The sequence below is a fragment of the Hyperoodon ampullatus genome (genome assembly GCF_949752795.1).
Source record: "Hyperoodon ampullatus genome assembly, chromosome: X".
Classification (NCBI taxonomy): domain Eukaryota; kingdom Metazoa; phylum Chordata; class Mammalia; order Artiodactyla; family Ziphiidae; genus Hyperoodon; species Hyperoodon ampullatus.
Window position 1 is genome coordinate 17,092,346 of NC_136913.1, and position 144,179 is coordinate 17,236,524.

The following is a 144,179-nucleotide window of genomic DNA, read 5'->3' on the forward strand; positions in this document are numbered from 1 at the left end:
CAGTCTTGTCTTTCTCCTGTCTGTCCTTCAGACTGCAACCGCAGTAGCAAGGAGCTGAAGCAGAGACAAACTCAATAGTCCTTAAAATTCTCTTATGGAGACAAAGTGACAACGCGCTAGTCCATTTGATAAATTGCTTGTTCAGTAAATTAGCTCTTTGTGGAAATGACCTTCAACAAACTAACCTGCCTCCTAGGTGACCTCGTTAGACATAACCCAGTATCTCCAATGAAGACATTTCACCCTTTTTACTGAGAACAATCATGATGCTGTTCATTGAAGTTAACAGAGTTACTTTGTGGGATTAATGAATGCAGTGTTTTGGGGGGAAAACAAAACAAAACAAAAAAAATTCTCGAATGTTCTGAGAAAATACTCCTTCAAATACTGGCCACTGTTGTGATACTCCTTGCCTCCTCATATTGCCACCACCTTTGTGTCCTTCAGTAGAGTCTCAGATTGTGGGACTAATTTGAAAGCCAAAGGAGGCTGCTTCTCAGGAACATTCTCTCTGTCCTGCCCCTTATCTGTCTGAAGTAAAAATACAGATGAGAATTTGGCTTAAGGACTGTAGCCAGACACAAAACACAATAGGAAAAATAAGGGGTGGGGGGCAGGACCTAAAGGTTGTCAGACATTGTGTATACTTTTGTGTACACTTTGTTTACATAATCTGCTTTGGGAGATTTGGTTTCTGATATCTCACCCCCAAATCTAGAGTATCTTACCACCTCTCTCATCAAATTAGTACTCAACATCTTTGAGGCAACTGAGCATCGTGGAAGGAGAGATTGCTCAGAGACCTCTTGTGGAGTTGAGGCCAGCTTTCCCCATTTGTGGCTCCTATATGCTAATCAGCTCCCCAGAAACCCCAATTCCGATCCTCACCTTCTTGAAATCCTACTGTTTGATGCTGAGGAAGCAGACACTTGGAGGAGATCCAAATCTGGGGCTTGTGTGAGCCAATGTCAACGTGCGTTAAAGAGATAATCTTGAAAGAGCAAGAGGAAAATGAAAAAGAGACCTCAGAAAGCAATCTCGGGAGGCAGGACAATCCCTGCTCTGACTTCACGGTCACAGCGTGCCTGCTGCCTGCCAAAGGATGCTACTGTCAAGTTGCCTTCATCAGGGTGGTCCTACCGCTTCCAAGCTCCACCACCAGGGAAAGAGATCACAAATGTTTTCCTTTTGTGAAAGTTCTCAAACTTAAAGGACTTAACTGCAAATTTATTTTGGCAATTTTAACATTTTTGTCAATTTTAACGTATAAATACAAGGCAATTAAATAAATCGGAGAAGAAATATTGCAAAGACAAATCAGCACTCACAGAAGTGTATTACATTATTACTGTGGTTAGTCTGGGATACAACATTCACTTGAAATATATGCAAGGGAACCTTAGTGAAAGACCTAACTAAAGGTTTTTGAAATGTTCCTAGTAAGGACATACTTGAGGCACTGATCAAGCAGTTGTAGGTAGGAAGCAAGATAGACTCGCTATGACTAGGAGCAATCAGTGTTTGATACATATGGAAACAATAGCAGTGCAGGATAGTTCACTGTTCCCAAGAGCTGCTCCCCCTTGTCACTATACACTCATCAAGACAATTCTTTAACAAAAATAATTATAGCTCTGGCTGGGCCAGAGTGTACCTACCAGTCATAGCAATCAACAAAGTACCATGCAGTTGCTTTTTAAAGAACAGCAATGTGATTTTTTTAATGTACACCTCTTTTAAAAAGTAATCCTACTCTACTGCCCTTTTCTGAGAGGCTCTGGGGATTTGAGAAGTGGCAGTGTATCTCTTCCACAGTCATGATTTTTCTACCATATGGTCTAGATTACAGTTCCTTCCCTCTCTGTGACCAAGGTATTAAGCTAAACATCTTGGTGCAGCTTCCATAATCTGATGATTAGGGAAGAGGTCAGGAGATGGGTGTCAGTATTGGATGTTATGTACGGTTGTACAGGTGGTACCCTGAACAACGGTGCACCCAAGAGGGTGAGTGGGGCTAAAATATGGCCTTCAGTCTGTTTGCCAAATCACGAGCCCATGGGGCTGTGTCTGCCCAGTGGGGGCACCTTTTTCTAACTCACTCCAAGGCACTGTATGAGCTAATTGTGGCACTATCTGCTTACATTTTTCCAGTCTGGCTGGCGTCATTATTTCTTGATTTCAGTGAAGTTCCTGTATTTCACATCCCATATAATCTCCAAAAGGAGTTTTAGAGGTCACTGAATCAGCAAGGATTTTCTGAATTATCACATTAGACACAACAACACAACCGTGATTCTACAAAGAAAGAAATTTACACAGTAGAAAATAAATACCAAAAATGGAGAAGTAAGATTTTTGACATGTGGGTCACTAGAATTTAGCTTATTTACAACAAAGGCATGCACAACGAAACTCACCAACAGGCTGAAGTCAACAGTGGCTTTATATAATGTTATCAAAGATAACTTAGCATCTTTAACTGGGGCTGGAAGTGAACTACTTTGATTTTTTAAAAATGAGTCTTATTCTTAGTGTGTTGTTTAAAACCAGTCTTCTTTTAAAATGAAGGATAAGAAACCAAATCACAAATGTCTAAGAACCGTGGTATAACGTCTTGGCTTCCTCTTCCAATAGCAACCATTGCCCTCAATTAGCTTATGCTCCTCCAGAAGTTGCCGAGTATAAAATTAGTTGATTTTCATACAACTCACATTGTGTAAAAAATAAGATTGGACATTTTCACACTGTCAAGCAACATGCTTTGATTTTAGGAAAAGGAATCACATTTGCTCTATAAAGTGTAAGCTTCCCCGCTTTGAAGTCCTTCTTAGAGCGATACGGTTTTTACCATTGCAGGAATCTTCTTTCTCATTAAACATGTGCTGTTTTCCAGTGAAATCATGGAGGCACACATCTCCATTCTGAAGACTGAAAGAAAAACCATTCTTCTCTGTAGAAGCATTCGCTGTATGAGGAAAAACAAAATCAGCGTCATGAAGTATCCACAGAAAGCATTTTCAGGGGACAGGAGAAGATGGCGGAAGAGTAAGACGTGGAGATCACCTTCCTCCCCACAGATACATCAGAAATACATCTACACGTGGAACTGCTCCTATGGAAAGCATTTTCAAAATAAACAAACGTCACTTTATTCTTAAGTATGCACATGGAGAGCATGTCTTTTTTTAAAAAAATATGTCTGATATATTGTCATATTTTATTTACTTTTCATTCCTTTCCTAAGACCACTCAAAGTAAGCAAAACTAATTGGAGAATGATTCAGAAACCAGCTCTCTATGGCAGCTTTTTTTAAATAAAATGGTCAAAATATGAAGCAAAGCAATGTTTTTGATTTTAAAAGGCCCATTTCCTAACTCTGGTTGAACATATATTGCCTTCAAGTAGTAGCATATGTGTAATTTAACTTAAGGTAATATTCTGGTCTCTCCCAAAGGTTAACAGAGATCCCTCACAAGGTTCTTGGTTCCCTAAGACTCCTATAAAGTAAAACTTTGTACCAGAGAAACCCAGAGTGACAACAGTCCTGGCAAGAAAAAAAATCATCTCTCATACTCTAAACCAGCCCCTCTGACTAAATCAGGATAAGACTGATTCCCAGGAGGAAACAACAGAGTCCAACCTCAGAGTCCAGGCCAGGGAACAGGTGGGCCTCCCCAACCCCAGGCAGGCCCTGAATTGTGTGTGTGTGTGTGTGTGTGTGTGTGTGTGTGTTGGCAGGGGTGGGGTGGGCACAGCTGCTGAGATCCTCTAGCTCCTTGGCAACATCTTTTTGACCGTTACACCATGTAAAGACAATGTAGAAAGCTGAATAATAAGCCCAACTGTTAGTTCGTGCCATAATTATACTAATAATGACAGTGCTGAGAACTTTATAAGAATTATCTCATTTACTACCCTACGGGATGAGTGCTATTATTATCCCCACTTCACAGACGATGGAACTAAGGTGTCAGAAAGTAAGTGCTTTGCTTAAGGTTACATGGCTCAGAAGCAAAAGAGTCAACATGTGATGTCTCTTCCAAACTGTGAGCTTGTGGCCCTGTGTACTGACTGACATGGCTGCTAGTAGCCAAGCCTCCAAGGCATAACTGAAATATGTAGTATTCACACACACTAGGTGATGGATGTGGCTAACTCAGCTCCATCTCTGGGCATAGAGATGGGCAAGTGACTGTCTGAGGCTGCTGTTCTGATTTAGACATTTTGGTTTGAGGACATTCTTGTGCAGGAACAATTTGACCTGGTATAATAAACAAACCGTTAAACTTCCAGCTTCTTTTTCTGTCATCCATCCCAGATCCTGATGTGCAGGTTATGTGGTATTAAACACGTGGCCATTTTGGTGGCCTAAAATGTACCCCACCCTCACTGTCAGCCATGGAAAATAGCTGTGCGAAATCAGCCATGTCAAACAGTTGTGCAGGGGGCTTCCCTGGTGGCGCAGTGGTTGAGAGTCCGCCTGCCGATGCAGGGGACACGGGTTCGTGCCCCGGTCCGGGAGGATCCCACATGCCGCGGAGCGGCTGGGCCCGTGAGCCGTGGCCACTGAGCCTGCGCGTCCGGAGCCTGTGCTCCGCACCGGGAGAGGCCACAACAGTGAGAGGCCCGCGTACCGCGAAAAAAAAAAAAAAAAAACAGTTGTGCAAAATGTGCTGCCTCCATTCAATCTGATTCCCCGAAGGATGGCAACATATTGGCAGGCTAGGCAAGTGAGGCTTCGTCTCTGAGTTCTTTCTAGAATATGGAAAAATCTGGCTTTAAGAGCCCCAAACACTTCTATCCAAACCAGTAGGCTTGACTGATATGTTGTGATTCTGAGGGTTCTTGATGACTCAGCTCACACCTCTGATTTCTCTACTTTGAACTCGGTTTCTCCCACTAACTTATGAATCAGCCTTGACTGCCACTGCCTCTACTCTGTTTACCTGCACTGAGTCACTCCCGCTATAGCAACTTGGCATAGAGCCCAGCTCTCCCTCTGGTATCTACAATAAAGAGCTAAGGCCCCATGGCAACCGTTTCTCATCTGATACGGCAATGGTTCTCAACAACCGGGGGGGTGGGGCGATTTTATTCCCCAGGGAACATTTCACACTACTGGAAGACATTTTTAGTTGTCACAGCTGGGGGTGTGAGCAGCTGGGTGTTACTGGTACCTGGTGGGTGGAGACCAGGGGTGCTGCTAGACACTCTCAAATGCACATAATAGGCCCCACAACAGAGAGTTATCTAGCCCCAAATGTTAACTGTGCTGAGGTTGAGAAACCTTGATTTAGAGGCCTCCTCTTGTATTTTATTTATTTAAAAACAATTTTTTAATTAATTAATTAATTTTTGGCTGCGTTGGGTCTCCGTTGCTGCGCACGGGCTTTCTCTAGTTGTGGCGAGCAGGGGCTGCTCTTCGTTACGCTGCGCAGGCTTCTCATTGTGGTGGCTTCTCTTGTTGCGGAGCATGGGCTCTAGTTGTGGCTCGCGGGCTTCAGTAGTTGTGGCTCGTGGGCTCTAGACCACAGGCTCAGTAGTTGTGGCACACGGGCTTAGTTGCTCCACGGCATGTGTGATCTTCCTGGACCAGGGCTCGAATCCATGTCCCCGGCATTGGCAGGTGGATTCTTAACCACTGCGCCATCAGGGAAGCCCCTCCTCTTGTATCTTAAAAGTCTGTACAAACCAGTAGGACATCCCATCTTTGGGAGGCTAGAAAATTATCTGGTAAGTATATGAACCTTCTCACAAATTTATCTGAATTTGTCATGCAAATAACTAATATTCTAAAATGATAAGTAAAGGCAAACTCTCCAGGAAAGGAGAAAGTATACCAGCAGAATTTAAGTTTTTATAAAAATGCAAAAGACATATTAAGAAGCCAAAGAAGAGAGAAACAGATAAGTTTTTATGAGTAATGAACTGCCCAGTCTTTTTGAAAGAAAGAAAACGTAATGGAAGTTCTAGCTAGAAATGTCAGAATTAATGAGTAAAGGAGGCACAGCAGCAATGATCTGTACGTATATTGGAGACATATATAGTCACCAATACAGGTCACAATTCATCTTTCAGTATTTGATATATTCATGGGGATTTGGGCACTGTCACAAGGCAGCCACGCTGTGGAAAAGAATGAACAAACATGACAAGCAAAAAATAGGAAGGTTTAAAGGCATTGAAGATGTGTATAATTATAGATATACTAAAAAACTGATATAGTCTTACTGACTATTTTAGGTACTGCTTGCACAGAAATAGCATAGGACTGAAGTCTCTGGGCAATACTTAAGTCGGGATTTGCCACATTAAAACTTTTAGGTCGCCATCAATTCCCATCGTGAAAACTTAAATCTTTAAAAAAAAAACAACCCTTAAATCTTAAAAAAAAAACTGCTCTAAATCGAATGAACTTGGTTAATAAACTTTCTCTTTTATAAGGGAACCACCTTTTTGATCCACTAGTCATACATGTAATTATACACTTTGCTTAGCAAAAATGCCATTAAAGGATAAAAGTGCTTTAATACAACAAACACTAGCTTGAGAAATACTATATTGAGACATACGTACCGTTTCCGCTGGTGAGTCCTGAGCAATCATTATTCACTAGCAGCGTGGTGGACTGGGTGGAGTTACTGTTTGACTGTAAGGAATTTGAAGAGCTCGAGACTCCTTGGTTTACAGTCTGCTTCTTTAAACCATTAGTAGCAGTTTTACTCCAGTCTACAGTAGGGTAAGCATTACAGAAAAACAGGGCAGAATGTTGAAACTCAGATGCAGGAGACAGGTCACAGCATAACTCGTTCTAAGAACTGATCTCTCGCTTCCAGATCTTACAGAGAATCCCACATTTCACAGGTTGGTGTGATAAACTGTATTTTCATTTAAGACCGTATACATTCGTCCTTTAAATGACTGCCTAGTTAAAAGTAACCTATGTTCTCTGGGAACTAAAGGCCAAGCTAATTTGATTGTGTCTATAAATATCCTCTGAATTAGGTAATATTTCAGAGCCAAGGACTGTCTTCACAAGAACACAAATCGACCTGCTGTTATGACTAATGGCTCTTCAATCCAGGCAAATGATGGAACTCTAGGTACTGCCATTTTCCAATCTTGTGCAACCAGATCTTTGCAATACTGCGAAGTCTGTATTCATGGGTAATATTTATGCAAAAGGAATTTAGATTTTCAAAGAGTACTTCATTTTTCTTATTTTCTTAAAAATGAGCTATTTGCTCTATAACCCAGCAGGGCATAGCTGAAAATAACTTCAAAATAACCAAATGTATGCTAAGGCTTATATATAAAGTCTGGCCCAATAACAAATAAATGAAGTCACTGACAACCAGGACCTGTGGAAAAAAGGTTGAGTCAAGACTTAAAAAGTTAGGAAGGTTAAGTATTAAAAATTTCTTTGGACAAATGGAAAGCATGCACTCGAAAGGAAATGAATTCTAAAAATTTCACTGTTGCTTCATTCAAGCAGCAGCCAGGCCACTAATTCTATTGCTCACTAAGTTCCCAGATGTGAGTAATTGGTTTTTAATTCACTAGGTTTTTTCCCCTAATGTTCACAATGGATATTTTGTGTTGAGCAGGCTCCATTCATTGATTTCCAGATCCGATACTCCTTTGGCATTAATTGCTTTGGATCTTAACTTATACAGTCTTTTCCTCAAGCTTTAAGAGAAGGAGAAAAAGTAAGGTAAATCTTTACCAGAATTTTCAGCCAGTCGTAACTTTCCACAACACAGATACCGTCTCCACTGCTTTCTGACATTCTCTTTTGCTACACAGTAAAAGATGAATATGAAAAATCCTATGGGGAGGGGGGGAAAAACGTAACACAATGAATTCCAAACTAAGACTTGAATGTCATGAGCTTACTCTGCACAAAACATAAAATCTTTGGCAGTCATAGGCAAAATGAAATTTTGCAGACTGAAAATAAAGCCCAAAGTCCTGGGAAAGTTTGCTATCGAAAGGCACCCTGGGAGGACTCTCTTTGTAAGATTAAAAGAATACTTATAAAAAGAATATCACTCCATATGTCCAAAATTGAACTCATTGTCTCACCTCTCACATCCTGTCATTAGCCTTCCTTATCTTTGGAAATACGAGCCATCTACCCAGGATGCCAGCTCAGACCTAGGCTCTGCCAACTAAAGAATGTTGCTGGCCATCCAGCTCTACAAGGATTGAGTCATAAGCCACTGCAGTCACTGACATTCAACACACCCTGAAAGGATTTCAGGATGGAGATCAGGCATGAGGCGCTCTGTGCTCTGGGAAAACTGGTAGAAAAGGCCTTCGGATAATTAGGTATTTTCAGGAGAAAATTTTATGAACCTAGTTTCTTGCATCTTCCCACACTTAGAAAAGCACTAAAAGCATTAACGAAGGTATCTGTGCCTCGTGACAAGCAGTAACCTTCTGCCGAGATGTGTGCTTGACTGTACATACCCCTTCTCCAAACTCACACATATGCTGATCTCCCCCCTTACCTCTTAGGAGCAGTTCTTCAGAGCTTTCTGAGCAGCTGTCTCCCGGACTATATTCCCCCAAAGAAAACTGAAACTCACAGCTCTCACACTGTGCTTTTTTTTTTTTTTTTTTTTTAATATTTATTTATTTGGCTGTACCAGGGCTTAGTTGCGGCATGTGGGATCTAGTTCCCTGACCAGGGATTGAACCCAGGGCCCCTGCATCGGGAGTGCAGAGTCTTAACCACTGGGCCACCAGGGAAGTCCCTGTGTTTTTTTAATTTCAGTCCACAGCTCCTACCTCCCCGTCCCTCCATATGCGTAATCGATTTCCAAGTTCTGTCAAATGCCATCTCCTCCTCTGTCTCACATCCCTCACTCCTCCTCTCCAGTCCACAGCCACATCCCTTCCCTGGGCCTTCCCCTCTTCCTCCGAAGCCTGGGGCACTGCAGCCATAGCCTTGTCTACCTTCCAGCCTCCCTGTGACAGGCTCGAGGAAATTCTCCAGTGGTGTCCTGGCCACAAAGAGGGCAACACTACGGACATGAAGAGGCCCTCACCTCAGGCTCTGCCTCCACCTTCCACTGCATGCAGGCGCAGGGCTCCCCACACAGCCCCCTCGCTACCACTCCCCAAGGCTTTGAACGCAAACAAATATTAGCAGAATGAATGGGCGAATTGAGTTCTCCTTCTCCCCAGCCCCCAACCTATCTACTTTAAAACCTTCATGTTAAAATATCAGATTTGCTTCTAGTAAGGTACACGTGCCCAGCCTGAAGACTGATATCTTGAGTACTGCACACCTTTGTCCACCTGCCACCCTGGGCAGCTACACTTGGTTGCATTAGGGGAGAGATCAAAATGGGGGTACCCAAGGCCCAAATCAGAACCTGTATACATCTCTCCTTTTATCAACCCCAAAGCCCTGTGAATTAGGCTTTAGTTCCCTTTTATAAATGAAACAATACATTCTTTCTGTCCACTCATATTCTAATGAGAAGTCATTCTAGGGAAATGAAAAAGAGGCAGGTTCAGTTTCCACAGTAAATATGCGAGGGTAGGTACCTCGCTTTCATGTTTACGATTAGTGTGATTTGGACATATATTTTTTCTCTTTAAAATAAGTGTCTCTTACTTTTAGCATGCCATTGTTGGCAAATAAAACTTTTCTAAGTAGTCCAACACCTGGATATACCAGTTCAGGAACTGTACATTGTAGGTAAAAATGAACAACTGTATGTAACCAGCAAGCACATTAACTGGCTTCCTCCAAATAAAATAAGAACCGGTAGCCAAATTAGGCATTTGAATTCAATCTCAGGTTAATGAACTATATGCCTGAAAGAACTACAGGAGAATGCTATGGCAGCTAAAAGCCACCAGGAAAAGATGAAAACGAGTGGATGAGAATGCAATTAAAAGGCATCAACACAGAGGATTTGGAGTAAAAGGAAACCAAGGGACACGAATGATTGTTATTGTAACGTAAACTTATTAGCCTGCTCTGCTTTTAATGCCAAAGTGCGTCCATGAAAAATTAATCACAGCTGGGACTTCCCTGGCACAGTGGTTAAGAATCTGCCTGCCAATGCAGGGGACACGGGTTCGAGCCCTGGTCTGGGAAGATCCCACATGCCGCAGAGCAACTAAGCCCGTGCGCCACAACTACTGAGCCTGCGCTCTAGAGCCCGCAAGCCACAACTACTGAGCCTGCACTCTACAGCCCGTGCTCCACAACAAGAGAAGCCACCGCAATGAGAAGCCCGGGCACCGCAATGAAGAGTATCCCCCGCTCGCTGCAACTAGAGAAAGCCCGTGCGCAGCAACGAAGACACAACACAACCAAAAAAAAAAAAAAAAATTGAAAAAATTGAAAAAAATTAATCACAGCTGACAACTCTTTTATAATGCTGATCTAGAAGAATGAGTAATTTGCTTTCCTAAAGAATACAATGAGACCAAAGGAAAAAAAAAAAAAGAATACAATGGAAGAGGGTTCCCAAATGACTGCGGCTGGGCTTCATTAACAAAGGGGAAGCTCCGAGGTCAAGGGTCACACGCAGAGCCTGCCCTTCCTGCTGCATGTCAGGGCAGAGCAACTGGGTGGGATTAAGTACTGGGCCAGGCTGCTGCCATTGACTTCACATTTATCATTGTCTTCAAATCAAACACAGACCTAGGAGGTCAGAGTGGTGAGACCTCACGGGGACATTTATGGGTATGTGCACTTTTCTGTATGCATGTTCTACTTCAATAAAAAAGTTAAAAGAAAAAAAGGTAAGGAACCAGGTGAAGGAAGAGTGATTGACTCTCCCAGAAACAGTTCCTGGTAGGTTCCCCTTGATATGTTTGTTCCCTCCCAGGAGGTAGTGATGGATAAGGAGGAAAAAGGACCACTTCTTGAATTTAACGAATTTAGCCTTTCTTCCAAGGCTCTCAGAGCACCCTTTCTCAAAGTTAAATCTGTTTTTCAATGATTATATCTTAAGCTACTAAGTAAGCCACTTTGCAGATACTCTAACTTTTAGTAGCAATATTTTTCAGTTCGACTGGGTCATTCAGTGTGTATTTAGTGCTGTAGAGCTTACCTTGTAAGGTGTTAAAGATGGCAAAGAGATACATGAAGGTGACATTAACTGGTCCCCAGGCAAAGAAGGCAAAGCCCCAAGTAATTCCTAGTAAAAACGTAAGGCCAGCGACACTCCTGAGATCTTGAATACTGGTTTTTCGCTGGGCTCCCAGTTGCTTCTTCTTTTTAATTCGACAAAGTTGAACCAGGACCACAATGAACATGCTGACATTCAGCAAAAATATCACACAGAAATATCCCACAACTGTAATATAGAATACAGCATTGCTGTTGATCCAGCAACTAGAATTGGGGGGAAAAAACAGGGAAAACATATCATGGTTTTTTTTGCTGAAATATGGTTCCAAATGATAACAATGAATCTATATTGTTTTACTGAAACATTTTCCTACAATTACAAGAGAAAAAAAAAGATAAAACCTCTGATCTCCACAGCCATTTATAGATCTAGGGGAAAAACTCCAAGAGGGTTTATTTTAGGACACTTGGTGATTGAAAGTATTTAAAAAATATCCTTTGAAGACATTAAAAGATTTTATCCCCTTTAGATCCTAGTAACTCCATTCCATGAGTCTTTACTAATATAGTGTAGCTGGTATTTTATTTTTATCAGAGGCTTATAAAAGTATTTTCGAAATACTTCCTCCTAATTCATTTTTTTAACACATAGTAGCATGGCTTTTCTAACTAGCTGATCTCATTACATATATAACTGCAAAGCCTGCTGTAAATGTTACTGGATTTTATTAGGATGAGAGCCAGTTGATATGCTGATTAGAGCCTCCATTTTCTTGGAGAATTCTGCTTTCCAGTTCACTTAACGTTCCGTGGGGGGGCTTTGTACTCACAAGTGATCAGGTGACCCGTTGGGGAATTTCCCATAGGATCCAAGTCCATAGTTATCTGGAGATATAATCAGGACAATGGTCACAACCACAGCTGGTACCCCTGGAAGATGGGAAACATCAGTCATACACAGTTCTAATAACCAAAGGTGGTGAGAAGAAAGAATAGAGATCACGTTCTATTTTCTTCTGAAATAGCAGAGACTGGTGAGCTGTTCACCAAACCCAGTTTCTCTTCCTCCCGGCGCGTGGCTGGCCATCTCCCAGCCTCTCTTACAGCTAGGTGTATGTGGCTACTTGACTAGGTCTTGGCCAATGGAACATGGACAGAAGTGATTTGCTCCACCTCTTGGCCTAGCCCATAAAAACCTCCAGTGAGTTTCTCTACTCTTTTCTCCCAAATTCAGAGCGACCTGGGAAGCCCTGTCTTGAGGCAGAGTCTCCAGCAGCTTGGCTCCTGAAAAATCACAAGACCAGAGACCCCTCCACTTCTGCTAACTGGACTGCACATGAGTGAGAAATTACCTGCTCCTGACATTTCAGGGTTTGTCTGCTACGGTAGCTAGTGTTAGCCTTAACTTACACCCATCTGGAATGTAATTTTAAGGGTCAGGTGGCAGGCAAAGTGAAGGACTCCAAAATATACACCAATGAATCAACCTGCTAGGGTTACCAGCAACTTCTGGAAAATCTTTCATTATGAACCCCAAAGTCCTCAACTGATTATCTGGAACCCGTTGATGGACTGAGATGCCTGACCTGATTGATTTGGGCGTGCTGACTGCCACTACACTGGCTCTCTCACTGGCTCTCCCAGGGCGCTCGAGCTAAGAGGAAGCATAATGAAAAGGCTCCTCCCCGCTTAAAGTGACCTTGGGCTGGGAAGGAGTCCGTCTCACCCCTCCACGCCATCGCTCCCCACCCCACGCTGACACTTCACAGACCAGCCTGGCATACAATCTCAAGGCTCTGGTAAATAAAAAACAATTCCTTCTCACAGCCAGGTTGGGCTACCTGGTACCATCTAACATAATATTTCATTTAATCTTTTGTATTTGTACCTTACGGAGACACTGACATATGGTGACTTCCTAAGTGAGACATCTTCCTAAAAAGAAAATACTGGGGGTGTGGAGCTTTTCCTTGACGAGGGAATCTGACCATTCAGGATTGTACAAAGAAGACGGAATCCGTGCCCAAGATCAGAGGCAGTGACTTCTTTTTCTGGGAATAAGTGACTTTCTAGAAAGGTGTTGTTCTGTTACTCTTCACAAAGATATAATAACAAGCAGGATGACAAGGGAGGAAAAGGTTCTGCAATCCTATTGCATAGGGAATATCTGAAGGAATATTTATTTATTTAATATACATATATTTTAAAATATGTTTTGATGTGGACCATTTTTAAACTCTTTATTGAATCTGTCACAATATCACCTCTGTGTTTTGTTTTTTGGTTTTTTTGGCCTGAGGCATGTGGGATCTTAGCTCCGCAACCAGGGATTGAACCTGCACCCCCTGCATTGGAAGGCGAAGTCTTAGCCACTGGACCGCCAGGGAAGTCCCTGAAGTAATATTTAGCCTGAAGAAGACGAGGGAGTCTGGGAGGGATGGCGGCTATAATACAGTGGAAGGGATATGCATAAGAAATTAGAAAGCCAGCCTCGGCTGTTCTCGAGCTGTGGAAATTAGGGTAAATCACGTCATCACTTTGAGCCAGGTTCTTCACCTGGTATTAGCAATAACTGCCTTGCTAACTTCACTGAGTTGTCTCTTATGGGGTTACTTGTGTGAAAATACGTTGAGAAATAGAGCATTATACATATATATTACATGTAGATTATCTAAAGGACTCTTTGGCAGAAGAGGTGTCAGCTTATTATTTTTTTCCTGAGAAAGCAAAACCAAGACTGCTGGGTAAGTGCCACCAGAGCGCCAAGTGAACTTAATGGAAAAACAGACCTGCAGAGCTTTAGAAGATGGTCATTGGCTGCCTTGTAAGGTATTAAAAATGAGACAACAGGCCCAAAATGGATTCGCTTATGCTAGCCACAGGTCACCAAACTGAGACTTAACTCCGTTACAGAGTTAAGTCTTCGGCTCGCCCAGAAATGGAATCTTAAACCAGTCAATCCGAAATCACCTTATCAGCACTAGGTAGGTAACCTGCCTGATAGACCCCTGCCACCCCTGAAGGAAAGTAACCTTGCAATAACCAACCCGCTTTATTGCCCAGAATGACTTCCTTATTCCTGCTTCCTTCTGCCTATAAAAAGTCTTTCACTTGGTACAGCTCCTCAGAGCTCCTTTCTGTCTGCTAGACGGGATGCTGCCTGATTCATGAATTGTGAATAAAGCCAGTAAGATCTTTCAAATGTACTCAGTTGAATTTTGTTTTTTAATGAAGGTAATGAGCTCCCCAACAATAGAAAAATTCAAGCAGAGGTTAAATTATCTTTAGTCAAGGGTAAGTCAAGTCCAGGAGGCTCCTACATTTGGTGGGGAGTTGGATGAATAAACCTTCAAGATCTTGGGGGCGTCTAAGACTTTGTGATCCACCACTGACAGGTGGCATCATGTGAAATACCGGGCCGGTGTGGTGATGAAGTTACATTAGGTTTTATCTGTACGTTCTCTTGCTCTGCCCTGCTGAGCACACTGTCGTGCACATGTGTGAATCTGGGAGGTACAGAGCAGAGTGAGGCTGGCTGGGAGCTTGGGGACGGACAGTCTGGCCTCATTATCACCAAGCTAATATTTTCAATTGATTGAGCACCTTCTGTGTGCCAGCCCCAGTTCTAGTTACTGGACATACAAAGAGGATTCATAGCCCTAACCTCAGAGTGTTGCGGTCATAACCAATCCAGGGTAAATATACAGGTGTTCTAGGAAGAGACTTGACGAGGTTGCTCTCTGGGCAGTGAAACATGAAAAGGAGGATAAAGCTGTTTTAGAAACCTGCCAAGTATGACCTGCTTCATCAGTGTCTCTATCTGATTAAAAATCAAAACGCTGGGGAAAAAGCAGAGAAAATCCAGACACTGTGTGAGCAAAAATTATACATACCCCAACCAACAATGCAGAATTTAAGGATGTATTTTCGGATGTAAGTATTAAACACTTTGACAAGGGCCAGGTACATATGGAATGCTTCCAGGCCCATCCAAGTGAATGAGACCAAGAGGAAATAATGCAGAAATATAGCCACTGAGATGCAGAGGCCTCTTATGTCATACAAAGCAATCCATGAGTCCAAGAGGAACGCCAGATTCAGCAGCAGCAGAGCTGCACACAGCTGGATGAGGATTTTGGAAGGGTAATCCCTCCGGATCTTTCTAAAAGAAAAGGACAAAAAAAGAATTAGCATCACAATCTGCCAACGTTTATGTGAACATATCTGTGTTCTAGGCAATTTATTTTTATTTTTTGGTAAATGTCTATATGTATACATTTCCTCTCTTTGAGCATGGGTGTGTATGTGTGTGGGGGGGAGGCATTAAAGCCAACAATAACAACAAAGGAAAAATCAAAACCGAATCATCTGTGATAACCATATGGAAAATTCATGTTTATATTTCTGTGGAACCTTTTAATACATGCCGACTATTGACCCATCCTTTCAAATAGTTTGTAGTGGAATCTTCTGAGCACCCACCTCCATTTCTCCCAAACTACTTCTAGAAGCATTGTGCTGCTTCTCATACAATAGGCTCCTCTATTCAGATCTTCAAAAAGCCAGATTCTCCTGTTACCTTATGTTAGTAGTTAAAATGAGATCATGGAAAGAAGAGTTCAAACTATAGCTAAATGAAACAGCCAAAGGAAAATACAGCTAACTGATGACATATACATGTTTATGTGTGTGAAATTAGATCTGGTGAGATCATTCTGAGTAATGGTTGGCCTTATAGTAATTTAGTCTCATTAATCATATTTCCAAAGGTCCACTAGAAGATCTGTAGTCACAGATGGACCCTAAGTTTGGCACTAAAAGTAAATTTGTGCATTTCCTGATCAGTGTCCAAAATCTAAATCCCAGAACTTACATATTATTTCATTTAGTTAATGCAATAAAAGTGCCTATATTTCTTTTCCGACAGAATTTATTGGAATCCCCCCCAGAAGTGACCAAAGGGACCCTTCTGATAAGCCAAGAAGGAGATGCTGTCATTTGGAATGTCATTCTTGCTTTGACCTACAAAGCCACACTCACTGAGTATCTGTATTTTTCAGTGACACTTGATACCCTTTATTCTTCTTCATCCCCACACCTGTTAATGCATTTAATCTTTTGTGTTTGCTCAGTACTATTTAGAAACTTAACATATTAAACACAGCTCTTGTGCTGTACATGGAGCTATGGTCTATTTCACATTGTAAGCTCTTGGGTTTCGGGGTCTGCATCCATCTTTCATTTCTCACTTAATGTCAGCTAGGTACCAGGCATCATTTTAGGGTACAAGGATGATTAAGACACAACCCCTGCCTTCAGTGAGTGCACAAACTAGTGGAAGGAAGGAAGTATATAAACCAAAGTCCCATGAAGTTTTACATATAGGTGGCCCCACTAGATGGGTGGACAGGATAAGCTAGGCCAAGGAGCATGCTTAATTAATTAATATACTTTGGCAATTGAGGTGCTATGTCATATAATCCAAGTTTCCAGTTGTGGATACTCACTCAAAGGCTATGTAGGTTACAAGAGTAACTGACAAAAAAATTGATGAAAGCCCACAACCAATATAGGTGATAAATGTCAGGGCCATTAACTGAGCCGGTGGCAAGGGTGTTCGAGACAAGTCCTGGAAAATAAAACATTGCTTTCAAGACCAAATATTTTAAAATAAATAACAGAGTCATAATTTACATTTATTGGGTATTCAGGTACCCGTCCATATTTCGTTCAACAAACCTACAAGATAGGCGCAATTATTATCATCGTGTAAAGATAATAAAACTGAGGCCCAGAGAGGTTAAGTAATTAAGTAATAGTTCGTTAAGGTTAAGTAATAGTTCGTTAAGGTTAAGTAATTAAGTAATAGTTTGTTCAACAAACCTACAAGATAGGCGCAATTATTATCATTGTGTAAAGATAATAAAACTGAGGCCCAGAGAGGTTAAGTAATTTGCCCAGGGTCACACAGCTACAAAGTAGAGGAGCCAGGATCCAAATTCAGGTCTGGTTGACTCCAACGCCCATGTACTTGATCACTGCATTATGGTGCACCAGAAAAGCACCAGGTTAGAAGCCAAAAGACATGAACTTGGCTTCTGGCTCTTATATTTCTTAGTTCTATGACTGTAGACAATTACCTAACAAGTGAGTCTTAATTCTGACTTCATTAATATGAAAATAACAACTCCCTATTCTACCTATCTTGCCGGATTGTTGGGAAGATTAAATAAAATAATTTATGTGAAATGTTTTATAAAATTTTAAAGTGCATTACAAACTATTTTTATTACCCATTTTAATCTGAATTCCCTAGTCCTCTTATAGCTATCTTAAAAAGAAAAACTTAAATGTAAAAATAGAATGCGAAAAAATACTTCTATGTTCAAGTATTTTCCTTCAAGTACATTTGCTTATTAGAAGAGTCATTTCATTGGCCTATAACTTTGCCACAATATCATGAAACCTGCTGACCTATCAAAGTTATCCATCAGATTAGACATCATGGTATGATGCCCAGCTAACCCTCAGACCCAAATCTAAGGCCAGGTAGAGTAGGGATATTACCAGTAGGACGCCGAAGCTTGTAAGGTGGCTGCAGGTACAGGTGGTTTCATTTAGCCTCCTGTCTTTGACAGAGCAGCCATCAGATGACCAGCCTCCTCTGCCACCTGTTGGCATTAGAAAGAGCGTCTGCCCCATCAGCAAAGCCACTGCCCCAGTCACTGCTCCTCCCTCCTTGCTCCCCTCCCCTTCCCACTCAAGACTGAAAAAGTTATGTCTGGAACCTACCGTTTCTGCCCAAGTCCCAAAATACACATCTCACTGTTAAGTCATCCTGTAACAGAAAGATAAACTACAAATAATTAATTTACAGAACTGAAAAAACTGGAAAGCGATTAGAAAAAAAAACGATATTTTAAAATTTCAGAATCTCATTCCTGATTTTAGGAGAGTTCTTATTTTACACTGGTCTCTAGAAGCAAGTGAGTCTCATACAGGTCAGCACTTAAACTCAGCAATCGTGCATAGGAATCACCTTGAGGCCTTGCTAAAAGGCACATTCTGATTCAGTGGGGCTGGGGTGGGGCCTGAGAGTCTGCATTGCTAGCAAGTTCCCAGGTGATGTGATGCTGCAGGTTTGCAAACCACACTTTGAGCAGCGAGGTCACAGATGATGCTCAGTGTGAACTGAACTAAGATGCGTTCTCTTTGGAGGTGAGAATCAGACCTGTAGCCGCAGATATAAAGCACTGAAAACTGGCAGTAAGAGCTTGCTTTTTACACTGCTCCTTCTTGGAAATTAGGAAGGCAGTTATCAGGCATGCTAAAACCCAGCGGAGTGACTATGTGATTCCAGTCTTACACACTGCCCTAACTGGGTCTAAGGTTCTGCTGAATTTACTTTTTTCAGGCAAAGTCTTACAGGCATGGTTTGCATGAGGTGTTTCTGGTCAATGAACAGACCAGACAGGCCCCTCCCACCTGGCTCCGGTGGATGTGCTTTAATGTAACCGTCACGTTTCTTGTCAAATTCTTGACTGTCAGGTTCGCCACGCTCGAGGAAATGACATAGCTGATCAGAGAGAGGTTCTCCAAGGCAGGGTCCTAGCACACCAAAGAATCAACAAGATGGCAAGGGAAAATGAAATGTTATCAGAGAATTTTAGAGCTAGAAGGGACCCTATGGACTATTTAGCCCACATTGTTTATTTTACTACCTAGGTCAGGAATTCAGGGGCAGGGAGTAAAGTGACTTTCCCAAGGACCATGAGAAGCAGAGCTTATTCCACTATAAGTGCTCTAAATGCTGAGTTAAATTTCACAGATTGACACAACGAGACCCTCATGAATCTTAAAGGGAACATAACATTAAGCCATTTAAGCCATTTAAGCTGTGTGTTCCTGAGCAAGTTACTTAACCTCTCTGTGCCTCCATAGCCTCATCTGTAAAACTGGGATAATAATTCAATAGTTCCTCCCTCATGATGTTGTTGAGAGGATTAGAGTTAACATTTCTAAGTGCTTATGATACTGCACGGCAGTTGATAAATGCTATGTGAGTGTCAGTTATTGTTATTTATCCTCAGCAGCATCATTAGGTCCTGTTTAAAATAAACTACAGCTTTTCAGCAATTCATGTGACTTATAGCAGGCTTAAGAATATGTGAGGATTAAAAGAAATAAAACTCCCTTAGTCCCCCTCAAAACCTAAACCAAAAGCAATTAGAAGCAACTTTACCTGAAACAGGGCAGGTGTTTCAAAAAAGTTGAACTGCACCCTGGAAGCCAGCTCCACATCATTAGCTGGTAAATTACTCATCAGCGATGAAGGCAGAGTAATAATACCAATACTATTCCCAGGAGCCTGAGTTTCCAGAGAAACCTGAAAATCAAGTAAAAGATCATAAAGATGTCTGGGGCTAGTATAATCAAGAGATGGAAAACACAACACCTAATTAAAATGGAGGATCCTGTAAGGGCATTTATTTGTGGTGTCTCTATTGGTTCTTCTTGTTTCTCTGATTGCTATGAAATTAGAGGATGTGTAATAGGGAGATGAGGCCTCAGAGCAGGAAAGGAAACATTTTAAGGATAAAGGATATACAGAAACAATCAGAAAGTGCAGGATACTATATGTCAATTATATCTCAATAAAGCTAGGGTGGGAGGGGAGAAAGTTCAGGATAACTGCAGAGCCCAAGGAGACCACAGCAGCAGACACACCAACTTGGTGACCTGTTAGGGCAAAGTCATCATAGAACCACATGCAGCATCTAAACTTTTAAAGGGAAGACTATACAAATTAAGTTTAAAGGTGAGACTTGGTTTTACTTGCATGTTTCCAGTCCCCAATCCCTCTAATAGAAAACACTAGAAGCAGAATTGATATACAGCACCACTATTCACACCAGTGTAGTCGTAACACTTGTTAAAATATTGAAATGGGGACTTCCCTGGTGGCATAGTGGTTAAGAATCCGCCTGCCAATGCAGGGGACATGGGTTTGAGCCCTGGTCCGGGAAGATTCCACATGTGATGGAGCAACTAAGCCCATGCACCACAACTACTGAAACCACGTGCCACAACTACTGAAGCCCGTGCTCCGCCACAAAAGAAGCCACTACAATGAGAAGCCCGCGCGACACAACGAAGAGCAGCCCCCACTTGCCGCAACTAGAGAAAGCCAGCGTGCAATGAAGACCCAATGCAGCCAAAAATAAATAAATAAACTTATATATTAAAAAAAATACTGAAATGGGTCGAAAAGTAGCTGGCACCAAACGTAAAATAGCTAGTGGGGAAGCAGCCGCATAGCACAGGGAGATCAGCTCGGTGCTTTGTGACCACCTAGAGGGGTGGGATAGGGAGGGTGGGAGGGAGACGCAAGAGGGAGGGGATATGGGGATATATGTATACATACAGCTGATTCACTTTGTTATACAGCAGAAACTAACACACCACTGTAAAGCAATTATACTCCAATAAAGATGTTAAAAGAAAAAAAAAAACAAAAAGCAAAGTAGCCGGTGTCAGGTCTCTCCCAACTGACTAGAACCCGCTGGACACCTCCCCGACTTGACTGCCCCCCCCCAAACTTCCACAAGCCAGCTGCTAAAGGGTTAACACTGGGCACACTGAGATCCTGCTCCAGCCAAGACCAATGTCCTTTTTTTTGATTCTGTGGCGCCCCATTGTTCTAGATGTTAAATATTTTGAATATCACCCCTGAGTATAGCAGTAATTGCCTCAATCATGAAGTACACAAGGACTTATAATCATATACAAAAAAAGGTCTTTTCCACAATAAATTAGGATGTACCTGAAGATTTGCAGGGTCTTGGGCAGCAAAAGTAGTTGTGTCAAAATTACTGGCATTCACTCTGATCACAGCCAGAGCCAAAGAAGGGGAGGTCAGACTTATGGTCTTGGTTGAAAAATTCAGCTGTAAGCCAATGTCATCCACTACTTTTAGCAATCTGTAAAGAGAAGTAGCTGTTCAAATTCAGCACTCCCACTTTGTTTTCCCCAGTCTAAGCAGAATATAGAGTAGAAACTTAACAAGTCATCATGAACCTCGTACGTGGGAGAAAAATACTTGGCTTTAATTAATCATATAGAAGCATCATTATCATTAGAGGGTCCCCTCTCATGACCACACCAGTTTGCTAAGTCATACCTTTGGGCCAAAGGGGCCAGCAAAGTGGGCGGGGAATGAAGGAGTTTGCTGACTTGGTTTATCATTTGTCCTGCGAGGTTAGGCTCCAAGCTGCCTAAGGAAAGAAACTTCTCCATCCGGGACACTTGGTTCTCAAGCTCAGAAACACTGATGCTGCTGGTGTGAACAATTTCTATAACAGAGAGCCAAATCACTTTCTGAACACATAATGGAAAAACCACTAATGAAGAAACACACATAGACTCTGTGACCTAGCAAACCCACTCCTAGGTATTTGCCCCAAGGAGGTGAAAACCTGTCTTAAGAAGACATGTTCATAAATGTTGATAGTAGCCTCTTTCATAATAGTCCCAAACTAGAAACAACCCAAATGTCCATCCACACAGTGGAATATTACTCAGTAATAAAAAGGAATGAACTGCCAATAAATGCAACATGGACAGGTCTCCAACAGTCCAATGTATTACGTTACATGAAAGAAGCCAGACTCAAAAGGCTACATACTGTGTGATTCTCTTCATATGACATTCCAGAAAAACTGAAAGCATAGGGAAACAAAACATATCAGTGGTGCCCAGAGGCTTGGGGTAGTGGGTAGGAGTTGACTACAAAGGGACACGAGGGAACTTTGGGGATAGTGGAAACGTTATATCATCATGATGGTGGTTACGTGACTGTGGGCATTTATCCAACCTCGTAGAACTATAAAAATTTCATTCATCTATAGAACTGGATGAATTTTACTGCAGGTAAATTATACTTCAAGAAAGTTAACTAAAAAAAATGTAAAAGCACGTTAGTGTATTTAGTGTATATCTGTATAAGCATAAATATACATGTATTTAATTTATAGCATGAATACAGAACTCTATGTGGGTAACTAAAAGCTCTTTTTGTGGAAAGGAGAATATTATGAAATCAACAGCTGGACTACCAGCTGTAAGCCTGATTTTTAGTAGTGTTTTTAATTGGGATACAATGATATAAACCTGTCTAACAACAAAGAAGTCTCTCTTTTAATTTTATTGAAGTACAGTTGATTTACAATGTTGTGTTAATTTCTGCTGTACAGTAAAGGGACTCACTTATACATATATATATTCTTTTTCATATTCTTTTCCATTATGGTTTATCACAGGATATTGAATATAGCTCCTTGTACTATATACAGTACAACGTTGTTTATCCATTCTATATATACTAGTTTGCATCTGCTAATCCCAAACTCCCAATCCTTCCCTCCCCTACCCCTCTCCCCCTTGGCAACCACAAGTCTGTTCTCTATGTCTTGTGAGTCTGTTTCTGTTTTGTAGATAAGTTCATTTGTGTCATATTTTAGATTCCACATATAAATGGTATCATATGGCATTTGTCTTTCTCTTTCTGACTTACTTCGCTTAGTAAGATAATCTCTAGGTCCATCCACGTTGCTGCAAATGGCATTACTTCATTCTTTATTTTTTTTAATTTTTATTTATTTTTTGGCTGCGTTGGGTCTTTGTTGCTGTGTGCGGGCTTTCTCTAGTTGCGGTGTGTGGGCTCAGTAGTTGTGGCACGCGGGCCCTAGAGTGCGTGGGCTTCAGTAGTTGCGGCATGTGGGCTCTAGGGCACACGGGCTTCAGTAGTTGTGGCACACAGGCTCAGTAGTTGTGGCTCGCGGGCTCTAGAGCGCAGGCTCAGTAGTTGTGCACGGGCTTAGTTGCTTGGTGGCATGTAGGATCTTCCCAGTCCAGGGATTGAACCTGTGTCCCCTGCATTGGCAGGAGGATTCTTAACCACTGCACCACCATGGAAGTCCTATTTCATTCTTTTTAATAGCTGAGTAATATTTCATTGTATATATATGTATAAAACACATATATATATAAACATATCTTCTTTATCCATTCATCTGTCGATGGACATTTAGGTTGTTAACATGTCTTGGCTATTGTAAATAGTGCTATGAACACAGGGGGTGCATGTATCTTTTCAAATTTTAGTTTTGTCTTTGTATATGCCCAGGAGTGGGATTGCTGGATCATATGGCAACTCTATTTTTAGTTTTCTGAGGAACCTCCATACTGTTCTCCATAGTGGCTGCACCAATTACATCCCCACCAACAGTGTAGGAGGGTTCCCTTTTCTCCACGCCCTCTCCAGCATTTATTATTTGTAGACTTTTTAATGATGGCCATTCTGACCGGTGTGAGGTGATACCTCACTACAGTTTTGATTTGCATTTCCCTAATAATTAGCAATGATGAGCATCTTTTCATGTGCCTATTGGCCACCTGTATGTCTTCTAACAAAGAAGTCTCTTAATTTCACCACCTAACATCCTATTTGTTATTTTGCATATTCCCTTCTAATCTTTATCCACCTGTTATAACTTACTAACTTACAAACATGGTGTGCAAACTATTTACTGTCATGTTATTTTCACTTCACTCAAGACTTGAAAAATGCCCCAAGTTTCTATCTAGCTGTTCTTATGCACAGCTGCGTAATAGACATTTTGTTGAGGTGGCATATCATATTTCATCATTCCTCTCTTGTGGGATTCAAAAACATCTCCAGTCATTTGGCTCCAAATCTCCTGGGGATGCTTGCCCAGGGCAGAGGAGGCAGGACCACAACTCAAGCTCCAATCTCATGTCGCCAAGAGGTGGGAGGTCGCCTCCCACCCTCCAAATTCTAGAGGAATGCCTGCTTCTTACTCACTGGCTTGAAACTCCAGAGAGTATCCAGAATTCTCTCTGCTTCTTTCCCTCTTCCCTTTATCTTTTTACCCCTAAGCCTACTTTGTGTCCGGGGAGCCCTGTGCAGTTTCCATGGCATTGTCATGTCCGCCATGGTTCCAAACCTATGAGGTTAGTGAGATTATTTCCATCTTGAGGTAGAGCAGGCTAAGTTAGGGGGAGCAAAATGGCTTATTCTGGATCCCACCGCCTGTGAGGGCCTGGGCAGACCCACCCCTAGGTCTTCTGAATTCTCTTCTCCTCCACACGGCTACTTTGGCTCAGCCCCAGCTCTGGCACTCTGTGACTGACTGGTTTTCAGGAACATCAATGTTTTCTTTTGTCTTCTGTCTAAATGGAGTTACTGTGTTTAATAGTTCAAAAATCTTTCCCTTCAGAATGTTGAAAACAGTGACCCAACAACCTTTTGTAGGAGAAAGAAACCTGTAAAATAACTCATCTTGACAAAATGAGATCGGTGTTTGCCTCAGAGCTATTTCTCTTGGCCAAACAATCAAACTCAGCCATATCTATGTTCTAAGGATGCCCAAAAGAAAGCTCTCAAAATCAAGTAGGCATCATAAAAGCAAAGGCTTAACGTGGTTTCATTACAGGTATTTTGATTTGGCAGGCTGGCAGCTGGGTTTCACATGACCAGGATGACAACAAACGTGGGAGCAGCGTTGCTCCCCATATTTACCTGTCTTGTCAGGAGGTGTGCTGGTCGTGTTGACATTCACAGGGGCAGACGTGGTGGGAGAGGGAGGTAAGGATTTCACAGGTGGCAGGGTGTGGGAAAGATCAGTGGGAGGCACAGGGGAAGAGATAGTTCCAGACTGGGGGAGCATAGCAATGGCAGGGCTAGAAGCAATGGGAGCTGAAGGCTGGGGAGAAGAAAGGGGAATCACCCCTGTTGGAGAGTGAGAGCTGTGGATTACAGGTGGATGAGCTAGAGGCTCAGCAAAAGAGAAGGCACTGGAGGTCTGGGACACAATGGTGGCCTGAGGAGCAAGTGGGATGGAATTGCTGGAAGAAGAAAATGGTGGACCGTGTGGATGACTAGCAAGACACACAACGGGATCCTGCAGGTCACTAAAGGAAAGAATCAGAGAGATGCACATGAGACACGAATGAGCTACAGAGGCTAATCTCTTCTTCTGGCAACCATGTGACACCACCACGGTGACATGGCTCCACCAGGGACCTGCCACTGCACATCTTCTGTGTACCTGCTACTGGCCTCCTGCCCCTGCCTACTGCCAACACCTTCTCCCTGGGAGGGGAATGAGCCAGGAGGGATGCTCTTTCATGAATTCCCAGTTCTGCTTCACTTGTTCACTGCTGCTCCCTGACTCTATCAGTCAGTTGAGGAGATCTTGTAACATTTCCAGGTGCTTCTTGCGGAGGGGAGCTATTAAATGCCCTGTGACCCAACTGGTAGTTTCCATATACTAGGAATCTGTCTTTTTTGGTGTTTTTTTGATTTTACAAAATTTACTCTCAAAAAAAATGGAATCACATGCCCAAACTGTTCCCAACATACTTAAAATTTTTCTAAAAACTGAATCAAATGCCAAAATACCATTTTCCTTTAATATTCAAATCCACACTGACAAAACTGGCTCATCATTTTTGGAACAACTGATTTGACTTAGAAGCTAAAGCACACCCATTTCAAAACTATGTCTGTCCATAACAGATTCACTAACTCGTGTCAACTCAGTATTAACAATGGCTTCAAAGTGGTATGGCGTAAACTGAAAAGCAGTTCTAAATTTACCAGTAACAACAAAATGTTCTTCAAATTTTTCTTACAGTTTTTGCAACCAAAGTACATAATTCTGTCAATTACAATTACAATCTTCTGCATATTGATTGATAGAAGAAAAAATATGTAGAAATCACTATTATTAATTTGTAGAATGGAATTTTTCATTCCAGCAAATTCTTGTACTGGTCTTGGTGGGTCACAAATAAGCCTTTCCTTTCCAAGAAACTTCAAATTTAGGTCGTTCACGTGCACACTGGTGATACTGGCTAGGAAAGGTAAATCACACTGCCATTTTTGTTCTTCAACGTATTGAATTTTGTTTCAAGAAAATCTTGAATTGGAGTTAACAATGCATAAATTTTTGTGAAACTGATGAGCATAGGAATCTGTCTGAATCAATTTTATACTGCTATAGCCTGCCATGGTCCTAACTAGCACATAGTATGTGAACAAGAAATGCTTGCTGAATGAAAAAATGGATCAAGCTGGGGCCAAAAGGGTGGTCCCCAGCTTGTACATCAGCTACACCCTCAATGTTACTGTAGCCCAGTGGTTCTCAACCTTGGCTGTGCCTGAGAATTACGTAGAGGACTTTTTAAAAAAACAGAGAGATTTCTGTGGCCTCTCCTAAGTATCTGATTCAGTTGGTCCTGGAGTGGGGGTGAGGTTCCCAGGCCCATGTATTTTCATGACATGGAAGACTGAGAAGAACTCATCTACCATCTGGCACAAAATCCACCAGTCTTCAGCGGAAGAGGCAACAAATTATCACCCAGGGAAGACTCTGATGGATCCAGTTTTAGATGGTAACTTAGAACACCAGTGAGAATGTATTCTTGGAGCTTCTCTTGGGTTAGAGGAGGGAGGAATATCAGGTTGAGAGACCTAAGGAAAGTCATACCCATAAAAAGAAATGCTGGCTCAACCCAGTCTGGGCCAGGCACCCAGCTGGAAGCCTCTCCCCACGGCCTGATGTTCGGGAAGCAGTATGGACAAAGGGGTGCCAGACAGAAAGATGATGAGTCGCGAAGCCTTGGCTGGGGCTCCAGCTCTCACTACTCCTCTGGGCAATCCACCCAACTTCTCTGAGCCTCCATTCCCTAAATTGTATAATGCGGCCACCCATCTGGCCAAGCTGTGGCAAAGGTGCTTTGAGAAGTGTAAATTAAATTTCCTTCATATTATCTGGGGGCTGCAGCAGCTGGACCCTTTAGCATGGGGCTCCCATTCGCTGGGCTCAACCATGAAGAGGTTGCCCTGTATCGCTCTCATCACTTCTGCTAATCAGAGCCCTTAACCCACCGGGTGAGGTACGTGGTGAGCATCAGAGCAGTGGCGGGCAACACCACCTATACGTTAGAAACCTTGGAGCACTTCAGCACCAGTGCTGGGGCTCCCAACCCAAACCAAATGAGCAAGAATCTCTGGGGTGGGTGCAGGCATCCATATTCATTTTAATGTGCTTCTTTGCTGAGGCATAGCCTAATACAGTAAACTGTACTAATCTTACATTTAGAGCTTGAAGAATTATAAAAATTGTAATTGTAATATGTATACACCTCTATCATCACCACCCAGATCAAAATATAGAGTATTTCCAGCACCCCAGAAGGCCACCTTGACACATCAGTTTTAAAAGAGCCCCATGTGTTTCTAATGTACAGCCAATCTTAAGAACCAATGCACTGGAAAGACACTGGGCCATCATCTAATTCTAGCCTAATTTTTAAAAAATCCAGAAACCTAGGCTGCACCCCAGACCAATGACATCCCTAGCTCTGCGGGTGGGAGGCAGGCATCAGCGCATGTATGTATGTATGTATGTATGCATGTATGTACATGCTGTGCCGTGTGGCTTGTGGGATCTTAGTTCCCTGACCAGGGATTGAACCCGGGCCCCAGCAATGAAAGTGCCAAGTCCTAACTCGGGCCCCAGCAATGAAAGGGCCATCATCTAATTCTAGCCTAATTTTAAAAAAATCCAGAAACCTAGGCTGCACCCCAGACCAATGATATCCCTAGCTCTGAGGGTAGGAGGCAGGCATCAGCGCATGTATGTATGTACGCATGCATGTATATGCTGTGTCGCACAGCTTGTGGGATCTTAGTTCCCTGACCAGGGATTGAACCTGGGCCCCAGCAATCAAAGTGCCAAGTCCTAACCACTGGGCCGCCAGGGAATTCCCAGCATTGGTGTTTTTAAAACTCCCCAGATGATTCCAACATACAGCCAGGGTTGAGAACCACTGTTCTACAGTCTAGAACCCCACTACTCAAAGTGGGGTCCATGAACCAGCTTCACCTGGTTCCCCCAATGTTAATATCTAACATTTGGAGTTTAACCCAAATAGCTACCAAAATTTAGCATATGACAAAGGTGGCATCTCAGATAACTGAGGAAAAGGTGGACTTTTTAATAAATGGTGCTGGGACCACTAGATAGACATTGGAAGAAGATTAAATTAGACCCATACCTCCCACTACACAAGAATAAATTCCAAGTGGATCTAATGTAAAAACAAACAAACAAAAAAAGAAACCATACAAGTACTATAAAAACACAAGGGTAAATTCCTCTATAGCCAGGCGTAGGGGAAGGCTTTCTAATAATGCCTCCAAATCCACAAGCAATAACATAAAAGATTGGTAAATTTAACTACATAAAAAAATTTTTTTAATTTGCACGACAAAAACATCATAAACAAAGTCAAAAGATAACTGACAAATTGGAGAGAAAATATTTGCAACATATACCACAGACAAAGGGCTAATATCCACCATATAGAAATATATAAATTACTCTTAAAAACTGATTAAATATCTAGTGGGAAAAAGATATGAACACACAATTCACAAAAATACAAAAAATGGCCCCACGTATATGAAAAGAAAATGTTCAAGCCGTTTTAATAAGAGAAGTACAAATAACACTAAGACACCATTCCTCATCTACCACACTGGAAAAATTTTTCAATATGAGGACACATTCAGTTGGTGAGGCTGTGGGAAGTCAGAATAGTGTCAATGCTCCCCAGGTGATTCTAATGTGCAACCAAGATTGCAAGCCATTGGTTTAAAGTGAAGTAAACTTCATACAAAAGAAAACTGTGCTTTTTCCCTAAAATTGAAAGCCCTTCTTCACCGTCAAAATTTCAAATTCCTTAGCCAGCATGGCGATTAAGTATTATTATTATTAGGAAAAGGGTCAGCATATTTGCTACATACCACTGCAGTTTTTCTAACTCTTCCGGGGAGGAAGGGCAGGGGATCCTGACAGAGCAGCAGCACTGTTCTGCAGGAAACAAAAAGAAAAGAAAGAAGAAAATGGTCAAGAATAAAGCAAGGTAGAGGCTCAGCTCCGTCAAGTACAACAGTTCTTACACTGATGGGATTTTGAAGAGCATTAGTCTAAAACAGGTGATAAAATAAATTGGATTCCATTATATTGACAATTATATATAAATAGTAGGTGCTCAAAAATATTTACTGAGTGAATAATTTGGGGTTATATGCACACAGTATCAATAGCTGTTCAGCAATTCCTAAGAGAAATTCAGGAGTAAATATATCCCAGCAGCAATTGATCGAGCACTCCAAATAGAATTCTCCCTCTCAGTAGGGTTTGTTTTATCATGATTTCCAATACAGCATACTGAAACTTTACTGAGAAAGCAGGAAAAATCACCTTTTAGAGCTCCTTAAAAACTGCCCAAGGACAAGAGTCAAAACAGAAAGCTGTAACATATGTAAATTTATTCACTGTATTTTCAATTTTGAAAAGAACACATCAAAGTCATGTGAAAATGAACACAGCAATAAAGATAGAGACAACTTACCCATCGGTCGAATCTTTACTGTTTGCAAAGCAACCATCACAGCACATATGTTCACTGTCTTATGCAGTTTTATTGTGAATGTACAATTTAATGTGCTATAAAGAGAAATATATATAACCAGAGTGTTACTAAACTGGAAACCTACCTACATATTTGTAATTGCTTTTTCAAGCTTAGAGTGAGGAAAGGGGGCACTGACACTGTTAACTTGCAATGTCACCCCAATAAGCTTGTAAACACCCACCTATCATGGGCTGAACTTTACCCCAAAGGCTTTCTAGGATGAAGAATTTATAGAGGTTTACATTCACAGGGACTGCAAACCAGAGACCCTCTGACCACACACAGCTGCTGAGTCGTTTTGCCTGCCCGCATCATGAACATACAGGGGTGAAACCTGGTGGCAAAGACAAGCATCCTGACATCTAGAGTCTTACCACCCACCCACACCGCCTGGTGTCTGGAGGCATTTGTGTTTCCATCATGAGAGCCCTTTCACATACCAGCCTAGATGAATAGCAAGGTCTCTTAAATCCAAAATCTTTCTGGCAGTTCAATTCAGGTCATCAGATAACCAGGAATTTAAGACATTCTGTTTCTTTTTTACTTTTGTCTTGGTTTAGGTCAACAAAATATTAATGTTGCAAATAATGAAAAGTGAAAAAACAAAATACATATAGTGAATAGGAATCTGATCTACAATTTCACGGAGGACTTGCCTTTATTTGTACCAATGAACCGTCTGATAAGTAGAAACTGTTATTTTATAGGACTTTTACTCTCACAGAATGCTCAAGATTCAGGTAGTGAGATTATCGACCTAAAAGCCATTGGCTTATGCAGCCAGGACAGCCAATGGACATAATTTCAAATGATAATCTGTGTAACCTCAAATAGCTGTCAGGCAATCTCTGATTCATCCTTGCACACACTTTTCTTTTTTTTAAATAAATTTCTTTCTTTCTTTCTTTCTTTCTTTATTTTTGGCTGCGCTGGGTCTTCGTTGCTGCACGCGGGCTCTCTCTAGCTGCAGAGAGCAGGGGCTACTCTTTGTTGCGGTGCACAGGGTTCTCACTGTGATGGCTTCTCTTTTTGCAGAGCATGGGCTCTAGGCGTGTGGGTTTCAATAGTTGTGGCTCACAGGCTCCAGAGCACAGGCTCAGTAGTTGTGGCTCACGGGCTCTAGAGTGCAGGCTCAGTAGTTGTGGCACACGGGCTTAGCTGCTCCGCGGCATGTGGGATCTTCCCAGACCAGGGCTCGAACCCGTGTCCCCTGCAATGGCAGGTGGATCCTTAACCACTGCGCCACCAGGGAAGTCCTGACCCTTGCACACACTTTTTATTTTCTTCTTTTCTCTTTCTTTCCTATTTTTTCCTTCCCCCTCTCTCCTTTTCTCTCCTAGCTCCATATTATGTTCCTTCTCTGTGTGGCCTTCACCCTGACTAGACCCCTGGGAGCCATTTGTTGGTCCTACTGGTGGCCTGTGGGGCTAAGGGAACTGATGACCGTTAGCTTCATAGAACCAGAGGCAAATGGCCCAACACCACCCACCCCTCTGTGCTTCATAAAGAAATGAGAATATGGGCTTCCCTGGTGGTGCAGTGGTTGAGAGTCCGCCTGCCGATGCAGGGGACATGGGTTCGTGCCCCGGTCCGGGAGGATCCCACATGCCGCGGAGCGGCTGGGCCCGTGAGCCATGGCCGCTGAGCCTGCGCGTCCGGAGCCTGTGCTCCGCAACGGGAGAGGCCACAGCAGTGAGAGGTCCGCATACCGCAAAAAAAAAAAAAATTAAAAAAAAAGAAGAAATGAGAATATGGATATGACAGTGATATGTGTTTGGAAGAATAAAAAATTATATATCCAAAATGTCACTAATGTGTATTTATTTTAGAGGAATGCTTTTGAATTTGCACCCTAAAGACTCCTTGTACTTTATTTCTCATGAGTAGAGAAATAAGGTTATTTACATAAAAGTATTAAAAATGACTGACCTTTGGGCCTCTGCTGTAGCACACACTATAAAATAAGTCTGAAACAAAAGAAAAAAAATACATGTTAGTTTGACAGTTGAAAATGTCAGGCAAGATGACCAAGGACTAATCACAGCATCACAGAATCTTAAAACCACAAGAACCCCTAGGAATCATCCAATTCACATTCCTACCAGATTAATGACATATGATCAAAGCTATTCAGGCCATACAGGCTCTACTTGGATACCTCTAGTGTCAGGAAACTCTTTACCACACAAGGGAGCTCATTCTCCTGGAGCCCTGGTTTTAAGAAACTTGGTTTTACTTACAGGAAAATCTACCCCCTTGTAATGTCCATCCATTGAGCCTAGTTCTGATTTTTGGAGTAATGGAACTAGCCCATTCATTCTTATACATGACAGATTTGGGGTAATTTGAATACATATCTCCTCAGGAATAAAGAACCCCATGCTCTCCCCCAAATAATAACAATAATTATAAACAAATACAGGATGTACTATGATTACCTCACTTAAAGTTTGCAGGGTTTTGTTGAGTTCTGATCGCCTGTTAATAAAATGAGAAATTGATATGAAGGAGATCATTGGTGATGTTAAGTTCAAAACAAGTTAGATTTTTAGCAATTAAATTAAGCATATGGTATTTATTGCTTGCAGTGTTCACTCTGAAGAAATACTGGGTATAACAAGAGATTCCTATGTGGGAAAAATTAATTATTCATATGACAAGGGAAACTAACCAGACAGAAGCTGTATCGGTTCTAGCCAACAGCAAGATATAAATTATGGTTGAACAATCTTATTTCATTAGGCTACTGCAACCCCCAGGCAGCTGCTTCTGGCAAAGGGCCAGAGGAAGAGCTGGCCGGAGGCACAATTTCTGAGAGGGGCCAGCCACTCACCCCGGGGGCCCTCTGTCTCTGATTTCCTACTCATTCTCTCTCCAACTGACCCCACCTGCCCTCTAGCACTCCGCAGCCCTGCCTTCCCTTCCTCACAACTCCTCTTTAGGAATTTCCCTCATTCCTCTCCTCCAATCCCACTCCAACAGTTTTATTTCTTCAATGTGGCAGAGCTTCCCATGAACTTAGGATGAAAGAAATCTAGTTAAAGAACTCACGTTAAGGCAGCGATTCTCAACTGGGTTGACTCTGCCCCCCCGCCAAGGGACATCTGGCAATATCTGGAGACATGTTTGATTGTCACAATTGGGGGCAGGGTGCTCCCTGCATCTAGTGGGTAGAGGCCAGGGATCCGTTACACATCCTACAATGCTCAGCACAGCCCCACATAACAAAGAATGATCAGGCCCCAAATGTCAACAGTGCTGAGGCTGAGAAATCCTGCTCTAAGGACTGGGCAATAGTTCTTGGCTCCAGGGAAGGTCTGGAGAGAAGAGAAGTATCGCGGCAACAGTAGTCAGCTAGCTTTTCAAGCTGGCAGGAGCTGCTCCTGCAGAACTGGGCTCAGAGGCCACCTTCTTTCTGGGGTTTCCCTGGCCACTCCAGTCATGTCCAACTACTCTGCCTACTCTATATTCACACACTCAGAACATCCTTTGGTAGCCTGTACGTGTCACCTTCATTGCAGGGATTATACTGTATTGTTATCATTTGTTTGCTTCCTGCTTCTTTCCCATCAGACTCTAGATTCCTGCTTCTCAAAATTGGCCTCGTGCTGGAACCACCTAGGGAGTTTTCAAAAATACCAATGCCTGCAACTCAGGCCCCAAATACCGATTTAATTGTTATGGAGTGTGCCTGGATAGCAGGCGTTTTAAAAGCTCCCCAGGTGATTTTAATATACAGTCAAGGTTGAGAACCACTGCTCTAGACCCAGTTTTCCATCTCAGAGAGTTGGATTTATCCCCATTTGTATCCCCAATGCCTAGCACATAGTAGGTGTTCAACAAATGCTTGGTGGCTTTAAATGAACTCATCTATATTTCAAGTCTAGCAATTAAAATGAATTACTTACAAGTATGCTAGGTTGTGTTCTATTTACGAACTTGTGAGTTTAAAAACACGTTTCCTATCACGTGTTTTGTTTTTATTGATACCTTGGAAAAGTTTTTCTCTTCAGTGTCATCACAGATACTCCTCAGAGCTTCTGGATTTGGTTCAAAAGTTTATGAAAATCTCTTTTGAAAGATAATAGCAAGGTTGAGAGTGGATGAATTTCACCTCTGATGCTGCTTCCCTGCATGAGGGCGAAGACATGAAGTTTCCCCTTGCAGTGACAGTCAAGGTGAGACTGTCTGCTGGCCGACATTTTGACCTATTGTCTAACTAGGGGCATTTATTTGTAATGCATTTCTTACTGTCTGTGCTTACCCTTGTAAACTGAGGTCTACTTAACAAAGACCTCTCTCTGACTTTTGAATGACCGATGCCTCATGAAAGCGTGAGTAAATGGTATACATGGAGTCCTACCTTGAACTCTTATTTCAACCTGGCTGGCTACCAAATCATATTAAAACCCAAATACCGGGCTTCCCTGGTGGCGCAGTGGTTGAGAGTCCGCCTGCCGATGCAGGGGACACGGGTTCGTGCCCCGGTCTGGGAAGATCCCACATGCCGCGGAGCGGCTGGGCCCGTGAGCCATGGCCGCTGAGCCTGTGCTCCGGAGCCTGTGCTCCGCAAGGGGAGAGGCCACAACAGTGAGAGGCCCGCCTACCGCAAAAAAAAAAAAAAAAAAAAAAAAAAAAAAAAAACCCAAATACCATTTCAAATGGAGCTCTTGAAACCGTGGGTAATTATTAGTCAAATCCATTTCGCCTATAACCTGCCTTCACGAATCAAAGTCCTTTTAAGACCTGCATGTCCTCCAAGCAGCATGTAGCCTAAACAATAAGATGTTTTCCCGAGTTGTTTTCCAGGAACTTGGAGTCAGCTGTGTCTAGTTCTAGCTGAACTGGTTAAGACGGGAGAGGACCCCTGACCCTCCAACTGGGCATGCGCGAGTGTCCGATGTCCTTGGCGTCAGAGGGCTGAAAACTCTACCCTCAGATGGTGCTAAGCGCCTCCATTTTTGAACATGAAGAGGTCTGTAGCTTAGTAACACCTGCACAGAACAAAGATTACCCACCTTTTTCCAATCACCTTTCCCCATGCTCCCCACGCTCCCCAGCCTCAGACTGCCCTGCCACTTTATTCTTTACCTCATAAATACCCCAAGTCCCTGGCCTTTGGGGAGGCAGATCTGAGACTTGTTCTCCTCATGTGGCTGCCTTGGGAATAAACCCTTCTCTGTGCTGCAAACCTTGGCTTCTCAGTGTTTTGGCTTGCTGTGCATTGGGCAAAACGAATCTGGTTTGGTGACACTCTTACATAATTCGATAGCATCAAAGAGAACAGCCTCACAGGGATATTAGTTGAAGACAGGTGACTATGGTTAGTTTGCAAAGGTCTCAAGAACCAATTCTTTATGACCTCTGGGGTCTCTCTCTTTCCTATTCTCAGTTTCCAAAAGTACAGATAGTGCAACAAGTATCTTTCCATAGTTGATGTCTTAAGTTTTAAATCAAACAGCAGATTGATTACTCACTTCAATTCCCTTAGAGACAGGATTCCAGTTGAGGTGCCATTAGCCATAACTTGATTCTGCTAGAAGCACAAAATCATTAAGAATACAACAAATATTGTTTTGTTTTATAACACTTTCTAACAAGAAGTTGTTCTTCAGTTTTGTTGGGCGCCCAAAGAACTACACCCCAAAGACTGTGATTCTTAACTGCATGGAATATTGTCTAGCAAATGATCAAATATACATTGGCTGAGTCAGTTTTTGTTTTTATGTTTTCTTTAAAAAAATATTCTGAATCAGCAAGTCTGATGTGCTAATTTCTATCTTTTGTTGTTCCAAGGGCTCCCCCAAAAGAACACTATTAAATTTCTCTATGTGAACGTAAAAAGGGACACTTGGTAGCAACCATCACTGCATTTCTAGCACCTAGCTCATTGCCTGGCACACAGTAGGTACTCAGGAAATATTTACTGAATTAACAAACCATATTTAGCTGGGATCTTCTGAACCAATCTAGGTTATGGGAAGGCTGATACTACTGTGCCTGAATCCCCCATGGGGTGAACAGGATCAGACTGAGAAGATAATTTTTAGGTTCAATATATTACATTTCTTACTGCTAGGAGTTTCTAATGTAATTTTAAATTTTGACTGGCAATAGAACTGTATCATATAAATACTCTATTCAGCATCAAACCTAGTGAAAACTAAAATATAATTTTTAACAAAATACCATGATTATCATGAAGTCAAGCCCTCTCAACAAAGCTAATGTTTCAACAACACGTACTTTATTTAAATTTGGTGATAAAAGTAAATATGCTAAATATCAGAAATAATTTGAACCTTAAATCTTTAAATACATGAAAATTCACTTTTTAAATTGCAATTAAAAAATCTTTAAAACCTACCTGGGTAACATTGCTTTCTTCATCATATTGAAACGTGATCTCACCTCTAAAAAAGGCTAAAAATAAATTTTCAAAAAGAAATTTGAAACTTGCATCCTTAAAGTTTGAGGATTAATACAATACAGAAAAATATTATCAGATTACTTTATAAACAATTTCATCAAATTCTTTGTTATTCACATTTACTTTCTTTTTATCAGAAAGTTACTCAACGATTATCAATCAGTATAATTTTCAGAAAATATCAACTATACATTTTATGTGGGAATGCAGAAAAACACAAAACTTGTCCCCTTGTCAAGAAATTTTATCCCTATCTATGTGCTTCACATCAGGACTTTGTTTCCCTTAACGATGTTAACTGGGGAACTGTGGCTCTAACACTGCAAATCTTTTTAAGCTGTTATAGTTGCAGTTATGGGAGACATAGGAGGGAGGGAAAAAGGATTTCTCAGCAGTTACACAGCCTTATGAAAGTCTATTTATTCCTTGCCATTTTGGGTTTTTCTTTTTCGTTTTAAAATACAGCTACCAGATGAAAATCTAAAATAAAATAAAATACAGCTACCAAATGCACTATCTTTCCTAGGAGCAAAGTTGAGATTTTGCTTTGAAACCTGAACAGAATGCAGAGCAAATCCTTTCTTCAGCTGAACAACTCATTGTGGCTTTCGCCCCAGAAATGCCAGAAAACCCTGTTCTGAAAATGCTTGCCTTGGGAAACACTGAACTCAATTTCAGTCAATGCCATTTCCTGCAGGGTATACTCGGAAGGGCTTTGGCCCTATCTGGAGACAAATAAAACAGAGACTTCTTAACAGAAGTACACTGTGTGCACTTCATAATCTACAGAGACAAAAAACTGGCCTCCTGATCAGAAGGGCAAGGATATCATATAAACCAGAGCAGGGTGCAGCCAACTTTTTTGGTAAGAGATCAGAAAGTAAATATTTGAGGTTTTGTGGGCTATATGTTCTCTGTCGAAACTACTCAACTTTGTGGTCGTAGCGTAAGAGCAGCCATAGACAGTCTATAAATGAATGGTATGGCTGTGTTCCCATAAAACTTTATTTACGAAAACATGTGGCAGGCTATTATTTGGACTATGCGCAGTAGTTTGCCAACTCCTGAGCTAGAGGGTGGAAGGCCACACCGTCTCACCTTTTATTGCACTATAAAGTACAACTGATTCTCACAGCCAAGGACCCAGTGGTCCACTTCCCCTTAAAATGGCTGACAACGCCACTAGGCCAGTGATTAACATGATTTATCTATTCCAGCAACCTTTCTACTGACAACCTCAAACTCTGCATATTGATACTGAAATTTCAATTAATGCACTACATAATTATTAAAAGTAAAGATAATTGATGGGGCTTCCCTGGTGGCGCAGTGGTTAAGAATCCACCTGCCGATGCAGGGGACACGGGTTCGAGCCCTGGTCTGGGAAGATCCCACATGCCATGGAGCAACTAAGCCTGTGCACCACAACTACTGAGCCTGTGCTCTAGAGCCCACGAGCCACAGCTACTGAGCCTGTGTGCCACAACTACTGAGCCCACGTGCCTAGAGCCCGTGCTCCTCAACAAGAGAAGCCACCGCAATGAGAAGCCCAACACCGCAACGAAGACTAGTCCCCGCTCGCCGCAACTAGAGAAAGCCCGCGCACAGCAACGAAGAATCAACGCAGCCAAAAGTAAATTTAAAAAAAAGATAATTGATACATGCATAGAATTACTTGTACATTTTTGCAAAACTCTTAGCTTTTAAAAACTTATTTAGTGCCTGTGTGTGTGTGCTGACACCCACAATTTTTCTCCCTCACCTCTCCATTCTCCAAGTTTATCCCTCAGCCTTATTCAGCACATGCTGAGTTTCAAGAATGTGCTGAGCGCACAGGGGTAGCAGAGCAACCAGGAAGCCACCACCTTCTGACCCTCAGCCTAACTCTACCTGGTGAGCTCTCAGTTTTTTCACCAGCCTCCATTTCCCTTAATGAATCCAGATTGGAATCTGCAAGAAGTGAAGGTTTCTAGTTTCTGGCAGGATATCGTGGAATTTCTGGTGACAAATCAGTAGGTCCCCTGAAGAGGCTGTTTTCACCAAACACTAAAACAAATGGTCAATTCAGTAGCTTAACTGGGGAAAACATTACTCTAACCAGCTTCCTGGCATCTGTTATTCAAGATGACCAGTTTTTTTTTTTTACTTAATGTTCAATTTTCAATTATCAAACATCATGTAGACATAACACTAAGCTAGACATTAGTCACCAGTCCAAAACATAGATGAAGCATGAAGATAACGAAATTATGGAGAATTCAGTAAAGAGAAGGGTAAGAGAGGAGGGATAAGAGAAGGAGGAGAGAAGAGAGTTCCACAATATATGAAAGTGAAATGTATCCAACAAGTTTCTTCTCCCTTTAATCAAAGCCAGCTAACACTTTCCTGCTATATTCGACCTGGAGCATACTATCAGCAGAAAGCTCATGTAAGTAAACCTCACATTCACATAAATAGAAAGTGTTTGCGGAACATTCTTTCAATGGAAGTTTTCTTGTTTTCTAAACTATCCAACCTTAACTTACTTCACTTGAAATTGTTTCCTATGTTTTTCAAACAAATTATTAAACTGTTAAAAGGAACAGAATAAAAGGAAAACATTCCTATAATGATTGGCTTTTTTGTATCACTGCAGCTACACTAAGACTTTAATATTATAAAATACTTTGTTACCTTCCTCTTCTTTCTTCCCATGGTCCAGTTCTGACCTGCCATACCATGTTTCTCTGTTTTTCACATCTCTTTCATTGGTTTTAATAGGAAGGGAGCCCAGAGAGCCAAACCAACGTCAGAAAACTGGTTGTTTCATTCCTTCTGGCCCATGGCAGAAGGGAAAATATTCCCCTTTCAAAAATAGCATGCTCTCAAGCGACTGCCATCTTAATTTTTAAAAATAGTGGACAGTCTAGTTAGAGATGGCAAAATACACTATGGGCACTACTGCAATTAGCGTCCAATTAAACTCGGTGTAGGTAAGATTTTCAACATTCTAGTAGAGTGGTTTGTTTTATTTTTAGCAAAAGACAACATCCTGTTTCTAAGTTATAATACTTAAGGTCCTATGGAAAACCTTGAGGATTTTATATACAAGAACTGGCTTTCAATAATTAAGTTCATTATTATGTTCATAAATCAACTCTAAGGGCATTAGCTATGGATTTAAAGCTATGGTGAAAAATATTTGGTGCAGAGCTTCATGTTCTCATATTAAGGAAGTTAACCCATTATCTCACTTACAGCCTGATCTAAAATTTGCTTTTGTGTTCATTCGAGACTCTTAGTAGCCAGGTGTGATGAAAGGAGATAAATCAGAGGGGCACACATCACATACTCAACGGCAGGAAAACAAACCATTTCTCTGTGGAGCTAATTTATCTGGTAATGTGTAGTGTACACAAGAACTGACCTGAGTCATTGCAAATAGATGACAAATTGCAGATATTTCTCTGGGATTTGACACCTGCAAAGAAAACAAAACACAGCGGGTTAAGCATGTAAACAATTGCACTTACACACTACATTAAGAGAATTCACAAATTCAAGCATTAAGCGGGTACCAAAAATATTATATGTTGGATATAATTGGCTGGATGAATTCCACAAAGACTAAAGGAATGAGAATTTTCATTTCTTAGTAGTTCAGTTATGGAACTGGACTCTACCATTCTTTAGTATGTCAGTGTCTGATCCCCTACCCCCTAAAATTTCTTTGTCCCATTCCCAATTAATCCCTCTTCTGTCCAATATAAAAGGAACAGCATGAATACAATCGAGTATAGAGACTTTAAATGAAATAGCCCTTCCTTACTCATAGGTCCTCCTTCCTTTCCTAGGCAGGGGAGTCCATGAACACTCTAATGATGGTCTTAGCTCCTTATGCAAATGTATGTATGAAATACCATCGATGTCATGATGTCATTTCACATGGGCAAAAACTACAAAATTCAAAAAATGTTTGCTGAGCACCTACCTTATTCTATAGGCTTTGGGAGGTTCCAGATACAGATCCTGCCCTCAACAAGCTTACAATCTAGTGAGTGATACTGGCCAGTAGATAAAAAGTTATAGTGAGGGCAAAATGGAGTGATGGCCAGTACAACAGATGACGTAGGCATACAAAGGTGGCAGAGACAAATGGGAGGTGAAATAAGCCATGTTAGAAAAAATACTTCATACATATTAACCTGAGAAATACCTTCTCCTTTGGTGAAAGGAGAGGTACATCTCTTCTTTGATTTGATTTACTCTGCTGAGAATCTTCCCTTCATTAATTTCATCCTTTTGGCAAAGTATAAGAAATCTATAATAAATGTGAGGGGCAAATGCTGATAATGTACTAGCAGACTGCCAAGGGGGGAAGGTTGTCATATTAAGAAATATTTTGATGTCCCTGTTAGGTCTGGTTTGGTCAGAATTAAGGTATGCAATGCCTGATTGCTATTTTATTTCTATAGTACTTTATGAGTGCTTAATTCTTCCCTAAGAGAACTAATTTGAACACAAACTAAAATTATAATTTGAGTTAGTGCATGCGATGTGGTTCCTGCCAGAATGATTCAGTTGACATTTGGTGTGTAGGCATCACATTTCACCTAAGAGTTTTGATTCTGTGAGCAAACTGAATTTAGGTGCCAAAAGTTACCTGACATGTAGATTTCTATATTGTTCTGCAGCAATGTTACCCACACCAAAAGAGAAAGATTTCATTTTAAATATACTTGCTTATGGATATAACTCACTGGACACATACACTATGCAAATACTATAGATTACTATGGATAGTAATGCTTTAATGTTCTTGGTCAAACATTGGTCTATTGCTTACTAAGCTTTTCATTCTATCATCTCCATCTCTCATCTTTCTCAAAATTTTAGTAGCACCTTTGTTTCCAGTGATGCATGTCTTTTGTTACTCATTCATACTGAGAATTTTCTTTCCTATTGCTAGGGCTGTTATCCATAATTTCCTCCAAGTACATGGCCACAGGTCAGCCTTTAAATCATGAGCGAGAAAACTCTGGCTGTAATGGGCCAACCCTATTGTAAATATTTTAGGTTTTGCGTGTCATATAGTCTCTGTTGCAGCTACTCTACTATTCCTTGAGGCGGGAAAGTAGCCATAGACAATGTGTAAACAAATGGGCATGGCAGTGTTCCAATAAAACTTTATTTACAAGAACAAGTGGTGGGCCACATTTGGCCCACAGGCCATAGTTTGCCAACCCCTGCTTTAAATCAACTGGAAGCCTTTGTTAAGCGAATCATGTATCCTTAATCTTATAATAGGCACTTAATAGTACATCCCTTATTTGATTTAAAAAGAGTTTGAGGTTCACTCCTCTAAGAATCTTTCCTTCATAAATTGCATCTCACTGATAATCACTAGCACCAGCCCTTCTATCTCTCAAGATTCTTAACCATGTCAGAAACACCTGTGAAATCACTGCCTTTATCTGCACACATGTTCATGCTGGTTATCTGTTTGCCTTGTCTCTCCTCATAGACTAGAAGATTCTAGAGGGTGGGCATTGTGTCTGATCATTATTATATAATCCCAAACACTTAGTACAATTTAAGGTACCCAGTGCATAAACATCTACTCATGAAGAACAGATTTCATTTTTAAAAGACAGGAAAAAAGAGAAAGAAAACATAAACACCAGCCATTTGTTTAATTTTACTTTAGTTATAAAAAAAGAAAGTCTTGATATTGATGATAAGTCATACCTGATGCATTGAAGGTTTTTACTATAGTGATTTTAGTTTTTTCTGCAAAGAAGCAATTTAAATATTAGAGCAGAATTGTTATTTTTTAAAAACAATTTGCCATGAGTATCATTTTAGTGAACTGCTAAGAAAATCATACTGTTGACACATTTAAGACACTATTGGTCATCTCAGCAGCAGAATGAATGAGAATTACATACTCAGATCATATAGCATTGGCAGAGGGATTCCTATGTTTACCCAGTTAGATCACTCCTGTTACTCACCCCACTGCCTGCATAATTCTACTGCAGTTTCCATGCGCTGCTGCTAGACAAATTAATGTGAACTTACACTTCAGATATGCAGAATTAAGTCACTATCAGGACCTTCAGGTGATAGGTTGTAAGGAGCAGGTGATTCAGAATAAAAATGAACAGAAACAGTAAACACAGGATCTACTATCAAAATATTGCTACTCTACCCGAATATCAACAGTGTCCTGCTACCTTCTTTAGGAGTTAATAATAATAATATAATACTATTGATAGATAAAATTATTCTCAGAGAGGTTGAGACTATCCAACTACAGTCATCCAACAAGCTCACAGCAGAACCAGGACAGACTTGTTCCAAGTCAATGACTCACAGGCAAATATTAACACACTCTGAAGAAACAAACCTTAGAAATATCTTCCCGACACGCTTTGGGAACAGAGCCCATGGCTTATTTCCCAGATAATAGAGAACCAGGCTCAGAAATCCTTACTGTAAGGATGGCCACTTAGAAGAGACTGTGTTCCGGGCACAGACTTACAAAGAAGGTCTGTCTCCTAGGGTGAGTAGCAAGTTCTGAAGAAAACACAAAGCTCAGATCTTGGAGAAACACTTAAGAATGATGACGTTATCCTGACAGCTTCAGAAATCTCATGTCTGTATGTGTTATTGACAAGCTTCTGTTTCAGTGTGTGAAAGACCCATGGGCAATGATCGGTGGTAATTATAAAAGCTGACAGCATTTTGCATTACTATTAAGAATCCTTTCAATATATTATTTTGTTTTGCCCTGATACTTTCCTTTCCAGAGCAAACAAAACACAACTGTGAAATGAACTTCTGATTCCAGTAAAAAAATGCTTTGGGGGAAAAATGTTCAACCTCACATATATGAAAAGATGCAAAATAGAACCTAAGGAATTGAAAGGAAAATCTAATAGTATATGACATAGTCTCAGCTCTAGGCAAAGGTACGGTTACAAAGACATTCTCATCCACTGCAGACAGTAATGTTGTTGGGTACAACTTTTCTAGAAGGTAATTGGGCAGTTGGTATCAAAGGCCTTAAAATATTCATAATGCTGACCCAAATAAGTCCAATCCTTGCAGAGCATTCTACAGAAATCAGGGAGAAATGCAAATATGTTTGCACAAGGATGTTCACTGCAACAATTTCTATTTAAAAAGTAGAAACAGGGACTTCCCTGGCAGTCCAGTGGTTAAGACTGTGCACTCCCACTGCAGGGGGCACGGGTTCCATCCCTGGTCGGGGAACTAAGATCCCACATGCTGTGCAGTGTAGCCAAAAAAAAAAAAAAAAAAAGTAGAAACAAATTTAATGTTCACATATGCTACACGACAGAATATTATCAAGTCATTAATAGTAAGGGATGCTGGAAAATACTTATAATTTAATATGAAGTCAAAAGGGCAAGATATAAAAATTTATGTAAACTATGACTATTTTGTTATATATATACATAGTGTGTATATATATATATACATATATACATATATATATATGATATACATATATCATATATATATGATATACATATATCATATATATACGATACTGAATGGAAATATACCGAATTATTAACAGTAATAGTCTTAGGAAAGTAACATTAAAGATGACTGCTATTTTCGTCTTTGCATTTTTCTATATTCCCCATTTTTTATGAGCTAAGATGTATTACTACTGTAATCAAAAAAATTGTAGATGTTATTTTAAATGGAGTGCTATAGCCATAAGAGTTTGGAAGTTCAGGAGTGTAGTGACACCAGAATTATAGTTCAATGTCAAAGTAAAACGAATAATAAATCAACAGTTGGAGTCATAGGAAATGGGCAAGGAGATAACTTTTACTAACCCAGAAGACCACACAAGTGAGAAGCTCAAGAAGCCACAGAAGACAAGTTATTATATTTAGAAATAACTTGACATTACCTGTTTTGTTCAAAGTAGATAATACGCTCGAAGTAGCATCTGAAATAAAATAACAAAAATTAGCACAACTATTGGCATGGTTAACAAATACATGCATCTTCCTAAGTTCCTTAAACACTTCACTTTCCCCAAATCCTGGAGAAGTTAGAGATTTTTGCAAAAGTCAACCGGTCCACCCTCTCACAACGCTAGCCATTCCCCAACCTGCGCAGCCCATTCCTGACCAAGTATTCATTTATTTAAAAATGTGTTTCCTGAACACGTTTTACGTGTCTAAAACATAGCAGCACTCCTATAATCATTAGATTTAAATAAACCCATTTATGTTGTTTAATATTTTGTCCCCTTTTTTTCTCTATTATAATGAAAGTCTCTAAGGGATATGACATTTCCATAGTTAGTAGTAACTTTAATATTATACATAGCCCTGTAGATGCTTAATGCATTTGTACCTAAAGGTATACTCTTATAAAGCAATCTTTAAGGAATTCTAGTTTAAATTTGGAGTTCTTGAACATGATATTCAACGAACTTTTAAGGAAATCTCATTTTGATCGTTTCACTTAAAATCCAATTTAAAATCTACCCTATTGGTATTTCTTTAAATGAAAATACTTCTAGAATTTATTATTCTGGATGAAACTTTAAGGAGGAAAAAAAGGCATGTACTATATTATCACACTTCAAAAAAAAAAAACCCCACATAAATGGGATCCCAAAACTACTGCCAAGGAGATTTTAAAGATGTTTTTTCATTGTAAAAAGTAATTGCACATAAAAATGATAATGTCTTGGGCTTCCCTGGTGGTGCAGTGGTTGAGAGTCCGCCTGCCGATGCAGGGGACACGGGTTCCTGCCCCAGTCCGGGAAGATCCCACGTGCCGTGGAGCGGCTGGGCCCGTGAGCCATGGCCGCTGAGCCTGCGCGTCTGGAGCCTGTGCTCCCCAACGGGAGAGGCCACAACAGTGAGAGGCCCGCGTACCGCAAAAAAAAAAAAAAAAAAAAAAAAAGATAATGTCTTCCCTTCCCACTGGACCAAATGTGAATTTAAACCAGTTTTGATCGGCATGAGTTGCATCTATGATTGTTTAGCTCCTTAACCACCAACCACATGGTGAGATTTCATCTTAACTAAGGGATTGCGAAAAGTGTTGGGTTTTGACTGCAATAAGATGGAAGGCTGTCTACCCACAGAGAAAGGGAACAGAATGTGCTGCCCTGCCCACCTCCCTCGATTATAGCCCAATTCTTTGCCCTTTTCCCTAGCATGAAGCCAGATTTTTTTTTCATTTCATACTATTTAAAAATTGATAAAATCATCTGTAAAAAAAAAAAGGCTGTCTCTGAACACTTTGTGCCTCTAAATCTAGGCTGAATCACATTAAAGTCACTGGATGTGCTTTTCCCCTTTAAACAATCTGTCCTGTAAAGTGTGTTGGCATCGTGTTGGAGAGCAAGTACAGCTCTCAAAATGTGATCGATATTTCTTTCCTTTCACAGCACAGTTAGAATGGTGTACGGCTGTCCTCCTTCCACAATAAGAATATTATCATTAAACCAGAAAGTTTAGGTTGCTCTCCAGGGCCGATGGTCTGGGGGATTTTTTGTGTTTGTTTGTGTTTGTTATTTGAATAAGGAAACCTTCAACACCATTCATTATACTTATATTCATATTAAGGGTTATCAATTTTCACTTGCTTCAGAAAAATTCTTACCATTCAGGCTTGTAGTTTCAACCTCTTTTGTCCCGAGGAAAAACGACAAGACAAAGGTATAATTAAATCAAAAACTTAACAAATTGGGGTAAATCTAGGTTTAAATTTTTTCAAAATCTTGCCTGGAGTACCATTGGAGTAGGGGACAAAACCAACAAGAGGTGATTCAGCTGCAGGAGAAAAACAAAAATTCCAATTAATACTTTGAAACAATTATTTATTGAATTTTAAGGGGTTAAGCTTTTGAGATATAATTATGAAAAGTAGAAAACATGCTATCAGACCAATAAGTAGTTAAATCTGCAAGTCCCATAATCACTCAGTGAGTATACATTTAATCAGAAAATCATAAAGAAAGAACCCAAGAGATGAAATGAGTACAACTGTTTCATTTTACAGGTAAAGAATATGAGACTCATGACCACGAAGCTTGCTCTGACCTATGGAATATTATGGAAATAACTTTAGGAACCACAACAAAATAGAGACATACTATTTTCAAAATTTTTCAGCCAGAGACTTCTAGAAAACATTTTATAGTTTAATAATTTGTCACAATACAATTATGAAACATATTGGCACATCGGTTCTACTCTGTTTATAATGACACCTGGTAACTTTTCTCATAATGAATTTAAGATTTTAAAAATGACACTGCTGGGCTTCCCTGGTGGCGCAGTGGTTGGGGGTCCGCCTGCCGATGCAGGGGACGCGGGTTCCTGCCCCAGTCCGGGAGGATCCCACATGCCGCGGAGCGGCTGGGCCCGTGGGCCATGGCCGCTGAGCCTGCGCGTCCGGAGCCTGTGCTCCGCAACGGGAGAGGCCACAGCGGTGAGAGGCCCGCGTACCGCAAAAAAAAAAAAAAAAAAAAAAAAAAAATGACACTGCTATCACTCAATACTGTACTACCTAACACAACTTCCTGGTAAGTTATTTTAAAATATGGCTGCTGGGACTTCCCTGGTGGTGCAGTGGTTAAGAATCCGCCTGCCAATGCAGGGGACATGGGTTCGAGCCCTGGTCCAGGAAGATCCCACATGCTGCAGAGCAACTAAGCCCGTGCGCCACAACTACTGAGCCCGCATGCCACAACTACTGAAGCCCACGTGCCTAGAGCCCGCGCTCCGCAACAAGAGAAGCCATTGCAATGAGAAGCCCGTGCATCTCAATGAAGAGTAGCCCCCGCTCACCGCAACTAGAGAAAGCCCATGCACAGCAACGAAGACCCAACATAGCTAAAAAAAAATTTTAATTAAAAAAAATAATAAAATAAAATATGGCTGCTATTAAGACAATCAGGTTGTAAATTTCCCATGGAATAACTCTATTTATGCTAAGAGGTCAGTCTACTGCACACACTTTGCATGTTTAACTATTAGAAAGATCCAATGGCTTGACCTCTCCGTATACACACGACAAGCAAACATTTTACAACTAAACTGAGCTTTCCAATAGGGAGCCTGATATTCAGCTGGTAAGGACAACATTTGGGTGTGTCGAGGTGCTTGGCTGGCCTGTCGGTTTTAGACCAATCATGCGTTGGCTGAAACACACACACCCTGTCTGTCCTACATTATTGCTTCCAAATTTTGTCATTTACTACATTTTTTTAAATTACCAAGTATATTTCTTGAGAAGTAAGACAGTTCCTGAGCAATGAGATTCAAAGCCTGGGTATGGAATCCTTTGCTCTTGGGGCAGAACAATATAATTCGCCAAAGGTGGTTTTTAATCAATGGCTATTCATTTTTCTGATTGGAGAGGAATGGGTGACACCATCCAAAGAGGCTTGCGGGCACAGCCGCCTGTCCATCCCTGGATCTGTGCTGGCTTTCCCCTGGGGCCCTGGGGCTGTGCCTGGCATCATTGTGTGCCTCCAAACCCTTGACCTCATTCCATGCAAACAGTTTTGCAAAGATATCACCATGATTAAGTCTGAGAAGGCTACTGCAGCAGAAGAAAAATACAGTGGCTCATTTTACCCTAGAAGCTTAACAACAAGGGGGCAAACTGGCTTAGCAAAAAGAGCTTGCGCTTTGGAGATTTGCAGTCCTGGGTTTGAATCTCTGCCCCATTACTTAATAACTTAATAATAATGATCCGAGACTTCCCTGGTGGCACAGTGGTTAAGAATCTGCCCGCCAATGCAGGGGACACGGGTTTGAGCCCTGGTCTGGGAAGATCCCACATGCCGTGGAGCAACTAAGCCCGTGCGCCACAACTGCTGAGCCTGCGCTCTAGAGCCCGCAAGGCACAACTACTGAACCCGCACGCCACAACTACTGAAGCCCACACACCTAGAGCCCGTGCTCCACAACGAGAGAAGCCACCGCAGTGAGAAGCCCGTGCATTGCAACGAAGAGTAGCCCTTGCTCACCGCAACTAGAGAAAGTCCACACATGCAGCAACGAAGACCCAACACAGCCAAAAATAAATAAATAAATAAATAAATTTGTAAATAAATAAATTTGTAAAACATAATAATAATGATCGTTATTACTTACTGAGGGTTTACTCTGTGCCAGGCACATGTGTTATCTCATTTCATCTTCACAACTTCCCTATGAAGCGAGTACTGTTATTCTCTTCAATTTACAGGTGAAGAAACTGAGGCACAGAAAGGTGAAGGAACTTGTCCAAAGCCACACAGGTAGCAATGGAGGTGGGGGGGGGGTGGCCAAATTCAAACCCAAGGAGTGTGGCTCCAGAGAATGTGTGAACATGAGCAAGTTTCCTCCTCTCTGACCCTCGGTTTCCTCATCTATAACATGAATATAACGATCCCTATACTGCAAGATTGGAAGCAAAACGAGATGTCGGAAGACTCCCAAACATGTAGTACGTGCATGAGCAGTAATGGCGATTATTACTAATTTTAGTTAAATGAATTAATAACAGTAGAAGCTCATTTTCACGCAACTAAGGACAATGTGAGTTGACTCACTCCTTACCGTAAAAGATTGTTCTGTACTATATGGTATATATATTACAGAATGAAACAGAAGTAGGAGTTAGAGAAGCCATGTGCTGCATCTGTGATGTGGGGCAAGAAGCCGTGTGAACTTAGATAAGTTACTCAGCCTCTCCAGGCTTCACCGTGTTATTAACTAAGGGATGGGGGGGGACCACTTTATCCCTGAGGTCCCGTTGTAGCCAGCAGTCTGGAATGCAGGTTCTGCTCCTGGTTCCTGCCAAGACGGGTCCTAGTTATAAATTTCTCTTTATTGATTTGCCTTCCCATTCTCATGAGTGCTAAGCCTTTAGAAGCCTTTTGAAAAATATTAATTCAGTGGGGTGCTGAGGAAGTATATTTAAGAGAACATCTCAACCCTCAAATATAGGAACATTTAGCATGTTTATGTCCTTGATACTCTTCAGGAGACATGAACTAGAATACTAAAAGTAACACTGAAGAACTGAAGCAGTTACCATGATGAAAACCCACAAATTAGTCCCTAGCTTTGTTTAGCAATTGGGGGGGATTGATAGACTACCCTGTTGTCTGTGTCTGCTTTGATTTTTCAGGAGTAGGTTTAATGACAGAATTTAATTAAGCTTCATAGAAGAAAACAATTTTGCTGTATCTGACATTGCATGGAGAACTTCTAGAATATTTTGCTGAAATTCCCCCGAAGTCATGAAATAACAATCTTACCAGAAGGTGATAACAAACTGGAATTATCAGCGTGCTCTGTTGACGAAAAAGGTGATTTAAAATTAGTTTAGTTTGTAGATTAAACAACAGGGACCTACTGTATAATACAGGGAATGATTACAATATCTTGTAATAACCTATAATGGAAAAGAATCTGAAAAAGAATATATATATATATATATATATATATATATATATATATCTGAATCACTGTGCTGTACACCTGAAACTAACACAACATTATTGTAAATCAACTATACTTCAATAAAAAAATGTAAAAGTAAATAAAATTAGTTTGTACATGAATTTGTAGGAGATTAACATCTTTAATGGCAGTGAATGTAAAATGAGTTGCAAACAGCTACCAAAAGAGGGCAGTACGTTAATTTACTATTATTTCAACAGCCTAATCAGTTCTTTCAATTCTCCACAAAGACATATCTCTGGTGAAGCAATTCTTCCAATTTAACTGTTGATGGTACTCTATATATTTTGTTATATAATGGTTTAGTACATTTTAAAATGATGACTAAGAACTTCGGTTGTTGGCAAATGTTCATTAGAATGTGTAAATGTATACATCTGCATAAATTAAACTTCCCGTAACTGTACTTCTTTTTATACCTATTAGCGCAGACTTTATACCTTTAACTAAGCCAATCAGACACCTCTGGGTATATAAACTACAAGAACTGCTGTGTTATTTATTTTGGGAGCATGCTAGATTCCTTAAAAGAAAAGTAATTCTATTTTTTTCTCTATGAAAAATAATACACTTATTGGAGAAACTTCAGAAATTACAGATAAACAAAAAGAAGAAAATTAAAACCACCTATAATTTCACCACCCAGACATAAATGACATTAACATTTTGACGTATATTCTTTTCTCTTCCTATGTGTTAATGTATATCTACATATGAATATAAATATATGAATGTATGTGTATACATATGTACTTATAGGTATGATAAGAAAGATCACGTCACTTAAAACTATTTGTAACCTGGTTTTTCTCATGACACTATATCCTGAACATTGTTCTATATCATTAAATAATCTTCCCCAATACCATTTTGTGATGACTGCATAGCATTTCATTGATTGGATGTACCATTAATTTATATAACAAATTTCCTTTTGATGGACATTTTAGTGTGCGCAGTTTTTCATGATTATAAACAATGCTGCAAGAAATCCTCTTGGTAAATTTTTGCATACATACTTGCTATTTCTTTCAGAAATTCCATGAATTTTGATTGCCAAGATGCCTTACAGAAAACAAACCAATTTATACCGCTCTTTGCAGTACATCAGAGTGTTACTTTCCCAAACTCTCACCCAATGGGGTATTACCTTATAAATTCTTAAACTGTTTTTAATTACAAAGGAATGGTTATTTCCATAGTGGTACCTTGAGATACAATTAAAAAGAAATAATAAGTATATTTAGAAACTAAAATTGCACAGTGAAACATACCTGGTAGCTTCCAGGAGCCTATTTTCCTTAAATGGTGGTAGGGTACTGATTATTTTCTGGTATAATTAAAACACAGTTCTGCTTGAAAGCAGGACTGAATGAGCGCTCAAGTGGTTAGCGCAGAGTAGTTAGTGTCTTGATGCCCTAATTTAATGGGCATTGCCTCTTCTTAGTCTCTGTCCTTCAATGTATCCCTCATGCTACCTTAAATATCCCACCGATCAAAGAGTCTGTTGAATTAACAGGAGTTTAATTTTGAGAATGCTCCTGGGAGCACTAAGGGGAATCAGTCATTCACAGCTTAGTATGAATTAATTCCAATTGGCTGAAGTCTTCTCATTATGTAGCAAAGACCTACCATACTGGGCCATGTTGAAAATTTCCGGGAAGAATCAACATTCAATATGGGCTACTTGAAAATGACACATCAGTTTAGGCAGGTGAGGCAGAGTGGTGTGGGAGCGTGGCACAGGCAGGGAACAGCATGAAGGCACTGAGGAAGAGATGAGTACCAGGGAAGAGGGATGGAGAGTGATGTTGAAAGGCAACAGGGGCTAATACTGCTTCCTTTTCAATTTTGCCCAGTGGCTGACCAGAGTCACCAATTGTTCAACCTTCTCCATTGCTAAATCCTTTGACAAGAGCTGTATACCCACAGGGAAAGGGGCTCATCTGAGTTTTACGTCTTTCTTAGATGCTAGAGGAAATGGACAATTCAAGGGTAATAGGAGAGCCGGAGTGGAGAAGGAACTTTCCTGGTTGGCCATCTCTGGGTAGACAGGTTTGATATGCATGGATTCACAATCAAGAGGTAAAACCTGATCAAAACATAGATCAAGGGCCAGCCCAGCCCAGCCTACAGGGCTCCCAGCAGAGACCTACACTGATGAAGGGAGGGAACCCAGTAAATAAAAGTTAGAGGTTTTTAAATTGTTATTGTCTGCTTTTTCTCTTTTGGCATTTTTTTTCTTCTAGGGGCCCGATTACTCAGTGACTAACATTTTATTCACTTTTTCTGTCTCTCATTATAATGCTCCACATCACTCCTCTTGGTCCCACATAGAGACGTCCCCTAGGCCTTACATTTTCCTGAGTATCAGCCTCTGTTTCTCTTGGGCTCTCTCCTAACTCACTTCCCATTTGTTAAAACCAAGGAGGTGTGGGCTTCCCTGGTGGCGCAGTGGTTGAGAGTCCGCCTGCCGATGCAGGGAACAAGGGTTCGTGCCCCGGTCTGGGAAGATCCCACATGCCGCGGAGCGCCAGGCCCGTGAGCCATGGCCACTGAGCCTGTGCGTCCGGAGCCTGTGCTCCGCAACGGGAGAGGCCACAACAGTGAGAGGCCCGTGTACCGCAAAAAAAAAAAAAAACGAAGGAGGTGGTCAGCATTTCCAGTGAGTCATATACTTGAGTTCCATGCCACTCTTAGGAGACAAAACATTTCCATTGTTAAAAAGATTCGCAAGCAGAGACAGGAAAAACTTTTAAATTTTTCAGATTTTCCTTTGGAAGTTTACAAAGAGCAAAATTTAAAGCATTATTCGTTTATTGAAGTCTCGATTTAAGTCCATAAATAAAATTATTGTGAGCTGTCTATAAAATTTCCTCAATATGACTCCCTAGTGATTTTTTAAAACAAAGTCCATATACTGCAATTATGATGACCAGGAGTTTGGCATGCCTAAGCTTCGAATGGACACCAAACAGAGGAACTGGCAACTCAAGAAAGTGGCCCCCCTCGACAGGGTCTCTTTCCCTACATCACCTCCCTGGCACGTTCTTTCAAATTCATTGCTACCACCTCCCCAAATCCAATCCCCCATGATCAAGTGTGGGCTGAGCACTGCCATATGAATGCCTTACTGTCATTGCCTCTCCAACCCCATATATCCAAGACCCTGTCCTCCATCGCCCCATAGCATTTCCATATCATTCTTGAATTTGATGGACCTCTGGTAATACCAGCCAAACAACTGAAACTGGAGAATTCAGTATATTAGTTTCCTGTTGCTGCTGTAACAAATTACCATGAACTTAGTGGTTTAAGACAATGCAAACTTGTTACGTTAGAGTTCTGTAGGTCATTAGTCCAACATGGGTCTCACCGGACTAAAATCAGGGTGGTGTCAACAGGCTGCACACCTTTCTGGAGGCTCTGGGGGAGAAGCTGTGTCCTCCTTATTTGGACAACTGGCAGAATTCAGTTCCTTGCAGTTGGAGGACGTAGTCCTCATTTTCTTGCTGGCTATAAATTGAGGGCCATTCCTCGATTCTAGAAGCCACCCACATTCCTCCATCTTCAAAGCTAGCAACAGTGGGATGGGGTAGGGGGAGTCCTTCTCATGCAGCATCCGTCTGACTCACTCTTCTGCCTTCCTCTTCCACTTTTAAGAACTCGAGTGATCAGACTGGGCCCACCCAGGCAATCCATGATCACCTCCCCATCTCCCAGTCCTGAGCTTTAATCACATTTGCAAAATCCCTTTTGTCATGTAAGGCAACATAGTTACAGGTTTGAGGCATTAGAAGGGGACATCTTTGGGGAGCCATTATTCTTCCTACATACTCAAAAATCCAGTTTTTTAAATTATGGAGAATATGAGTTGCAAGGAACAACACTTTAGGAAGAAAAATCCCACAGGGGTTAAGCGAAGGGCCCAGAAAACTAGAGTCAGTTTCAGCAACGCAGCTGAGTCTACAAACCAAAGGCTCACTCTCTGGCCATCGCTCCGGACTCCTCCTGTTCTCTACCTCCCACTCCCACCCCCAGATTCCGTCATCCATCCTGTGCATTCTTCTCACCCTAACAGGGAGCTGTTGCAAGGATTAAAGAGAAGTGATGTGTGTGATGATAGTAAGAGTGAACACTGATTGATGCTTCCTGTGAGCCAGGCTTAACACACAAAGAGCTTCATACACATTTTATTATTTAATCAGCCAACGACTCTATGAAATATGTGGATTCCTTAGCATCAGCCCTTTTTAGTGCTTGAGAAACTGAGGCTGCGCAAGGTTCTGTGAATTGTTCCAGGCCTCCATGGGAATTCACTGTAGAGCTGGGATTTGAACCCAGGCAGTCTAACTTCAGAGCCTACCCTCTGGGCCTCTATTCTATCCTACCTCCAATGACAAACTGTGTAGACCATAAACTAGTAGATAAATGGATGGTATTAATATTCCCTAATCTCTCTCTTACCTCTCCTTTCTTCCCATGCCCACTGTCCCCTTCTAAGCCCAGATCTTGATCGCCTCACACATAAGTGAAATATTAGAACCCGGAATCTTCTCATTGGCAAGGATCTTAACGTTCTTTGCGTCTGACTTCTCACCCAACTCAGTAAGCCATCCACCGAATGCACACCATTGGCTCCCAATCCCAACTCAGCTCCCCGACAAGTTTTATCTTGCCCACACAGTGGAACTCACACTGAAGTTTCTGAAAGTTCGAATTACTTACCAAATTTAAAAATTAGGAGATTTCAAATAAAATTCCAAATTCTTACCCTTCCAAAATTGGAAGTTTTAGATGACCCCTTTCTGTCAGCTCTCCAGCCCTCTAAAGCATGCCCTGGCATGAAACTGATGGAGATGGCTCTTTCCTCTTTGTATCTTAAAGTTTATTCACTGGCTACACCATTCACTTGGCATTTGGACATATACTGTTAGGCACTGTTATTTAACTTTTCCACTGTATGTCTTGTTTTCCCAACTAAATGCTAAGCTGCTTGATTCTTTATTATCCTCCAGGAATCCAGTGCAGGGGCTTTGCATGTGGTAGATATTCAAAACATTTTTGGATTGACTGATGACATCATTAAGGAGTCTCCAGCAGTGATGAACATACGACAGGTAGTTCAAGAGCAGGAATTTAATGCAAATATTGCAAGGGGTCAGGTCCCTGTGATACAAAGCACAGCAGGGGAAAGATGGGCAAAAGATCTGAGAGCAATGAGGCAGAGTCCATGAAGGAGAGACTTGAGAATACTTCTTAGATGGCTATGGTTCAGAATCTGTACTTTGGAAGCATAGCTATAACTGCCAATCACAGCAGGTAGCTTGCTTAACAGATCTTCCAAACGTATACTAAAATGGCCATTCAACTGCCGTATCACAAACGTTGCCCACAGCAATGATCTCAATACTGTACCCTTTATCAACCTTTCCTCTTCCTGCTCGCTCACTCCTCATTCCTGGGATCACCTCCCAAATAACCGGCACCCAAGTCATACAAGGTCATGTCTGAGGGTTCTGAGGTTTTCATTTTTCTTCTGCTATTTGATATGTGGGAGATGTAAGACTTAAAATGTCAGACAGTTGGTTCTCTTTACACCCAGCACATTCTCCCCGAAGTTGGATGGGAAAGATAAAGGCTTGATCTTCTAGGAGTGGATCTAAAAAGAATACAACTAGCCCCGCTTGCATGAATGTTTTGGAGCCAACTAAAATTTGTAATCTGGTGACAGTCCTTCTCTGGATTGAATTACTGTTCCATAGAGAGATGACTCAAAACAAGGTGCCATGCCTAGGCACTCTTATACAGGGACCCCAAACAAAACATTATGATTATGACAGTGGCTCTCCGGGGCTTGGGACAACAGACACTCTTACAAGAACTGTAATTTTCAGATTTTACTACATAACCAACAAAATGACTGAAAACATTTCTACTTCGGCACAGCCAAAATGTGTTTACTTGAGCTGTGACCATCTCACGTCACAGTGCTCAATAAATACTCTGACACAACGTTTTTATTAAACAATTGATAATGACATCCCTAAAGAAAACTTCAGCTCCTAGCTGGTGGAATTTCCCAAAGTGCAAACGACTGGCAATTCTAGGTGGGCCTTGGCCAAAATGGGAAGTGGGTGAAACATGGTCTTGATCCCCCAGCCCCTGGGTCTTGCTCCTCTCCCGTCCTCACACGGTACCACTCACCCGCCCTCTTGCTCCTTAACCCCTCCAGAACTGATCTGGCCTCTCTCAGGGGTTAACAGACAGTCCCCTCCCTTGAGGATCTAGGAGATGCATTTTGGAGTGTCCATAAATGCCCTAAAATAGAATGCAAATTTGTGTGTATTCATATGCATTTTTTTTCCGGAAAGGGTAGAGTCCCAAAAGGGACTCTATTTTAAATTAACAAGCATGTATATAGCATTACTGTGACCAGGCACTTCATAAATATTAACTCATTTAGTCCTCATAACAACAATACGAGGCAAGTTACCCCATTTTACAGATGGGGGAACTGAGGCACAGGGAGGTCAAATAACGTGTGTAGTAAAGGGACAGAGCTAGGATCTGAGCCTAGGCTTTCGAGGCCCACTATACTGGGCTGCTTCTCTTCTTGGGCTGTGGTCTAAAACAGTGAAGAGCCGCTGACCTGCTGGCCATCCACCCCATTCCACTGGGAGGGATGTACACTTTAGGAAGGAGGAGAGCCTTGAAATAAACTGTTTCTGACAGGTGGGGGATATTAGGGCATCATACCCCCTTCCCAGCCGCCCTGAAGTTAGACACATAGACAATAATCTAGGCTGCCCGTCAAGGCCAGTGCAGATAATGGAGTATCTGGGTTGTGTTTTCCATTATAAAATGCTAGCCATAACTTGGGTTCACTCTACTTCTGAAGGCTGGTAGCTTCTGGAGCTTTTTCAGTCTGAAAGGTAAATACTGCTTAGTGTTTCAGGGGGAAGAGAGGGAGAGAGGCAAACTGGCCTCTCTTGAACACTTACTACAGTGGCATTATACCCATGCTTCTTCATGGAATCTCCCCACATGCCCATGAAACGTGGCCCTCTACCCAGACCTCATCTCCCCCTCCACTCCCCTCACCCAACCACTCTGGTGTCCCTGCTGTTCCTCCAACACACTGGGCACAGTCCCACCTCAGGGCCTTTGCACTTGCTGCTCCCTCTGCCTGAAATACTTTTCCCACAGAGACCCCCTTGGTTTGCCCTGCTGCCTCTTTCAAATGTTGCTCAAATATCACCTTCTCTGAGAGACTGATCCAGACCACTCTATTTAAAATCACAACACTTTCCCCCTCTGCCCGACCCTTTCCATCCCCTTACCCACAACACTCCTTGCCATCCAAACAGTATGTATATATTTATGTATGCGTGTATTATGTATGTGTGTACACACACACACACACACACACACACAGCCCTAAGAGGGGGTCTCTCCTAACATTCTGTGCCCTAGGCCCCTCACTTGCCTCATCCAAGTCCCAGCCCTGTGTAATATGTAAGATTTTGGGACATCCCCGGTGATGCAATGGTTAAGAATCCACCTGCCAATGCAGGGGACATGGGTTTGAGCCCTGGTCCAGGAAGATCCCACGTGCTGCGGAGCAACTAAGCCCATGCGCCACAACTACTGAGCCTGCACTCTAGAGCCCGTGCGCCATAACTACTGAGCCCGTGCGCCACAACTACTGAAGCCCACGCACCTAGAGTCCGTGCTCCGCAACAAGAGAAGCCACCGCAATGAGAAGTCCGCACACCGCAACGAAGAGTAGCCCCAGTTCGCCGCAACTAGAGAAAGCCCGCGCGCAGCAATGAAGACCCAACGCAGCCAAAAAAAAAAAGAAATTTTTTGGCCCCCAAGAACCAATTTTCATTCCCATGGGAGCGAAGTGGCCCCCATAGAGAATGCACACTCCAGGGCTATCTCCGTTTCCTCCCGAAGAGATCCAGCTTAAGGAAAGCAACATTTGCCCGGGTGCCCCTCTCCTCCCGGATCCCCACTAGTGTCTCGGGTGATTCTGCTGTTAGTCGGCTGACATGTTCTTTCACCCCAAAGCACCTGTCATTTATGGGTAGTGAGAGTTCCCTGTGGTAGATGTTTAAGTGCAGAAGCACCTGGAAGTGGGCGGAGGGCACCAGTGGGTAGGGTACAGAAACTCTTCCAGTCTCCCTCAGATCACGCCACTCTTTGCCAGCTCACAGGTGAGCAGTGACCCCCTCGGCATCTTAGCTTAGGTTCTCCGGGGGTGCGGAGCCTAAGGTAAGGACTTGGCTGCACAATGAACTCCCCATTCTCCCCAGCCCCTGGCACAGAACAATATTTTTTTTATATAGCTATGAAATAAACAAGGAGGGTGATCTGAAGTGGGACGGCCAGACAGCAGGCTATTGCAGTAAATTAGCCAAGACATGATGACGACTTGAACCAGTGCTTGGGAAGCTGGCATGAAAAGAGAGGTTCAACAGACACTTTTAAGGTTAGATGAGAGGATGTAGGGGATGTTGCGGTGAGGGAGAAGCAGAATAGTTAACCTATCAAACCCCAACAGTGCAGATGACATTGCTCTGAATCCCTCAAGTGCGGCAGGTAGGTTAACAAATAACAAATGTTGGCGAGGATGTAGAGAAAAGGGAACCCTCGTACACCTGGTGGGAATGTATATTGGTGCAGCCACTGTGGAAAACAGTAGGGAGGTTTCTCAAAAAGCTAAAAATAGAACTACCATATGACCCAGCAATTCCACTCCTGGGTATATATCCAAAAAAACCCCAAAACCACTAATTCAAAAAATTCTGAAGCAATTAGAACAAATGGCTATAGCTGTACTGTTCAATATGGTAGCCAGTAGCCACGTGTGGCTATTTAAATTTAAAGTTAAATAAAATTTAAAATTCAGTTTCTCAGTCACATTTCAAGTGCTCAATGGCCACATGTGGTTGGTGGCTACTGTACTGGACAGATATAGAACACTTCCATTATCACAAAAATTTCTATTAGATCATGCTGGTCTCTAGTGATGACGGCTAGTTTTTATGGAGTTCTTACAACGTGTCAAATGCATTTCAGCCATCTGTTTTACATGCCTTAACTCATTTAATCTGCATATAACTCTATGAGAGAGATACTGCTACTTTACAGATAAGGAAACTGAAGCACAATGATTAAATACCTTGGTACAGTCAGAGTTAATAAATGGCAGAGGTAAGACTTGACCCCAGGAAGTCCAGAGCCTGTAGTCTTAACCTTATACCATATTGTGGAGGTCCCAGTGGCCTGGGTTGGTACAAAGGGAGTAGGCAGCTCTGGTGGAGTCTCCTGACTACAAATGTCTCTCTCCTGATTGGACAGTGATAATCTGGTAGTGCCCAGAATAGCCTCCTCCAGCTTTCTTAGATTGTATGAACCTGGGTTCATACATGATCTCAAGAAAGAAGGGATGCCGAGCCCATCCCACCCCACCTTCCAATGACAGAATGAATGAGATGTACCAACTACCTTGCCTCATTAGTTAAGGTAAGGCAAGTTGCTACAATAAATAAACGCTGAAATCTCAGACACTTAAAAAAAAAAGGTAATTTTCCAGCTGTGAAGTCCAATCAGCAGCCTAGAGTGGAGGGTAGAGTGGGACAGAGAGAGCAGCATCTGCTCCATGCAGTCATTCAGGGACCCAGGCTGACAGAGGCACTGCCATTTTCAACATGAAGATTCCAAGTTTGCTCTGGAGAGCAACATCCAGCCAGGCAAACAGGTGGGAGATTTTTTTTTTTTTTTTTTTTTTTTTTGCGGTACGCAGGCCTCTCACTGTTGTGGCCTCTCCCTGTTGTGGCCTCTCCCGTTGCAGAGCACAGGCTCCGGACACGCAGGCTCAGCGGCCATGGCTCACGGGCCCAGCCGCTCCGCAGCATGTGGGATCCTTCCAGACCGGGGCACGAACCCGTGTCCCCTGCATTGGCAGGCGGACTCTCAACCACTGCGCCACCAGGGAAGCCCCAGGTGGGAGATTTTTAATGGCTAAGCCCGGAAGTGGCAAACATCATTTCTCCCCGCACCCACTGGCCAGAACTCAGCCACATGGCCACTTCTAACTGCAAGGGAGGCTGGGAAATGTAGTCTAGCTGTGTGCTAAGGAAGAAAAAATAAAGCTTTGGTGAGCTGCCAGCCAGTCTCTGCCACATTAGATTTAATTTGAGTGCTGTAGAGTAATGATACCCATTAAACTAATGATAGGACAAAATTAATGCTAAAATCACTCTCCACAGTCATTTTCTCTCCAGTTCTTTGACCTTATATTGACTAGGTCAAAAGTCAGGGAATCAATATGAATCAGAGGAGGGGGAGTCCTTGCCACTCTGAGGCTGAATATGAATCCCCCCTTCTCTGTGACTCACTTCCCCAGCTTTGCTCCTAGCTAACATCCATATCATGTTTTTTTCATGACCCCCAACTGTAGAACTCCTATGTGACAAACCAGTTCTGTAAACAGTGACATACTAGTAAAAGCCACAGAGAACGGCTGAATTATGGATATTCTTGCTGCATCCTACTTAGTTGAAAAAGTTGTATTTTTGATTTTCCCTCTGTTTTGAAGCCATGTAAACCTTAACCTTTGCTGTAGCACTTCTGTGTAGAAGATTCTCAGGAGGCCCTTAGGCCTTTGTATGTTGGTGGCTCCTGTTCTACTGTTTTCCCCTTCTATTGTCTTTGGTTTGTCATGAGCTTTGAAGTCTGATCTGGGACTCCTCACTTTTAATAATGTATAACTCTTGAGTTAGTCATCTCCATGTGAATAAAAGGCCCATGTCCAAAAAATCCCAATGGACGAATGAGCATGCCTCCTTAACCAACTTTAAATGTGATTAAGAGACTAGGCTCTTGAGAGAGAGGTCCAAATCTTTGCTCTGCCTTGAGTTAAGTTTCTGACATTTCTCTGCTTATATTTCTTCATCTGTAAAAATGGGGGTGATTACTTTGAATGAAATTATATTACATTTACAAAGTATTTTTATTTATCACAGTTCCAACAGTAAGTTGTAATTATTATTATTATTTTTAAAATTCTTATTCATTTATTTTTTTATTTTTTGGCTGCACTGGGTCTTTCTTGCTGCACGTGGGTTTTCTCTAGTTGCATCGAGCGGGGGCTACTCTTTATTGCGATGCACAGGCTTCTCATCAAGGTGGCTGCTCTTGTTACGGAGCATGGGCTCTAGGTACGTGGGCTTCAGGAGTTGTGGCACGCGGCCTCAATAGTTGTGGCTCGTGGACTCTAGAGCTCAGGCTCAGTAGTTGTGGTGCACGGGCTTAGCTGCTCCGCGGCATGTGGGGTCTTCCCAGACCAGGGTTCCAACCTGTGTCCCCTGCATTGGCAGGCGGATTCTTAATCACTGAGCCACCAGGGAAGTCCCTGTAATTATTATTAATTCAGTCTGCATGATTCTGTGTCTTTGGATAAAGTTTACCTTTATGTAATAAACTTTTTTTTTTTTCTTAAAACAAACAACGTGATATCAGTAATTTGCAGAGGGGCGTTTTTAAAAAATCATAAAGATAGTTTCTTTCCAAGATTTGCATGTATGTGATTTCAATTCTAACTTTAAAACATTCGTATCTATTCACTAATGCTTGATTAGTGAGAGTATCTATTACAACACTGTGTTCGTCTAACTCAAGTTTCCATGGGTTAGCATCATAGGAAGACATCTCCTAGAAAGACCGTGGGGTTCCATCACTTTGTATTACACATCAGGAAATGGAAGTTCATAGAAATCCATTTCAGAGGTGAAGGAGACTTGAAGATGACCTAGTATAATATTGTAAATCCAGAAAAGTGGCAAAGGTAGTGACTTATACTGTATTTCTTTACTTCAAAAATTGTTTATTTACTCACAATAGACTGCATGAGAAAATAGAGCGTGATGTTTGCTTTGTTTGAAATTATATCTCTCCTGGTTTTCTACTACTGATCACAAACACTGGATGCAGTTATCTTTGTTGTCTTTACTCAGCACAAAAATGGGAGGAAAATTTTACTTAAATAAACCATTTGAAAGATAGTTTCTTTTAGGACTTGCAGTTCACTGGAAGAAAAGAATTACAACATAAGCCATAGGTCTGGAAAAGACTAAATACCAAACTAGTCCAAGCCCCTCAGTCTACAAGGGAGGAAAGAAGCTCAGAACATGAAGGGATTTGCCCAAAGCTTATTCACTTATTCCAATTTTTGAAGGCCAATTGTATGCCAGGCACTGGGGTTATAGCAGGAATAAAACCAAACCCCTGGCCTCAAACAGAGTTTACATTTTAGTGATATTATGCAACTCACTTGAAAGTTTTAAAATTCTACTTTGAAAAAAATCCTATGACTGAAAGTTCTTCACTAATTCAAACTCATCCCTCCTGCTTGTACACCAAAACCCAGAATTGGTTAGCCTTTACTGTGAATCCAAATCAGTAACCAGTGTAGTGACAAATCATATTTTACATTAGGAGCAAGGCAAAAGAGGCTACAGAGTTGAAACACAAGACAGCTATGTGTTCAGTCCTTGTTTATTCAATTAATCAGATAATTATAAGCAATTCTTATTTATTCACCAAAGCAAGACCACCACCCATTTGATAGTTTTCATTTCTCTCGTCCTTAAATTAACAAAATTCTATACTATACTAAATACTAGAGCAACAAGAGAGTAACTTTTACTTTATGCTGTGTGCATTCCTAAAGGGAAAGAAGAGAGAAGGGTACAGGTCAAATCGGACACTGATGTTAAAACCAAACACAATTGCCACAGACATTGTTGCAAAAGCACCCTCAATCTATCTTGATGGAGTTTTTTTTTACAGCACTGTGATCTTGTGAACATGAGGCTTCTTGCCAAGATCAATCTGTTTCTTGTTATTTCCTTGAAGGAAAAATGTACCCACATCAAGGTTCATTTCAACACCATGTTCTCTTGGAACATCAACTTACTTCTTAATAGATTAAATCAGCAGAACTATTGCTTTTATTCCTCAGATCTCTCTTAATCTTTGGAACTACTGCTTTTATTCCTCAGATCTCTCTTAATCTTTATCTAGTCCTTTGGAGGTACAAACCCATTCCAGGATAAATGAATATGGCAAAGTTTCAGTCAAAGTCGTGTAAAAAAATATTTTCAACTGCTTCAGGGACTAAACACTGAGGAAGTGGTTAAGGACACAAGTCCTAAAATGCCACCACTTCTACTTTCCAGCTGTGTGAACTTGGAAGTGACTCAAACCGTCCAAGCCTCAGCTCCCTCATCTAGAAAATGAAGGATTAACACCTGACCGTAACTATTATCAGGATTCATGAAGGTAATGCACGAAGCACTGAAAACGATGTGACACACAGTAAACCTTTGTAAAGTTAACTCTTAGATGTGTTAGAATGCTTTCAGAGGCAAGTCGCAGAACATTCAGTTAAAAGTATCACAAACATTAAGGACATTAAATTAGCCCACCTAACAAGAACTCCAAAAGCAGACAGTTAGTTCTAAGGCTGGTCCTACAACTCAGTGATGGCAACAAAGATCCAGGCCTTTTCCAGCCTTCTGGTCATTCAACCTCAGGATACAGTTAGTTCAGTGACTCAACCTTTCAAAAACTCTGGTTATCTCCACTTTCTACTTGCACTCCCTAGCTCCTCTCAGTGTCTTTAAGATGGCTACCACTGTTTCAGGCATCAAATCCAAACACGAAAATGTCTAGGCACAGCACTATCCAATAGAACTTTCTACAACGATGGAAATATTCTATATCTGCACTGTCCAGTACGGCAACCACTAGCCCCATTGTGAACACTGAATGCCTGAGATGCGACTTAGTGTGACTGAGGAACTGCATTTTTAATTTCACTTAATTTTAATTAATTTAAATTTAAATAGCCACATGTGCCTAGTGGCTATCATATTGGACAGTGCGTGTCCAGAGTAAGAAGAGAAACTCTTTTTCATTGAGTCTCAGGAGTGGGGATGTTTTCCTAGAAGTCCCCCAGCAGATTTTCTCAGGTGTCTTTTTGGTCAAAAGTCAGTCACAGGGCTTCCCTGGTGGCACAGTGGTTGAGAGTCCGCCTGCCAATGCAGGGGACATGGGTTCGTGCCCTGGTCTGCGAGGATCCCACATGCCGCAGAGCAACTAGGCCCGTGAGCCACAGCTACTGAGCCTGCGCATCTGGAGCCTATGCTCCGCAGCAAGAGAGGCCGCGACAGTGAGAGGCCCGTGTACCGCGATGAAGAGGGGCCCCCGCTTGCCGCAACTGGAGAAAGCCCTCGCACAGAAACAAAGACCCAACACAGCCATAAATAAATAAATAAATAAATAAATAAATAAATAAATAAATAAATAAATAAATGTAAAAATAAAAAATCTTATAAAATATATAGACATAATTTAGATGTACAAACAATAGTGACAATAAACAACTTAAAAAGAAATCCTTGAGCTTTCCTTTGATGTCTAGGATGACTCCATCTTGTTTTGGAGCCTCCATTCCAGAGGTACAGGAAAGGGATCCTTAAACCTGATGATTTAAGTTAGCTCTCTCTTCTGCTCTAAAATGGTCTCTAGGTAACTCAACGTCTTCCAGATAAATGCGCAATCTTCGTTTTCCCTCCTCTTCCTTCTGGTAGTCAAGATGGCTTCCAGGTTAGGAATGGGGTGCCAGTGTTCTACACAGCAGGGAGAAAGGACCTATATCACCTCGTGCTGAGCCCTGGGTTTTCAAGGGCCTCTCCAGGGATCTCCCTCACCCTGCAGCGTTCCTGGGGGTCCAGCTGGCATCCACTGCTGAAGGCTGTGTCCAGTGTGCCCCATGTTCTAGTCTCTCAGAATCCCACCCTGGCCTGGGGGTCCCTCTCTTGCTGACCTAGGTCCTCTCAGCTCTCACCACTGGGTGTCTGTCACATCCTCCATCTGGCCCCTGGTCTCAGCTGTCCACACCGTCATCTCTGCAGCCCTGTCCCTGCCCCTGGCTCTCAACAGAGCTACCCACTAGGAACATGAGGGCAATTTCGAATCCCTTCCCTGTCACACAAGAGATGACAAAGACCTGGAGAGGACACCACCTCCAGCCTTCACTCTGCCTAAACACACTGTGCCACCATTTCTCATCTCTGCCACTGCCCCATGTTGATTTACAGGCCACTGTAAGGGGTTCTCATCCGGAGTTCTAAGTGGAAAGTGGGACACAATGTCCTCTGCTTTCAGTTTCCCCCTCAACCCATCTAGATTCTCTATCATTCCTTGTCACCACTTCTACCTGCCAGGGAAAGAGTCAGGGCCCAGCAGAAGTGACCTCATGCCTGTGTGGAATTTTGGGGGCTTGGGAAATTGGCTGAGTATCAGATCAGCACTATGGTATTTATAATCTCAATTTAACAGATAGGAAAGTGAGAGACAAGGAGACCAGCACTGGGTTTGGAAAGAAGAACAGACTTGGATGGACAAAGCATGAGACGGTAAGAGGAGACAAGCCAGTGAGGCCTTGGAGAAGGGGAATTATAGAGAAATCTATCACTGGAAATGCCTTCAGCACAGAAAGATCTAGATCCAGCCCAGAAAGACAGTAAGTTGGGATTATAGCTCATGAGGTCACCAAACTGGCTCAAATGTGTACTTGTTTCCAAATGGGGACGACAACTCTGCAAGAATGAAATTATAACCGTCTTCCACTAATACGTCATCTCACGCTCTGGAAAACAGTTGTACCTAAAAGAAGACCTTCTTGGAAGACAAAAGAGAAGAAGCAGTGGAAGGAAGGAAGGAAGGGAGGGAGGGAGGGAGGAAGGAAGAAAAGAAAAGAGGTATTGGCACAGCCCAAGAGAGCTAGAGGCTAGAGGTAAGTTACCTGCCAAAACTTATTTGGGTTTCTGGTAGACCAAGAATGACTCCCTTGAACATCACCAAATTACACAACTGAAGTGTCAAGGTCTAAGGGTTTTCTCTATTGGTCAGTGGCCTAACAAGAGAGTGTCAGTCCGGGGAGAATATATGGGGATATATGTATATGTATAGCTGATTCACTTTGTTATACAGCAGAAACTAACACACCATTGTAAAGCAATTATACTCCAATAAAGATGTTAAAAAAAAAAGGGAGGGGCTTCCCTGGTGGCGCAGTGGTTGAGAGTCCGCCTGCTGATGCAGGGGACACGGGTTCGTGCCCCGGTCTGGGAAGATCCCACATGCCGTGGAGCCATGGCCGCTGAGCCTGTGCGTCTGGAGCACAGGCTCCGCAACGGGAGAGGCCACAGCAGTGAGAGGCCCGAGTACCGCAAAAAACAAACAAACAAAACAAACCAAAAAAGGGAGTGTCAGTCCAATCCCTCCTCACTGTCAAGAGACACTGAGTCATCTCTCAGGTTTCCAGGGTGAAGCTACTGTGTTTGCAGTCCAGGTACCCCAGAGCCAGGGGCAACGGCTGCTCCCTGGCAGTCTACTTCAGGCTCCCTCTCCGTCTTCTCTCCATGCCTCAGTGCCACGTTCATTCAGTCTTCACTTACTGGGCAACCCGGTATAGTATGAACAGTACGGGCTACTGATTCCAATGGGGGATCCTCCAAGCTGTGTGACTCTGGGCAAATGACTTACTCTCTTTAACACTCAGTTGCTTCATCTGCAAACTGAGACTTAAAATATCTACCATAAAGAGTTTTTGGGAGGATTAAATGAGATGATCTATATCACGGCCTGCCCCAGAGCAGGCCCTCTGCCTGCTTTCACCCCATTAGTTTCCCACCCACCTTGCCAAACCTTCATTCTCCCTTCTCACCTGGCACAGAGCACGTGCTGAAAGGACTCATGATGCAAAGGAAGTACATCATGACATGATACGAAGTGACAAGCATAAAAAGACATGGATAAACAGAAAAGGGAGCACTGGCAGAAGAGATTTAATTCTTATGAAGACGTGAGGGGAGGTTTCACAGAGGCAGTAATACTGGGCTGGACTTGGAAAATGAGTGTGTTTCCAAATGGGGATGAACCCAGGAAGCAGAGGGAGAGAGTAGGAGAGTGAGGTAGGGAAGAGAGTAAAGCCAATAATGGGTACGTTAATTAGCACACTGCTACCATGGACAACTGTGGCCCAATCCCACAATCTCCTAGGTGTATAGAACACACCTTAGCATTGTCCCACCAAGGGACAAGGAAGCTGGCATAGGTAAACACGAACTCCCATTCTTCACTGCTTTGGGATATTAACTCCCTGGCACTACTAGCTTGTTCCATGTACAGGCCAAGCATGGGCACATGGGTACAGATCATTCTCAGTCAGGGAGACATGGGAGCCACCAGCATGTGCAGGATCTGTCTGTAGGTGACCTCTGGGTGGGCCAAGGGGAGATGGGCAGAGCAGCAATAGTATCTGCTACAGGTGGCTGAACATTTAACTAGACTCACCCACGGATGTGGCCAAAGGCCGTATGTTAAAGCCCTACAGCACTGACTCACACTTCAGGATTTAGTTACAGTTTGTACTGTTCTGTCACAGTCATGTCCCTCCAACTGGAGTGTACATTTCCTGGAGTCAGAGATGATGTCCTCTCAGCAGCCAGTAATGCTAGGCACACTGCAGGCACTCATTACCACGCAACTGATTATCCAGTGTAGAACTAGCAGGTCCCCTTGGCCTTCATCAAAGACCAGACCTAAGCCATCCTGAACCGAAAAGAACCTACCTCAGTCCAAAGCTGTTCAGAGAGATGATGCCTATAAGCCATCTGGATGATCCAGTCCAATATCCAGTCCAAAAGTGGATTCCACCTTTATGTTTAACCTACAGCTACACAACCACCAAGCAGAGTACACAACCTAGTGTAGCAGAGAAGTTAAGAATGCTGAAGACAGGATAGCGTAGTGGCTAAACACACAAACTTTGGGTCAGATGGCCTGAGTCTGAATTGCAACTCTGCAACCAAAATGTTTAACCCAGGGCAAGTTGCTTACCTTCTCTGTGCCTCGGCTTCCTGTAAGTCTGTAAAACGGAGCCTAATACTAGTGCCTACTTCAAAGAACAGCGGCTGGCACAAGGTAAATATTATCAAAGTGATTATTAAATAACATGAATACTTAGTTGGAGTTCTGAAAGACAATAACGAACTCCTATTTGGCCCTTTCCAGATCCCAAAACACTTCATTCAGAAAAACTTTTGCATATGCAATGTTATATGTCAATAAAGCTAGAAAAAGAAACAGAAAAAAGAAAAAGAAAAACCTTTTCCATCATGGAGGTTTTTTTGGTTTTGTTTTGTTTTTTAAACATATATTGAGCCTTAACAAGAGCCCAGGGCTTCCCTGGTGGTGCAGTGCTTAAGAATCTACCTGCCAATGCAGGGGACACAGGTTCGAGCCCTGGTCCGGGAAGATCCCACATGCCACGGAGCAACTAAGCCCGTGCGCCACAACTACTGAGCCTGCGCTCTAGAGCCCGCGAGCCACAACTACTGAAGCCCACATGCCTAGAGCCCGTGCTCCACAACAAGAGAAGCCACCGCAATGAGAAGCCCGCGCACCACAAGGAAGAGTAGCCCCCCCTCGCCGCAACTAGAGAAAGCCCGCACGCAGCAACGAAGACCCAATGCAGCAAAATATAAATAAATAAAATAAATATTTAAAAAAATAAAAAATAAATAACGTTTTAAAAAAACCAAAAAACAAGAGCCCACTGAGGGAGCTCAGGATTACACCCATTTTGAAGATGAGGAAATAGAGTCCCATATCAGTCTACTGGCAAATAGAGATCATACAAATAGCAGGTGGCAGGCACGGGGAGGGCTCTAACTCTAGGTCTCACCACCTTTCTACTATATCATGGGGAACAGTAATGTTTCAGCCAATTCTTTAAGACTGTGGCTCTCTGAGAATGCATCAGCATCACCTGGAGGGATGGTTAAAGCACAAACTGCTGGACCCCACCCTCAGAGTTTCCAATTCAGCAGGTCTAGGCTTGGCCTGAGAATCTGCACTTCTAAAAAGCTCCCAGGTGATGCTGATGCTGCTTGTCTGGGGGCCACACTCTGAGAGCCACTGCCTTAAGAAATCAATTCATCAGAGCACCAGAGCAAGAAATGCATTCAGCGACCTTAGCATCCACACAGGTTTTCCCTACTCAGGCTGGTTTCAGAGCCATGCAACTCTCCTGTTTACCTGCCCCATTTTCATAATTTTTAAATATACTTTTTCAAAAAGACTTATTTCTACCAAGCAGCTTTCCTTTTGATGATTTTTTCCTCCTGTGTTCCACTTTCCTTCCTCATCTACCCTGTGGTGGAAAAAGCACTGAAACGCGAGACCAAAAAGTCTGGCTCCGCTGGTTCCTAACCAATGACATCCCTGGGGACATTTACTCATCAGTAAAGTGGGGACATTTGATTTTTGCCCTGACAATCCCACAGTGGTGTCTTAATGCCCCAAGGAGATGATGTGTCTGAGCACAGTTTACATGAACGTCACATGGCCATAAAAGAATTTGTATCCCATGATATATATCTGGAGGAGTTTTCTCTCCCTACTTATGTCTTCTGCCAGTTGTGTAGGTAGTGGTATCATCTCTGAACCAGTCACATCAACATCACCTGAGAACTTGTTAGAAATGTCAATTCTCAGGGCCCGCCCCAGAGCTACTAAATCAAAAACTCTCAGGGAAGGACCTAGGAATCTGTCTTAACAAGCCTTCCAGGTGATTCTGATGCATACTCAAGTTTGAGAACTCTGGTTTTGTGGTTAGGAGCACAAAATTCCAAGTTGGGTACAATTCCCAGCTCGGCCACTCCCTTGAGCAAGTTACTTATCTCTCTGAGCCTCAGTTCCTTGATCTGGGAAATGGTGCTAAGACTAGGATCTCCCCTTAATAGATTCGGTTGAGCAGCTTAAGAGAGTGGATGTATATAAAGCACATAGGAACCCAGCACATTCTAAGCAGTCAATACACATTTAGCTCTTATTTCTTTGTGTAAAGTATCACGGCTTCTTGACAATATGCCCCAGTGCCTACTTTTTAAGGACTATCAACTGTGTTTTAATCTGTTGCAAGTTTTCCATTTAGTTTGTGTGCATCTGTGTGTGTGTGTGTGTTGTATTTATGCTGTTGTTTGCTGCTAGTAGATATTTGCTTTATCCAACAAAGATTCCTTGGTCTTGCAACTCTCTTCTAAATAAGTAAGGTATTTCTCTGTGTGTCCTTAATAATGTCTTCTTAAATACTGATTCTTTATATTTGCATAGCACTGTATTCTTTTGGCAGTTGTACTCAAAGATATTGCAGCCCTGGGGTTTCTGGACTTTTTATTGCCTTCCTCAGGTACCTTTTCCCCTTCTCACATAAGCTTCTAAGGATCCTCTTTTCTGAAATGGATGCTGCTTCATTAGGGTGATTCTCTATCTCCCTTAAATTTCCATGCAGAAGTGCCTTCGAATAGGTACTTTTAAAAACAAATAGGGGCTTCCCTGGTGGTGCAGTGGTTAAGAATCTGCCTGCCAATGCAGGGGACACAGGTTTGATCCCTGGTCCAGGAAGATCCCACATCCTGCAGAGCAACTAAGCCTGTGCGCCACAACTACTGAGCCTGTGCTCTAGAGCACATGTGCCACAACTACTGAAGCCCGCGCACTCTAGGGCCCGTGCTCCACAACAAGAGGAGCCACCACAATGAGAAGCCCGCACACCGCAATGAAGAGTAGCCCGCACACCGCAATGAAAAGTAGCCCCCGCTTGCCACAACTAAAGAAAGCCCGTGCATAGCAACGAAGACCCAACGCAGCCAAAAAAGAAAAAGAGTGAAAAGACAACTCACAGAAGGGGGAAAATATTTGCAAATCATATATATAATAAAGAATTAATATCCTGAATATATAATGAACTCCTAAAACTCAATGACAATAGAAAACCCCAAACAACACAATTCAAAAATGGACCAGGGCCTCCCTGGTGGCGCAGTGGTTGAGAGTCCGCCTGCCGATGCAGGGGATACGGGTTCATGCCCCGGTCTGGGAGGATCCCATATGCCGCGGAGCGGCTGGGCCCGTGAGCCATGGCTGCTGAGCCTGCGCATCCGGAGCCTGTGCTCCGCAACGGGAGAGGCCACAACAGTGAGAGGCCCGCGTACCACAAAAAAAAAAAAAAAAAAAAAATGGACCAAAGATTCGAATAGTCATTTCTCTAAAGATACACAAATGGTTAATAAGCACATGAAAATATGTTCAAAATCACTAATCATTAAGGAAATGCAAATAAAAACCACAATGATACCATTTCACATCCATTATCAAAACAACAGAAAATAACAAGTGTTGGTGAGGATATAGAAAAACTGGAATCCTGTGCCTTGCTGGTGAGAATGTTAAATGGTGCAGCCTCTGTGGGAAACAGTTTGGCAGATCCTCAAAAAAGTAAACATAGAATTACCATAAGACCCAGCAATTCTACTCCTAGGTATATATACCCCAAAGAATTGAAAGAAGGGACTCAAACGGATACTTAAACACCAATGTTCACACTAGCATTATTTATAATAGCCAAAAGGTGGAAATAACCCAAATGTCCATCAACATTGAATAGATAAACAAAATATGTACATACAATGGAGCATTATTCAGCCTTAAAAAGGAATGAAATTCTGGATCATGTTACAACATGGATGAACCTTGGTAACATGCTAAGGGAAATAAGCCTGACACAAAAGGATGAATACTGTATGATTCCTTATACTTACATGAGGTACCTAGGATAGGCAAAATCATAGAGACAGAAATAAGAGAGGTTACCAGGGCCTGGGGGGAGGGGGAAGGGAGGTTATTGCTTAATGGGTACAGAGTTCCTATTTGAGATGATGAAAATGTTCTGGAACTGGATAGTGGTGATGGTTGCACAAAATTGTGAATACATTTAATGCCAGTGAATTATATACTTAAAAATGGTGACAATGGTAAGTTTTATGCTATGTTTATTTTACCACAGTAAAACAATCCCAAATAAACATACACACACACACACAGATAAAATAGGAAAAAGATGAAGGAAAATGGGCACCTTACCTTCCAGGGATGTAACCATAGTGACATGAAGACAAATGATGACAAGGAATATCCTGAACGCCAGTAAAGGCTCTTCAGGTCTGCCAACACGGCCACACTGCCTGCCAGAGAAAAGCATCCTGGAATAAAATATGGGGACACATCATCACAGCTTGCCATAATCACGACACAACAATGCCCAAAAGGCCAGCTCCTCAAGCAAGACAACGTGCAACCTGCTTCCTTTAAATTACTCTAGTCCAGAGAATTGGCAATGCCAGGTGGGCACTGGCTACAAAAAGCAAAACCCATGTTTATTACGGGAGGCCCACCCAGTGGGATATTATAATAAAAATGATAAGCAAGGTAGTCCATGTAGATTTATGGAAAACATCAACACATGCAAAATATCAAGAAAAGAATTTAAAAGCACAAAATGCTGCATATATAATGATTACCACTATATAAAGGCTGGTTAAAAACTATGTTAAGAATCAGAAGAGGTCACAGAATCTTATAAATGATCTATCCCATTTATGTCATAGTGTAAAAGGATGGGTATGTTGCATTTCCTCTTTATTATATGTTAATTCATTATCATCGCTTACATTTTTAGTAGTGGGGAGGGCAGAGTCAACATTTTTTAAAAAGTGAAGTTTATATCAATACTGAGTTTTAAAGTCTCATTTACCATTCGTTTATTCATTTCATTCCAACGAATAATCATCGAGGGCCAAGATATACCAGATGAGATGTGAGGGTTAACTAGGCGGCAACTAGATGAAATACACATGGGGAAGGTGGGGCCGAGGCTGAGAGGAGCTCGGCACGTGGAGAAAAGTGCAGATGCTAAGGCCACGTCCGTTCCTCTCCTGATGGAGGAGTTGGCCAACGGAACCCCGTGACAGGCAGTCAGCACCAGCAGCAGGCGCTGGCGGGGGATACTGAGGGAGGAAGAAGCCAGCCAGGAAATCACACGCCGCCCACGGGGCTCGGGCAGTGAGAGCCCACTGAGCAGGCTCCTTCTACATGGCCACAGGGGAAGGGGCCGGGACAGACCAGGCCGCGTGTTCTCAGCTGGCAGAGCTCCTGGCCACAGGGCACCCAAGCACCTAGCCACCACCGCAGCTTCAGTCGGCCTGAGATAGAGTGTGCAGGCACCGCGGTGAAGGCTAAAGAGCATGGGATCAAAGGTCCTGGCTCTGCCACACAATGTCTGTGTGACTCTGGATACGTTATTTCCGATGGCCAAGATTCCCCATCTAGCGAACTGTGATAATAGCACCAGCCTGACAGTGTCGCTGTGGTGAGTAAACAACAGATCTGGGCACAGGGGCTGGCACTGTGAAGGCACTATACATGCTAGCTGTAGACCCTTCAGTCAGTCAACAAATAGCTATTTTGTACCTCATACGTGCAGGGTAAGATAGTACAGGGACTGCAGGGATAAGGACACAGAAAGGTGGGAATAAATCACGATTTCTCCGTCTCCAGGAAAAGCTGGCAATCTAAGAATCCTATCATTTAACAGCCATTGCCGGTACCAGAAGAATGATTCTTTCCTTGGACAAGGCATGATAACGTCTTAGAGCAGGAAGTGAATCCTCCTTCCAAAGAGGATTTCTATTTTTAACATGAATACTGTAAATTGTATTATATATTAATAACACACTATGTTAATAAATTATAAAGTGCCTCTGGTTTCTCTCCAGCACTTTCATCCTCTCTCTGTTCAGAATGGCATATTACTGACCCTCCCGAATGAGTCACTTGAATGATAATGTCGTTGTGCAAAGATAAAGCAACGTCTGTCTGGAGGAAAATTTAAGTGTCTACTACAGCTACACACAATAATATTGAGGAATCTCTGAAATACAATGTTAGATAAAGGAGCCAGACATAAAGGAATGCATGTTGTCCATGATCCCATTCAGATGAGGAACAAAAGCAGGCAAAACTAATCGACGGAATGAGGGTGGGAGCATGGTTATCCTTGGAAGGGGGCAGAGGATATAACAATTAGAAGTGGGGGGCTTCCCTGGTGGCGCAGTGGTTGAGAGTCTGCCTGCCAATGCAGGAGACACGGGTTCGTGCCCTGGTCTGGGAGGATCCCACATGCTGCGGAGCAACTAGGCCCGTGAGCCACCACTACTGAGCCTGCGCTCCGCAACGAGAGAGGCCGCGATAGTGAGAGGCCCGCGCACCGCGATGAGGAGTGGCCCCCGCTCGCCGCAACTAGAGAAAGCCCTCGTACAGAAACGAAGACCCAACACAGCCAAAAATAAATAAAACTAATTAATTAATTAAAAAAAAAAAAAAAAAAGAAGTGGGCTCAGTGGGGCTTCTGAGGTTCAGGTAATATTCTGTGTGCTGGTTACATGGTGTGTTCAGTTTCTGAAATTCATTGAATTATACACTAATACATATGTCATAAAAAGTTTCATATAAAAGTTTAAAAATTAATCTATTTTTAATTTTTAACTCAGCTCCCCCTCCAAAAGCATTCCCTTTTTTTTTTTAAGCTATATTTAATGAACCTCTACAAAAAAACTCTCCTATACAAATGCCTTAGGCTTGACTCTACCTGGAATTCACAGAGGTGACTTAGAAGATTTACTACACAAGTATATAATTTTAGTTCTGGAAAGAGTATCAGAGCAGTCTGTTTCTGGAAAGGAATTCAGAATTCACCTAGATGAGACCCTTATTCTACAGATGTAGAAAAAGGCCCAACGTGTTCTAGGGGATGGGTCAAGGTCATCTGGCTGTTTGATGGGACTCCTACTCTCTCTACCAGGCCACAATGCTGGCCTCCTGGGAATTGCTCTCCTTGGAAGTAAACTGTTTTGAGTTCGTCAGGTGAAATGAACCAACAAACTCAAAATGCTATTATAGAATTTTCAAAATCTCTGCAAACTCATTCTTGAGCTTTGCTAACTTCTAGGGTAGGGCCTAAGTGGTGCATAAGATACGGTCAAAGTTAAATTAGTCATGGCACCGGGTGACTGGTTAATATGTGCTGTGACTTGGGCCTCTGATCAAAATAAACCATGCTTTTCCACTGAAGAGAGCTTGTACTCAGCTCCCAGATGACGGCAGGAAAGGGCACAACAAGGGGTGATTCCAGTAACCATCCTGAAAAGAGAATACGGCTCAGGAAGAACTTACTACAGACCTGGTGCCACTGAAAAGACTGCTTTCCATTGTCCATATTCCAAGCCTGGAATACGTTTCCTGAAGGCTGAATATATATTTCCTAATAGGAGAAGAAGTTTTATGGTATTTAAAATAGTGTCACTCCTACTGCCTTCCGCATAAACTAGAGAACATCCTGCTGGGTCATGACGTCTCTGGGATCACTGATCAAAGAGGGAAATCTATGGATTTTGAAACCCTTACTCATTATATATAAAAGTCATTTTTATCTTTTTCAGCTGGAACTGTTCTTCATCTTCTGGTGCAAGTTGGGTTGCTTCAATGCTACCTACGTCATCAACAAAGATGAATAGCCACTGGTTCTTAGCAAAATTTCAAGGTGCTAGGATGGCTTGTGAGATAGCATCCTTTACAAAGAAAACTATTTGCTAGCATTTAAACAGTAAAATCTAGACCTTGACACTAGATAACCACTCATTAACGATTACCCCAGGTTCATGTTTTGTGGTTGTAGACTCTGATGTAAATGGCTACCCCTAGGGTTGAACAGTACATAAGCTACATGACTGAATGCCATGGCCCTGCTTGTACCACTCCAAGAAATTATTCTAGATCTCTTCAATTTCATTAAATAGTACAAGTATCATATTTTTAAAAATGTAGACCATCGGTGCAATCTTGAATGGTAATAAATGATAAATCTATCTTTATCTAGGTATAGAATAAAGTTTAAAAGGAGGGAAATAGCTTGATACCACTGCAGAGCGGGTCTGGGTGGGAGTCATTCTCTGCCACCACAGGTTAACTGATGTAATCTGATTATACCATGGCTGCAATGATGTATGCAATTATCAATATTTTTGACCTGACTGACAAGAGGTGTGATAATTGCTCCCTAAGTATTTTAGAAAATGTTACGCCTTTGAGATATTTACACTGATTTATAAGTGTCGGTTAACAAGACTAGCACAGAGAGGACTTCCCTGGTGGCACAGTAGTTAAGAATCTGCCTGCCAGTGCAAGGGACACGGGTTCGAGCCCTGGTCCTGGAAGATCCCACATGCCGCGGAGCAACTAAGCCCGTGCACCACAACTACTGAGCCTGTGCTCTAGAGCCCGCGAGACACAACTACTGAGCCCACACACCACAACTACTTAAGCCCATGCACCTAGAGCCCGTGCTCCGCAACAAGAGAAGCCACCGCAATGAGAAGCCCGGGCACCACAACAACTCCTAAGGAACTTATTACAAATTGGAAGACAAGCTCAAAGCCAGCTTGGGGGCTGACCTTGTTAATGTTTTAGTGGCATGTATTACTGCTCAGTCTCAGGTTTCATTAACTGCGTCACAGGGGCACTGCACAATGAAGTGATCGGATCTGAGGGGGGGGTGGTCTCTTCTAGAGACCATGCTTCATTAGCTATTTCTTCAGTTCTTGTGACTTAACTTCCCGAGAAACTAAACTCCTTGATATCAAGGATTGGGTCATTTATGTCTCTTGCATCCCCAAAGCCAGAGGCAGAATTCTTTCTCCACGGAGGGGCTAAATAAATAACTCTATACTGATTGTTAAGTTTGGCTCAGAGTTGGAAGGGGGAGGCGGAGGCATTGGCAATGACCTGAGTGAGGGACAAGGCAGATGCATGCTGGGGAAAGGAAATTGTGTGCCCACCCAGGACAGAGATCACTGCTGACAACCTGACTTGTATCTTTGAGAATATTCCATCATGCTTCACTTCAAAACCGAAACATCAGTACAGCTATTAGCTCAAAGATGACAGTCACTTCACACTATGATATCCCCTCACGTGAAATACAGACATAAAGATAAAGAGGTGCAAGAGGTTAACAATCTATAGGATGATCTTGGAACCAACTGACCTACTCCTGGCTTCAGTCAATGAGCCGTTAAGACAGAAGTTCAATGCTCAAGGAGGATCCAGAATATGAATTCAAAGAGGAAACAAGGAGTCATGGTGAGTTTCTACTGATTATATGCTTTTTAAGAGGAAAAAAGAAGTAGTTCTTAATAAAGCCTAATATGTCAGAAAAACTTCATTAAGCAATGTTTAAAGAAGGCAAAAATGAAAGCCGAGCATGTTGTCCTGTCCTAGGATGAACAAATTACAAACACATGTACCAATATTCAACGTGGAATGAAATGTAGGGTCAACAACTGAAAAACATTAAAATAATCAAACAAGGAAACAAATCAACTGTGACTTCGAGTACGGAAATAATTTCACTTCGTTTTTGTGCAAATGAGAATTTTCTACATAGGGGTTTTTGATGAAATTTCACAATTCAAGTACCTTGCCTCTTCCAAAACCTTATGGATAACCACGATAAAGCAGGCTGAGTGGTTCCTGGGAACCAAGTTTATTAATAAACAACATGAGGCTCCCTTTGCTCCCTTGGAACACTTTCAGGGAGAAAAATAGGACAAGCAACAGTGAAATTTGTTTTGCCCACTGAATGAAAAAATTAAAAAGCCTGGGCTTCCCTGGTGGCGCAGTGGTTGAGAGTCCGCCTGCCGATGCAGGGGATACGGGTTCATGCCCCGGTCCGGGAAGATCCCACATGCCGCGGAGCGGCTGGGCCCGTGAGCCGTGGCCGCTGAGCCTGCGCGTCCGGAGCCTGTGCTCCGCAACGGGAGAGGCTACAACAGTGAGAGGCCTGCGTACCGCAAAAAAAAAAAAAAAATTAAAAAGCCTAATAATACCCAAAGCTGGAGAGCATGTGGGGAAATGAACTCTTGTTTACACTGCTGGTGGCAATGTAAACTTTGAGAGAACAGTTTAGCTATGTTTTGAATTTTTAAATGTGCATACCTTTTGATCCAGAAATTCTAATTCCGGAGATTGTCCCTACAGAAATATTGACATACATACACAAAAATATACAAACAAATACTGTCATTGCAGCTTTGTGCAAGGGGGAAAAGCCTAAGTATCCATCAGTAGATGAATAGTTAAAAAACGATGGTCCATCCATATTCTGGAATATTATACAATGCTTAAAAAAATGAAGTTGATCTATATGTGTTGACACATAGAGATGGTCAATACATATAAACCAAGTGAATAAAATCAAATTTCTTAATAATATAGATACTAGGATATGTTAAGAAACAAACAAAGCTATACATATGCATGCTTATTTATACAGTGACAAGTATGGCTGCATACAAAAAAGCCTGGAAGGAAACCCACCAAACCTCCACAGAGAGGCGTGTGATGGAGGAAAGGACGAAGCTCAAAAGAACACCGGCACATGTTCATGTATTACTTATACAATTACATGTATTTCTTCTAGCAAAATGCGTAACAGAGGGAGGCTGGGCCAAGCCATCCAGGTTCTCCAAACAGAACCAAGCCATCCAGGTTCTCCAAACAGAACTCATAAATCAAGCTCGGAGGGGGACTAACGAGGAGGTAATGCCATCACTTGCTCAGCTGGATACCGTCTCTCCTGGCCCTGCTCTAACACAATTAGAAAGGCCCCACTGGCAGCACAGACTTCTGGTCTCAGAGCCAAGAAACCAGCTTCCCAGCCAGGGAGCAAGAACTCACTTGAGTAAGCTGTGGAAGAGAATGTCAAAAGCAACGATGTGTGGGCTTCCCTGGTGGCGCAGTGGTTGGGAATCTGCCTGCTAATGCAGGGGACACGGGTTCGAGCCCTGGTCTGGGAAGATCCCACATGCCGCGGAGCAACTAGGCCCGTGAGCCACAACTACTGAGCCTGTGCGTCTGGAGCCTGTGCTCCGCAACAAGAGAGGCCGCGACAGTAAGAGGCCCGCGCACCGCGATGAAGAGTGGCCCCCGCTTGCCACAACTAGAGAGGGCCCTCGCACAGAAACAAAGACCCACCACAGCCAAAAATAAATAAATAAACAAATGTGGGGTTAAAAAAAAAAACCCCAGCTTCTTCTCTAAAAAGTTATGTCTTCTAATTGGAGCATTATTAAAAAAAAAAAAAAAGTAGAAATCTTATAAAAAAAAAAAGCAATGATGTGAAAATGGCTGATGGACACAGAGGCCTAAACTTAATTAAAGAACTGTGCATCCGTCGGCCTCTGGATCCCTCTTTGCCACTATCGCCACAGCATGTCCACCGTCCTTTATCTCCGTGAGAAACTGAGCAGGACTGAGGATCTGATCAGGATCAGCACCAGCACTCCAGTAACAAAACAGAGTGCCTGCCAATGTTTGGGCTTCTTACATCATTGAAAGGAAAAGGCAAGTCAGAAAAGGAACCATATTGACTTATGTAAGACATGGCACAGGACAGAGAAGCTTCTCAGAGAAGAACAGCAAATTCACCAATTGCTAGGATTAACTGAAACCTCCCACAACTGCAGACTCCACCAAACCATGACATCAGGAAGGCTGGAAAGGCATCCAACTTCCTCTATTTATCAATCTGGCTAAAACCCAGGGTAATACCAGCATAACCAGAAAAAGAAAAAAAAAAAAAAGCAAGCAGACTACAAGTGGTTTGGGTGGGAAGGAAATGATCTCTGTATGTACTTAGAGCCTTGCTCCAGTGCAGAGGAAGCTCCCAGAGAGGCTGCATCCAAGAATTAGAACTCCTGTGCTCTCAGGCTGCTCAGAGGCCCTGGGTGCTGACCACAGGGCCCACACATCCTGGAATAATCAGCAAAACAATGGGCAAAGGGCACAGGTGACAGCAGCCCCAGACAGTTTCCCACTGTCCTCTTGGGTAATGTGAGGCTGGTCCAAGGAGGAACCAAACCAAACCAAAACAAAACCCAGTGACATGCAGCAACCTGAGGGCTCAGCGCTTCGTTTAGAACCTAATGATTAATCACTGGCCCAGACTGAGGGGCAGAGAGTGGCTCACACTTCCAGGCAATGACACCAACACCATGGAAGAAAGGACCAGAGGACAAAGGCCTTGATAAATTGAAAATGAGAGTAGAAATAAGCAAGGAGAAGCTTCTCCACACTAGTAGGAAAAGCAAATTGCACAGACGGAGAGAATGGTGAAGGTTAGGCTTGTGGGCATATACAGGAGAAGGTCAGGGATATGGAGGTCTTGGCTGTAGAGTGGTAGGTATGGCCATCGAGGAACAAACCAGAATGGTTCTCAAACCTTGTGGTGGCCCCATTACTGATGGGAGACCGTCTAAAAGGACCTTTACCTGCACAGACTGGTTTGTTCAGTTCTGGATGCCACCATTCAAGAGGAGTTAAATTGTGAGATGGCTCAGAAAGACTTCAAAGATAATTAATTCAACAAAACTTTACCAAATGCCTACTGTGTGCCAAAGAACAGGGCTGCTCTATTTGGGTGTGCCAAGGGCACTTGGCCAAGAGGACCATTAGAGCCTGAATGCAGATGGCCAGGCTTTCTGGAAGCGCACATGAACTGGCAACGGGCTCTGTCACAGGCGCAGGGGGAGCTCCAAGGAAGGGAACCTAACCTGTTGTAGGGAAACGGATCTGGGAGAGTTTCCTCAAGGAGATAACAGTCATGCTGCATCTTAAAGGATGTGCAATGCCCTTTACGTGAAGACATGGGAATGGGCATTCCAAAGAGAGGAAAGTACCTGAACCAAGACACAGAGTCAAAGACTGGCATGGAGTAGGCAGGGCTTAGAATCTGTTTGATGTTGCTGAAGCATAACAAGCAAATCAGAGAATGGCCAGAAGGGACCTGGAGGAAAGGAGCAGACAACAGATGGAACGTATTAAAAATTTAATCTGTGAACAGACTGGGAACAATCCACATTGCATGTCCAGGTGGAGGTTACGATGGATTATGAATAATATCCACGATGTATACAAGGCCCTCTGAGAAAGAACCATTGCAGTGAGGTGGTTTTCGTCTCTGCCATGGGCACAAGGTGATGTCTAAAGGTAGCCTGAACCACATTCCAAGGGATTTAAATTAACAAGAGGAAGAACGTCCTGATATGGAGCACTGTTCAACTGTAGAAGTGACGAAGAGAGCTTTTGGAATTGCTTTCCAAAACATCTAAGAAGATGACCTCTTGGTCACCCTGGTGAGGCTGCATCAGAGGTGGAATGAACCAGGCCAGGGAAAGGAGCTGGTGGACCTCTTGCAACTGTTGGTCCGATGTTATTTTTCTGCAGCACTGAACCCTTTCTTTTCTCTCCTCCCCTCTCTCCAGTCTTCTCATTCTCTCTTCCCTTCTACTCTCCTTGATCCCACAGTTTCCCTCTTTTCCTTCCCTCCCCTTACCTAGCTTAAGGCTTCCCAAATGTATCCCAGGGGATAGAATACTGCTGGTTACCTCTGCCCAGAGCTGGAGAAGAGGGTATTAAAGAGCACACAGTGAGGAAGCCACTTTCGAAGGACCCTGATCAGCAGACCCAACTCTCTGGGTGAGGCTACCACAGGCCTCAACCCAACATGGTGGAACTAAAGGTGTTTCAAAACTCAGGGCATGCCGGGATGTCCTTGGTGGCACACTGCTTAAGAATCTGCCTGCCAATGCACGGGACACGGCTTCAATCCCTTGTCCGGGAAGATCCCATATGCTGCGGAGCAACTAAGCCCGTTTGCCACAACTACTGTGCCTGTGCTCAAGAGCCCACGAGCCACAACTACTGAGCCTGCACACCACAGCTACTGAAGCCAACATGCCTAGAGCCTGTACTCCACAACAAGAGAAGCCACCACAATGAGAAGCTGGAGAGGGTGTGGAGAAAAGGGAACCCTCTTGCACTGTTGGTAGGAATGTAAATTGATACAGCCACTATGGAGAACAGTATGGAGGTTCCTTAAAGAACTAAAAATAGAATTACCATATGACCCAGCAACCCCACTACTGGGCATATACCCAGAGAAAACCATAATTCAAAAAGACACATGCACCCTAATGTTCATTGCAGCACTATTTACAATACCCAGGTCATGGAAGCAACCTAAATGCCCATCGACAGATGAATGGATAAAGAAGGTGTGGTATATATATATATATAATGGAATATTACTGAGCCATAAAAAGGAACGAAATTGGGTCACTTGTAGAGACATGGTGGATCTAGAGACTGTCATACAGAGTGAAGTGAGTCAGAAAGAGAAAAACAAATATCGTATATTAACACATGTATGTGGAACCTAGAAAATGGTACAGATGAACCGGTTTGCAGAGCAGAAATTGAGACACAGAGGTAGAGAACAAATGTATGGATACCAAGGGAGGAAAGCGGCGGGGGGCGGGGTGGTGGTGGGATGAATTGGGAGATTGGGATTGACATGTACACACTGATGTGTATAAAATGGATGACTAATAAGAAAATAAATAAACATACACAGGTCATTTGTGAGTAAAAAAATAAAAATAAAAAATTATTGGGTCTCTTTGAACTCCAGAATTCAATGAACACCTCTTATAGCAATGGATCATGATTGTTTACTAATAAAGTTCACTTGATATGGAATGCAGAAATTAAAAAAAAAAAACTACAATGAGGTATGGAAGCAACCTAAATGTCCATCAACAGATGAATGGATAAAGAAGATGCGGCACATATATACAATGGAATATTACTCAGCCATAAAAAGAAGCGAAATTGAGTTATTTGTAGTGAGGTGGATGGACCTAGAGTCTGTCATACAGAGTGAAGTCAGTCAGAAAGAGAAAAACAAATACCGTATGCTAACACATATATATGGAATCTAAAAAAAAATGGTTCTGAAAAACTTAGGGGCAGGACAGGAATAAAGATACAGATGTAGAGAATGGACTTGAGGACACGGGCAGGGGGAAGGGTAAGCTGGGATGAAGTGAGAGAGTGGCATGGACATATATACACTACCAAACGTAAAATAGATAGCTAGTGGGAAGCAGCCGCATAGCGCAGGGAGATCAGCTGGGTGCTCTGTGACCACCTAGAGGGGTGGGATGGGGGGGTGGGATAGGGAGATGCAAGAGGGAGGAGATATGGGGATATATGTATACGTATAACTGATTCACTTTGTTATAAAGCAGAAACTAACACACCACTGTGAAGCAATTATACTCCAATAAAGATGTTAAAATAAATAAATAAATAAATAAAATAAAATAAAATTCAAGGTGAGGGCCTCAAACTCAGCCTCTATACTGTTGTGTCTCTGCCAACCTTGCCAGCAAAAGAAAGTTCTAGCCCTTCCCTTTGTGGGAGATTGCGAAACTGGCCAAAAATTCTCCCTAGGCTAATATGCCTGTCCATTTGCAATGTGACCTCAGCTCCTCCTAGCAAAAGGAGGAGTCTATTTCTCCACCCCCTGAATGTGGGCCGGACTTGCACTTGCTCTGCCCAATGGGACATTGGCAAATGTGATACAAGCAGAAGCTCGAAAAGAGCTTGACCGCGGAAGTCTTCTTGCTGCTCTTGGAACCTCAAGCCACTATGTGAACAGGGAAATGAGCCTTAGCTAGTCTGCTGGACGGTGAAAGGCATGTGCCCAGTCACCACCATTGTTCCAACCCCCAGAACAGAGTCACCTAGCTGACTGGCAGGGGACTGCAGGGGTGTGAGTGAGCAAACTGACACCAGCAGGACCATCCATCTGAGCCCAGCCCACAGTGAAGACTCCAGAACTGGGAACAAATGAAATGGCTGTGGCTTTATTTAAACCACCAAATGTTGGGGTGTTTTGTTACACAGAGAAAACTAACTTACGTACCTTTCTTCTTCCTTTCCATCCTCTTCTTTCTTTCTCTTCCTCTCTGTCTACCTTTCCTCCCTTTCATTATTCCCCCCACGCTTCTTGCTTTCCTCTTTTCCTTCTGCAAGTACTACAAGTACCCGTTTAAGGACCCACTGGGTACAAAAGACACTGGCCCGGGCTAGTTCTAATTCAAGGCCTCAATTCCTTCTAGCCCACTCCCGCTGAAGCCCGCATAAGCAGAGTCTATAGACACGGTCTCTGGGACTCACTCATAAAGTGATTCAGCAAGATGTTTCTGGGGACTGGCAGGCAAGAAGGTGGACTCCTGGCAGAGTTTGCAGTCCATCTCTGGGCATTTGTTGGTGATAATCTACCTGGGAGAGTCATTTATCACAGTGACCTGCTGAGTAGACTACTGAAGCGTTCTAGCCCTCCCCTCTTGACCGGTCAACTCCTTGCCACCAGACGGGAAGTACAATAAGAAAACAGGCCTTTCATGCCAGACACCCAAGGTTTAAGGGACATAGCCCAAAACCTCTTCCCTCACCTGGCTGCCCAGCCTAAGCGACTGGAAGATATATTTATAACTACAGGAAACAACGCACTGTGAGTGGTAAAATGGTTAGATTTCCATTTCTTTACTATATGAATAAAAGAAAATCAATAGGATCATCTTGCTAATGACATCAAACCACTCAGTACAACTCAGAAGCCAGAAGGTTATTTCTTAAAACGCTTTCTTTCCTCTTCCACATTTATAGTCTGTACTTTATTCCCACTCTAACTTATTTTTTCCCCTGAATGATGTTTTTTCAGACTTTTTAAAAGTTTACTTTTCCCTGGTGTCCTGGAACCTGTCATTTGTTTGTGGTTACAACATTAATGTTTAGAAAGGGCAAATTAGATGTCAGGGTTGGATAAATGTTCACTTTTTTTCTTTTAATGGTGTTTTAAATGGAACTGTTTTCTCCCCTAGGACTCTGTGCAGAAGTTCACTTCTTCTCCAGGTGCATGTGTGACTGTATTTTGAAACTGACCACCAACTGTCTGTCAGGTGGACAGAGATTTTAATGGCTTCCATCAACAAGAATAAATCGAAAGTATACCCTCTGGAACACATCTCTAGGATTCTTCTCGATTTCTCAATGCCATCTTCTGGAAGAGCAGAGGAAGACTTTATTGCCTCAACCGTCTTCCAATATCTCCCTTCCCATGTTCCAAAACTGTCTATAGAACCTCCCTGTTTAAAGAGAACTATTTGCCCTCCTTCTCATCTGTTCTTGATAGTAATAATCCCTTCCATTTGTATGGTGATTTATGGTAGACAAAAGGCCAAGAGGTAATCAACCACCAAGACCACAGATGACAAAATGGCATTCTCTAGTCCCCTCCCCACACAAAGAAAAGCAGGTTCAAGGAGAATATAAATTAGAAAAGGAGATCAAAACCAAGGAGGGGAACTAGAAAACAAATAACATGGTCATAAGGCCTTCACATTTGTATTATCAAATATCAAACCACAAACATGGCTCTCTGGTGCCCAGAGAGCAAAGGAATCACGTCCCATGCTGAACTCGTCCATGAAGAGGAGAAAACACAATCCTTCAAGGAAGCAGAGTTTTTCCTTGTAACTAGTCCTTAACTGAATCTGCTCAGGGCTTGGCCGTACTCACGATCACCACTTCCTCTCTTCCCACCCTCTCTGGAACTGATTTCAAATAGGCTTTTGTGCTACTCTTATCAAGGTCGCCCAGGACTCCCACCTCACCTCACCCAGCAGTCACTTCTCAGTCCTAGGCTAAATCCTCCTGTCAGCAGCCTTGGACGTTTGATCACATCATCTATAGGAAGTTGTGGCTCCTAATTAAGACTCTCTTCTAAATGGAGGCCGGTCCGTATTTGCACAGGGAAAGGATAAAGGGGTATGTTCTGGGAAGGCAAGAAACATCTTCACTCAAGCCCTATGTGCAGACGAACAGTGTTATAAAATGCACTCTAGTCCTAAGAGCACTGCTTTGAGGACACAAAGATGGGAGTGACTGACTCTTTTTGTGTTTGGGAAGTGGAAGACGGAAAAATGTGTTCCATATCAAAGGGACTGAAGGAGAGGATGCCCTGTTAAAGCTTGCCTAGAGTAGGACTCCTCTCCTACCCTCAAAGTTCTTAATTTCTGACTAATAACCAAAAGACCACCTCTCAAGGCTTGTTGTTTTTTGTAAGGCACTGCAACCCATTAAAGAATGCAAATTTCAATGACTGTGGTCATTAACAGACGAGTGTGGCTCCATTGATCAGATCAGCTTTGCTGGTGACTAGGGATCCCACAGGCAGGGATGACTGGGGAGAGCCCATTGAGGTCAGGCACAGACAACCCAGGGGCACTGAGCCGGGAACCTGCTGTTAGCTCAGTGGGGGCAAAGGGAGAGGGATGGGGAAGAGACCCCCAAGGAGGGTTTGCCTACATTATAGGTTTAGGTTTGCTGGGCTGGTCCTTAGAAACCAGAAGTCAATACCATTCCAAGCAGCTCTTCTACATCCAGGAAAACCTCCCACTTGCTAGCTGGTCTTCTCATTTTTTTCCCTCCCTCATCAGGATGTTCTCTTAAAGCATCAACACTACCTGCTCCTTTTGTTTTCATTGCCTTCAAGTGACTCTATTTGGCTCCACCAGAAGTGGAATTATTTTTTCAGACTGTAAAAAATAATGGTGTAAAGTAGGGTGGGGAAAGCCTCCGATGGTGGAAACTCCTCTCTCACTGGGGAATTTGGCTATGACACCGAGCCCTGGCCTCATACCAGAGCAGGGCCATCCATTTTCTTCTTCTCTTTTTAGTGTTCCCCTCTTTGACCCGCCCAGGGCTGCAATTTGTCAGGGTGTTTTTCCAGGTGACCTGGCTAACAACAATGTGACAGGTTCAATGGTTTTCATTCACAGCCCCAGTGGAGCCCTCCTCTGAAAACTGCAAAACTGGACACACAAACAGCCTATAAAAAACTCCTACCTCCCACAAGTGTCTGGACACTGCCTTTTCCCTAATGACCCTCCAGCAATCATGCAGCACTGGGGGCTCTGCAGTATTTTTTTTTTTCAGTGATTTTTCCAAAACCGAGGTGTTCCAAGTGGTGAGAGAGTACTATTTTTTTCCCTTGCAGCAAGAGTCTAACTCCCCGGATATTTTTTGAAAACTGGAGCAGACCACATGAGTGGTCCCAAAGCTACTCACTTGCCACCAGACCTCAAAGTCTCCTTGAACCATGAGGCGCACTGGGCCTGCCTGTTATAAGGTCTGTAACTCTCTAATACACTGCAAGGAAAGCCATGTGATATCGTGTGGGGGCCAGTTGGTTTGACCTTGACCTCTAGGAGGGGTCAGCAAACTTGATAGTAGAAAGGCCACTCTCCAGAGGCAGCTCCTGTAAAGTCCTCCTGCCTAGAGGACAGAGGGTGGGCGGGGACAGCAAGACATTTGTACTGAGTCCTGATGAGAATGAATATGTAATTGTAGCCTACCACAAGCTGCAGGATGAAGTCGTCTCAGATATTTAATGCCTCACCACCTCAGATTCCTTATCCATAAAATGGGAATAATCATCATACTTGTGTCCTAAAATTCTTGCAAAGGAGTAGTGAGTAAGTACAGGAAGAGTGCTCAGCACAGAGTATGGCTCACAGGACATGCCCCCAAAATGTAGCTATTGCCTTATTGCCACCATCCACTGCTCAGGTGTGTCAGGCTGATTGCTTCATCGGCCTGGGCAGCAGGTTAAATTGAACGAGCTTCTCTAGCAGAGACTAGAGAAGCCTGGGCGGCGGGCACGCTACCCTTCCCGCGCTCTTTCCTCCCTGGCCATCCCACCTGCAGGCCCTCTTCCCCGCCCCCGCCCTGTGCTCTTCTCCTCACTCCCACCCTATCACCACTACCCCCTACCCCCCAAGACCGCAGCTAACATCGCTCTTGATCTCTGAGTGTGAAGGTCTTAATGAGCTTCCTGCCTCAAAAGGCACTGGTACTTGAAACCAACTCAGATGGTTGAATTGATGACTCTGCCATTTGTTAAAGGAACTGGGGGCCTGAGGGAGAAAGTGAGGATGATATCTGAGGGGCCAAGGCCATCTTTTAGGGCTTCATTCTCTCGCAGCTGAGAACCCGGCACACGGGTCGTCCCCACCCTGGACCCCTGCGCGGTGGGCGAGTGTGCGCCGCCAGGCTCAGTGGACTCCCCATGCAACAAATGTTTAGTGAGTAAATACCATGTGCAAGGCACACGTGAGGCACTAGGAACACAGTGGTGAGCAAGACAGATACAACTGTGCCCTTCTGGTACTTACATGCTGGTGGGGCACTCAAATAAAAATGTAAACGAACAAATATATGAAACAATTACAAGTTTTAAAGAGGGCTGTGGAGCAAACACGGAGCTGAATTATATTCTTAGAGGAGAGAGTGACACACAAAGAATGTGCAACTTGCTCCGTATTATAAAGGAAGTCAGCAAATAAAAAGTATGCCACCACATGATCCTTTCTATTAAGGCGTTCACATTGGCAAGAGTCAGACTAACATACTGCCAACACGCCAGGAAACCTTAATTCCAAGTGGGGAAACTTGCCGTCTCACTCAGCTGCTCTGCCGTGTTTTTTTCTTTACTTCTGGGGCTGAGACCAGGCTGGACCAGTATTGTTTTGATATTTTCTCTCAGACCAGTTTCAGATGAAAATATGAAGAAAAGTTTATCGTAAAGGAATCAAAATTATAATACTTACAGAACATAGGAAATCTTCATTTGCTTATAAGCTGTTTAGTTAAAGTTCTATGATTAGACTAGAAAATGCATTCCCTCTAGAGCTGGTGTAAAATTGCTTTCTTCTTAATACACCCCAAAATGACAACCCTGGGGGAGGGGTGGGACTATGAGTGGATTATATTTGTTTCACTGTGGTTTTCTGTAATTTCTCAAATTTTAACAATAAAGCTACACTATTTTTAAAAACAGAAAAATAAAGCTCACAGGCATAGTGAGCTTTTCTTTCTATCCAACAGCAAAAATTTTCTTTCTATCCAACAGCAAAACAAAACTACACTAAAAATATTATTAGCCGCTCAATAAAATCTACATGTTATCTGTAGTAAGTATTAGGTAGAAAACTAAAGCGGGGAAGTAGACACGAAGTGTATGGGAGGGCGTGGCAAATTAGAGAAGTGGCCTGTGAAAGCATCATGAGAGGATGACATCTGAGCAAAGACCTGCCAAAGGAGGTCAGGGAGTGAGCCCAGAGGCTCGCGGGGGGATGAACGCTGCAAGTGGAGGGCTCTGTGCCCTAGAAGAAGGATCCTTCATCACCTGTTAACCCAGACAGACAAAGTCGCTTCAGACAGAAACCAGTCTGGACTTAATGGAATCAAAAAATGAGTCAGAAGAAAACTAAGTGATGAGTAGGCACAACACTGAGATAAGAAACCACTGCCACAGACTATGGTCAGGCAGGATTCTAAGTCCTTTATTTGTACTAACTCAACCCCAGTGACAACCCTAGCTAGGGTACGTATATAATTTAATGTCCAGACTGGAGCACCTGAGAGTAAAATGAGACACTATTAATTAACGCAGAGAAAAGAGGCATAAACCAGGGTTGCCTCAGGCAAACTGGGATGTATCACCCCCGTACCCAGAAGGCATATTATTATAACTGCTTTATAGAAAAGGAAACTCGCAAGGCACAGAGGTCACAGAGGGAAGTAGCAGAGTGAGGATTTGAACTTGGGCAGCCAAGCTTCACAGCCCACACTCTGGATGCCTTCGTAGTATTGCCTTTCTGTGTTGTGTACGCTAGGAAGCTCCCGGTGCTAAAAAGCTGGGTTTTATTTATCATCAGGAGGAGGCGATTAGGCTGGAAAAAGCACCAGCTTTTAGAATTAAACATCACCACCTTACAAGCACAGCAGCCCTGGACAACCTCAGTAACCTCTCCAGTTCAGTCACCTATAAAACAAAGCTACTTAGACCTCTCCCAACACCGCTACCACACTCCAATGAGGCAGTGTTTGTAAAGATGATTTGGAAGCTGAAAAGTGCAACATGCATATTAATTCTAAAAAGTTATCATATATAAAAATCTGCATTCTCTCTGCAAAGGGCCAAATAGTAAATATTTGCAGCCCATATGGTCTCTGTTGCAACTAATGAACTCCACAGGCAACATGTAAATGCATGGGTGTGGCTGTGTGCCAATAAAATTTATTTTAAGGAAAAGGTGGAAGGTTACAGGCCAAAGTTGGCCAACTCCTGACCTAGAGAAATGCTATTTAAAATTGAAGCCCCTCAATGCTCCCTGTGCCTCTTTTCTGATTCATTTTCCTCTACAGATAGCACTAATCACCATCTAACATCATGTGTATTTTATTTACTTATTATCTGCTTTGCCCACTAGAAAATAAGCTTTGTTGAAGGCTGAGGTTTTGTCCTTTGGGTTCACTGTTGAGTCCCCAGTGACTAGAAGGTTGCCTGGCACATAGCAGGAACTTTAGAAATACTTGTTGAAAGAGTACATGGATGACTGAATGGAGAGATTTTGAAGGAGTTGGACATACTATTGGGGAAGAAGGGCAAATCCATGGCAAGTTAAAAAAGGAAACAGAGAAAAAGAATCATATCTGGAAACCTACGGAGAGAAAAACTACTGCAAGTGAACTCAAACTCAACTTTGCAGTTCCTTGTAGGCGAAGGGAAAAAGGATTATTTCCAAAACCAATTTTGTGGGTTGTGAACATTTGGAAGAACTAAAGCCTTATAAAACAAATTTCAAAAGAGCTGGTTAAAATCTAAGTGAATTATTGGCTTGATTTAAGTTTAGTTAAAAGAATAGCTTGAGGTTTGCTGCAGATCAACTAATTATGAGTGTGTATGAGTGTGTGTGTGCGTGTGTGTGCATGTTTAATCTCTCCTCTTCCACTATCCTGCCAAATGTGGGTTCAGTTTGTTCACTGGGAGTGGTTTGGGGAGTGGTAAGGAATTAACTCAGCAGACTTTGCAGGGAAACATACATATTTGTCCCTAGTTTAGTTCAGGGCTTGGCAAATTGTAGTGTCATTCTTTCTGATTTTTCTTCATAGTTCAACTCAAGCTCAAGGTTAACATCAAAACATTGGTTAACTGAATAAGTACATTTTTAAAGAGAGAAGCGTTCTTTATATACAGTGCTTTATGTTAAGTCTTTCAAATCAAGATCTATGTAACACAATCAACTGAACAACCTGATGTTTGCAAGAAGAAAATACGATTTCTCTTCTACAAAAGCAAGTATGCATATCTAATGCACAGCTCACAACCTAAACAATATTCCACTTCCCAGGCACAGTGCTTAGCAAAAGTTTGGCGTAGCATAAACAACATTGGCAAGATTCTTCTAAAGAACTCTGATACTGAATCCTCTATTCTGGTGCAGTCAGCTCAATGTTTGAGTGCCCAACGCATGCCAGCAAGGAGTGAGGCTGAAGAACTTTGTTGTTAGGCTCACGCGTAATCATTTCATTTCATTCTTAACTTCTTAAAGAAATAAATGTCCACTTACTGATTGATTTAACATGGTAACTGTAAAAAGAGCACTGGATTTGGAGTCAAAAGGTTTGGCTAAAGGACTGAAGAAACGAAGGAAAAGGAATAGAATGAAAAAGGAAAGAACATGAAAATGAAGAAAGGAAATGAACCCAAGAAAAAATGAAGAAAGGGAAGAAAAAGGTATGAAGTTCCGATTCATGACATGGAAGACTCTTGAAAACATGAGGCTAAGTGAAAGAAGCCAGACACAGAAGGCCAAATACTGCATGATTCCATTTATATGAAATCTCCACAACAGGCAAATCCATAGAGACAGAAAGTAGATGGGTGGCTGCCAGAGTCTGTGGGGAGGAGGGGAAAACGTGCAGTGACCGCTAATAAGTGCAGGGCTTCTCTTTCAGGGGATGAAAATGTTCTGGAATTAGATGGTGGTGATGGTTACACAACTTTGTGAATATACTAAAAACCACTGAATTGTACACTTTAAAAGGGCGAATTTTATGGTATGTGAATTATTTCTTAACAAAAAAAAGAAGAGAGGGATATTAAAAAAAAAAAAAAAGACCAGGCTCTGCAATCGACTAGCTTTGTGAGCTGTGGGCAAGGCATTTAATTTCTCTAATATGTTTCCTCATCTGAGAAATGGGGGCAATATTAACCTACCTCTCAAGTTGTTGCAAGACACAAATGAGATAATCTATATCAAAGTAATTTGGAAAAATATATATAATGCTACAAATTCAAGGTAATTTCACTCAAAATCTTAACGAGGTTCTTTATGGAACTTGATGGTAACTCTAAGGTGTATAGTCGTCCCTTGGCATCCATGGGGGATTGGTTCCAGGAACCCCCGCAGGTTCCAAAATCCAAGGATGCTCAACTCCCTTATATAAAGTGGCATAGTATTTGCCTATAACCTACAAAGGATGTATACTTCAGATCATCTCTAGATTACATATACTACCTATTACAATGTAAATGCTATGTAAATAGTTGCCGACTTGCAGAAAATTCAAGTTTGCTTTTGGGAACATTTTGGAATTTTTCTTTCCAAATATTTTCAATCTGCAGTTGGTTGAATCCTCGGATATGGAACCAATGGATACGGAGGGCTAAATGTGTATGTAAAACAAAGTGGCCAAGACAATTTGACAAAGAATAACAAAGGAGGTCTTGACTTACCAGATACCAAGACTCTTGAGAAAGTTATAGCAATCAAGGCTGTGTAGCATTCACTCAGGGTTTGAAAAATATACCAGGAAACCAAATTTGAGAGAGCCTGGAAGCAGGTTCACACATATATGGGCACTTGATACAGCAAAGGAGGTGCCAGGGTAGATGCAGCTCAGGGAGGGCAATGATCAACTCTTCAATAAATGATCCTGGGACAACTGGTTTTCCACATGGACAAACAATCCACACACAGATTCCTCCCTCAATTCCAATTAGACTAAAATTATTTCAAAAGCCAACATTTAAAACTTTTAGGAGACAATAGAGAAGAATATCTTTATGTCTTTGGGATAGGAACACAAAAAGTGCAAACCATAGGGCTTCCCTGGTGGCGCAGTGGTTGAGAGTCCACCTGCCAATGCAGGGGCCACGAGTTTGTGCCCCGGTCTGGGAAGATCCCACATGCCACGGAGTAGCTAGGCCCATGAGCCATGGCCGCTGAGCCTGCACGTCCGGAGCCTGTGCTCCGCAACGGGAGAGGCCACACAGTGAGAGGCCTGCGTACCGCAAAAAAAAAAAAAAAAAAGTGCAAACCATAAAAGAAAAAAAGAAGAAATTTGACTACATTGAAAGACCTTTATCAGAAAACACCATAAAAAGTGAAAAATAAGCCACAGACTGGGAGACATTATCTATAACATATATCACTAAAAATCAGTATCCAGAACATATAAAGAACATCCACAAATCCATTTTTTTTTTTTTGCGGTACGCGGGCCTCTCACTGCTGTGGCCCCTCCCCCTGCGGAGCACAGGCTCCGGACGCGCAGGTTCAGCAGCCATGGCTCACGGGCCCAGCCGCTCCGCGGCATGTGGGATCCCCCCAGACCGGGGCACGAACCTGTGTCCCCTGCATCGGCAGGCAGACTCTAAACCACTGCGCCACCAGGGAAGCCCACAAATCCATTTTTAAAAATACAGATAAACTGACAGAGAAAAATAGGTAAGAAACTTGAACTAGAATTTCACGAAGATGAAACTTAGTCAGTGAACACTACTACTGAGAGAAATGCAAATCAAAACAAAAAGAGATAAATATCATACCTATCATCTTAGCAATATTCAAAAGTCTGACTATGCTAAGTGTTGGCAAGGATGCTGAGCAACAGGAAGTCTCTTACACGGTTGCTTAGGAAAGTAATCTGGCAACAACTAGTACAGTTGAAGAGGCACATACTCTGCCACCCAGTACTTCCATTCCTGAATATAATTCCTACAGAAATATTTATATATTAGCACAATGAAACATGTTCAAGGCTGTTCATAGCAGCTTCATTTTTAACAACAAAATCTGAAGCAATTTAAATGAACATCAATAGAAGAATGTACAAGTAGATTATATATTTACACAACGGACTACTACAGAGCAAAGAAAAAGAAATGAGCTAGAGCTACATGTAGCAACGAGGACACATCTCACAAAAAAAAGACACTGAAAATTAAAGTTGCAGAATAATATGAGGGTAAAAAAGATACCAATCATATAAAGTTCAAAAGCATGCAAGTAGCATTTTCTCTTGCTTAGGGACATATTCATATATAAGTATAAAGAAATATATGAGAAAATGAACACCAGTTTCAGGACAGTGCTTACCTCTGTGCACTTTTTTAAAGCTAATGTACGGCCAGGGTTAAAGACTTCTAGATGACACCATTGATGGAGCAGGTCCAAAGGAGATGGAATTCCATGCACTTTCCTTAGCAGAACTGAAACAGCACTGACCCACCCTCTATGGGTCCCCCTAGGAGCAAAGGCCACATGGGGTCAAAGCCATATGCCCGACTCATACACAATGTTCTGATTAGCTGAGCTAATTATCCACAAGCAGCCGATCCCAGCAATAAGAAGCCACGAGAAGGGCTCACTTTACCTCAGGTACCATTTTGATGTTAGTGTGGGAGAAGGATTAAGTACTAAAATGGAAATATCCTGGTTGATAAAGGATTACCATTCAGTAACAAGCAGTAACCAAGACTTTATCAATATCGGGGCTTCCCTGGTGGCGCAGTGGTTAAGAATCCGCCTGCCAATGCAGGGGACATGGGTTTGAGCCCTGGTCCCGGAAGATCCCACATGCCATGCCACGGAGCAACTAAGCCCATGCGCCACAACTACTGAGCCCATGCTCTAGAACCCGCGAGCCACAACTACTGAGCCCGTGTGCCACCACTACTGAAGCCCACATGCCTAGAGCCCGTGCTCTGCAACAAGAGAAGCCACAGCAATGAGAAGTCTGCGCACCGCAACGAAGAGTAGCCCCGGCTCCCCGCAACTAGAGGAAGCCCGTGAGCAGCAATGAAGACGCAACGCAGCCGAAAATAAATAATATAAATTTATAAATAAATAAATAAAAATAAAAGGCAATGTCTTTCAAATTGTTCATAGATCCAAGAAAGCAATGTTAAGTACTCAGTTCTTTGATCTTAAGGGTTATTTCGCAGGAACTGATAAAATAATTCTGAGGACTTGAACAGGCCTTGGCAAAGTTAACAAAAGACACTGCTCGGAGAAAACCGACTTTCTTTTTAGTACCCTTTCTCTCCTCTAGATGGGGCGCATTCCCAACTTGTAGGTACCCAGTGGTCTACTTTTTGAACCCTACCTGCTCTCAGAAGCCGACCTCATATCAAGACACATGAACCAAATTCTGTGCCCATTTACATTTTAACAACTCTTTAAGCCAAAGAAATGAATCTCAAATTGTGGAATTTCAGGATTCAGCTAGATGAATGGAGGGGTTGGGGGGGAAGCTGGGCACAGTTACTGCTATGGACTGGACTGTGTCCCTCCCCCCACAAATTAATATGTTGAAACCTTAACCTCCAGCATGACTGTATCTGGAGACAGGGTCTCTAGGTGATAATTAAGGTTAAATGAGGTCATAAGGGTGGGACCCTAATCTAATAGGGCTACAGCCTTTTAAGAAGAGAAAGATTCCCTCCCTCCCTCCCTCCCTCTCCCCAACCCCCCCCCCCATCCACCATTTGAGAACACAGCAAGAAGGTGGCAGTCTACAAGGCAGGAAGAGAGCCCAAAGTCACAGGGAAGCAGTCACCTAGCCATCCATCCTTGATGTTTTCATGGATGTTTACATTAAAGACAGTCCTACTGATGTAGTGTGTACTCTTAAAATACCAAATCCAAAGGAACAAGGGTCTCTAATCAGGAACCCCAAGAGGCCCAAACAAAGACATGGGTGTTCAGCCTGGTGGGCAATGCACCCTGGCAGGGGTACAGCAAGATTGTGAGCAATCCATTCTGGAGTGCCAGGTCAGGCTACCCTCCCAAATATCCCTGCCTGGTGGGGGTTCCCATCATACAAGGAACCACAGAAAGGGGAGTGCTGCATACAAGGTCTTGAGGGGAAAAGGCACACTTCTGAACATATAGAAGGGCTAAGATCCCCCATTTGGGTACAGGCAGTTCTAAAATGCACTCAGAAGTTTAAATTATGCCAAGGTTTGGATCCATTTCCAGTCTGGGGAAGAAGGCAGGAGGAGGGGGACAAGCTAAAGACACGGCTATGAGAAGCACTGATCATTGGTGCAAAGCTTGGAGAACAGGGGTGGTACGTCCCTGAAACTTAAAGTCAGGAGCCTCCATGCAGTAAACGGAAGGTCCAAGAAAGGACTCCTTGTCCCAAAGGGTTGGGCAGAGAACTCACAACAGAGAGCCCGAGGGAAGGAGGCCTACGGAAAGGAGCATGGAAGTAGGAGGCAGCCAGGATGAGGGTTGCAGAGGCCACAGGATGTGCTCAGGGCTCTGAGGCAGAACTCAGAGATACATGCCCCTGGTCAGGAGTCAGAAAGGCAAGAATCAGCTCTGCTAGGGACCCCAGATATCAACTCTGTTGACAGTCCAGGAACACGGAAGCACGCTCTCCATGATCGGGCTTATTTCCAGCCATCTGAATGGTTGGTGTCATGCCAACAAAATAACTAGACAGTGGTGAAACCCCCCCTAGGACAAACCCAAGGGGCTCCCGTGTTCTCTTGTAATGGGGTTTTATTAAAACGAACAAAAGTACTTCCTGACTGTTGGCCTCAAAGAGCCTTGCCATAGTTTGGGTTCCTCCAGAAGGTAACTCTGAGGCAAAGATTCGAGAGCAAGCAATTTATTTAGGATGTGATCCCAGGACACAGGAGAACGGGGAAGTGAGACGGAGGCAGGAAGGCAGCTAATACAGGTGCGTCATCAAGCCAGTTACCACTGGGGGCCGCTGAATCTCAGTCCTGGGGAGCTCTGGGAGCCAATGCAGACTGCCCATCCGTCTCAGTGGTCCTGCTCACGGGCAAAGAGCTGGGCTCATTATCTACCAGCTTTCATCAGGCGCTGGCTGAGGGCTGCTCCGGGGTGGGCTGGGGATTGTTAATTCCCCAACACTCCAGGCTGCCACACAGGCGGGCAGAGAAATGCACAGCTAGTGGCTGGAAGGGGGCTGGTGTGTACCGCAGTGCTCGGCACCGGGATGTTGAAACGGACACCCTCCGTGGAATGAATGAGGAAGTACAAAGCACTGAAGCCAGGAGAGAAGAGGGATTAAGTGTGTGTGTGTGTGTGTGTGTGCGCGCGCGCGCGCGCGCGTATGGGCGGGGGTTGGGGTGTGTGTATGTTGGTTTGGCGTGCTTTTGAGGAGTACAGTCGTTTTTCTTCAGGTGTTTGGAATGTTTGAGGAGAGACTAGGTGAGGGGAGATTGAAAGGAGTTGCCACTTGAGATTTAAAGAAACGTCCAAAGAGCACTGGGCTTTTGCGGCTCTAACGGGGACTGCACACACCTGGTTCTTCAGCCCGCACTGGGAGGCCAACCCGAGAGGCACTGGGGCAGGGATGTTTATCACCCCTGAATGGGCAACCGACCAAGGTCTCATGTAAACCCGGCTGTGCTCTAAAGCCTTGCTATTCAAAGTGTGGTCCCCCAAAAAGCAGGCATCTCCAGCCCCATCCCAGAACCCCAGAATCCGCATCTGCATTTCAACAAGATCCCCAGCTGATTGATGTGTACATCTGAAAAGCAGTGCCATAGATAACAGGATTCGCTAAGTGTTCTCTACATAAAGAGTACATTCAGCGGCTGTGACTCCTACCAAAATCAAATGGAAGGTATTTGCTCGATTTCAGGCTATATTTGCTCTATTCAGTTTGTCGAGTTAACTTCAGATTTGCTGAATGGAATAAGTTAATGCAATCTGGGACAAAGGGAGATAATAATGTCAACCTGCGGACCTGCGTGTAATCACAACAAAATAAAGCTTATTTTAGTTTTTCAAAACCGCTTTCATTCACTTTGTCCTTCCCTTTTTCCCCCCTTGGCAAAATTAGGAATCAGTGCTTAATAAGCCTGTACCATTCCAAGACTATTCAGGTGGGTAAACCTTTGCCTCAATATCTGCAAAATACATTTGACAGTTCCAGGAGTGTTTTTCACTTCAAAATAATTACGTGTGTGTGTGTGTGTGTGTGTCTCACAGGAAAAAAAAAAGTCAAAATTCTTGAGATACTTAAAAATGACATTTTGATATAGGTAGCTGGTAAAGTAATAAATGAACATAGAAACACTCTTAGAGAAAAATTAAAGTAGAAAAACAACTGATGCTAAAACAATTCAAGTTATGAATAAAAAGCCTCAACACTGTATATGGATACAGATATGTAAGTTGATGCAGAGGTGGTTACTAATCCTAATTGCATTCAGAGAATAACTGACAACCATGAAAATGAGTAGAAATATATCTGAAGCATTCTTTTAGGTATTGAAGGGGAACACAATATGACACCCCAAAATGTCTCTTTGGCATAAGAATTATCTTGAGGCTGATTATTTTTAAGAAACAGCACACAAAGGAGAAGCTCTGAAAACCGAGTAGAAGTTACCCTTTTGTAAGAGACATTTACATTTATAAGGGAAATCTCCACTTTAAAGTTATCTCCCTTTCTGTACCAGGAAGAGAAGGGTGACTCTAAAGCTCTAGAAACTCTTGTCAGTGGAGAAGGCATGGACTTAAATCTGCATAACAACCTTACCCTTGTTTACTGTATTTTTTCTGATAATTCCTGTAACTGGCCTCCTCCACCACCGCCCCACAAAATCTCCTTTTGTCTTTAGCTGAAGATGGTGTTGAAGGTGGTGGGGCTTGGGCCATTTTGAGGAGTTACTCAGTTTTCGTGGGTCTCTCCTATGTATACAGAAGGTATATATGTTACTAAACTTGTTTGTTTTTCTCCTGTTAATCTGTCTTTTTATTACAGGGGTGTCTCAGCCAAGAACCTAGAAGGGTAGAGGGAATACAGCATTTACCGAGTAGTAATGCACACATGTGTTTATCAAAAGATATGTACAAGGGTGATCCTCATAACACTATTCATAAAAGCCAAAAACTAGAAACAAACCAAAGGCCCATCAAGAGTAGAAAGGATAGGCCTTCCCTGGTGGCACAGTGGTTAAGAATCTGCCTGCCAGTGCAGGGGGCACAGGTTCGAGCCCTGGCCCAGGAAGATCCCACATGCCGCAAAGCAACTAAGCCCGTGCGCCACAACTACTGAGCCTGTGCTCTAGAGCCCGCAAGCCACAACTACTGAGCCCGCGTGTCACAACTACTGAAGCCCACGTGCCTAGAGTGCATGCTCTGCAACAAGAGAAGCCACTGCAATGAGAAGCCCGTGCACCGCAACAAAGAGTAGCCCCCGCTCACCACAACCAGAGAAAGCCCGTGCGCAGCAACGAAGACCCAATGCAGCCAAAAATAAAATAAATAAATTTATAAGAAAAAAAGTTCACAATGAATAAAAATTAAATTTTTTTTTAATATATATGTAATTAGAGCTACTAGAAATAATAAGGGAAATTTTTCAGTATGCAAGGAAAGTAGGATGTGTGTTTTCAGTAAAAGAAGGTATGAGGAACAGAAATACATTTTGCTAAGGGAAAAAAGTGGTAATTTTGTCCTAGAGCTGATTGTTTCTAGATAAGAAAGAAAATAAGGGATAAATTAATATGGATACAAAAAGTTGTGGAAGGTTTGTAAAAAAGGAACCCTGAGAAAAGTGTTTTGTGCATGGTCAGGGTTGGCTAAGATTAGATTGAATTTAATTAAGTAAATTGATTTTGTTATTAAAAGTAAGCTGGTACAAGACTGGAGTTTGGTTTTCCCTCTGTTAAGAAAACAAAGTTTTTTGGACTATTGAGCTGCTTTTGATATCAGATTGTAAATTTTCTTTACCTTTTAAGTAATTTGTTGTTACATTCTGTATTTGCTTTTGAAATCTTTTATTGTCACTTTGGTTAAGTGAACAAGTATTGTTTCCCAGTGACCTATGTGTTTGACCAAGTGTTTTGGAACTTTTCAATATTTTTGACAAACTTTCCAAAGATCAAATTCTAATTAAAGTCCGTTGACCTCTAGCTAACTTTGAGTTTTCCAAAGAGCCCCTAAGGCATATCAAAGAGAAATATTAAACTAATTAGGCTTGCTTGGTATGTTAAATTACATAGGAAGCATTGTCAAATGAGGGATAAACCTTAAGTTATATTGTATGGGTAAATGTTATTAATATAGATATACTAGAAATTATATGGAATTCCTAAAATTTGAATACATTCTAGTAAAATGGTATCAGTCATAATTCTAGTTATCATCTTAAAATGTTGTATGTCACAGCAGTAATCAAGTTTCTTTGTCAATGGCATTGTAATCATGTGTTTAACCATGCCTTTTTAAGTTTTTTTTGTCATTCATAGACAGTTATTGTTTTACTCTGATCCTTTTGCAAAAATGTTTCATCTTCAAGGTTCATAGAAAGGACTTTTTGACAAGTACAGGTTTCTAATAACTTTCAGACCATACTGCTGAACAAGGTAAGAAATTTAAAGAATCCTAACAGAAAACCTGACGGCTTCATAAAACTGTTAACAAAAGGATTCGTTACATTGGACTGAGTGAACTGGTGAATATGATCATAATTTGCATGGTTTTTGTCTGAAATATTACTGGCGTTTAATCTGTGTTTTCCAGATATAAGGAAACCTTTCCCCTCAACGTAATTTTGGCTTACAGCAACTTGGTAAATTATACCTTCGTAAGCGGAATCGAAACATTTATATTTTCTCTCTACCAAATCCCTCTAGAAACTGGAAACTCTTACGTTCCCAGAAGCCTTATCAGGTGAATAAGGAAGGTCACCTCCTGACATGTACAAGAGTCTCAAGATGTTTGGTGGACCTCAAGAAGAGAGGAATTCACCCAAATCTATACATATCACAGGCGGAATCTGGCTAGCCCTTGCCATGGATTTCCCAGCCTGGAGAGGCCTTTTAAAAGTTCGACCCGAGATTCCTTATGAAAAGTTCCAGCAGGGTTTCCCCGGTGGCGCAGTGGTTGAGAGTCCGCCTGCCGATGCAGGGGACACGGGTTCGTGCCCCAGTCCGGGAAGATCCCACATTCTGCGGAGCGGCTGGGCCCGTGAGCCATGCCCGCTGAGCCTGCGCGTCCGGAGCCTGTGCTCCGCAACGGGAGAGACCACAACAGTGAGAGGCCCGTGTACCGCAAAAAAAAAAAAAAAAAGTTCCAGCAGAGCCAATTTAAAAGAGCCTATTTGGTCAATTAGCCAGACTTATTCTGCAAACAAATGTCTTAATTTGGCTATATTTGGTAGAAATTAGGATAATTTTAGAGAGAAAAAGATTGTTTCAGTGAGTATTAAATTCTAGGTTTATTAACTGAGGTCTGTATTTACTGCTTAAGACTCACTTCCCAGATAGCTCCTTGTTGTTACGTTATATTATTGGAAAGTTTAATTGAATTATTGTTTTATGTTGTTTTTTTGCGGTACGCGGGCCTCTCACTGCTGTAGCCTCTCCCATCGCGGAGCACAGGCTCCGGACGCGCAGGCCCAGAGGCCATGGCTCATGGGCCCAGCCGCTCCGCGGCATGTGGGATCCTCCCGGACCAGGGCACGAACCCATGTCCCCTGCATCGGCAGGCGGACTCTCAACCACTGCGCCACCAGGGAAGCCCTAATTGAATTATTAAAAGAACACTCGAAGTTTGTTTCTGAAGCTTATCACAGCAATCTATCTTTGGATGAAGATCAGATGACCCGTGACCTGCAACCAGGAGATTATGCATACTGGAAAAGGCATCATTTAAAGGACTGTCTCCAACCTAGATAAAAGGACCCTTATCAGGTACTATTAACTAGCTCGTATGCAGAGAAACTGAAGGGAATTGACTCTTGAATTCATATTTCCCACTTAAGAAGGGCCTCTGCATTGGACTGATATATAGAAAGACCTGCTGACCCCCAAATGATACCCATACCAGGACAAGAAGAAGACAACAGCAGTGGTAGGCAGATGACCCAAGAATCTGGATCAGGCTTGTTAAGATTCATCCTACTAATCAGGCTTGTAAGATCCATCCTACTAATTCATCTGAACTGTTTACCAAATGTTGGTCTCCTTATCAACATTGAAAGTTATTGTTTTACTTCTAACCATAACATTACATGTTTATAAAGATCAGGAATTGTGTATGCTCCTTGCTCCTACGAGCACTGTGGTTGAGAACATAGGCTCTAGGTCCATCCACGTTGCTGCAAATGGCAGAGTTTTATTCTTTTTCATGGCTGAGTAATATTCCTGTGTGTGTGTGTGTGTGTGTGTGTGTGTGTGTGTGTGTGTATACGCACACCACTTCTTTATCTATTCATCTGTTGATGGTCAGTGAAATAAGTCAGACAGAGAAAGACAAATACGGTATGATATCACTTATATGTGGAATCTAAAAAATAATACAAATGAATGTATATAGCAAAACAGAAAAGACTCACAGATATAGAAAACAAACTAGTGGTTACAACTGGGGAGAGGGAAGGAAGAGGGAGGGGCAAGTTAGGGGTATGGGATTAAAAGATACAAACTACTACGTATAAAATAGATAAGCAAAAAGGATGTAGTGTATAGCACAGGGAATTATAGCCATTACCTTGTAATAACTTTTAATGGAGCATAATCTGTAAAAATACTGAATCGCTATGTTATATACCTGAAACTAATATGATATTGTAAATCAGCTATACTTCAATAAAAAAACAAAAACAAAACACAGGCTCTGAAATCAGATGGTCTGTGTTCAAACCCTGGATCTACTGCTTACCATTTGTATGACCTTGGACAAAGTATTTAACCTCTCCGTGCTTCAGTTTCCTCCTCTGTAAAATGATAATAATAGTACCTGCCCCAAGAGGATGGGAGGGTTAAATGAGTTAATATACGTAAATTGAGCACTGCCTGCCCAATAAATATTAGCTGTTAGTTATCATTATTATTATCAGAGTCAGAAATGTAGTGGATACCTGATGTCTGTTGATTAATGACTTACATTAAAATATGCTCTAAAAATAAATAAATTAAAATTAAAAATAAAATATACTCTGTGCTTAACCTAAAGAAATTTCCACACCAAAACTGAATTTGAATTTCTCTTAGGATTAGTGCCTGATTTCTTCTAGATTCTAGGTGCACTCATTCATCCATTCAACAAATATTTATTGAGCACCTACTATGTCCCACTGTTCTAGGTCCTGAAAATACAACTGTGAGCAAGATACACAAAGTTCCTGCCCTCCTGTATTCTAGCAGGGAAAAAGAGGACACGGAATCAGTGAACGAATAACTAAATAATATAACTGCAGATAATAGTGTTACAAGAAAACAAAAGTGGGATGAGGGGGTGGACATTTATAGTGGTAGGTGAGGAATGCTGATTTAGAATGAGGGTTAGAGAAGACCCAAATGAAACAGAGGGACAAGTTATGTGATTATCTGGTGAAATGGTGCTCCAGGCAGGTAGCACCGCAAATACTAAAGCTGGGAAGCAGGAAAATGCTTGGCTTGGGTGATGAATAGCAAGAAGGCTGGTGTATCTGGAGAAGTGTGGGAAGATTGAGATAAAAGTCATATAGGGCCTCAGAGGCTACAGGGAGCAGCTGGGGGTTTAGTGTAAATGTGGTAGAGGCTGTTAGAGGTTTTGAGCAGTGGATTTACAAGACTGCCTTTACTGGCAATTCTCTGGGGTCAAGAGTGGGTGCTGGGAGACTGGGTTAGAGGCTATATCCTAATTCAAGAGAAAAACCTGGGTAGCTACCACTATCTCAGGGTATTAAAAATGAACTCACTTTGTATCATAACAGGATCTGATATAAAATGAATCTGTCCTGGGCACAGTTCAGCAGTTTGGGGGCTTAGAACCTAAATGAACAGTTTTACAAAACAGGGTTATATGAAAGAGTGTCAGATCAATGCAGAGGGTCATGATCATCATTTTTAAATGAAGTAGAACAGATGGAAGAGAACTGAAATTTTCAGAATACACTGCACAGAGGAAAAATGCATAATACTTCATGAGATTCCGTTTCAATTATATACAGGTATGTTCATACTGGGTTGAGATCTAAACTTTTCACTGTGAATGGTGGGCAGGAAAGTTTGAAAAACACTACAAAAAGCTACCTTATCTTACTTATACATAAGATATTTATTTATATATAAACTGTTCCTTTATTCTCTCCCTTCCTCGCTGTACCTGGCATCCCCCCCAAATGAGAACATTATAAAAAAAGCTCCAAAGGTAGTTTCTTCCTAGTCTAAATAAAATGAATTGACTTCTGCTACACTATCTTCTTCTCCAGGGAAGAAGATCAAAATATGACCTCCCAAAGCTGGGAAGACTGACTCACCTCTAAACTGTTAGGCTTTCAATGAAAACAAAAATAAAGACCAAGCAGAACAAGAAATTTTTAAATTAAATTTTAGAACATTTCAAAGCTAAAAATGGAAAGAAAATCTCCTGAAGGAACTAATAAGGGTAACTGCCAGAACTCCACAGCAAGCAGAATACCTAGTGGTAAGCTATGAGAAGTGTTCCCACCTGAGTCAGATACTACTCCTCAACACTGCTCTACAGGGCAGCCTAGCCACTAAGGAGACCAGACAAACGGAGGAAAAAATACTGGGGGCGGGGAGGGGCCCCTATACCAATGCCATTTGCAGCCCGTTTGATTGTCGACCTTGAAAATTCAAGAAAATTGACTGAAAAACTATGAGAACTAATGAAAGTTCAGTAACATGGCTTGAATATGCTAGACCTACAAAAAAATTAAAAAACCTGTCTATACAATAGTATAGTCACAACAAAATAAAATGGGGGGAGGCTTCCCTGGTGGCGCAGTGGTTAAGAATCCGCCTGCCTTCCCTGGTGGTGCAGTGGTTGAGAATCCGCCTGCTGATGCAGGGGACGCGGGTTCGTGCCCTGGTCTGGGAAGATCCCACATGCCGCGGAGCGGCTGGGCCCCTGAGCCATGGCCGCTGAGCCTACGTGTCTGGAGCCTGTGCTCCGCAACGGGAGAGGCCACAACAGTGAGAGGCCCCCGTACCGCAAAAAAAAAAAAAAAAAAGAATCCGCCTGCCAATGCAGGGGACACGGGTTCGAGTCCTGGGCCAGGAAGATTCCACATGCCACGGAGCAACCAAGCCCGTGCGCCACAACTACTGAGCCTGTGCTCTAGAGCCTGCGAGCCACAACTACTGAAGCCTGCGCACCTAGAGCCCATGCTCCACAATAAGAGAAGCCACCGCACGGCAATGAGAAGCCCATGCACCGCAACTAAAGAAAGCCCACGCAGCAAGGAAGACCCAAAGCAGCCCATAAATAAATAAATAAATAAATGAAATGAAATGAAATGAAATGAAATGGGCAAAAAAGGATACAATTTCTAAAAGCAATACAAATTACAAACAAAACAGTCTAGGAATTCACCTAACAAGAATGTGTGGGACTTCCCTGTCAGTCCAGCGGTTAAGACTCCAAGCTTCCAATGCAAGGGGTGCAGGATCCATCCCTGGTTGGGGAACTAAGATCCCACATGTCACGCACTGTGACCAAAAAATAAAAAAAGAAACAAAAAAAATTTTTAAAAAAAGAAGAATGTGTAACACCTACACAGTGTGGTATAGGCATAAGGACAGATGTACAGATCGATGGAACAGAAGAGAGTTCAAAATTAAACCCACACATACTCAGTAAATTCATTTTTGACAAAGGGGCCAAGGGGATACAATGAGGGAAAAGTACAGTCTTTTCAACAAATAGTGTTGCAACAATTGGCAACTATCTATATGGAAAAGAGTGAACCTTGACGCATACAAAAATTAACTCAAAATGAAGTCGTGGGACTTCCCTGGTGGTGCAGTGGTTAAGAATCCGCCTGCCAATGCAGGGGACACAGGTTCGAGCCCTGATCCAGGAAGATCCCACATGCCACAGAGCAACTCAGCCCGTGCGCCACAACTACTGAGTCTGCACTCTAGAGTCCATGAGACACAATTACTGAGCCCACACGCCACAACTACTGAAGCCCGTGCACCTGAAGCCTGTGCTCCACAACAAGAGAGGCCACCGCAATGAAGAATAGTCCCCGCTCGCCACAACTAGAGAAAGCCCGCGTGCAGCAATGAAGACCCAACACAGCCAAAAATAAATTAATTAATTTAAAAAAATGAAGTCATAAACCTACACATAAAAGATAAAACTATAAAATGTCTAGATGGTGGCACAAGAGAAAATCTTGGTAAATGTGAGGTAGACAAAGATTTATCAGACAGGTTACTAAAAGTGCTATTCATAGAAGAAAAAAAACCTGATAAATTAGACCTTAACAAAATTTAAAACTTGTGCTCTTCAAAAAAAAAAAAATCATTAATTCCACTTATATGAGTCAACTAAATATGAGTCAACTAAAATAGTCAAACTCACAGAAACAGAGAGTAGAATGGTGGTTGCCAGGGGCTGGAAGGAGGGGGAAATGGGGAACTGCTGTTCAAAGGGTACAAAGTTTCAGTCACACAAGATGAAAAAGTTCTAGCTATCCACTGTACTACACCATGCCTACAGTTCACAATACTGTATTGGACACTTCAAAATTTGTTAAGAGGGTAAACCTCATGTTAGGTATTCCCTAGCACAATTTTTTTTTAAAATAAAGAAAATGAAAAGGCAAGCCACAGACTAAAAGCAAATGTTTGCAATACATATATCTGACAGAGAACTTGTGTGCAGATGTATGCAGAACTTTTACGATTCAATAATGACACACAATACAATAAAAAAAAAACAGACATTTCATAGAAGAAGATATACAAATGACCAAAAAGCATACAAAAAGATGCTCAACATCATTAGTTATCAGGGAAGCGCAAACTAAAACGACAGAGATGCCACCACAAACCTACTGGAATGGCTGGAATAAAATAAGCTGACAATACCAAGGGCTGGCAAGGATGCCAAGCAACAGGACCCCTCATACATCGCTGGTGGGAGTGCACGCTGGTGTAGCCACTTCGGAAAAGTTCAGCAGTTTCTTATCAAGTTAAATTTACCACACAATACAGCAATCCTACTTCTAGGTATTTACTGGAGTGAAATGAAAACTTATGTTCACACAGAAAGCTGTATGTGAACGTTTACATTGGCCCTATTCATAATCACCAAAAGTTGGTAAATGGACAAACTGTGGAATATTACTCAGCAATAAAAAGGAACAAATTACTGATTCACACAACACGGGTGACTCTCAAATGCATTATGCCAGGTGAAAGAAGCCAGACTCACAAGGCTACATCATGTATGAATCCATTCACAGGACATTCTGTAAAAGACAAATTTATAGGGACAGAAAACAAATCAGTGGTTGCCAGGGGCTGAGAGTGGCGGGAGGGGTTGACTACAAAGCGTCAATAAGGAACTTTCTGGAGTGATGGACTTCTTCTATATCTTGACCATGGTGGTGGTTACATGACTACATGTATTTGTCAAAGCTTACAGAACTGTACACTAAAAAGGGTGAATGTTATTGTAAATAAACTGTACTTCAATTTTTTTTAACATCTTTAATGGAGTATAATTACTTTACAATTGTACTTCAATTTTTTTTTTTTTTTTTTTTTTTTTTTTTTTTTTTTTTGTGGTATGCGGGCCTCTCACTGTTGTGGCCTCTCCCGTTGCGGAGCACAGGCTCCGGATGCGCAGGCTCAGCAGCCATGGCTCACGGGCCCAGCCGCTCCGCGGCATATGGGATCCTCCCAGACCGGGGCACGAACCCGTATCCCCTGCATCGGCAGGCGGACTCTCAACCACTGCGCCACCAGGGAGGCCCTGTACTTCAATTTTTAAAACATGGAATCGGCTCAAGAATTAAGCAGATTTATAAAATGGAACACACTGTTCACAGACTTTGATTGAGGGGATTTATTTTATGACAGTTTTTCCCAAATGTTTACCCCATTTCTTAACGTCCAACACCTCCCACCGCACACCACAACCCCCAGATAATTTCCATGGGGATTAAAGACCCATGTATTTTTAACACCATGAACACTTTAGCAGAAAAACTGTTTTCCTCTATCTTGAGGTAGCGAAGGCCTTTCTCAGTGAGGCATAAAAGGCGGCTCCCAGGTTTTTACTAAAGGCAGAATCTCTCCTTTCTATCTTCAGAATTATTACCACCATAGAAATGCATTCTTCCCCTCCCGCCCACCCCCAGCTCTCTCTTTCTTTTTCAATGTAATGGTGCTCTTCCCAGTTTGTAGCGTGTATTTGAACTGACTTGGCACTCTCAGGCAGCAAAATGGAAAAATGTGTTTGTCAGTTTCATGTACGCTGTGAAAGCACTAGGAACCTCACGGTGATGTCCCCCTCGCTGAGTCCCCAACCAGCCTCAGGCACACCACAGCCACACTGGAGCACCCAGAATGACCACGTTAGCCGTGGAAGTGCAGCTTCCTTACTGGCTCTCCCTAACACCTGAGCAAACTCACTTTGCCATTTCTGGAAGGCTGCTCATGGTACCAGAAACACAGCAGCTCTCCTTTGCCTGCCAAACCCGCCAATGAAATGACATTTCCCAGGCTTTTTCCTCCCTCCGCTGAACAAAATCATATCCATAATTAAAGTTCCTTTTTTTTTTTCTTTTCTGTGCCTCCAACATTTTTTATTTTTTCTCTAGAAAAGTACACACACCTGGAATCTCTGGGTTTGGGGCAAGAATTACTCACAGAAAACACTAATGCTGGCCCTGCATTTCTTTAGTGTTTTTCAATAGCAAAGTCTGCTCTATCCCCCTTTTAATGAAAGTCACCTTGCAGGGATGTGGGAATGATAAAAGCAGAGGGAATCCGATAGGGGCTGGCGTCGCACTGAGGCCCTGTAAAGCAATACCCCTGAACAGCTTCAAAATTTGGCCACTTTTTATTTTCCAGCTTTGCATTTGAGCTGAAAAAAGCAGCCAATTTAGCAATGTCCAGCTCATTTTAGATCTTAAGTAAGCAAAACTTTGGGACACTAAAACTCCCCAAATCATTTGAAAATAGCACACGCCTTTGTCACTCAATTCACAAACTATTACAACATCGAACTTAATTGGATTAATAATTAAGCTCTTGGGGCTTCCCTGGTGGTGCAGTGGTTGAGAGTCTGCCTGCCGATGCAGGGGACACGGGTTCGTGCCCCGGGTCCGGGAAGATCCCACATGCCGCGGAGCGGCTAGGCCCGTGAGCCATGGCCGCTGAGCCTGCGCGTCCGGAGCCTGTGCTCCGCAACAGGAGAGGCCACAACAGTGAGAGGCCCGCGCACCGCCAAAAAAAAAATTAAATAAATAAATAAGCTCTTAATAAATTATTAATATTATTTTTTAAATAAATATTGTCATACCATGTAGAACTGAAATTATACTCATAGGCTTATCTCTTAAGATAGCTGAAAAGAAGTTGAGAAAGATGGAAGGAACTGCAACATCTGGCTAGTCTTTGCTTAACAAACCTTCACTCTCCATCACCCACCAGCTCCGAACACTGATCAAAGAAATGGGTCCTTTTTCTGCCTCCGGATCAGCTACATAATTTATGGGGCTTAGTGCAAAATAAAAATGCGAAATTATTCAGAATTTCGACAGCAACAGCAGAACATTAAACCAAATACAGGTTGCATGCCCATGAAGCCAGCTCTACTATCAGATAATGTATTTGGCTGGTAACCCAGTAAGAGTAAAGCATTTTGCTACTAAATGAGTAGCAATCGTTTTAATGTGTGTATTTGGGGTGGAGGTGGGATTGTAAAGTCTTAGGACCTCCTCTCCCAATGTCCCAGTTTTCCTAAGGTTTTCAGCCTGTTGGACAAAAAGTACTTCTGCAGGGCCTGCCGTGTAAAGTGTGATCCATGAAGCAGCAGCAGCAGCATCTGAGAGCCTGTCAGAAATGCAGACTGTCGGGCCCCACCCCGGCCGGACCTACTGAATCAGAATCTGTATTTTTACAAGATCCCCAGGGAATTCATGTGGACGGTACATACAAATAAGTGTCACTGTCGAAGCAGCCACGGAAAAAACCTCTGCTGCCTGCCTCATCTGGCTCTCAGGAGGCCGTCAGCGCTCTCTCTCCTCACCTGAAACGTATATAGATCCGGAGCCTTGAAATGGCAAGTCCCTGTCGAAAAGCGCTCACCCGAGACCTCCAGTCTCCTGTCCCATCCTCAGGCTCCTGGCTGCCGCTCCATCCCGCCGCGCCCTTAGCCACCTGCTCTGCGTCCAGACAGACGCTGCCGCGCCAAGCCGTCTGGGGCCCGGGTCGCGTCCGCGCTCCGCAGGCTCCGCCGCCTCCACTGCGCGGCGCGGCAAACTGAGTCCCCACCAGGCGGGTCTCGAAGACCGCCCGCGCGAATAAAGCTCGTGGCTCTTTTTCGCGGAGGGGTGGGGAGAGCTGGAGCCCGTGCTAAGCTTTTGGATACACACGCCCCTCTCCCTCGGAGAACGCGTCGCCAGAGCCCCCTTTCCCACGGCGCGCACTCTCCCACGGTCAGGGTGCCAGCTCCCGGAGCTCGGCCCTCAGCCTCCGCCTTTCAGGGCGGCCCAGGGCCCCGGCTCAGAGCCGCAGTCGGGCGGAGGGAGCGTTCGCCCCGCCGTCCCGTCGCACTTCAGGTCCAGGCGCTGCGCCCGAGCCGCCCGCGCTGGTCGCCAGATCCGCGGCTCCCCGGCCGGGTCTCAGGAACCCGAGGAAGACAGACCCATCCCGGCGCCGCGCGCTTACCTGCCGGTCCCCGCCGACGGGCTGGCTGCTGGCGCCCTCCAGCCCTCCTTTTTCCCTTTCGCTCGGGCCGCGGCCCTACTCCTCCCTCCCGCGGGCTGGGCACCGCCCCCGCCGCTCCCGGACGGCTTGTCGGCCTGCTCTTCAGCGGCCCAGCGCGGCGTGGCGCGTCCGGTGCGTCCGGCGCTCGGCAGCTGCGAGGCTGGACGCGGAGGTGGAGAGCGGGCGGGACGCGGAGGTGGGGAGCGGGCGGGGCGCGGAGGGGGTAGGGTGTGAGCGAGTAGCTCGACCGCCCGAAGCCGGGGGGAGTTCCAGGCTGCGGGGCGGGGAGAGAAGGAGGGTCCGCGGGCCGAGCGTCCCACCCCACCCTGCGGAGGCCCGCGTGGCGCTTCTGGACTCCCTGGACCGCGAGCACCTCCGCTGCCCCGCGTCCGGTTCGGCGTGCTCCTAGGGGCCTCCAGTCTCCACACCCAGCCGCTCACCTTTAGGGGTCGCCCTGGTACCCAAATGCGTGTCCCACCACTTTGAGCACCGTGCACTGTGATGGGTGGGAAGCCCGAGGTCGCCCCTCTGCCACAATATTCCCGATGCAGAGGTCAGACCGCTTGGAGGGGGATTTGGAGAGGTCGGTAAAAGGAAAGGGTCCTGAGAACGAATTCGGTTCCATGGTTACCTGGTACACCGGATACCTAGAAACTGGGATCCCCAGCGCTCTGACTGCTGGGGGGTGGGGGGTAGTATATGAAGTGAGTTGTCCCTGGTCCCCTCTACCTTTTCTGTCAGCATCTCCTTCCTCGGCACATTCTAGAATAAAAACTAGATCCGGATAAGATTTACAGATCACCTAACCAGCTTGTCAAAAGTACCCAATGTTACAGATGGGAAAACCGAGGCCCAGGGGAACGTAGCTTGGTTCTACAATAAGAATTGGTTGTAGAGGCCAGGGGGGAAAGCGCTCTGAATTCCCTCTCTGGCCCCTTTTACACCATCCCCACACTACCCTCTCCAGCCCTCCTCTTTGTAGTCAACTAACTCCAATATTTGCAAGATGCTTTATCACTTTCAAAGCACCATTCTCTTTCTTTCGTTAAAATCTACAGGAGAATATTCCATTTTTCTTTACCAGTAAAACAAAATTCTAGATTCTGAATTGCATTCAGAGCTTTGGAGAGGATGTTTATAAAGTGCAGATTTGCAGAGCACACCCCTGTCTGGCTCTGCCATATTAAACACAACACCCGTGAGATATATACTCCGCACTGCAGGAGGGGGTTGATTTTGTTTTGCAAACACCAGTTTATAAACACTCACAACATTCTAGCTAGATAAATGAATGGAAAGGGTTGGATTAAGGGGGAGTGGACGGCAGGAAGCTCACCCAGGTTACATAACAAGTTGGAGGCAGAACTGTGATGAAGAGTAAAATAGTATATTTTAATAAATAGATTGAATGCTATTCCAAAGGGTTAAATTGTTTCCATTTGCATTCACTTAACACTTGCATATGTTAGAAAAGACTTCACATTGTGTAGAGCCACCAGAAATCTCATACACTGCTATTTGGCAGAATCGATTAAAACTGAGCACACAACTACCTGATGTCCCAATTCCCCTCCTACGTATATACTCAACAGAAATGAGTGCCTATGTCTACCAGAGGAAAGGAACGAGAATGTTCATAGCCATATATTTGTAATAGCCCCAGATTGGAAGCTACCCAAATGTGCATCAGCAGTAGAATGGATTGAAAACATTGCAGTGGTATAGTCTCAAAATGGAATACCAGACAGTGAATGCACAAGCCACTGCCACGCTGAGCGTAGATGGACTTCATAAGCAATATTGAGCGAAGGAAGTCAGGCACAAAAGCATACATAGTATGTGGTTCCATTTATACAAAGTATAAAACAGGCAAAACCAATCTGTGAAGTTAGAAGTCAGAATGGTGGTCATTGGGGAGTTGATGACTGGAAGCATCAACCATTATAAGGATGATAAGAAGGATTTATGGGGTACAGGTAATGTTTCTTGATCTGGGTGCTACTTACATGGATCTGTTAAGTTTGTGAAAATTCATTGAGCTGCTCACCTATGATATGTGTACTTTTCTCTATGTATGTTTTACTTCAATAAAAAGTTAATATATGTAGAGCTCATATTAAAAGTTGCTTGACCTAGAGGGGTGGGATAGGGAGGGTGGGAGGGAGACGCAAGAGGGAGGAGATATGGGGATATATGTATATGTATAGCTGACTCACTTTGTTATACAGCAGAAACTAACACACCATTGTAAAGCAATTACACTCCAATAAAGATGTTAAAAAAGGGGGGGGGGCTTCCCTGGTGGCGCAGTGGTTGAGAGTCCGCCTGCCGATGCAGGGGACACGGGTTCGTGCCCCAGTCCGGGAAGGTCCCACATGCCGCGGAGCGGCTAGGCCCGTGAGCCATGGCCGCTGAGCCTGAGCATCCGGAGCCTGTGCTCCGCAACGGGAGAGGCCACAACAGTGAGGCCCGCATACCGCAAAAAAAAAAAAAAAAATACATAGGGGGTAACAAGGTCAATCTAAACTCCAGGGGTAGTGCCAAGAGTTGGCATGGGGTCTTTTGGGCCCCCATAATCTCCATCAATACTCCAACACCCCCAAATAAAAGGCATCTAACAAAAACAGTGTACTATATACACAAAACAAGAAAAGTCCCCTAGCCAACATGGCCCCCACTTCCCACAAAATTGTAATCAGCTTACCAAGTTTGAATTTCCCTTTTATAGAAATTCTGGAGCTACCACTACTCAGAAATCCTTTCTGGTTTAAGTCATTCATTCATTCAACAAACATTTGTTTTTAATGCCTACAGTATCAGTGAGGATATCCTAGGTTATGCTGCAGTAACAAACAACTCTCAAAATCTCTATGGCTAATGCAACAAAGGTTTGTGTCTTACACTGTGTTGTCATTATAGGTTGGAACGGGGAGCTCTACTTCCTCCAGTCACTCAGGGATCCAGGCTGACTGAGGAGCCACCTTCTCAAACACGGCTGGTTGCTGAGCTAGAAGGAAAAAAGAGTTCTGGACCACAAGCATTTCAGTGCTGCAGCCCAGAAGTGATGTGCAACACTTCTGCTCCCAACTCGTCAGCTGGAACTGTTCACATAGTTGCACCCAGGCACAGAGGGCCGAGAAATGCAGCCCTACAAGGACCTAGGAAGTGGAGACGTAGTTCATCATACTTGATGAACTGCACTGATGACTATCCCATCTACTATGTGCCAGACTCTGGGCAGGATGAAGATGGACAAGAGGTGATCCCAGCCCTCCAGGCACTCACACTCAGACCAGAGAAGTCTCTGGTGATGTGATCTTATCCTCTGTGGTGTCCGCTTTGGTGGATTTAGGTGAGAAACCAGTCACTGCCGATGTGAGCGAAGTCACCGTGTGATACAACAAAATTTTCTCCAGGACATTGCGCTAGTTGTGATGGTGGTGAACCTATTGCACAATGGAAGAGATAAGTAAATCACACACTGTCGTGGGAGGCAAAAAGACTCTCTCTTGTTGAAATACTGAATGAAGACAGTTGGACAGATTGTCATTCTGTTCGATGAAAATTACAAATGGAAGTTTAATGAACAATGAAACCAGACTTTGGCCTCGACCAAGATGAGAATGGTGGGACCAGCCCTTCCAGAGAATGTGTTCCAGTTTGGGAGGAACTGAGCGTGGCCCCCTGCCAACACAAATAACCAACCAGAAAATCCAGAGGAAACTAAATGCATCCCAGTAGATCTGCACACTGGCATTAGCTTGTGCGACTCACCACCGCCCTGCCTGCAGAGAGCAGCCTTGGCGTTGGGGTAGAGATGGGGGGGGCGGTGAGGAAGACGAACCCCTTGGGTTCTTCAGTAGAACACAGGGGACAACGCTTTGGGCCAGGCCTCATCCAACTCAGTCCTAACGGAAGGTCTCTGACCCCCTTCCTGTTTCTTGGAGGAACCCATGAAGTCCTGGCCATGCAATTTTAAACCAAATCTCTCAGTTTACCTGTGTTTGAAACCACAGGGTATATTTCAGGGGAAAACCCTGGACATACACAGCCCTGTGACACCCTAGTTTGTCTCCTATGTTCATTTTCTCCCTTGAGGAAGATACTTTGAGACTATACAAATATCCTGTTTCTCTTCAAACCTTCTTCCATTAATTTTAGCATCCATCAGTGGATCACACTTGCAACGATGATTACTGTGGTGTTCTAACAGTGCTTTTCCATTTCTTCCATTCATTCCTTCTGCATTAATTCATTGGAACTCTTCTATAGGGAAGAGCTGTATCTTCTCTCCCATTTCTTTACTTATTCAATTATTCATTTATATCATTATGGACTCACGGGTAATTACTTTAGTCTGGTTTATTATCCAATGCTATCATTATTTATTTTGTTGTTAACTTGTCTTGGCTTCAGTCACTGGGAGTTCTTTCAGGCTGGTTCCTGCGTTCCATTCTTTTTGGAGCACTTTCTTACTTTCTGGAACTACAATACATTCTGGGCTCATCTTGTGTATTACTCCTTTTTTTTCATTTCACTTAAGAAGATTACTTAAGTCCCCCTCCTTTTTAAAAAAAATTAGTTGTGCATTTTTAGTCAATTCACCACCTGGGGACCCGGTGCATGAAGTAATGCTCCATTTCATTTGTCCTAAATTGCTTTTTCCCAAGTTATAACAGTTATTCTAGCTGGGTCTAGTGTTTGAGAACTTGGTGAAAAAAAAAAATGCCTGTTAACTAAATACGTCCTTCATCATCCTAGAATATTTCTGGTATGCCCATTGGCCCCATACTTCCTTGGTCTCATAACTTCTTTGTAGTTATGACATTTTTGGCTATAAGTACAAGAAACCACAAATCCAACTGGCTTAAATCATAAGGAAATGTGTTATTTCAGGGAACAGGCACAGTGCAAGCATTCTGGCTCCTTTTCACTGTGATCCTTTCAGCTCTGCCCGCAGCCTAGTTTCCCTCATGGTCGGCAAAGAAGGCAACCTCACTCGTGTCCATCAAAAGGGATAAAGGAAGGAGCAGGGTCCTAGAAAGTTTAGGAAAGGAAAAAACCTTCCTTCAACTGTAGCTTCAATAGCCTTCTCTTCAGTCTGACTTGGGCCAACTTAAATCACATGACTGCCTTTGGACCAGTTCAGCTGCCAGGGGAATGCCAGACACTGACTGGCTTAAACCTGGATTCAGGAACCAATCACTATCAAGGGGAATGTGATTAACATAATTGGTGAGGACAAGTGGTTCTCAAATATAAGCCTGCATCAGAATCAGCAGGAGGGCTTATTAAAAAACAAATTGCAGGGCCTCCCTGGTGGCGCAGTGGTTGAGAGTCCGCCTGCTGATGCAGGGGATACGGGTTCGTGCCCCGGTCTGGGAGGATCCCATATGCCGCGGAGCGGCTGGGCCCGTGAGCCATGGCCGCTGAGCCTGCGCATCCAGAGCCTGTGCTCCGCAACGGGAGAGGCCACAACAGTGAGAGGCCCGCGTACCTCAAAAAAAAAAAAACAACAACAACAACAAATTGCAGGGCTTCCCTGGTGGCGCAGTGGTTGAGAGTCCGCCTGCCGATGCGGGGGACGCGGGTTCGTGCCCCCGGTCTGGGAGGATCCCACGTGCTGCGGAGTGGCTGGGCCCGTGAGCCATGGCCGCTGAGCCTGCGCGTCCGGAGCCTGTGCTCCACAACGGGATAGACCACAACAGTGAGAGGGCCGCATACCACAAAAAAAAAAAAAAAAAAAAAAAAAAAAAATTGCAGGGCCCCAGCCCCAGAGTTTCTGATTCAGTAGTCTGGAGGGGTTGGGGGCTGAGAATTTACTTTTCCGATTGTACATTTCTAACAAGATCCCAAATAATGCTGATGTCGTTAGCCTGAGAACCACACTTAAGAGAACCACTGGGTTAGACCCAGCAGACTGACTTTGCGGCTAAGGATGGGATCAGCGTAGCTTGAGTCACATGGGCTGCATGAGGGAAGGATGAATGTCTGAAAACAAAATGAGGAGACGAGAGGAATGGGTTGAGGGTAGACAATCAGCCAGGAGCATGTGCCTCCAAGATGGCCAAGGTAGGCAAGAGAAGGGGAAGGAAGCACCTGGGCTTTTAAATTCCTCAGCCCAGAAATGATACCTATCGCTTCTTTTTCTTTTAACAGGATTTTTTTAAATTTTTTATTTATTTTTGGCTGCGTTGAGTCTTCGTTGCTGTGCACAGGCTTTCTCTAGTTGTGGTGAGTGGGGGCTACTCTTCGTTGTGGTGCACAGGCTTCTCATTGCGGTGGCTTCTCTTGTTGCCGAGCATGGGCTCCAGGTGCGAGGGCTTCAGTAGTTGTGGCTCGCGGGCTCTAGAGCGCAGGCTCAGTAGTTGTGGCGCACGGGCTTAGTTTCTCCGCGGCATGTGGGATCTTCTCGGGCCAGGGCTCAGACCCATGTCCCCTGCATTGGCAGGCAGATTCTTAACCACTGTGCCACCAGGGAAGCCCCATATCACTTCTGCTCACAAACGATTGGCCACTACTAGTCCTATGGCTCCAACCTAATGCAGGGAAGGCTGGGAAATGTAGGAAAGTACATGGAATATTTGATGAGCACTCATCTATACCATAGTAGATATCAGTAGTTACCTGATCAAATTATTTCTTGATCTGTTGTTTGAGTCTCTTTCTCAGGGTCTTTTCCAGCTTCAAGAGATCTTTCTTGAGGGTTTATGACCAAGGCCACACTGAATCCCAGTGAGGCCTTCCCTGGTCGCCCTATTTATTTATTCTTTCAAACTCCCTTCTTCACCACCCCCAGCTCTGTCTCTACTCTTTCCCTGTTTTATTTTTTCTCCATAGCACTAATTGCCAGCCAACTTATGTTACTTGCTTGTTTTGTTTACTGTCTTTCTCCCCAAAAAGATAGAAACTTCCATACGTTCCATAAGGGCAAGGTTGTTTTTGTTGTTGTAGTTTTTTACTATTTTTGTTGCTGTTTCCCTAGTGCCTAGACCTGTGCCTGACACATAGTTGATATTTAATAAGTAATTGATGAATGAATGAATGAATGTGTGAATCATGGATTTTTTATGAGAGGAGGTGATGCTTTCGTTTGCCTATCGGGTAACTTCCTGGAGGGCATTGGCCTTGCCTGAGTAGATATACCAAAGCAAAAGTGTATATTGGCTATTGAAAGCTTGTACTCTCTGAAACTGGTAGTGCCAGAGACTTCCCGTGATCCTTTGCTCTGCTCTCTTCATATGCCTATCTGTACACTCAAGAGGAGGAGAAGGACAGAAGAAGAAGGCTTCATACATATGGCGCCAGGCCTTCTGTTTTCTTAGGTTTGCCTCTGGATAGACCACGTCCCCAGGGCAGGCTGGGCAAATCTTCGGAAAGCAGGCTACTAAATAGTTTCCAGGGACACTCTGGAACACTGCTGCTCTCTCCCTCCACCTGACAAAAAAAAGTTCCAAAAAAGCAAGTTATTCTCCAAGTCACCCGGTTAGGTGCCCAGTTTCCCTCCGGGGAACTTCTGCCCTGGCGAGAACAACAATAAAATCCCTTTCTCCCAGCTGGAGAGGTGGGACTCTTAGGAATAACTGAAGTTCCCTGCTTTTTGTTTCATCCTCTTTATTCTTTCACTCCACAAAGTGAAATGTGATAGTAGCGTAACTTCTGTAGCTTTTCTAAGAAATTCCTCTTTGCTGGCACATAGAAAGGACTCTCCTGGATTCCTGCCATTGGCCATGGAGCTTGAACACATTGTTGTTGGCTCAGCTGGGGAGCCAAGAGATGAGTAAGACATTCTCCAAACTCCTGTGGAAACACACAGCAAGTGTTTCCAACCGTACTGTATTATTTGACCCAAAATATTTTTCCCCCTTCTCTTTGCCAATCCATGTGTTTACTTCCCTCAAAACTCCAAGTGGCCCTCCTTTCTTAAACCCTACAGCCCCTGGATTACTAAGAGGGTCTAAAGCAACCTCTGACTAGTTTTGTGAACTTTAGCAAATTACCTCCCTTTTCTGGGCTTCTAGTTTCACATCTATGGAAAGGGCTGTATTAGAACAGTTTCTCAAACTTTAGTGTGGATTGAAATCATCTGGAGGGCTTGTTAAAAATGATGTCTGGGCCCTTCCTCCACACTTACTGATTCAGTAAGTTTGGGATACGATTCCAGGATTTGCATCTCCCAAGTTCCCAGCTGAGGCCGAGGTTCTGGTTCAGAGGCCACAGTCTGAGAGCCACTGTATTAGAAAAACTTAGAGGTTCATGTTGCTTGTTCATTCAGTGAATCTGTAAGTCTGAGTCAGAGCTCTTTTGGGTGCAAATGACAGAAATTTGACTCAAACAAGCTTAAGTAAGAAAGGGAATTTATCAGCTCACATATCTGGGAAGGACAGAGGTGGAATAGATTCTGGATACAGGAATTCAAATTATGTCATCGGATTTCTGTCTCTCTCTCTCTCAGCAGCTGGTCCCAATCCCCTCCCTTCTCACAGGGCTTCTTTCATGCTAAGTTGCATGAGACATGGCTGTAGACACCCTTAGCTTCTATTAGCCCAGATAGCAATCCCAGAGAAGAAACAGAACTCCTGCTTCCTGGTTCGGTGTATTGAATATAATAATCTCAGGGACACACTCTCACTGGCCCAGCTTTAACCATCACATGGTGAGGAGGATGGAGTATAATGACTGGCTAAACCTAAGTCACATGCCTCCTCCCCTTGAAGTCAAGGGCAAGAGCATTAGGACGGGCAGCATCCTTCTCAGACTGTAACCTCTATATCTGTCTTGTCTACTGCCGTATGTTCAGGATCTAGTGTCTAGCACATAGCAGGTGCTTCACAAGTATTTGTTGAATGAGTGGATGAATCATTTCATAAATAGTGTAAACTTTTCTTAGTGAATCTAGAAATCTTCAAAATTGGTGACCTTATGCACACTGGGGATAGGTGTGAAATTTCTTGAGATAGTCACACAATCTTACTGTGCCCAATCAAAGTACGGTTTGTTGTTCTTTTTTTTTTAAAATTTTCTCCCAGTATAGACTAGAAGAATTGTGGTGGGTTTCCCTGGTGGCGCAGTGGTTAAGAATCCTCCTGCCAATGCAGGGGACACGGGTTCGAGCCCTGGTCTGGGAAGATCCCACATGCCGAGGAGCAACTAAGCCCGTGCGCCACAACCACTGAGCGTGTGCTCTAGAGCCTGCGAGCCACAACTACTGAAGCCCGAGCGCCTAGAGCCCGTGCTCCACAGCAAGAGAAGCCACTGCAATGAGAAGCCCACGCACCACAACGAAGAGTAGCCCCTTCTTGCCGCTACTAGAGAAGGCCTGCATGCAGCAACAAAGACCCAACGCAGCCAAAAATAAAAAATAAAATAAATTAATTTTAAAAAAAAGAATTGTTCTAAGACCCAGCATATCCACCACCCCTTACATTCTTTTGGGTTTCTGAGGCTCATTCTGATCCTGCTTTTTTAACAGTCAAGTACCCTTTTTCCTCAAAATAATGTAAATTACTTTAGATCCTCTTTAGTGTCTTTTATTAAAAACTATTTACTTATTTATTTGGCTGTGCCGGGTCTTTAGTTGCAGCATGTGGGATCTAGTTCCCTGACCACGGATTGAACCTGTGTCCCCTGCAATGGGAGCACAGAGTCTTAACCACTGGACCGCCAGGGAAGTCCCTTTTGTGTCTTATGGTAAGTGCCCTGTAGGCTTTTCTTAGCTGATAGTTTAATAAGGTTTAAATTAAGGGTTTTTTTCAACAGAGATAAACATCTCCCCCTCTCCAACCCCAGCCTGTATTACAGTGGCTTCTTATTCAGATACTGACTAAATCAGGGGACCTGGGTTCCTGGTCACAAACACTGACTCTTTGTGGTGGGGGCCTCAATTGCCTTATTTGTAAAAGAATGGGGTTGACGCAGACCAGTGGTACTCAGACTTGACTGCCCATTACAATCACCAGGGGAGCTTGAAATAAATACTGATGCTTAGGCCCCATCCTTAGAGAACCTGATTTAAATGGTGGAGCCATCAGTATTTTTAAAAGCTCTTTAGGTGGGTCTAATGTGCAGCCAGAATTGAGAACCACTGGCTAGATGATTCTAATTTTAAAATGTAGATTTAGAGTCAGAATGCCAGCCCCACTACTTGGGCAAATCCCTTAATCTCCCTAGGACTCAGTTTCTCTATTTGCAAAATGGAGACATTAATAGTACATCGAGTTACTGTGAGAATTCAATGAGATGATCCAACTAAAACTTTGCTATCCAAAGTTTGGTTCGCAAACCCAGACAGTGGTATCTGCATCACTTGGGTGCTTCTTAGAAATGCAAAATCTCAGGTTTCTCCCCAGACCTACTAAAACAGAATCTGCAAATCTGCATTTTAAAGATCCCCAAAGGATTGGTTTTTTTGGCTGTGCCTCCAGCTTGTCGGATCTTAGTTCTCTGACCAAGGATTAAACCTGGGCCCCTGGCAGTGAAAGCACTGAGTCCTAATCACTGGACCACCAGGGAATTCCCCCAAATGATTCTTATACATGTTACAATTTGAGAAGCACAGGTGTTGAGGATTTAGTAGACTATCCAGCACACAGTAAACGTTCAATCAATGTTAGTGGTTACTAATATTTGTACTGATAATTCTCAAGATAAATCATTCTATTTCCATCCCGGCCTCTCAAATTTTTTCTAGACCCCCTCATTAATATTTTAGTCTTTGTACCGTTTTCAACTAAAATAAATACTTATTCCCAAAGTTATTCATTATTAAAGATGTAAAATACAAATATGTTTTAATTATAAGGGGAAAAAAAACCATAACCAAGTTTGGAATTTTTTTCTTTTTTTTTTTTGGTAAATTAAATCAAACCTGTTTCTCCATTGCCTGTCTTCAGTGCCCTTGACAGACATACAGTTCTTTTCCAGTTTAGAAAAATAAAAATGTATTTCACAAAATTAGGATTGGTCTTTAAAACTACCATGCTTGGTATATTCTATTTAAAAACAGAGTTTATTCAGAGAGCAAGAACATCATTATCAGTTTAATTTTTTTTAAATTTTGTTTCAAATGCTGTACCTACATTTTGAGGCAATTATATGCAAGTGAAATTCGACAACCAAAGAACCCACTGACATCGTGATTTTTAAAAAAAGGTTTAGTGTTTTCTGGACGTACGGTTCACCATATTACCAAACAAATTCAGAAATCAACACAACCCTAAGCCCCAAGCTCATTGAATATGGCATTTGCTACCTGAGACTTCACCAAATCAGTCTCATTTTATGATAAGATTATTTTCTGATTCTTCTGACACTTTATTTTTACTCACTGGTTTTTGCCTAGAAGATTGACAGCTTATCCTCCCTAGCTGAGTGGCCACCCCTCCGAGCCTCAATTTCTCCATCGGTCACTGGGGGAAAGACAGCAGCCAGCTCTGGGGGGACTCACAGATAATAAAGGCAAAGTGTTGAGTGTGCAGCCCGGCACCGGCAGCCCCTGGCGGGAGAGAGCTACAACATGGCAGCATCCCCAGAGCCAGCAGTGCACCTGTGTCCCTGAGGCCCACCTTCCAGCAGCTGGTTCCAGGCCAGAGACTGGAGGCGAGAGCCACCAGCAGAGCATGTGCAGGGCCCAGTTTATTCAGACAGCTCTCAGCTCACGTGTTTGCCTGCTCTGTGTTTCCAGCCCCCAAACTGTCCTTGAGGCGTGTGTCAGGTGGAGCGTGTAGCTGGCCAGGGCCACCTTCTACGCCCCTGTCCTTCCAAAACCAGGCTCTTACCGGGAGCTGGACTGGGAAATCGGGGCCTGTAGGTTAGATGCGCTGGTTCTTACTCCAGGTTTAAGAGAGTATTGACAACTTACCCTGAATATTTTTCCCCTCAAATTCAATTTTAAAAATCCCAAGGAGCTTGCCTGGTGGTGCAGTGTTTAAGAATCCACCTGCCAATGCAGGGGACACCAGTTCAATCCCTGGTCTGGGAAGATCCCACATGCCGCGGAGCAACTAAGCCCGTGCACCACAACTACTGAGCCTACGCTCTACAGCCCACGAGACACAACTACTGAGCCCGCATGCCACAACTACTGAAGCCCACGCACCTACAGCCCGTGCTCCGCTACAAGAGAAGCCACTGCAATGAGAAGCCCGCACACCTCAACGAAGAACAGCCCCCGCTCTCCACAACTAGAGAAAGCCCGCGTGCAGCAACGAAGACCCAATGCAGCCAAAAATTTTAAAATTAATTAATTAATTTAAAAAAATAAAATAAAATAAAATGGTTGTTTAAATAAATAAATAAATAAATAAATACCTCAAAACATTTTCCCTCATTTTGAGGGAATACTTTCCCCCATATTATCCCCTCGATTTTCTCATTTTTAGTCATACATTTTATTCATCATTCCAGAAAGTGATTCTGTGAAATAAGAGGATGAAAGACTGTTCCTCACAGCCCCCCAGGGACTATGTATAAAACCATCGGTCACACCCCTTATGAGGCAACTAACTTCTTATCGTCAACGTGAAGTTCTTTTTTGTCCTCAAGGATGGCTTTCGCACACAGAAAATATTATTCAGAGATTAATTTGGTTCTTGGAAATAATATTTGATTTAAATTAAATTAGCAAATTTTAAAACTTAAAAACCTAGATCTTTCTTAAGCTTTTAAGATCAACTTACAAATCCTGTTGTTTTCCTTATAAACATAACTGCATTTTATCAATAACTTTACAGGGACTTTGACAATTAAGCTCTTTTAAATAATTTTAAGCCAATTTTTTTTGAAAATAAATTTATTTATTTTTGGCTGTGTTGGGTCTTCGTTGCTGCGCCCGGGCTTTCTCTAGCTGTGGCGAGCGGGGGCTACTCTTTGTTGCGGTGCACAGGCTTCTCACTGCAGTAGCTTGTCTTGTTGCGGAGCATGGGCTCTAGGCATGCAGGCTTCAGTAGTTGTGGCTCACGGGCCCTAGAGCACAGGCTCAGTAGTTGTGGTACACCGGCTTAGTTGCTCCGCAGCATGTGGGATCTTCCCGGGCCAGGGTTCAAACCTGTGTCCCCAGCATTGGCAGGCAGGTTCTTAACCACCGCACCACCAGGGAAGTCCTTAAGCCAAATTTATACATTTAATATATTGTATTTTCTGTTTAAATATATCAGTTGTTTCCTAACAAAGAACTTCCTCAAGAATGTCACTGATTCTAATATATTTAATAAATTTAACTTTTAAATAAGTTCTCTCAAATGTTCTAATATTGTTTACAAACTTGGTAAACTAGTTGTCACAAGCCTAAATCAATTAGTCATGTACACATTTAAAATTAGAAACATAAGGCCAATTTGTTAGACAGTCAAATACTCAAAATTATGTTAAACACTGCAAATAGATATACACAGAGAATTTCCGCATCTAAGACAAAAATATTAATACTGTGGGTTTGATTTATTTATCTAGCTCTACACTGAACTGTAAATCTTCATAGGGTTAAAGCAGTGGTTCTCAATAGAGGGTGATTTTGTCTCTCAGGGCATATTTGCCTATGTCCAGAGACATTTTTGTTGTCACAATCTGAGTGGGGAGAAATTCTGCTGGCATCTAGCAGGTAGAGATCAGGGATGCTGCTACATATGGTACAATGCAAAAGGACAGTCCCCTACAACAGAGAGTTATCCAGTGCAAAATACGAATGGTGCCAAGGTGGAGAAACCTTGGGTTAAAGGTGCCATTTAAGGAGACAATGATGTCATTGCAAGCAATTTGGGGTCACACCCCATGTGAATTTTGGGGTTATCTTCTCAGTTGGCTGAGATTTGGTCAGAATGTGCGATCTGGAACTACAGACATTCATAGTGATCTTTCTTACAACCAAACGGCCTTATGGTCCCACCCTCTGCCCCAACATTTTGTCATAGTGGCCATCCCAACAGAAAACTCCAAGTTCAGATCCCATAAATGAGGTCAGTTTTGCTCTCAGAATCCCCGGAGTAAGTTCAAGTCAAGGCTTATTTACTTTTGTAACTTCTTTCCCCTTTTTCATCTGATAAGAGTCAATAAAAAACTCTTCAATCCAGAGTGCTTCACTGTCTGATTGGATTTACCTAATCTATCTACGGCTTCACTCTATTATGAAATTTTATCCTATCTCAGAGGGCTGAAATACTTGAATGCCTCTTATTGGATTCTGCCTATTCATCAAGTTTACTCTGGCTAGATGGTCAAGTTCTCAAGTCATTCTAATGCCAATTATATATATTTAAGTAAATTAATTAGTAAAATTATGCTTTATTAAAGTATATAATAATAGTATATATGATATCTAATACATGATGTATATACTATATATACATTATAGGTATATAAATAATATATATTATTGCATGCCTACTATGTGCCAGGCACTGATACTGTACATTAATATTGCTCTAGACATAAGAACCACAGTTTAAACTGCTTCTAGGTTCTTGTAAGTCTCTCTCTCCATGCCCTCAAACTAATCAAGCTTTCCTATCCGTTCATTTAGCAAGCATTTATTGAGTACCTATTATGTGCCAGATACTGCGGGAGGTGCTGGGAATGAGGAAGGGGCCAAGATATGTATATTCTCCACTCTCATTGACATTACATTCATTTAGGATTAAATGAGATAATATATGACAGCCCTTTATACCTCCCAAATCACCATGCAAATTCTAAAGATTCAGGCACACAGAGGCTACAGCAGATTCAAGTGGGAAAACTTTGTATCTACAGGGTTTAGAGTCATCTCAGGGTTGAATTCTGGAAAGTTTCAATTCTTTCTTCTTTATAACAAAAATCACAATGGAACTTGGTTACACTACTCTTGAGTGTGGATGAATAGGGTAGACACAGCCAGTAAGAGAGGCTCTACCATCTGCAGTCTATGGCTTTCAAGATTGCCCTGAGGGCCAACATCCAGCCAGCAGGTTGGGGGGAAGGGAGGGAGGACTGTGAATGGGTAGTGTTATGAGCCAGGTCTGGATGGTGCACTTCACTTTTGCTTGCATTTTATTGGTCAGGCTAGAGCTCAGCCATATGGCTATACCTAACTGCAGGGAGGCTGGGAAATGCGGTTCACCTAGGTGCCCAGGAGGAAGAGGATCTAGTTTTAGTGATCAGCTAGCCACTCTCTAACACATTCATTCACTCAAGATTGATTAATTATGGTGGACAGGGTTATATGAAAACCCTGTACTGTGCATCTTGAGTCTTGATACTTGATTCATTTTATACTTCCAGAGCTTAAGACTTACATTTAAAAGAAAGGATAAAAGGTATGTGTGTCAATTTCTTAGGGCAACTCTCTCTGCCTCTTAAAGCCATAGTTCTTTTCATTTATAAAAGAAAACATTGGGACTTCCCTGGTGGTCCAGTGGTAAAGAAGCCGCCTTCCTATGCAGGGGACGCAGGTTTGATCCCTGGTCGGAGAACTATGATCCCACTTGCCGCGGGGCAACTACGCCCATGCACCACAATTGCTGAGCTTGTGTGCCACAACTACTGAGCTTGCGCACCACAACTAGAGAGCCTGCATGCTGCAACTACAGAGCCCATGCGCTCTGGAGCCCATGTGCCACAACTAGAGAAGAGAAAACCCGCAGGCCATAACAAAAGATCCCAAGTGCCGCAGCTAAGACCCAATGCAGCCATAAAGATAAATTAAATTAAATTAAAATAAATATTTAAAAAAAGAAAACATTGAAATAATAAAGATTAGAGCATAAATTAATAAGATAAAAGAACAATAGAATCAATGAAACAAAAGTTGGTTCTTTGATAAGATCAACAAAATTAACAAATCTTTAGCTACACTGATCAGGAAAAAAAGAGAGAAGACTCAAATTACTAAAATCAGAAATGAAAGAGGGGCCATTACTACCAACCTTAAAGAAATAAAGAGGATTATAAGGAATACTATCAACAACTGTATGACAACAAATTAGATACCCTGGATGACAAACGTCTAGAAAGACACAAACTACTTAAACTGACTCAAGAAGAAACCTATAACAAGTAAAGAGACTGGATAAGTAACCATACAAACTACCCACAAAGAAAGGCCCTGGCCAGATGGCTTCACAGGTGAATTCTACCAAATATTTATAGAACTAATACTGGGTTTCACAAACTGTTGCAAAAAATGAAAGAGGGGGCTTCCCTGGTGGCGCCGTGGTTAAGAATCCGCCTGCCAATGCAGGGGACACGGGTTCGAGCCCTGGTCCAGGAAGATCCCACATGCCGCGGAGCAACTAAGCCTGTGTGCCACAACTACTGAGCCTGTGCTCTAGAGCCCATGTGCCACAACTACTGAAGCCCACGTGCCTAGAGCCTGTGCTCTGCAACAAGAGAAGCCACCGCAATGAGAAGCCCGCGCACCACAACGAAGAGTAACCCCCGCTTGCTGCAACTAGAGAAAGCCCGCGCACAGCAAGGAAGACCCGACACAGCCAAAAATAAATAAATAAAATAAATAAATTTAAAAAAGAAAAAAAAAATGAAAGAGGAAGATATGCTTCCCAACTCATTCTATGAGGCCAGTATTACCCTGATAACAAAACTAGACCATGACATCATAAAGAAAGAAAACTACAGACCAATATCTGTCATAAATACAGATGTAAAAATCCACAGCATCTTATAAAAAGGATTATACACTGTGACCAAGTGTAATTTATTCCAGGAATGCAGGTTGGTTTAACATGCAAAAATCAATTACTGTTATACACTATATTAATAAAATAAAGGAAAAAACCAAATGATCCTCTCTATAGATGCAGAAAAAGCATTTGAAGATATTCAATACCTCTTCATGATAAAAACATTCAACAAACTAGAAATATAAGGGAATATTCTCAACCTGATAAAGAGCATCTGCCAAAAAACAAACAAACAACAACAACAACAAAAACCACAGCTAGCATCATACTTAATGGTTTTCCCTAAAATCAGGAAGAAGAGAAGGATGTCTGCTCTCAATATTTCAACTCAACATTGTACTACAGGTTATAGCCAGGGAAATTAAGCAAGAAAAAGAAATAAAAGGCAGCCATAGCAGGAAGGAAGAAGTAAAACTATCTTCTTTCACAGATAACGTGACCTTATATGTAGAAAATCCCAAATAATTCTCTAAAATCTACTAGAACTAATAAACAAGTTCAGAAAGGCTACAGGATATAAAATCAATATACAAAAATCAATTGTATTTCTATATACTTACAATGAACAATCAGAAAATGAAATTTTTAAAAATTTCATTTACGGTAGCAACAAAAAGAATAAAACACTCAGGAATAAAATTAAAGAAAGAAATTCAAAACCTATATTCTGAAAACTATAAAACATTGTTAAAAGAAATTAAAGACCTGAGTAAATGGACAGATATCCATGTTCATGGATCAGGAGAATTAAATTGTTAAGATAGCAGTAGTTTTCAAGTTGGCCTACAGATTAAATGCAAAATCTAGGCTGGGTGTTTTACAGAAATTGACAAGCTGTTCCTAAAATTCGTATGGACATGGAAAAGACCCAGAATAGCCAAAACAATTTTTAAAAAGAATAACAAATTTGGACTTAAACTTACTGATTTCGGGCTTCCCTGGTGGCACAGTGGTTGAGAGTCCAACTGCCGATGCAGGGGACACGGGTTCGTGCCCCGGTCCGGGAAGATCCCACATGCTGCAGAGCGGCTGGGCCCTTGAGCCGTGGCCGCTGAGCCTGCGCGTCCGGAGCCTGTGCTCCGCCAGTGGGAGAGGCCACAGTAGTGAGGGGCCCGCGTACCGCAAAAAAAAAAAAAAAAAAAAAAAAAAAACTTACTGATTTCAAAACCTAATACAAAACCACATTAATTATGGATGTTTTTCTATTTATTTAGATCTTTAATTTCTTTCAGCAACAATTTATAGTTTGCATTGTATGTCTGTGTCTCCTTGGTAAAAAAAAAAAAAAAGAAATTAATAGGGTCTACACAAGACTTACTGAATTATTCAATTACTTCCATGATCAACATCTTGGACTATCATACATTAGAGGGATATGGGTTGATAATTATGTTTTAACACTCAAGCCGTTTTTCTCTTAACATTTGTTTCTAAACTTCTGTCATTATTTTTGAGATAGAAAGTTTTCTCAATTTCTGCTCATCTTTGGCATCTTATAGCAGTTTTGTAGAAAGTAAAACAAAAAGGGCAAAAACGTTTTGAACGGGCTTCCCTGGTGGCGCAGTGGTTGAGAGTCCGCCTGCTAATGCAGGGGACGCAGGTTCGTGCCCCGGTCCGGGAAGATCCCACATGCCGCGGAGTGGCTGGGCCCGTGAGCCATGGCCGCTGAGCCTGCGCTTCCGGAGCCTGTGCTCCGCAATGGGAGAGGCCACAACAGTGAGAGGCCCGCGTACCGCATAAAAAAAAAAAAAAAAGTTTTGAACTAAATGCTTAGAAATGTTTGATAAAGCCAGCCTGAGAATGCCTGAAACAAATAAATAAATAAAAAATAAAAAATTCAAATATATATTAAAAAAACCCACATTAATTAAGACAGTGTGGTACTGGCATAAGGACAGACATATATAGAGATCAGTGGAATAGAATTAAGAGTCCAGAAATAAACTTCCACATTTACAGTCAATTGATTTTCAACAAGGGTGCCAAAACAATTCAATAAGGCAAGAACAGTCTTTTCAACAAATGGTTCTGGGATAACTGGATACCCACATGCAAAAGAATTAAGTTGGAGACCTACATTGTGTAAAGCATAAAAACCTACTTTACACAATGTACAAAAGTTAACTCAAAAAACGGATCAAAGACCGAAATGAGAATAAAGACTGTAAGACTCTTAGAAAAAAACATAGACCTATATCACCCTGGCCTTGGATTAAGCAATGATTTCTTAGAATGATACCAAAAGCACAAACAACAAAAAATAAATTGTACTTTATCAAAATTAAGAACTGTTGTGCTTCAAAGAACAGCATCAAGAAAATAAAAAGAAAACTCACAGATTGGAAGAAAATATTTGTGTAGGGGAGGAAAAATAATTTTCCTTCTACCCTTCTAGGTTCTTGGCTGAGACCCCTGCCCCTAATAAAAAGACAGATTAACAGGAGAAAAACAAATAGAAGTTTAAGAACATGCACACCTGCTGTATACATGGGAGAGACCCAGGGGAACTGAGTAACTCACTGAAATGGCCCAAGCCACCACCTTCAGTAACAGCTCCAGCTAAAGACAAAAGAAGATGTTGGGGGTAGAAGTGGGGCCAGTTAATAGGAGGTTACCAGGAAACAACAAACAAGGGTAAGGTTGTTATGCAGATATAAGTTCACGCCTTCTCCACTGGTAAGAGTTTCTAAAGATTTAGTCATTTTTCTCTTCCTGTTACAGAGATGGAGACACCCTTACAAATGGAGATTTTCCTTATAAATGTAAAATATCTCTAACAAAAGGGCAACTTCCACTCAGATTTCAGAGACTTTTCCTGGGTCTGCTGCCTCTCAAAAAGAATCAGCTCAAAATAAAATGCCAAAGAGGCCTATCTGGGGGAGCAAATTCTGCTCCCTCTCATTTGCAAATCATATAACTGCTAAGGGACTTGTTCCTAGAAAATATAAAGAATTCTTACAACTCAATAATAAAAAGAATTCTTACAACTCAATAATAAAAAGACAACCCAATTTAAAAACAGGCAAATGATCTGAACAGACATCTCTCTAAAGAAGATATACAAATGGCCAATAAGCACATGAAAATTTGATCATAATTAGTCATCAAGGAAATACAAGTCAAAACCCCAATGAGATACAATTTCATACCCATGAGGATGGCTATAATTAAAAGCAGAGAAAATAACAAGTATTGGTAAGCATATGGAGAATGGGAACCTTCATACACTACTGGTGGGAATGTAAAATGGTGCAGTGGTTTTGGAAAACAGTCTGACAGTTCCTCAAAAGCTTTCACATAGAGTTACCATATGATCCAGCAATTCTACTCTGGTGTATACCCAAGAAAAATGAAAACATATGTCTACACAAAAACTTGCACATGAATGTTCATAGCAGCATTATTCATAATGGCCCCAAATTAGAAACAGCCAAATGTCCATCAACTGGATAAACAAAACATGGCATATCCATACCATAAAATATTACTTGGCCATGAAAAGGAATGAGGTACTTTTGTGTATTAGTTTGATATGATTTCACAACCACTTGTTTTGATCTAAGAATGAAGTTGTTTAGTTCTAAGAGTAAAGTTGTTTACATGGAGGAGGCCACGTCAGGATGTTGTCATCAACATCTGTGGTTGTTTATAAGCCCTCAGTAGCTCAGCTACTGAGCTACTGAACACGTAGAAGAGCCACTGTGGCTGGGGGATATTTAAGCTTTAGATACCAAGAGGTTTGACCGGCAACTAGAGAGTGTCCAGTCTGGACGAGTCTACTCCGCTGATCTGAAGAGCTCTCCAAAGACCTTGGGGCATTAGCTCCTGCCCAGGCAAAGCAACTCTCTCCTGGCAGTGGTGAAAACTGTGAAGCTCCCCGTGAAGGAGATCATCTTGCCCACCAACACCAGTGCTTGTATTCCTTGGCAATATGCTCTAAAAATAAGGGACTCGCACTTTTGCGGCCCGCAGCTGGATGTCAGCGCTTGGTTGGCGAAGCCGACTCTCCTGAGAACCAAGTCGTACACGTCATCTAAATTTGGACTTTCCTTTCATCTCCTCCTTGTCTGGGATAGTAGTGTGATTAATCTCTCACTGGTTTGGTGTATCTCTTTATTGGCTTATTAAGAGACATTATCCTGTATGCTACTGGTTTGTGAAATTATTATAATTCCTGCACTGAACTTGTGTTAAATAAATGATTGGCAAAGACAATCTCAGTCTCTAAGCATAATTTGCTGCCAAACAAAACAAGTGCTGATACATGTTACAACATGGATGACCATCGAAGACATGATGCCAGGTGAAAGAGGTCAGTCATAAAAGGCCACAAACTGTATATTGCATAATTCCATTTATAGGAAATGTCCAGGATAGGCAAATATATAGAAACAGAAAGTACATTAGTGGTTGCCTAGGGCTGGAGCGGGGCACGGGGGGGTTTGAAGGAACATGGGAAGTGATTGCTAATGAGCATGGCGGTTTCTTTTTAGGGTGATGAAATGGTCTAAAATTTATTGTGGTGACGGTTACACAACTGTAAATATAAAAAAATGAATTGTACACTTTAAATGGGTGAGCTCTATGTTATGTGAATAAAACTATTATTAAAAAAAAAAAATTTAGAAGGCATTGGTGGTTAAGTCCCTGTCAGCTGGAATGATCTAGAACTGATCTACCAAAATGAATAAATCAGGGATCCTCAGGGTGATCTAAGTTGTAAAGCCTCACACAAGGAGTTTCCTTTTAGGTTATTTCTATAGGATAACAAAACATGTGTCATGTATGTGTGTGTCTGTGTGTCTGTGTGTGCGTGCATGTGCACATGTGCAGGCATTTATACAATCTGCATTTAGTCCATATGTTCAAACAACTGCACATCGAAACTCCAAAATTCTTGGGAGCCATTGCTTTAAATAATATTGTATTCATTGTGAGAAACACTTTCAGGTCTCCTCCAGTGTTCCAAAAGATGAATTATTTTTGAAGTTTCAATGCCTTCCTGCTGGTTTACTCAGAACTAACTTTTAAAAACTTCTGTAAAAGGAGAAAATATTAAAATAGGAGGGAGAGAGAAACGAAGGGATAGACGGGAACAGAAAATTGTCCACATTCCCCACTCTGGCCTTTTCTTTGCTATTCTTCTGGTACTTTTAGAAACAATACATTTTTTTTTCTTTTTTTAACTCTTTTTCTCCTGCTTAAATTCTGCCTTCATCTTTGTTCTCTCTTTCATCAACTATGTTTGCATCGAGGTTCATACATTCTGGGGTGGGCAGGTAGAGTTTATTTGCTGTCTGGCATAGTTGGTAGGGCAGAGGTCAGAGGTGGTCCCAAACTGTGATATTATAAAATATTTCTTTGTATCTTTGGACTCTTCTCTATCAAGCTGTCCCTCTGGACATTTATTGATTGATTCAACAGACATTCATTTACCTTCTGGCACCAGGCACCATGCTAGGTTCTGGGAACACAGAATAAATGAGATTTCTTTCCGACCTCAAGGAACTCAGAGTTTAGCACAGTGTTTCTCCACCTTCTTTTCATTATCTCCCCACTTAAAAAGCCTTTGTAGGCCTCTTTTTCCCCCTAAGAGACCGTCCTTCACGAAATTTTAAAACCACAGGTACACTGTTTATCTCTTTATGTATTTGTGGCCCTTTGAAGAGCCATAAATCATTGTCATATCTAAGATTTTTGGTCCCTTGGGGACCCTGTTTCTCCCATTGAGAAGGCATGGTTTAGTGGGAGAGAGTGATATACAAGGAGATAACAAAATGATATGAGATTTTCAAGGGAGAACAAAATATATCATATCTTAAAGAAAGGAGTGTCTTTACCTCCAAACTGCTTAAATGGCAAGAGACCGTGCTGGGGGCTTTTAGGGGTAGAAAAATCAACAAAACAGGTCTATATCTCCAAAGCATTTACAAAAAAGCAATCTTTTCTCCCTTGCTTCCTTCCTTCCTTCCTTCTGTTTTCCCTCCTTCCTCCATTTCTTCCCCCTTCCTTCCACAAATCCTTCGTGATTAACTAGTTAAGTGCCAAGCACTGAATATTTTCTTTAGCTTTCCTTCCCTGATTCAGTTTTGCTCCCTCCCTTCTTCTCATCTCAGATCTCAGTGCTTTTCTATACTCTCTTTAAATAATTTATTCAGGTCCCTTATCTCCACTAATGTTTTTAATAAATAAATATTTATTTATTTGGGCTGTGCTGGGTCTTAGTTGCAGCACACGGGATCTTCGTTGAGGCATGCTGATTTCTTAGTTGTGGCATGTATGCAGGATCTAGTCGTCCGAACAGGGATCGAACCCGGGCCCCCTGCATTGGGAGTGCAGAGTCTTACCAACTGGACCACCAGGGAAGTCCCCCCACTAATGCTTAAATGACTGATAAAAGGTTGAAAACGTTATCCTTCTGTGGTCAAGACCACTCATTATCTTTCTTCCTCAGGTACAGAGCATCTTAGTTTTTTTGTTTGTTTGTTTTTTTGCGGTAGGCGGGCCTCTCACTGTTGTGGCCTCTCCCATTGTGGAGCACAGGCTCCGGACGCGCAGGCTCAGCGGCCATGGCTCACGGGCCTAGCCGCTCCGTGGCATGTGGGATCTTCCCGGACCGGGGCACGAACCCGTGTCCCCTGCATCGGCAGGCGGACTCTCAACCACTGCGCCACCAGGGAAGCCCAGCATCTTAGTTTTATACTAGATCTTAATGAGACAAGTGACAAGACTACATTACCCAACCTATCTTTCAGGTAGGGTTGAACAATGTGATATAAAAAGAAGTTGTTGGATGGCATGTTCAGGAAGCCTCTTTAGAAGTGGATAGAAGCTGGCACCAATGGGCCTTTTGCCTTTCTTTCTTTTTTCCTGCTGACTGGAATACATATATGATGGTTTCGGCTTCAGCAACCATCTTGGACTCTGAGTGGAATTTGGAGATGGAATGCATGCACTTAGGATGATAAAGTAAAAGACCAAAAGGAGCTGGTTTCTTGATGATCATGGAACTTCCTTCCCAACATTGGACTGCCTACTTTAGGATTTACTATACATGAGGGGAAAATAAACTCCTACGTGTTTAACCACTGCTATGTGGGGTTTTTGGTTACATGAAGCCAAATCTAATACAAACTCCTACCTTCCAGTGGTGGTATTTGCATTTTAACAGGCATTAAGAATTTAACCTAGGGGCTTCCCTGGTGGCGCAGTGGTTGGGAGTCCACCTGCCAATGCAGGGGACATGGGTTCGAGCCCTGGTCCAGGAGGATCCCACGTGCCTCAGAGCGGCCGGGCCCGTGCACCACAACTACTGAGCCTGCGCTGTAGAGCCCGCGAGCCAAAACTGCTGAAGCCCTCGCGCCTGAAGCTTGTGCTCTGCAACAAGAGAAGCCACCGCAATGAGAAGCCCGTGCACTGCAATGAAGAGTGGCCCCCTCTCGCCGCAGCTAGAGAAAGCCTGCGCACAGCAACGAAGACCCAACGAATCAATCAATCAATCAATCAATCAATAAGAATTTAAACTAAAAGAATGAAACTCTACCCTAAAGTTTCAGGCGGAAGTCAGCAGATAGGATATTGAGGTCTTAGATCTTCTTTGGGATTTTGAGATCTCTTTTGGAACATAGCCTTACTATCTATAAAATTAGGAGCTGTGTTTTGTAATAATTTTCTACCTTATCAACTCTGTAATGTTATTCAATCTATAAGGCAACATTTAAAGTGTTATTTTCTTATGCAATAATTCATCTAAATGGTTAAGTGCAAAAAATAACACTTTATAATAGGTAAATAAATGTTTAATTACCAAGTTTGATTGGCTTGGATAAAGATCCCGTTCTTTTCTAAAATTGGAATTCAGACTTGTGCACTATTATAATGTGTTTTCTGTTTGTTTGTTTCCTGGGCTTCTGCTGAGGAAATTAAAATCCAGAATTGGACTTTGATAAGTCACAATTATCTTAGCACATGCATGCCCATGGCAGAACATACCCAGGTGGTGAACTGGTGCCTGGAGCACCGTAGCTCGAACAGGAAGCTATCCCTGCTTAGTCACACCACCGTTAAAAAAAAAAAAAATCAATCCTATCAACTTGGAAACTGTATGTAAGAATGCCAGTGGCTAAGAAAATATGAATCATGAGGGTTGTGAAAAGGAAAATTGGATTACATTTATGTGTTATTTAAAATCTATTATATGTGTGGTTGTCTTACACATTATTTAATACTGAGTTACATCTAAACGTATAGATCCCAGGACAAGTTTTTAAATATATTTTCTTACTTCACTGCTAAGAAATTGGGAGCCAGTGTGAAGCTGCAACTCAAGCCTCTATTTCCAATCTCTGCTCTGAATTTAAAAGCATATTAATTTGCCCAGACACAAGAACATTTATCTATTTATAAAATTATGTTGTAAATATTCAAGTTTTCCAAAGAGTGCAACTGAGCTGCTGAACCCCTTCAGCTGCCAATAAAGAAAATCCTTCTCCACACAACCTGGCTAAAGCCATGAACAGCATCTTACTGAAATTTGCCTAATCACATTTTCCAGAAATGCCCTCAAATGTTTATTTTGGTTTAAAGGGATAAAGACTGCTTGCCAGTTACTAAAATGTGTGCTTGTGTCAAGCTGAATGCCAGCCCTTGAGACTTTCTAACTACACACTCGCGAATAAGAAGTAGTAATACCACGGAGAGGATTGATACCCATGAATATGTATATATAGCTACAGAAGATGATTCCTACAGTGAAGGGTCGAGATAATCCATGCCCACCTGAAAAACGGGTAACTTTATAGGTAAGATCAGCTCCCTTCAAATAAAGCCAAACAGACATTTCCAAACAAACAAACAAACAAAAATATAGCATTTAGAAGAAGGCAGTAAGTGAAGAAGTTAAGAGGACAGGATCTTTGGCAGGGAGTTCAGAGATAAAATATTAACTTGTCAGAGTTCCAGCAGGAAATAGAAGGCACACTCAGCTGGGATCTATGAAGACAATTTAGTGAAGAGACTATTTCTGCAAGTGTGTGCAGGGCTAAGGGAACCAAGACATGTCAGGGTGCTCAGAGACCAGCAACAGCGGGAAGCTTACTACTCTTGGGTTGGAAAGGAGAAAGGGAAAAAATGGTGTTTCCAGCTCCCACCCTCCAATCTCCGGTGGTGACTCCCATTGGCAGAACCCAAACAGAATCCAGAGGATAAGGGAGGCCTGGGGCACAGAGTAGGACCCGGATAGGCCAAAAATGGATTAGGAAGAGGGATTCAAGCAGAGAATACTCAGCATGCTGTAAAATGTGTAAATGGGGATAAAAATAGTACCTATCTCCTAAATTTGTTTTGAGGATTAAATGAGATTGCATATATAATTCTTAACACAACACCTGGCATAGAGGAGCATCCAGTTAACACTAGCGATTATTTTTATTGTATGGACTATTGAAGATATAGACATACTTATTTGTTTGAAGTTATGGCCACTTTATCAATCAATGTCAAGATTTAAGACCTCTTGAACATGATTCTAAAAGCTGGCTTACACAGATGTCTTTTCAAGCTGTCTTTTTCCATTAAACCACATGACTTTATACTCCATGACATAACAAGTGATGTATCAGTCAGCAACTTCACCTCATTTAGGCCTGTACACTCGCAAGATCCATCCAAATGATAAAGCAGAAACCAGAGGATGTGGAGGAGCTTCTTCTATCCCTCTCTGGAAAAATAATATGTTAAAAGTCCAAGTTGTTTCTCGTTTGACTTACAGGTGGACTCATAAAACATTAGGATTCTAGATTCTTCAGCTCCCAAAATTCTTCCCCACTTGCCTTTGATGCCTGAAATTCTTCTAGAGAGGAATATAGTTTTTCCTTCTGCGAGACATGAAATAAAAATGGCCCCTGGGAAAGAGCATTTTGACCAAGAGTTCAGACGCTTCCCAGACAGCAAGCTTTGATATAGGCAGAAAGGAAGTAAGCGGGCTTCCTTCAACTACTCAGGCCCTGTTGAGACTGACTGAGGCCTGCACTGAATTAAAACAGGTGTGACTCAAGGCAGTCGGAGGCTGTGCAGCCAGTTGCAGGGGAGAACCAGAATAGTTCTTGACTGGAGCCACGGTCAGAGCTGGCAAGTCAATTTCACGTGTGCCATTCGAAAGGTGAGGCCAGGACAGAAAACTAGTATGAAATGTAATACGTGTAGGTAAAGACAATATTTGGTATATTGATATATAGTATATAACATTAATAAGAATGAAATGCTTACAAATCCTTTTATTCTCTAAAATCTGTATGTTTATATAGTACAAAGCTGCTTATTAAATCATTCATCAAAAAATTTAATTTCTAAATTATTTGGTGATTTTCAGAAAATCTTAGTGTGGTCTTTTGTTCGACATGGGCTGTTACTGCTAAGGGCCTCTGAGTGAGCAATGATTGGAAGCAGAAGCAACATCAATTCTCCTAACAATGACACCATTACATTGATAGTCATTCCTTAGCCTATAGTCTCAATTCACAGATAATTCATCGTAATATCATATTGTTCATGGTGCTGACATCTCTTTCGGCTTCTGCTGAACTTATAGCATTGACATTTGAAGACTTTCTGGCTCTTATTTTCCTGTTAGAGAATTGTGTTGATTCAACTTTTTTTTTTTTTTTTTTTTTGCGGTACGCGGGCCTCTCACTGTTGTGGCCTCTCCCGTTGTGGAGCACAGGCTCCGGACGCGCAGGCTCAGCGGCCATGGCTCACGGGCCCAGCCGCTCTGCGGCACGTGGGATCTTCCCGGACCGGGGCACGAACTCACGTTCCCTGCATCGGCGGGCGGACTCTCAACCACTGCGCCAGCAGGGAAGCCCGATTCAACATCTTTTTTATTTTCATGACATTTCAGGACTAAGTCCTGAAAATCACTTACTGGAATTTTATATAAAATTGGTTGTCTTCCATTTAAAAACTTTTTGTTCTACTTCAAAGAGATTTATAAACATCATTTGGTCAAATTTCAGGTTTTAATATTATGAAGTTTTCCCTCATATTTGTCATTAAACAACACAACCATTTTAAAATAATTTTTAAGGCAAGTGAATGGTACCTCTTCTTGGAATTGATATTTACTTAGTTTCAAAGGGATGTCCTAATTCTCTATCTCTAATAATATCATCCACCTCTCTTTACATTTTGATTTATTTTATTTTATATACTCAATAACTTTTCCCTTTCATCAAATTAATCTGCCAGCTTTAATATCAAAACTTTTCCTGCTTGGAGAGCTGAAGAAAGTTATTGACATCTCAGAATATTTAATTAACTCCATTTAATAATTTCAGTTAACGTGATGGTACAAGGCTAGCTATCCTCTCCAAACTGCTTTTGCAGCTTCTAGCCCTACAGACTGCCCCAGGAGATCAAAATATTCTCATTTTCATTACTTTCAATTTCCAGATTTTCAGACATTTATTTCTAATTATTATTTTTGTATGGCAGCATATTATAAAATTTATGGAGAAAGGATTTTCAGTGTTTTACTTTGGCAGTTGTTAAACTTTTTCTGTCACTATTTTAGGCTTTGCAGGACACAGGGTGCCTGTAGTAACTATTCAACTCTGCTGTTGTATCATGAAAGCGGTCACAAATTTGTAAATGAATGGGCGGGGCTGGGTTCCAATTAAACTGTACTTATGGACAGTGGGATTTGAAATTTTTTAAAATTAATTAATTTATTTATTTTTGGCTGAGTTAGGTATTTGTTGCTGCACACGGGCTTTCTTCAGTTGCGGCGAGCGGGGGCTACTCTTCATTGCGGTGCACGGGCTTCTCATTGAGGTGGCTTCTCTTGTTGTGGAGCACTGGCTCTAGGTGCGCAGGCTTCAGTAGTTGTGGCACGTGGGCTCAGTAGTTGTGGCGCACGGGCTCAGCTGCTCTGAGGCATGTGGGATCTTCCCGGGAGAGGGCTCGAACCCGTGTCCCCTGCATTGGCGGCGGATTCTTAACCACTGCACCACCAGGGAAGGCCCTGGGATTTGAATTTTATATAATTTTCACATGTCACAAAATATTTTTCTTCTTTTGTTCACAGGCCATACAAAATCAGGCAGCGGGCCAGATTTGGCACATGGGCCCAGGAAACAATCTTTATTCTATCTAATTTACATTTTTATTGCATCATCCAAAATAATGGAATGCAGTGGCTTATTTCCAAACTAAAATATACAGAAAGTTTCCTAAAATTTTGACTGAAGTTCCATTCTTTTTATCAAGCAATAAGATTTTCCTGTAAATATTTGTCATTTAAATATTTTTTCCCAAGCACCAACAGTAGAGTTTAATATATTACTCCTTTTGGTTTTAGGGTATCAACAAAACTCATTAAACTATATTTAGTCTTGAATTTCATAACTTAAGCATGTCATTAAAATTCTTTTATGTGACTAGCTGGAGCACCTTGGATAATTATTAAAATTTGTATCTTCTTGTTTCATGTTTTCCTGAAAATTATTTTCTCATTTTACTAAATAAGTTTTATAATAAGAAGGACTTTAAGTCTAGATTGCATTATATGCTTATATCAGTATTATTCTTTCTTTGAAGTTCTCATAAAATTTTCCTTTCTGAAGAAGCTTGATTATTTTTAAGTTACACAGTAGACAACGTTTAAAATTCTGATTGTTTTCTAAATGTTTTTTACTTGCTTTTTTGACATTTTGATTACATATTTTTGAAATGTTTTTTCTATTTCAAAAGCTTTATGGAATTGACTCTTGATGTTATTTCAAATTTTTTGTGATTGATGATTGTGAATTTTTTTTTTGGAACCATGAGTTTTAACAGAACATAATTGCCATTTTGATAAAAATGCATGTTTGGCACTTTCATATTTTAGTGATACAACTTTTGAGTCCGTTTGCCCCTAACATTATGTAAGTAGGAATAATAAGCTAGTTGCATTTTTTGTTGAAATAATCAACCGGTTTTTAATTGTGGAATTACAAATTATTTTACTTTGAACTGATTCTTACCTGAAATCAAAGGATGTTTCAAGCTCTTTGTGATTTTTGCCACTACCAGAACGTGTAACAGGCTGCAGTTCATTATTGAAATTATTTCTTTGTTGTTTTCCTTCAGATTCAAAAGATTCATGTTGAAGATATTTTAAAGGAATGTTAGGAAGCTTATTCAATTTTATTGTCTCTCCATTCTCTTAAAACCTTTGAATTTAAGAATATCAACATACTGCACACTTACCACACGCACACTGCAATGAACTAGTAACAAACCATTGCATGAATGGAATTAGTTAAAAGTCATTGCAACTAAGTGATTTGAGATTAATAATAAAATGATGGTTTTCCTAAAGCACAGAATGCTTCATCAAGAAAGTGCAGTGTAGCCTTACCAAAATAAAATCAGTATCATTCATGCTTCCTTAAAAAACTAAAAATGGAGTTACCATATGATCCAGTTATCCCACTCTTGGGCATATATCTGGAGAAAACTATAATTTGAAAAGATGCATGCACCCCAATGTTCACTGCAGCACTATTTACAATAGCTGAGACATGGAAGCAACCTAAGTGTCCATCGACAGATGAATGGATAAAGATGTGGTACATATACACAATGCAATATTACTCAGCCATATAAAAAAGAATGAAATAATGCCATTTGCAGCAACATGGATGGACCTAGTAAGTCAGTCAGAGAAAGACAAATATCAAGTGATATTGCTTATATGTGGAATCTGAAAAAATGATACAAATGAACCTATTTGCAAAACAGAAATAGACTCACAGAGATAGGAAACAAACTTATGGTTACCAAAGGGGAAAGGGGGAGAGGGATAAATTAGGAGTTTGGGATTAAAATATGCACATTACTATATATAAAATAGGTAACTGTATAGCACAGGAAGCTATACTCAATATCTTGTAATAACCTATAATGGGAAAGAATATATATATTCTAAAAACAATATATGTAGCTGAATCACTTTGCTGTACACCTGAAACTAACACAACTTTGTAAAACTATATTTCAATAAAAATTTTAAAAAAGAAAGTTTAGTGCAGTCTTACCAAAATAAAATCAGTGTCATTCATGCTTCACACATTTTTCATCTATCTATGCATACACACAAACACAAAATTAAGACTAATGAATTGTTCAATATTGTGAACTGTTTGCCAGCCACCGTGTGCAACCACAGTGAACACCATGCTAAGTCACGAATATTTTTGCGACAAGAAGGGAAGGAAACAATTGGATGCCTGGGACTGCTGGAAGCAATATTTCATTATGCAAGGATCCATTACATCCATTATATTTGACAAGGAACGTTAATTAATTAACTTGTGTTTTCTCTTATCTAGGCATTTCCACAACTGAAATCCTCCGTGTACTCCAAAGCTATAGATGTTTTTTTAGGCCAGTTGCTGTGTAACCATGACCTCTTACAGCAGTTGGACACAGCTGCCTTTTGTTTGAAGGCCACAGGATGAGAGATGGGCAGAAGCATTTCCCTGGAGCCTGAACAGTGTTAGTCATGAGAGTAAATGTTTTAAGTTACAGGTTGTGCTGTGCCAGGCTGAGCAATGAATTCCTCATGACAGAGGTGCCCCAGTATTCAATACTTCTTTTCTGGGGGGGCGGTGTTTGTGATATCTGTGGCCCTCTCAAGCATGGTGTCCAGGATTTTTCTTGCATGGATCTAACAACATTACTGAGCATGTGTTAAGTATTGTACTCGATGCTAGAGTACACAGGTTAACAAGGTCAGGTTACACATAGACCAATAATGGAAGACAAAGAACCTCAGCAGTGTGCTGAGGATTACACTAGAAATGGGCAGGGGGCGGTGGGCAGAATAGGGGGCAGCTAGTCCAGCCTGGAGATGGGTAGGGAGAGAAAGGCTGGAGAAGACTTTCCAGAGGAGAAGGGATCAAGTTCGAAGAAGGGGAAGTAAGGAAAAAGAAGGAGAGCGTTTCAGGTAGAAACAATGGCAGGGGAGCGAGGAGGGAGCCAGGCAAGTATGGCACGTTGGGTTGGGCAGAGACCAGAGCCCTCAGAGGTCTGGATCATTTGGAACCACATAAGGATAGAAATCAGGGGAATGATCTAACAGATGTTCATTTCCAAAGGTGTACTTGACAGCAGGCTTGTCAGCAGTACTTGACAGAGGATGGGTTGGACCAGTGCTGGGATCCAGGTGAGAAAAAAGAGCTATAGAAAGTGGGGGATTGAAATGACAGAGGGGACAGGAAGACCCTCTAAATACTGGCAGCTCCATGTATGAAGGGGGAAAGGTGAGGAAGTAGTGAAGAAAGACCGCCAGGTTTCTGGGCTTTCTGACTTGGGTAACAGGCTGGACACTAGCACTGCTCCTCAAGATGGGAGATCACGGAGGAGAGAGAATTTTGTGGAAGGTGAGCTCAGTTTCAGACATGCTGAGTGTGGGTGTATCCAAGTGGAACTGTCCAGATGGGTTGACCCCATGGGTCTGGAGTTCAGGAGAGTATTCCAGGCAGAGTATAAATGGCAGAGGCGAGGGCCATCTACACATGGGTGTAGTTGAAATCTTGGGAATGGACTTATCTATGGAGAAAGAACTGGGTGGAGAGAGGAATAAAAAGAGAAAAGTGGGAATGAGAAGTGAGGCAGTGAAAGAAGAGGTGTGAAGAGGGAGGAGAAGTGAGGGGAGGAGAGGTGACCGAAAGACTGAGGACAGGAGCTTGGAAAACAGCAATATTTAAGGAGAGAGGTGGCAACTATGGGAAGCCCATGAAGAAGATGAAGGAAGAGCAGTCAAAGGTCAGGAGGGACGGGAGGAGAACATGGCATCACGTAAGTCAAAGGAGGTGAGTTCTGAAAAGGAGGCAATGGCCAGCACCATGGTGTGAACCGGATTTGGCAATGAGGTCCTTAACTGCCTTAGTGTGAGTGGTTGCTGGGACTGGCTACGGGCTGAAGACAAATTGAAGTGGTTTGAATAATGAATGGGAGCAAGAAGTGAAGATTATAATAAAGAAGCTGGATCGAAAAGGAAGCAAAGAAAAATTGGCTGTGGCGAGATGGGAGGGAAAGTAAAGAGAGAGTTTGATTTGAAAGTGTTTATATCCTAGATGAATAAAAGGCAGAGGAGATATGGGGGTTGAAGATGCAGGAGAATCGAGTAACCAAAGAAGTAGGAAGGAATGGGTGACCTTGCCCAGGTGGCTGCAAGACGAGACCATATTCTCTGTGTTGTGTGAGAATGTCACATGCTGAAAGTAGAGGACTTCAAGTGTGCTGTGAAACTTTGAAACAGTTGCTGTGGACGCTGGGAGAGGGAGGATGCCATCAGAGAGTGGGACCGTGAGGGTGAAGAATTTCAGGTTCTGAGTAAATAGTGAGGGTGAAGAATTTCAGGTTCTGAGTAAGTAGTGAGGGTGAAGAATTTCAGGTTCTGAGTAAGTACCTCCAGTTCTCTCTAACCACTCTCCCCAGGCTTTACTGATACTGCCAAGCTGAGATGTCATTAAACAGGAGGTTAAAACTACGGAGCCTATATTTTGTGCCTGGGATTGTCCGATTCCATTCCCTGCTGCTTCCTACACACAGCCAGCCACTTAACACTGAGAGTCACCTCTCCACAGTAGTTCACATAATCCAAATTGGGGATTGGGAGGGTAAACAACCAAGAGGAGCCCCAAGAGTCTCCCATCAACCTTACAGCATTATGAGTCCCTAAGCAATTCTGTTTGGGTTCTTTGTCAATGCAGCTTACACAATCCAGGGATCAGCCCCTGGAGTTAGCCTTGGACCATGACTGGATTCTCCACAGGCCCCCTGTGAATGGTTCCCTTCATCACAAAGATATTAAGCGCCCTTGAGGTCTGATTTACCAAAGTTACCAATCCAAGTAAGGTCGCTCAAGAGCTCACCCAGTCCCAACAGATGTGACATCTCTCAGAGCCAAGTGATTCCTGCTCAGGCCTGGACTCTGTCTGGGCTTTTCTCAATCTGCCAATATCCTTTTTGGCTGCTATGCACCCCACCACCAGCACCACCAGGTGGGCTCCACTGAGCATGGCACCCCCTGGCCCG

General features: G+C 42.5%; 1 protein-coding gene across 8 annotated transcripts; it reads right to left on the reverse strand.

Annotated features, from left to right (window-relative positions):
* Positions 1-2,437: 2,437 nt before the first annotated feature.
* On the reverse strand, positions 2,438-71,796 carry ADGRG2 (adhesion G protein-coupled receptor G2; the record flags this gene model as incomplete). Of its 8 annotated transcripts, none has more annotated exons than XM_079727047.1 (27): positions 2,438-2,965; positions 6,578-6,730; positions 7,728-7,829; positions 11,083-11,366; positions 11,933-12,032; positions 14,996-15,264; positions 16,610-16,731; positions 17,670-17,773; positions 17,895-17,940; positions 18,588-18,710; positions 19,345-19,488; positions 20,926-21,082; positions 21,283-21,454; positions 24,703-25,094; positions 28,999-29,065; positions 29,610-29,704; positions 31,602-31,639; positions 32,111-32,150; positions 35,150-35,205; positions 36,040-36,095; positions 39,509-39,562; positions 41,830-41,871; positions 44,036-44,074; positions 45,751-45,774; positions 45,882-45,920; positions 49,406-49,441; positions 71,679-71,796. In XM_079727047.1, the coding sequence occupies 27 exons, from the start codon at positions 71,794-71,796 to the stop codon at positions 2,781-2,783; spliced, it is 3,057 nt and encodes a 1,018-aa protein (XP_079583173.1). In that variant the 3' UTR covers positions 2,438-2,780. The 8 variants fall into 8 exon arrangements, with proteins under 8 accessions (XP_079583173.1, XP_079583171.1, XP_079583174.1 ...); XM_079727045.1 differs by having other exon boundaries at positions 45,873-45,920; XM_079727048.1 differs by lacking the exon at positions 45,751-45,774.
* Positions 71,797-144,179: the final 72,383 nt, after the last annotated feature.